General features: G+C 47.9%; 2 protein-coding genes across 6 annotated transcripts; one reads left to right on the top strand and one right to left on the bottom strand.

Annotated features, from left to right (window-relative positions):
* Positions 1-6,912: 6,912 nt before the first annotated feature.
* Positions 6,913-14,523, bottom strand: LOC119966373 (transcription termination factor 1, mitochondrial). 3 transcript variants are annotated; one of them, XM_038797923.1, is made up of 2 exons: positions 14,223-14,523; positions 6,913-8,412 (listed from the first exon to the last, which is right to left on the bottom strand). In XM_038797923.1, the coding sequence occupies exon 2, from the start codon at positions 8,359-8,361 to the stop codon at positions 7,213-7,215; it is 1,149 nt and encodes a 382-aa protein (XP_038653851.1). In that variant the 5' UTR covers positions 8,362-8,412; positions 14,223-14,523; the 3' UTR covers positions 6,913-7,212. The 3 variants fall into 3 exon arrangements, with proteins under 3 accessions (XP_038653851.1, XP_038653850.1, XP_038653852.1); XM_038797922.1 differs by having other exon boundaries at positions 14,307-14,523; XM_038797924.1 differs by lacking the exon at positions 14,223-14,523 and adding an exon at positions 13,789-14,189.
* Positions 14,524-31,927: 17,404 nt separating this feature from the next.
* Positions 31,928-143,880, top strand: LOC119966372 (leucine-rich repeat and death domain-containing protein 1-like). Of its 3 annotated transcripts, none has more exons than XM_038797919.1 (6): positions 31,928-31,992; positions 34,579-36,146; positions 75,602-75,800; positions 109,132-109,293; positions 109,424-109,544; positions 143,589-143,880. In XM_038797919.1, exons 2-6 carry the CDS (start codon positions 34,656-34,658, stop codon positions 143,767-143,769), a joined length of 2,154 nt encoding a protein of 717 aa, XP_038653847.1. In that variant the 5' UTR covers positions 31,928-31,992; positions 34,579-34,655; the 3' UTR covers positions 143,770-143,880. The 3 variants fall into 3 exon arrangements, with proteins under 3 accessions (XP_038653847.1, XP_038653848.1, XP_038653849.1); XM_038797920.1 differs by having other exon boundaries at positions 143,594-143,829; XM_038797921.1 differs by lacking the exons at positions 109,132-109,293; positions 109,424-109,544 and having other exon boundaries at positions 143,594-143,880.
* The last annotated feature ends 299 nt before the right edge of the window (positions 143,881-144,179 follow it).

Genomic DNA, 144,179 nt, shown 5'->3' with positions numbered 1-144,179 from the left:
AAAGATGCATGAATTATTAAACACATGCAGTTTCTGTAGAAATATTTTAAAACTGCTGTTACAAAAGTTTACTGCACTGCCTTGGCTCTAAGACTTAGAAGCTCGTTTGCTGTAAATTTGGCCTTCAGGCTTGGTGGCTAGAAACTAGCCTGTCCACTTTCTGAGATTGCTAGATGGTAACTGTCTCTCCTGGCTTTTCATGGTCCCGGTAATTATACCTTTGTTGTTCTTTGATTATTGCTTCTCTATATTTGGCTGTCTGTCCCAATCATCTTCCCTAACTAGGCATTAACATGTGTATATCTCAGGTTCCTTCCCAATCATCTATAATCTGTTATTTATACTTGATTATTATCTAAATCCACTGGCATACCAATTGAGGCCCTTTGAATATTGTCTACTGCTGTCTTCAGCCAGGTTCATGACACTATCCAAGACATTTTAATGATTTATGGACATGGAACCCTAAGTCTTTTGGACCTCTACTGTTTTCACCACTTAGAATTACCCTGTACTATCCTTCTTGGGACTAAATTACTTATATCTATTCACTTAATCTGCTTACATCTCTTTGTAATTTTATGCCATCATTTACACCGTTTAGAATGTTTGTTTGTCTTTGGCAAACTTGGATACCTGGCTGTCTACCCCAGCATCTAAAATATTAACAAATAGTGAACAATTGAAGCCCCAATACCTCCCCTTACAAGAAACCACAACTTGCATCCTGCCAATTACAGTGCCTGCCCATTATCCCTATTCTCTGACTCCTGACATTCAGACAGTTTCTTAACCAATTTGCTTTCAATTCGATGAGCTTCAATTTTGGTTAGAAATCTTTTTCGAAAGTTTTATCAAATGCATTCTGGAAGTCCAGACACATTCTCCAGTCATCTCTTCCAAAAAAAAATCAGATTCTTTATGGATGTAGCGTGCAGTGGCATCTAGTTGAAGTGTGGGTGGCATTTAACTATCAAGCTGCAGAAAATCAAAGCTGCACAGGGTCCTATGAATAATTCAGGAGCTCACCAAGTAAAAGTGCATTCAATCAACACACTGTACAGCGAGTTTGGTGAGCACCTGATCTTATTTATTCTAGGCAGTACTTTACCAGGAACTGAAAATGTACTCCCTCCGTTCTCCTTGTAGAACATTCAAAGACATTGGGCGGGATTCTCTGATCCTGTGCCAGGTTGGAGAATCGCTGGGAGGGGCGTGAATCCCGTATCTCTCTCCAGCGACCGGATAATCAGCGGCAATGGCATAGGCGCGGTTGCCGCGCTGCCAGTCGAATGCCCGCCGAGTTCTGCCGGTGTCGTTCACGTGTGGTCCTACCAGGTGGGACCTCGCCGTTCTGGCTGTGGGGGTCGTCTTGGTGAGGGGAGGGGGGTCCAACTCCAGGGGGGGGCTCCATGGTGGCCTGGCCCGCGATTGGGGGCTATCGATCGGCGGGCGTGCTAATTCCAGGGAGGGCCGATGTTCCTCCGCGCCGGGCCCCTGTAGGGCTCCGCCATGTTGCCCGGGGACCAGCACGGAGACGGCAACCCATGCGCACACCCGCGCTGGCCATGACGCACATGCCATGCTGGCCCCCTGTGTGGCACATAGAACATACAGTGCAGAAGGAGGCCATTCAGTCCATCAAGTCTGCACCGACCCACTTCAGCCCTCACCCACCCTATCCCGGCAACCCACTAACCCCTCCTAACATTTTGTGGTCACTAAGGGCAATTTATCATGGCCAATCCACCTAACCAGCACATCTTTGGACTGTGGGAGGAATCCGGAGCACAGGATCGCTGCTCCTAGTGGCCAGATGATGTCATTGTAAAACCCTCCGGCGTTAACACTTAGCCCCATTATCGGAGAATCCCGGCCATTGATCGATTACGAATTGAATTTCCTAAAATGCTCATTAGGTGGCATCAAAGGACTGTTTATCAGGCAGAGTTTTCACTTGAATTTAGCTGTACTTCAACTCATACAATGTGCTAAACTAGTTACATGATTATTTTCAGACTTTTCAGTGTGGGGGACTCCTCTTGCAGGTAGCCCACCTATCCTAATTTTGGAAAGATAATATCAGCTAACCAAAGAGTAACCCAATCAAAGTCACTTTCTACCCTTCATAATATTGAGCTGATTTAGAAGTGTGATGTTGCATCCTAACTTGCACTTAATCCTGTTTACATATTGCCTTTGGGCTTGTGGACCCAAATTGCTTCCCAGCCTGGCAATACCTCAAATTTTAAGTTCCCATCCTTGTTTGCAAATCCCTTCATAATTTCTCCTCCAGCCAACCCTCAAATTTAAAAAATGAATATTTATGGCACAGAGCACCATTTGGCTCCTCATGCATTTGCAAACCTAAGAAGTGCTATCCAAGTTAATCCCACTTTTCAGCTCTTTGCCGGTAACCAGTGCAATTTAAGAGAATATCCAAGAATTTAAAAAATGTGATGAGGATTATATTATGTGCTATTATTTTCAATGCCTCTTCTGATAAAGTATGGCTTAGAACCTTATCCATCTGTCCTACACCTCTGGGGTCTGTAAATACACATGTCAATGTCCGTCTGTTCCTCTGTATTTCTCAGTATCCATGTCGTTTTTTTCCTCCCCAAATGCATTTCGTAATTTTCCCAACTTAATTCCATGTGCCACTGTTCTGTCCACTTGAACAGTCAACTGATGACTCCCCGCAGTCTAGTTTTCTTCCTCACTATCAACAGGACACATTCAATTTTACATAAATTTCTTTGTCATGTCCCTACATTTAGGTCTAAATCAGCAATACATATTACCACAAAGAGCAAGGAATCTAATATAAAACCTTGCGGAACTCCACTGGTAAGAGGCTTAGGAGTCACAAAAAAACCTCCTGAGGTAATTTTGAGTCAATTTTGGATACAATTTAACATACCTTTTCTGGCCAGTCTCTGACTTGAGACCTTTTCAAATGCTGTGTGAGAAACCATTTAATAATAATCCTTATTATTACAAGTCGGCTTACATTAACACTGCAATGAAGTTACTGTGAAAAGCCCCTAGTTGCCACATTCCGGTGCCTGTTAGGGTACACGGAGGGAGAATTCAGAATGTCCAAATTACCTAACAGCACGTCTAGTCACGACATTCCGGCACCTGTACAAAGAGGGAGAATTCAGAATAATTAAAATTGGGGAATACAAGAATTTTGGCTTCTTGTATTCCCCAATTTAAATTATTCTGAATTCTCCCTCTTTGTACAGGTGCCGGAATGTGGTGACTAGGGGCTTTACACAATAACTTAATTGCAGTGTTAATGTAAGTCTACTTGTGACAATAAAAAGATTATTATTCTTATTGGAGGACATGTCTTAAATGGCCAAGGCACTAAGCTCTCAAATTCCCTCCTTAAATGCCTCCACCTCTCTCCTCTCCCTAAAACCTACCCCTTGGACCAAGCTATTAATGTTTCCATTTTTTGGGGTGATAGCATTGTGAAAGGACTTAGAATGTTTTCCTACATTAAAGTTACTCAGTGCAATTTGTTGTTGCTGTTTCTGCATGTTCATATGGAACAATCATTAAATTATTCCAATCCTGTCCCCAAACTCTGGATTGGTATGAGTAGGCACATGCATTTGGTTTTACCTTTTGAGGGGAGACAGTAGTATCAGTGACAGCAGTATCACTGGATTAGTAATTCAGGAGACCAGGCTAATATTCTGCAAACACAAAATCCCACCATGGCAGCTGGTGGAATTTAAACTGAACTAATTTTTTTTAAATCTGGAATTGAAAGATGGTCCCAGCAATGTGTTTTGAGATATCAGTGACGATGACCATGAATCCATTCTCAATTGACATAAAAATCCATCTGGTTCACTAATGTCCTTGAGGGAATGAAATCTGCTGTCCTTACCTGGTCTGGTCTACATGTGACTCCAGATCCGCACTGTGGCTGACTCTCAACTGCCCTATGAAATGGCCAACCAAGTAATCAAATGCTGGCCTTGTCAGCGATATCCACATCCCATGAAAAAAATCAATTTTAATAAAATGTTTGTGGTGCACTTCTAACATTTTGCCAAAGATATTTCTCAAAACGCTTTACATTGGTTAAATGTCTTTGATTTACAATTTGCAGATTATATATATGTTATTTTGCCTCACTTTCCAGGAGTATTTTGAAAAGTCTATTTTCAATTCCACGTGAAGTTGATGGCCAATCTGGTTGCAATCCCAAGGTGGTGAGTTTTGAACCTGCTGATTTCCACATGTGCTGGCACCAGTGGTTCTACCCGATTCAGGTTAAATTTATTCAGGCAGGCTCCACGCAGCATTGCCACTGCCATCAGATGCCTGCCTCAAATTTGGGAGTGGGGTAAAAGAGAGAAATGTTTCAACAGTCTCCAATGATGAAAATGTTTCTTTAATAAGAAGTGTGTCTTGCCTTGTGCAGTCCTTTCATTCTTAAAACTGACCTAATTGTTCTTTTTTCTATATGTTATTAACCTGGACTTGGGTATACAGTACATATTTCAAAAATGTATAGTTAACAATATATAGAAATATAGAATTGTAGTAAACAGTAAGGGGAATGCAACAGACGTCAGGAACAGACTGGTGAAATGGTCAGACAACTGGCAAACAAAATTTCACAGAAATATGAGCATATGAAATTCAGGCTGTCTGCTCCGCCATTCAATAAGATCATGGCTGATTTTAGCACAGGCTGATTTAGCACAATGGGCTAAACAGCTAGCTTGGAATGCAGAACAATGCCAACAGCGCGGGTTCAATTCCTGTACCGGCCTCCCCAAACAGGCGCCAGAATGTGGCGACTAGGGGCTTTTCACAGTAACTTCATTGAAGCCTACTTGTGACGATAAGCGATTATTATTATTATTGTGGCTTCAACTTCACATTCTGCCTACCACCAATAATAAATTTAGTACTTTTGGTGGAAAGAATAGGGAGAGGCGATATAAACTAAATGGTAAAAGCAAATTACTGCAGATGCCGGATCTTGAAAGAAAAACAGAAAATTCCTGTACAATCTCAGCAGGTGTGAGGGCATCTATAGAGAGAATGGAGCTAATGCTTAAGAGTCTGGATGACTCTTTGTCAAAGGAGTTAGCGTTTCGAGTCTGGATGACTCTTTGTCAAAGGAGTTAGCGTTTCAAGTCTGGATGAATCTTTGTCAAAGGAGTTAACGCTTCAAATCTGGATGACTCTTTGTCAAAGGAGTTAACGCTTCGAGTCTGGATGAATCTTTGTCAAAGGAGTTAACGCTTAGGAGTCTGGAGGACTCTTTGTCAAGGAGTCATCTAGACCTGAAGCGTTAGCTCTGTTCTCTATCCACAGATGCTATCAGATTTTTAAAATGCTATCATTTTAAAGGGGATGCAGGAACATAGAGGCCTGCGATATGGGTACGTTCACCTCTGAAGGCAGGACAAACGGAGAAGGTGTTAGAAAAGCAAATGGGATCCATACATAGAGAGTACACAAAAGTAAAGTTATGCAAAATCTTTATGAAACACTTGTCAGGTTTCAGATTTTTTTCAATTCTGGGTACCATACTTTAGGAAGGATATCAAGGCCTTTGATAGGGTGCAGCAGGCATTTTCTAGAATGGTACCAAGGATAAGGGACTTCAATATATGGACAAACTAGAGAGCTTGAGGGTATTAATCATGCGAGCTGGGAGTGTTAAGAGATTTGATACAGGTATTCAAATGTGATCTATGATGGTTTGGAATGCACTGTCTGAGAGTATGAAAGAAGCAGTTTTAATAATAACTTTCAGAAGGTGTTTGGATAAATACAGGTACCTAAATGTGAGAAGGACCAATTGTTAATTATTTCAAGGTGCAAGTACAAGCACATTGAGTCGAATGGCCTCCATCTGGTTTGTATCACTACATGATTTTAGAATGAAGGAGAATATATCCAGTAACATACCCCTGGCATTAATGTATTTGAATATTCCCACCTAAGTATGGGTGGTCCCATTAAACAACTCCTGCCACTTCCTTTAGCAAAAGTGAACGGTGATGCATCAGACATCTGGTGGAATGCCTCTGGCTGTCCCCTCACTGGCTGAACTTTGGCGATTGGAGGACAAATACTCCAAATAGGTGCTTACAATCTTGAATGCACAGCCTACGGGGGTGGTAGAGGCAGATTCAATTGCGACTTTCCAAAGACAATTCGGTAAGCACTGGAAGGGAAAATATTTGTAAGGCCTCAGGGAGAAAGCCAGAGAGTTGGACTAGTTACATTGCCAGCACAGGCTCAACAATCCAAATTTCCTCCTCCTGTGCTCCATTCTATGATTCTATGTTGAAGTTAACATTCATGCTAAACATCTACTGCCAATGAGTTAACTACGAGAGCAGAAACCCCTTCCTTCTGTTTTTTAATCAATACTTTCAAGTGGGGACCTGGAATTCACTGCCAGAGGAGGTGGTGCAAGCAGGTAAGATAGTGATACTTAAGAGGCTTCTTGACAAATACATGAATACATGAATAGGATGGGAATAGAGGGATCCGGACCAAAAAGGTTTTAGGTTAGACAGGCAGCATGGTCGGGGTATGCTTGGAGGACCGAAGGGTCTGTTCCTGTGCTGTACTTTTCTTTGTTTGTTCTTGAAAAAAAAGACAACCTCAACATATTCCTTTTATCTTCCATAAGTACATTTGAATCACACATCTAACAATAAACTGATTTGAATTTCACACTTGGGGATGTTAAGTGAAAATATCAACCAGGGCTGAGATTTTAACATGGGCCTTGCAAATGTCCACGGCTCATCCGCTGACTTGGCAGAGTTGCTGAGGAACCTAGGGGAGAGATATTTTTTGCAACAATGTTGCTGATACTGATACACTTCAGGGAAGAAAACAAACTTAACTCTGGAGTCAAATTGAAATGGTTCTTCATTTTTATTGATGCAAGACCAATAAGGGCAATTACTTTGTTAATTATTGCAACAAAGTTAATTAAAGCATAATAATTTCTACAATAAGTTAATTTATTAAATCTACTGACCATTCATACTGCATAATTTGTAAAACACTCACTCAGAATGTTGTATAGCACACATGATTCAGAGAGCCAGAAGTAATTTTAAACATTCTAGGATTGAGCTATGGGATCAAACATACCCATCCAGAATATAACAGAATGGTACCAGATTCATCACAGCAGAGGCAACATGGCTATCCCTCCTCATTTAGCTTCTCTAATTTTGCTTCAAATCGCCTTCTGCTGGAATCTAAAATGGTAACGCCATGTTTTTTAAAGTCATATCCAATCCTTTCTAGTTCCTCTATGCGATTTTTCAAATTGTTTGCACTGAATTCCAATATTCTTGGCTTCTTCAATAATTGCTTAATATTAATGTCACTTTCTAGAAGACAATTGATTTTGTTGGAAAGTTTTTCGAATGAAGCGTAGAACGCTGGTGGATAATCCAAAAAGAATTTCTTCACTTCTTCAGCTGTGCATCCTAATAGCTGCAACTGCTCACTTATATTTTTGAAATTTCTTTTCATGTAGTCACTGGAGAGGTCTAAAACCTCAGCACCATGCCCCTGAAGTAGCTTTATAAGTTCACTGTTGCTCGGTTTTAGTGCTTCTGTGAAAAAGTCTACATTTGTTTTTATCCTTTTGGTGCTTCGTAGAAGTATGTAAGCATTTTTAGTGATAATCCGTTTAACAAAAGCATCCGGGTCCTTGTCACCTAAACTGACACCAAGGCTTCGCAGAAGTTTTACCATCTGCTTGTTTAGTTCTAAACTGTTTGAAAATGTTCGTGGAGCAGTAGTCAAAATGCGATGCAAGTCCTTTGAGGTCAAGCCAAGGGAACAAAGAAATTTTATATTTTTTTCAAGATTTCCATTGTCACTTGAACGAAAATATGATTCTGGAGAACGTTCAATAACGCTTACAATCTCAGAATCTGTGTTGAAAATGCTCCGCCATATCTGCCATCTTTCTTCAAGATGGCAAAAGGAACGTGTGATGGCTCGGGGGTACCTTGATATAATACTTGCAATGGTCTCGCGATTGGCACCCTTGCTTCTCAAAAACTCTGCCACACCCTCTTCATTGGTGATAACCTTTCTCAAGACTCCAGGCTGCCTCCTCCTCGCCATCATAATATCCACACCCAGAACAGTCAGGTTGTTCAACAAAACAGTATTTTCTGGTTTTTGGATTGTGCCTGTTGAATCATTGTGACTAGAAGTACACATTCTCAGATACGATATCTTCAACTGTGCTGATGGAAACCACTTTGGTAAATCAGGAACTCTTGTTCTGCACAGGTACATTTGCATTATTTGGGCGGCCAGTCTGGCTGCCATATCTCTACAATAACCACAGCAGATATACTGTTAGGTTACAACCTTTCAAATCTATATTGATGGAAGAAAGAACAAGCAATGTTGTTGGTGTTAATGAAGTGAACATCTTAATGACAAAATTGAGTTATTTTCCTGTTTTATTAATAGTTTTATATAATTTTCAGAAATTAGGGTTGAGAATAAAAATTGGGATATTGAAAGTTATGCTGACAAGTAAGGTTAGGACATTAATGATATCAAAACTTGGATAAATAAATAAAAAAGCCTGGGAGAACTAACGGAGAAGCTCCAGCATCCAAAAGGGAATGAGCTCTGTTGTCTCCAAATACTGGACTTCCTCTGTAAGTAGGCCCATCGTTCCCTCAGTTATCCAGACTGGGGGAAGAGTGCAGACATATATGAACGACTGCTAGAGGAGAAGAGGGTCCCACTGGATGAAGAGAGGTGGGAGGAAGAACTAGGAATCATAATTTGGGGGGGGGGGGGGGGAGGCGAGATACTATTCAGGGTGACCTCCACCTCCTTGTGCACAAGGCTGAGCCTGACAAAGCTAAAGGTTTGACAGGACACGCATGAGCAGGTTCTTCCCAGAGATGTAAAACAGATGCAGGCGGTGTCAGGGGAGTCCAGCTAACCACTCCCACATGTGCTGGTCCTGCCCAAGGTTGACCAGATTCTGGACCACCTTCTTCGAGACCATGTCCGAGGTCCTGAGGATCATTTGTGTGGTAGACAGAACATAGTTTTGGTTGAAGGCAGCATCCTGTTGGTGAAAAATAGCAAAGCCACAAATGGGCCCCAAGGCCAGCACTTGTCACCAGTCTACTTCAAATTACCCTGGCAAGGTAAGGCATCACAAAAATTTGAGCAACAAGTGAAATTAGCCATTTTACACTGCTACTATGCAGCAGCAACACAATTGATATTTTCCACAAACAGGATGCTGCCATCAACCAAAAATATGTTCTGTCTATCACACAAATGAAGTGTTATATATACTTCAGTGCTGGTCCGATGCCAGGCATATAGACCATTCATCCCAACAGCTGGCAGATGATCTCAAACTGCAGGCAAAAAACACATGTCCATGCATCCCACCCTTTTCTGAATTAAACAAAAGCATGGGGGCAATAACAAAATCTGAAAATACTGGACAATCTCAGCAGGTCTTACAGCATCTGTGGAGAGAGAAGGGAGCTAACGTTTTGAATTTGGATGACTGACAAAGCTATGTGAACTGGAAATAGGGTTTGATTTATACCATTCTGAGCGACGTGGAATGGTGGGGCTGGATCAGCCACTATCACGCCCTTCTTGCCTTAATCACCTTTTTGGAGAGGTGGTGGTACAGTGGTATTGTCTCTGGACTAGTTACGAGACCCAGAGTAATGCTCTGGGGACCCAGGTTCAAATCCCACCACTGCAGATGGTGAAAATAGAATTCAATAAAAATCTGGAATTAAAAGTCTAATGATGTACATGAAACCATTGTCGATTGTTGTAAAACCCATCTGGTTAACTAATGGCCTTTAGGGACAGAGCAATGTGGTTGACTCTTGACTGTCCCCTCAAGGGCAATTCGGGATGGGCAGTAAATGCTGGCACAGCCTGCGATGCCCAGGTCCCATGAACAAATTTTTTCAAAATTACATCCCTTTCCTCTTTCTGTCCATGACATCTTTGTCAAATTCCACCTATTGCTGGCCCTCTATCCAGCCCCACCTCTCCAGGACTAGGCAGGGTAGATGTAGGAAGGATTTTCCCAATGGCCGAGCAGTCTAGAACAGGGAGTCACAGTCTGAGGATATGGGGTAGACCATTAATTGCTTCTCAGACACTGATGCAGTTCACATCCAAATGCAGCAAGAGCTGGACAATATCCAGGCTTGGGATAACAAGTGGGAAGTAACATTCGTGCCACACAAGAGCCTGGCAATGCCTTGTGACATGAGGGGATCTAACCATCGCCCGTTGACATTGAATTGCATTACCATTGCTGAAACCCCCACTATCAACGTCCTGGGGGTTACCATTGACCAGAAACTGAACTGGACTAACCATATAAATACCGTGGCTACAAGACTAGGTCAAAGGCTAGGAATCCGGCGGCAAGTAACTCACCTCCTGACCCCCCTAACCCTGTCCAGAATCTACAAGGCATAGGTCATGAGTGTGATGGATTGATTACTCTCCACTTGCCTGGACGAATGCAGCTCCACAAACACTTATTATGGACCAGGGATTAAAGAACTCCAAAGTGTACATTGGCGTTCACCTGACCTACAACTTTTAATAGATTGTGATATGGGGAGCACACGGCCCACTCTGCAGGTGTGGGTACAGCAGAAATGGCAAAGTATTTTAAAAAACAAAACAATGTTTATTCTATGAATTCAAGTTAACATTTTTAAAACATAGTGAAATTCTTAGCAACAATTAATTCAAATACAACCCCCAAAGAATACAACACTAGGTAATGCTTAAGCTGTCCTTTTGACATCCATAAGACTTTTTTTTTAAATCCTTTAAAACAGAAGCACATTAGGTTTAAATTCACTACTGAGAACAGTTACCATGTTGAAATCAGCAAATAGACATTCATGAGCTTGCAGATTCACACACATCCTGCTGTGATTGCAGCTTCTCCAAAACTAAAATGAAACCAAACCCACCATGCAGCAAAAAGCCTAAAGCTAAAGTAAAAAGCTGACAGACAGCCCAGCTCCACCCACTCTCTTGACATCACTGCAGTAATAAACACCCATTTCTTAAAGTTACACCCACGACAGTTATTCTATAAAAACACCCATTTCTTAAAGGTACTCTCACATGACACACTCAAGAAGCTTGACACCATTGCGATGAATTCAGGAATTTCAGATATATTGTGCAGGCTGAGCATCCCTTACCGAAATTACGAAAATGGAAAAATTCCAAAATCTGCACTTTTTTTCAAGCGCACCACAAATGCGCAATTCCTTATGCACGCCGCACATGCGCAGTTCCCATCGTTCCACACATGTGCAGTTCCCAATAGCACTGCACATGCGCAGTTCCTACCACGCACCGCACATGCGTAATTCCCAATGCACTGCACACTTGCGCATTATATTCCAAAATCAAAAAATTCCGAACTCCAATGCGCACTCGGCCCCAAACATTTCAGATAAGCGATTTTCAACACGTATTATGTGTATTTGGTGCAGTAAGGGTTAAAAGCCTGGGTTAGTGTGTATGACTGCTGCAGTAGCGTTTTTAAAAATTCTGACTTATAAAGCAACTATCTTTTTGAGAGTCGAAGGTGTAATTAAAGCATCTTAAAAGCTTGGACTAATGGAATTTTGTTTGGATTAAGACGGTCCCCTATGGAGTAGTTAAGCAGATACATTGGGTGCGATTCTCCATCCTGCCAACCCCTTTTTCTGGCACGGCTCGTCCCCGCTGGCAGCAGGATCCTCCATTCCAGCAGCCAGCCAATGGGGTTTCCCATTGTGGCCACCCCACACCATCGGGAAACCCACAGGTGTGGGTATACTGCTGGCAAACGGAGCATCCCACCGATGGCGAATCCCACAGATTGTGTTCATCTTGGTAAGATTATGTGACTAATAGGAGGAACTAGAGTACCAGACATTTTGCAGAAAAGCAATTTAGTTTAGTTTGGGATATGAACGGAAGTCAAACATCTGCTGTCATTGCAGCTCAGTTAAAGATTTGACTGGGAACAGACTGAGTTCAAGATTTGCCCATGAACAAGATAGGCAGTCTCAACGGTGAGTTGAGAGCAACAGGAGTTCAGTTGGTTTTTGGAAGTCAAACCATGAGACAGTTTCTCAAGGCTTCAGCTAGAGATCCTGCATTATTCTGACAGGATTCAGGTCTATCTTTTAAAACATTCTCCAAAGAGCGTCTCTTAAGCAAATATACTAGGGACTGCTAACTGATTTCAAAGTGGGCTGAGAGCAGAGATGGTTTTGTTGTTGGCGTGGAAATAAAGATAGCAGCTAAGTGTTGTGTCACTGTATTGATTAGCATTGTGTAAGGGATAATAGCTATTTTCTTGTGTGATGTTAAAGATATTTTAATACTGTGTTAGTAATAAAGTTTATTTTAATATACTATATGCCTGGAACAAAATATCCTTTCCCCACAATCTTACAAAATTAAAATAAAATATTAGTGTTTCTGACCAGTATCCTGCCCACTGTTCAGGTCTGGTCCAGGATCGTAACATGATCCAGCGCAGAGCAGCCCAATTGATTCTCCCCCTTCCACAAACATTTAGCAGTTCAAGAAGGCAGCTCACCACCACCTTCTGAAGGGCAACTAGGGATGGGAAATAAATGCTGGCCCAGCCAGCAACGCCCACATCATTAAATTAATTTTAAAATAATTGCGGCAGATGGTACTAAATGCAGGTTTAAATGTCATGCCATCATTTAGGATCACATAAGGGCAGATCCAAATGGTTATATATTGTATCATGTGTAAATAGCTAGGCAGTAATAGTTATGTGCAAATAGTTCCAGAAGGCCACATTTCACAGCTGTACTAGAAACTTTTGTGAAATAGAACAAAGCCAGTTTAATAGTCCTTCTTTGCACCAGACATCATGGAAAAAATAAACAAAATGTTTCTGATCCCTCCGAGCTTAAAGTGTGATTATGAACAACACCTGAACCAAAAGACAATAAAGAACATCTGGCATATCTAAAAGTGAAAAGTTCGGGCAGCACGGTGGCACAGTGGGTTAGCCCTTCTGCCTCACGGCGCCGAGGTCCCAGGTTCCCGGCTCTGGGTCACTGTCCGTGTGGAGTTTGCACATTCTCCCCGTGCTTGCGTGGGTTTCATCCCCACAACCCAAAGATGTTCAAGGTAGGTGGATTGAATACGCTAAGTTTCCCCTTAATTGGAAAAAAAATGAATTGGGTACACTAAATTTATTTTTTAAAAAGTGAAAAGTTAGAATCAGTGGAAATCCAAAGAAATTTAGGGGTTCATGACACTGATCACCGAAATGCAGCGAAGCACCAAAAATGTCTAATGGAATGTTAGCCTTTAACTTGAAAGCTAAAATGTAAAGGGAATGCCAAGTAGATAGCTCTGGTTGCACCGTATTGTGTATAGTTCTGGGCACTGCTTCATATTTTTGTACATGTTCACCAAAATGTTCCAGGGAGTCATGGGCTAAATTACAAAGGAAATATTGCAGAAACGTGTATTCCTTAGAAAAATCTAAGATTGCAGGGACTCGATGGGCCGAATGGTCTCCTGCTGCACTGTAAATTCTATGATTTGATTAGGGTTGATGACTTAAAAGTATGAATTTTCCACTTGATCTGCACAAAGAGTGGCAGACAGGCAGAACTCCAAGCAGAAACCTCAAACAATATTCGGTCAAGTTTGGATTGCATTGAGATTATGTACCATGGTGTCACTGAATAAGCTGGTGGGATCGAATGCCCTATTCCCGTAGAGGCATGGTAGCACAGTGCTTAGCACTGTTGCTTCAGTGCACCAGGGTCCCAGGTTTGATTCCTGGCTTGAGTCACTGTCTGTGTGGAGTCTGCACGCTCTCCCCGTGTCTGCGTGGGTTTCCTCTGGGTGCTGCGTGGGTTTCCTCTGGGTGCTCTGGTTTCCTCCCACAAGTCCCGAAAGACGTGCTGTTAGGTTAATTGGACATTCGGAATTCTCCCTCTGTATATCCAAACAGGCACGGGTGTGTGGCAATTTTCACAGTAACTTCATTGCTGTGTTAATTGTAAGCCGACTCGTGACAATAAAGATTATTATTAAATGAACTTGATAGCACTTTGCAATTTAGTTTTGCAATTTCGTCATACGTTTGAACAGTTAAGCACCTTCTGGATTGCGGGTCACTACGCTGGGTCCAACATGCTGTGGGCGCCATGTGCAACTCCTAAAACATACAGAAATACACTCACCGCCGGCAGCAGAGGCACATCTGGCTGCTGCCCATAAACAGCTGCCAGAAGCTCTCCACAGCCACGTGCTCCAACTGGACCTGGGGAATGGCAGCACGGTGGGATGAAAAGCTTTTCAGCTGTTTTAACCCTGCTGCCAACCCTTCCCCCCCATCGGGACGGGGCCCACAATTACACTGACTCGCTCCCTATTGAGTGACCGCCTCGGGCTGCGCCAGTCACGGAGTTAAAATGGCCGCGCTCCTGCGGGAGAACCCGCTCACATCTCGCGAGAGGGGACGGCGCCTGCCTGTTGCTGTGGTAACCAGGCCCCACTCCCTCCCCCGTTCTCCGTCAACCCGACAGAGTCGGAGTGAGCGGCGCATCTGGTGCCTTCCCGGTAACTATCACTGCCCGGATTCCCGCAGACTGAGCGGCGGATCCCCTCGCTCCCCGTACTGTATTTTATTTTGACTGGCTTAGGAACAGTTTCAGAGATAGAGACATGTTTGGTTCATTATAATAACATAACTATTTACAGATGCACACAAGTACGGGTAGATCACTCAATCTGGACCCTGAGCTTTCTCCTACTCGGCCCTGGTCATATGACTCTTCCAACATCATGCGGGTAGGACTTTTTCTCCAGTCCCACACTTAACTCTTCCAGCCCTGAACATCCTAATACCACATCTCCCCAAGTCTTTGCCTAAATATATGTCACATTTATATTAATGTACTACCCCATACCCCCAAAGTATCTGGTTTCATAGGCTTAATCGGTCGGAAAGATTCACGACTCTGCCTGATCGTGCCCTTGTGAGCCTTCTCCGCCAGCGGGATGCTCTGTTTTGCCGGCAGCCTGGGGGTTTCCCGACGGCGTGGGGCTGCCCCACAATGGGAAACCCCATTGACCAGCCGTCCTAACAGAGCATCCCGTTGGTGGGATGAAGCTGAAATGGTGTGGCGGGATGGCGAATCCAGCCCCAGTAGCCCGCCCTTAGACTTTTGCTTTGGCTTAGAACAGCGCCGGCCCTAGGGTTGCTGGCGCCCCGGGGGGCAAGCTGAACTTCGGCGCCCTTGGGGGGGGGGGGGGGCGGCGGACCGGGGGGGGGGGCGCCGGGGGGGAGGGGGGGGGGGCGCCGGGGGGGAGGGGGGGGGGGCGCGCACCCGGGGGGGAGGGGAGGGGGGCGCGCACCCGGGAGGGGAGGGGGGGGCGCGGACCCGGGGGGGCGGGGGCGGGCGAGCGGGGGGGCGGACCGAGGGGATGGACCGGGGGGCCGCCCTGGGGGAGTGCGGCCACACTGGGGGAGCGCGGCCACCGCGCATGCGCTGGTTGGCGCCGGCCCAACTGCGCATGCGCGGGACCCGAGTCTGGCGCCCCCTAGCACATGGCGCCCCGGGCGACTGCCCGAGTTGCCGGTGCCTTGAGTCGGCCCTGGCTTAGAAACATAGAAGTAGGAGCAGGAGTAAATCATTTGACCCTTCAGCCTGCACCGCATTCAATATGATCACGGCTGATCTTCTGTCTCAATGCCAGAGCCTCACACACTCCCATGCCCCTTGGTGTTTTAGAGTCTAGAAATCTATTTCCTTCTTAAATATATTCAGTGATTTAGTTGATCGAGTAAGAGTTGCAGTCAGTTTGACTTTTAACATCTGGTTCTCCCAAATGTATAATGTAAAGTTCTCTGAGGAATGAGGATACCGTTTCTCCTGTTCCTTCTTGTTGTGCCTTGAATGAAAATGAATGAAAATCGCATATTGTCACAGTAGGCTTCAAATGAAGTTACTGTGAAAAGACCCTAGTCGCCACATTCCGGTGCCTGTTCGGGGAGGCTGTTACGGGAATCGAACCGTGCTGCTGGCCTGCTTGGTCTGCTTTCAAAGCCAGCAATTTAGCCCAGTGTGCTAAACAGCCCCTAAACTGCCTTCTGGAGTATGCAGCAAGTTAGACCATTGTTGATCGTCATCTCATTGGTGAATGATACGATATCTTCTCTGTTTTGGTCTCTTACCCAAAACTTCGCTCCTTCATTCAACCTTGGCAGTTTTCTGGTACGGTACCTCCTATTCTGTCCTCATCATCCTTGATATTTCAGACCACCACACTGTAGACGGCTCGTGCTCTACATTTTGATGCCCATGGAGCTTTGGTGGATCTCTGGTCGGAATGAGATGGGAATTACCAACCGCTCATGGTAGTCCAGCAGATCATCAATTATGCTGAAGTGTTTCCATCTTGTTCAAAGTATAGTTTCATAACCCTTCCATCAGACGTTGCTGTGCTGCAGCCATCATTGCTTGTAGTGTTGACGGATGCAAAGTCTTTATCCTACATCTGCTCTTGGCGTATCTGTGTCAGCTTCTTGGAGATCACTGTCATTTGTGTTTCCACAAACTGAGAATAGGACTCAACATCATTAACCAGATCAAATTCTGGTGTGGTGGGATGGTTGATTGTGGCCCTGGATAACGTGTGTGCTGCAATTTTTAGCTTGCCCTTAACATATACTGTATCATACACAAAGCCCATTAGTTGCAAGTGAAATTTTTGGATTCTGGGGGACATTCTGGCAAGTTCCTATTCATCCAATCATGAGACTTATGGGGCGGGATTCTCGGAGCCCACGCCTTTTCAGAGAATTGTCCGGGCCGGGGAGGGGGGGCCCGAATCCCGCCATGCCACTCCAACGCCGTGCCGCCGATTCTTCGGCGACCGGAGAATCAGCAGCAATTGCACCCACCGCGGCGCCGGTCGGGGGCTGTTGAAAGCGCTCCCCCACGGAGATTCTCCGCGCTTGAAGGGCCAAGCGCCCACCAGGTTCCGCCGAGTCCCACAGCCGTCGTTAGCGTATGGTCCTACCCAGCGAGACCTTGGCGTTCTGGCTGCGAGGGCTTGCCTGGTGGGGGGGGCGAGGTAGCTCACTCTGGGGGTGGGGCCACCATGGTGGCCAGGCCTGCAATCGGGGGGCGCGCTCATTCCGGGCCGAGACCTATGTTCCTCCGTGCCGGGCCCTGTAGGGCTCCGCCATGTTTCCCGGGGGGCCGGCACGGTGATGCCCGTGGTGCGCATGCGCGGGCCCGCGCCGGCCGTTTAGGACCAGCTTTCGGCGCCAGAGCAGGCTACAGCACTCCGCCGCTATGCTAGCCCCTGAGGAAGGGGAGAATGACTTGGCCTGGAGGCCCAGTGTCACCGGCGTTGCTCGTGCCGGTTTTGACGCCGGCGCAACATTTGGCCGTGATTTTGGAGAATCCTGGCCATGGTTTATGGTCTGTCTCAGCAACTACTTTCGGCCTGATGATATAGTCAGACAATTTCTCACTAGCCCATGGGACTGCAAGAGCCTCATTATCTATAACTGTATATTTCATTTCTGTGTCAGATAGCCCCAAGGAGTGGAATAGACTGTTCAGCCACACTCATCCAGTTGCACTTGAAACAGGACTTCCCGACTTCCGGTTGCGGCTATGCAGAGCTAAGCCGCACGTTCGGCAGCTCCCGCCAGGAACGGACTTTTGGGCTCTTTTAAGGGCCCCCAGCGGTACTTGCTCGACGGTTCCCGACGTGGGAAGATGTCTGCAGCGGATCCCCAGTGGTCTATGGTCTTGACCAGGAGCAGGGCCAGCAGAATAGCAGTGGCAGCGCCTAAGAAAAAACGGGGGAAGAGAATCAAGATGGCGGCCGGCGGAGGCCTCGAGGAATGGAGGAAGTGGGCGCAGGTGCAGCAGGAGATTCTCCAGCGCTGTTTTCAGGAGCTAAAAGTGGAGCTGCTGGACTCGCTGAAGACGAATACGGACAAGCTGCTGGCGACGCAGACAGCCCAGGGGATGGAGATCCGGGAGCTCCGACAACAAGCCTCCGAAAGAGAGGATGAGGACGCGGCCCTCGCAGTAAAGGTGGAGATGCACGAGGCGCTCCAGAAGAAGTGGCAGGAGCGGTTCGAGGAGATGGAGAACCGGTCGAGCCAGAAACATATGCGGATCCTGGGCCTCACGGAGGGGCTGGAAGGGTCAGACCTGGGGGCCTATGTGGTCGTTTTGTTGAACTCGCTGATGGGAGCTGGGTCCTTCCAGCGGCCCCTGGAGCTGGAGGGGGCCCACAGAATACTGGCCAGGAGGCTCAAGCCGAATGAGCCACCACGGGCGGTGCTGGTGCGATTCCACCGGTTCGTTGACCGAGAGTGCGTGCTTAGGTGGGTCAAGAAGGAGCAGAGCAGCAAGTGGGAGAACAGGGTAGTGCGGATCTACCAGGACTGGAGTGCGGAGGTGGCCAAGCGGAGGGCCGGGTACAACCGGAAGAAGGCAGTGCTCCACAGAAAGAGTGTGTAGTTTGGCGTGTTACAGCCGGCATGTCTGTGGGTCACCTACAAGGACCGGCACTTTTATTTTGAGTCCCCGGAGGAGGCGTGGGCCTTTGTGCAGGCCGAGAAGTTGGACTCTGTCTGAGGGTTGGGGGTTTGTAAAGAATTGTGTTAACTTTTGGTGGGAAGGGTCTCTGTTTTAAGCTGTTTCATGCTGTTTTAAGCTGGTTGTGTGTTGTTTCTAGGGTGGGTGGGGTGCTGTCTTTTTTGCGGGGGCGGGGTCGGGGAGAGGGAAAACGCGGGCTTTCCTTCTGTTTCCCGCACTGAGGGTGGATGGGGGCGGGGTCGGAGCTGAGAAGCGCGGGCTTTTTTCCCGTGCAAGAGAGGGAGGGGGAGGAGGAGGGTCTGCTGATGGGTCTGGGGGAGGAGGAGTAGCCCCACGTTGGGAGGGGTCGGAGGTGTAGCGGGAGCTGCCGGGGTCAGCAGAAGTTAGCTGGCTCACGGGAGTTCTACGGAGGGAGTAACGCGGCTGGGAGGGGTCCAAGCCTTGGGGGGTGGTACCGGGTTGCTGCTGAAATGGCCAGGAAGGAGCTGGAGTCTGCAGGGGGGGGGGTGCGGGGTGGGGGTTTGCTGCCGTGGGGAACGGGCCAAGCAAGGGGCGCTGGCCTGGGGCGGGCAGGGGACGGGTTCTGGCTAGTTGGCAGGGGAGGGAGACAGGGAGCCCTCTGATCCGGCTGATAACTTGGAATGTGAGGGGGCTGAATGGGCCGGTCAAACGGGCCCGGGTGTTTACGCACCTGAAGGAGCTGAAGGCGGACGTGGCTAGGCTCCAGGAGACGCACCTGAAGGTGGCGGACCAGGTTAGACTGAGGAAGGGCTGGGTAGGCCAGGTGTTTCATTCGGGGCTGGATGCAAAAAATCAGGGGGTGGCGATTCTGGTGGGAAAAAGGGTGTCGTTTGAGGCGTCAAAGGTGGTGGCTGAGAGTGGAGGGAGGTATGTGATGGTGAGCGACAAGTTACAAGGGGAGCGGGTGGTGCTGGTGAATGTCTATGCCCCAAATTAGGACGATGCGGGTTTTATGCGGGGCATGTTGGGCCGCATTCCGGATCTAGAGACGGGGGGCTTGATACTGGAGGGGGACTTTAACACGGTGCTGGATTCCCCATTGGATCGTTCCATGTCCAGATGGGTGTTGAGGGGGTTTATGGACCAGATGGGAGGGGTGGATCCGTGGAGGTTTGCGAGGCTGAGGGCCAGGGAGTATTCATTTTTTTCCCACGTGCATAAAGCGTATTCCCGGATCGATTTTTTTGTCCTGAGCAGGGGGCTGATTTTGAGGCTGGAGGATGCCGAGTATTCGGCCATAGTCATTTCGGACCATGCCCCGCATTGGGTAGATCTTGGGCTGGGGGAGGAGAGGGACCAGCGCCCGCACTGGCCCCTGGAGGTGAGACTGCTGGCGGATGAGAAGGTGGGCGGGCGGGTTCAGGGGTGTATCAAGAGGTACTTAGAGGCCATTGATAATGGGAAAGTCCGGGTGGGGACGGTTTGGGAAGCATTGAAGGCAGTGGTTAGAGGGGAGTTGATTTCCATCCGAGCCCATAGAGAGAGGGGAGAGCAAAGAGAGAGGGAGAGGTTGATGGGGGAGATGGTGAGGGTGGACAGGAGATACGCGGAGGCTCCGGAGGAGGGACTGTTGAGGGAGCGACGTAACCTTCAGGCCAAGTTCAATTTGCTGACCACCGGAAAGGCGGAAGCTCAGTGGAGGAAGGCACAGGGACCGGTGTACGAATATGGGGAGAAGGCGAGTAGGATGCTGGCGCATCAGCTTCGTAAGCGTGACGCGGCCAGGGAGATTGGTGGAGTGACGGATGGGGGAGGCAATGTGGTGCGAAGAGGGGTGGACATTAATGGGGTCTTCAGGAACTTTTATGGGGAATTGTACCGGTCCGAGCCCCCGGTGGAGTGGGGGTGGGGGGGAATGGGGCGCTTTTTGGACAGGCTGAGATTTCCAAAGGTGGAGGAGGGACAGGTGGAGGGGCTGGGGGCGCCGATTGAGCTGGATGAGCTGGTCAAAGGGATAGGTAGCATGCAGTCGGGGAAGGCGCCGGGGCCGGATGGGTTTCCGGTCAAATTTTACAAAATGTATGCAGACCTGCTGGGCCCCCTGTTGGTTAGGACCTTTAACGAGGCAAGGGATGGGGGGGCTTTGCCCCTGACTATGTCACGGGCGCTGATTTCCTTGATCCTTAAACGGGACAAGGACCCCCTGCAGTGTGGATCATGTAGGCCGATCTCGTAGTTAAATGTGGATGCCAAACTGTTGGTGAAGATCTTGGCCACAAGGATAGAGGACTGTGTGCTGGGGGTCATTCATGAGGACCAGACAGGGTTTGTGAAGGGAAGGCAGCTGAACAGCAATATACGTAGGCTTCTGAATGTTATCATGATGCCGGCGGTAGAAGGGGAGGCGGAGATAGTGGTAGCATTAGACGCGGAGAAGGCCTTTGATAGGGTTGAGTGGGGGTACTTGTGGGAGGTGCTGAAAAGGTTTGGGTTCGGGGAGGGGTTTGTCAGTTGGGTGAGGCTGTTATATGAGGCCCCGATGGTGAACGTAGCCACGAATAGGAGGAGATCAGAGTACTTTCGGTTGTACCGGGGGATGAGACAGGGGTGTCCCCTGTACCCCTTGCTCTTTGCGTTGGCAATTGAGCCCCTGGCCGTGGCGTTGAGGGAGTCGAGGAATTGAAGGGGTCTGGTGCGGGTTGGGGAGGAGCACCGAGTGTCACTGTATGCAGATGACTTGTTGCTTTATGTGGCGGACCCAGTGGGGGGAATGCCAGAGGTGATGAAGATCCATAGGGAATTTGGGGGCTTTTCTGGGTACAAGCTCAACCTGGGTAAGAGTGAGCTGTTCGTCGTGCACCCGGGGGATCAAGAGGAGGGGATTGGTAGGCTCCCACTGAAAAGGGCAGGGAGGAGCTTTCGGTACCTGGGAGTCCAGGTGGCTAGGAGCTGGGGGGCCCTTCACAAACTTAACCTCACGAGGCTGGTGGAGCAAATGGAGGAGGAGTTTAAAAGATGGGACATGTTGCCGCTGTCGCTGGCGGGCAGAGTGCAGTCCGTCAAGATGACGGTGCTCGCAAGGTTTTTGTTCCTGTTCCAGTGCCTCCCCACCCTTATCCCAAAGGCCTTTTTTAGGAGGGTCAATAGGAGTATTACGGGATTTGTATGGGCGCGTGGGACTCCGAGGGTGAGAAGGGTGTTTTTGGAGCGAGGCAGGGATGGGGGGGCTGGCGTTGCCCAACCTCTGTGGGTACTATTGGGCTGCCAACGCAGCGATGGTGCGTAAGTGGGTAATGGACGGGGCAGGGGCAGCATGGAAGAGGATGGAGATGGTGTCCTGCGTGGACACAAGCCTGGAGGCGCTGATAACGGTGCCGTTGCCGCTCCCTCCAACGAGGTATACCACGAGCCCGGTGGTGGCGGCTATCCTCAAAATATGGGGGCAATGGAGACGGCATAAGGGGGAGGTGGGGGGCTCAATGGAGTCCCCGATACGGGGGAACCACCGGTTTGTTCCAGGGAGCATCGATGGCGGGTTTCTTGGCTGGCACAGGGTAGGTATTAGGAGGTTGACGGATCTGTTTGTGGATGGGAGGTTTGCGAGCCTGGGTGAGTTAGAGGGGAAGTGTGGGCTCCCCCCGGGGGAACATGTTTAGGTACATGCAGGTTAGGGCATTTGCCAGGCGGCAAGTGGAGTGGTTCCCTCTGCTGCCCCCACGTGGGGTACGGGACCGGGTGCTCTCGGGGGTGTGGGTTGGAGGGGAGAGGATTTCAGACGTGTACCACATCATGCAGGAGGTGGATGAGGCCTCGGTGGGAGAGCTGAAGGGTAAATGGGAAGAGGAGCTGGGTGAGGAGATTGAGGAGGGGACGTGGGCGGATGCCCTGGAGAGAGTGAATTCCTCCTCTTCCTGTGCGAGGCTTAGCTTCATACAGTTCAAGGTGCTGCATAGGGCCCACGTGACCGGGACGAGGATGAGTAGGTTTTTCGGGGGCGAAGACAGGTGTGCTAGGTGCTCAGGGACCCCAGCGAACCACGCCCATATGTTTTGGGCATGCCCAGCGCTGGGGGAGTTTTGGAAGGGGGTAGCAAGGACGGTGTCGAGGGTAGTAGGATCCAGGGTCAAGCCAGGCTGGGGACTTGCAATTTTTGGGGTTGCAGTGGAGCCGGGAGTGCAGGAGGCGAAAGAGGCCGGTGTTCTGGCCTTTGCGTCCCTAGTAGCCCGGCGGAGGTTTTGCTTCAATGGAAGGATGCGAGGCCCCCAAGCGTGAAGGCCTACATCAATAATATGGTGGGGTTTATCAAATTGGAGAGGGTGAAATTTGCCCTGAGGGGATCAGTACAGGGGTTCTTTAGGCGGTGGCACCTTTTCCTGGACTTCCTGGCAGAACGGTAGGAAAACAGGCCGGCAGCAGCAGCAACCCGGGGACGAAAAGGGGGGGAGGGAGAGGAGGAGGAAGGGGGGGGGGGGGGGGGGGGGTTGGGGTTTGTTGCGGGGGAAGGGAGAAATGTGTATATGTGTTTATTGAATATGCCGGGTGATTATCTATTTCTTCTTTTTGTAGTTACTGGGGGGGTTTGGTTTTGGGGGTTACTGTGTTTTTTCTTTTTGTTGTTAATACAGTTTTCTTGTTGTTATTTTATGTTTTTGAAAATCTTAATAAAAATTATTTTTTAAAAAAGAAACAGGACTTCCCCAGCACCTGTAGATGAGGCATCTGCTGCTGTTGTGGGCGGTAGGGTCGTAATGGGCCAGGATTCTGGTGAGAGCAGCATGACTTTAATCTGTTGGTATATTTGCTCTCTGTTTGGCCCTTCTTCAATATGTGGTTTGATTTGATTTATTATTGTCACATGTATTAGTATACAGCAAAAAGTATTGTTTCTTGCATATCGTAGATAGGATAGGGAAGGAAGGAGAGACTACAGAATGTAATGTTACAGGCATAAATAGGGTGCAGAGAAAAGATCAACTTAATATGAGGTAAGTCCATTCAAAAGTCTGATGGCAGCAGGGAGGAAGCTGTTCTTGAGTCAGTTGGCACGTGACCTCAAACTTTTGTATCCTTTTCCTGATGGAAGAAGGTGGAGGAGAGTATGTCCGGGGTGCGTGGGGTCCTTAATTATGCTGGCTGCCTTTTCGAGGCAGCACGAATTGTAGACAGAGTCAGTGGATGGGAGGTTGGTTTGCGTGATGGATTGGGTTACATTCACAACCTTTAGTAATTTCCTGCGGTCTTGGGCAGAGCAGGATCCATACCAAGCTGTGATACAACCAGAAAGAATTCTTTCTATGGTGCATCTGTAGAAATTGGTAAAGTCGTAGGTGACATGCCAAATTTCCTGTGTCTTCTGAGAAAGTAGAGTCGTTGGTGGGCTTTCTTAACGATAGTGACGGCATGGGGGGGAACAGGATAGGTTGTTGGTGATCTGGACACCTAAAAACTTGAAGCTCTCAACCCTTTCTACTTCGTTCCCATTGATGTAGACAGGGATATGTTCTCCACTACGCTTCCTGAAGTCGATGACAATCTCCTTCGTTTTGTTGACATTGAGGGAGAGATTATTGTCATTGCACCAGTTCACCAGATTCTCTATCTCATTCCTGTACTCTGTCTCGTCATTGTTTGAAATCCGACCCACTATTGTGATGTCATCAGCAAATTTGAAAATCAAGTTGGAGGGGAATTTGGCCACACAGCCATAGGTGTGTAAGGAGTATAGTAGGGGCTGAGGATACAGCCTGATGGGGCACCAGTGTTGAGGACAATCGTGGAGGAGGTGTTGTTGCCTATCCTTACTGATTGTGGCCTGTGGGTTAGGAAGTTCAGGATCGAGTCGCAGAGGGAGGCCACGGAGTTTGGAGATGCGTTTCGTAGGAATAATGGTGTTGAAGGCTGAGCTGTAATCAATAAATAGGAGTCTGACATAGGTGTCCTTGTTATCTAGGTGTTCCAGGGTTCAGTGCAAGGCCAGGGAGATGGTGTCTGCTGTGGACCTGTTGCAATGGTAGGCAAACTGCAGTAGATCAAGGCAATCCGAGAGGCTGGAGTTGATTCATGCCAAGACTAACCTTTCGAAGCACTTCATAATGATGGATGTCAGAGTCACTGGACAATAGTCATTAAGGCACGCTGCTTGGCTTTTCTTTGGTACAGGGATGATGGTCGTCTTCTTGAAGCAGATACAGGCTTCAGATTGTTGTAAAGAGAGATTGAAGATGTCTGCAAATACCCCCGCCAGCTGATCCGCACAAGACCTGAGAGCTTGTCCGGCTACCCCATCCGGGCCAGTGGCTTTCCGTGGGTTGACCTTCGGGAAGGCTGCTGTTACATCTGCAATGGTGATCTCTGATACAAGTTCTTCCGAGGCTTCTGGGGTGGAGGCCGTGCTCTCACTGACCTCTTGCTCAAAGGGTGCATAGAATGCGTTGAGCTCATCAGGGAGGGGTGTGTTGGAGCCTGTGATTTTACATGCCTTCATCTTGTAGCCCATTATGTCTTGCAGACCTTGCCAGAGTCATTAGGGACATTTAAGCGACTCTTGGACAGGCACATGGACAGCAGTAAATTGAAGGGGTGTAGGTTAGGTTGATCTTAGATTAGGATAAATGGTCAGCACAACATTGTGGGCCGAAGGGCCTGTACTGTGCTGTACTGTTCTATATTCTATGTTCTACAGGAACTACAGGACTCGAGCTTGGTCCGGTACTGTTTTTTGGCACCTTTGGACGCGGAGCGGGGGAGAGGGTGAGGCTGGTGGGAGAAATCCTACAAGTGAACAGGAGGTACACAGAGACCCCAGAGGAAGGGCTTTTGAAGGAACGCCAGAGGCTACTATTGGAATTTGGTCTCCTATCCACGGGCAAGATGGCGGGACAGCTGAGGAGAGTGAGAGGGGTGGTGTATGAGTATGGGGAAAAAGCTTGCAGGATGCTGGCGCATCAGGTGAGGAAGCAGGAGGCAGTGAGAGATAGAGAGATCAGGAGAGTGAGAGATACAGGGGGGGAGGTGGTCTTGGATCTGGCAGGGATGAATGTAATGTTTCGAGATTTCTACAGCAAGCTGTATAAATCGGAACCCCCAGCCAGAGAAGAGGGGATGAGGTGATTTTTGGGAGTGCTGGAGTTCCCGAAGGTGGGCAGGGAGCTGGTAGAGGGCCTGGGTGCCCCAATTGTGCTTGGGGAGGTAATAGAGGGGCTGGACGCAATGCAATCGGGTAAGGCCCCGGGACCAGACGGGACCCAGTAAAATTTTCTAAGATGTTTTCGGGGTGCTGGGACTGCTGTTGGTAAAGGCCTTCAACGAAGCAACAGAGTTGGGAGTGCTCCCCCAACGTTGTCACAGACATCTCTCTCATTTTGAAGCGGAACAAAGACCAGGAAAACTGCGGGTTATATCGACCAATCTCCCAATTGAATGTGGATTCCAAAATGTTGGCAAAGATCCTGGCCACACGGATCGAGGATTGTTTCCCAGGGGTAATAGGGGAATATCAGACGGGGTTTGTTAAGGGGCGACACCTGGCGAACAATATTAGGAAGCTCTTGAATGTTATCATGATGCCTCCAGAGGGGCATGAGGTTGAGGTCGTGGTGGCTATGGATGCAGAGAAGGCCTTTGATCGGGTGGAGTAGGGGTACTTATGGGAGGTCCTGGGACGGTTTGGGCAGGGATTTGTGCACTGAGTCCGGTTGCTTTATCCGGCACCAGTGGCAAACGTGTGCACGAATCGGGTGAGGTTGTATATTTTAGGCTGTACTGGGGGATGAGGCAGCGATGTCCACTCTCTCCACTGCTGTTTGCCCTGGCCATAGAGCCCCTGTCAATGGCGCAGCGAGCTTCGAAGGTCTGGCAGGGGATAATTCAAGGCGGAGTGGAGCATAAGGTTTCGCTCTATGCGGACGATTTTCTCTTTTATATATATCAGACCCGTTGGGGGGAATGGAGGGATTATGGGAATTCCAGAGGAATTCGTCCAGTTCTCGGGGTAAAAATTGAATGTGGGCAAAAGTGAGGATTTTGTGAATCAGCAGGAGAGGAGGTTGGGGAAGATCCCATTCAAGATGGTGAGAGGTAGCTTTAGGTACTTGGGTATCCAGGTGGTACGGGAATGGGGACAGCTCCCAAATTGAATCTGGGTAGGCTATTAGAGCAGATGAAGGGGGACATCCAGAGGTGGGACACGCTCCCGCTGTCTTTGGCAGGGAGGGTACATACTGTGAAAATGACAGTCCTCCCAAGGTTGCTGTTTGTTTTTCAATGTCTTCCAATTTTTATCCCCAAGGTGATTTTTAGAGTTACCGAATGCGGTAATTTTGCGATTTATTTGGGCCGGTAAAACCCTGCAGGTGAGGAAGGTGCTGCTGGAGTGGAGGCGTGGGGAGGGGAGGCTGGCTCTTCCGAACTTTATTAACTATTACTGAGCGGCAAATGTATCGAGGGGTTGGTGTGGGAGTGGGTGGAGGCGGCATCTTGTAAGGACACGAGTTTGAGGGCATTGTTAATGGCACCTCTGCCATTCTCGCCGGCTCGGTACTCCACAAGCCCGGTAGTAGTGGCAGCCCTGAGGGTGTGGGGACAGTGGTGACAGCACAGGGGTTTGGTGGGGGCGTCAGCGTAAGCACCGATATGCGACAACCATCGGTTCGCTCGGGGGGGGGGGGGGTTGAGGGGTTTCAGAGGTGGCAGCGGGCAGGGATCAAGAGATTTGGGCATCTCTTTCTTGATGAGGGTTTTCCAAATTTGGAGGAGGAGTTTGAGTTGCCAGGGGGGAGCGGATTCCAGTATCTGCAAGTTGGGAATTTTGTATGGAGGCAGGTCTCGAGTTTTCCACGCCTCCCGCAAAGGGGGTTACAGGATAAGGTGATGTAGAGAATAGGAGTTGGGGAAGGGAAGGTCTCCGAGATCTATAAGGAGCTGATGCAGTGGGAGGGAGCTCCAATAGGGTAGGTGAAGAGAAAGTGGGAAGAAAAGTTGGGGGGGAGGTGGAGTTGGAGGCTGGGATGGGAGGCGGCCCTTCGGAGAGTTAGCACGTCCTCATCGTGTGCCAGGCTCAGCCTGATCCAATACAAGTTGGTCCACAGGGCTCATATGACTGTGGTTCAGCTGAGCAGGTTCTTTGAGGAGGTGGAGGACAGGTGTGGGCGATGTGGGGGCAGTCCTGCGAATCATGTACATATGTTCTGGGCATGTCCGAGGCTGAGGGGCTTTTGACAGGGATTTGCGGACACCATGTCAGGTCCTGCAAGGGAGGGTGGCCCTTAGTGTCCAAAATTGCCCTTAGTGTTGGGTGGGGTTACTGGGTTATGGGGATAGGGTGGAGGTGTTGACCTTGGGTAGGGTGCTCTTTCCAAGAGCCGGTGCAGACTCGATGGGCCAAATGGCCTCCTTCTGCACTGTAAATTCTATGATGATGAGAAGGGGAGAGAGGCTGACGTTTTGGCTTTTGCTTCCCAGGTGGCCCAGAGATGGATTTTACTGGGTTGGAGGGACTCGAAGCCCCCGAAGTCGGGCGTTTGGGTTAGCTACATGACGGGTTTTCTCTATGTCCCTATGCGGCATCCAAACTGTGGAGCTTCACGTCAGAAAAACTGGCGTGAAAGGACCACAAATGGCTCTGCAGAGGGTTAGCAGGGACCCGGCGTAGATCTAGCAGCGTTTGTTGCAGATACGAGCCCCCGCATTTCCGGGTCGGAGGCCAGCATGCGCATGGCGGCGGCCTCTAGCGGCCACGTCGTGCTCCATGGTGGACCGCAGAGCTGGACCCGGAAAATAAACCCCCCAATCGGCCACGTGCCTGACCCTGTCTGCCCACACAACCATTTCCCGTCCGCAGCCGCCACGCAACTATCACGACCGGCTGGACCATATTTGATCCACGCCGACGGGACATCGGCCAATCGGGGGTGAAGAATGGTGGAGTGGGCCTCTGGCAATGGTCCCAGGTAGGTCCGAGGCGGCGTGGCGTACTTCCCAAGTATGCCGATCTTTGGGGCCCGCAGAATCGGGGAACTGACACCGTTCCCGATTCCTTGCGGGAAAATGAATTCTCTGCACCCCGACGCCGGATTGCGATATGGTCTCGTAGCCATTACAGAGACCTGGTTACAGGGAAATTAAAACTGGGAACTAAATATTCAGCTGCATGTGACTATTTGTAAGGATAGGCAGGATCTGAGTAAAGTGCTCCAGGCTTACTTCTTCACTACTGTATTACAGACCAGACCCGAATAGTTGCTAGGATACCAGACAGAAGCCGAATATATTTAATTTGTAAGACTGTGAGGAAAGGATACTTTGCTCCAGGAGTGATTCCACGCACAAATAGGGATATGGTATATTAAAATAAATTTTATTACTTGCATACGTGCTACCTTTATGTGACTAGGGGGAAGAGTAGACAGGGAAGAGTTGATGAACGCAAAGGGACAGGTGGTCTGAGGTGCGTTTGTTTTAATGCGAGAAGTGTAGCAGGTAAGGCAGATGAACTTAGGGCTTGGATCAATACCTGGGAATATGATGTTATTGGTATTACTGAGACTTGGTTGAGGGAAGGGCAGGACTGGCAACTGAATATCCCAGGGTATAGATGCTTCAGGAGGGATAGAGAGGGAGGTAGAAGGGGGGGAGGAGTTGCATTACTCGTCAGAGATGATATCACAGCTGTGATTAAGGAGGGCACGATGGAGGTTTCGAGCACTGAGGCAATATGGGTGGAGCTAAGAAATAGGGACGGTGCAGTAACATTGTTGGGACTTTACTACAGGCCTCCCAAAAGCGAGCATGAAGTAGAGGTACAAATATGCAGACAGATTATAGAAAAATGTCGGAGCAATAGGGTAGTTGTGATGGGAGATTTTAACTTCCCCAACATTAAATGGGATTCGTGTAGTGTTGGAGGTGTAGATTGAGCAGAGTTTGTAAGGAGCATCCAGGAGAGTTTTTTAGAGCAGTATGTAAATAGTCCAACTCGGGAGAGGGCCATACTGGACCTGGTATTGGGGAATGATCTCGGCCAGGTGGTTGATGTTTCAGTCGGGGATTACTTTGGGAATAGCGATCACAATTCCGTAAGTTTTAGAATACTCATGGACAAGGACAAGAGTGGTCCGAAAGGAAGAGTGCTAAATTGGGGAAAGGCAGAGTATAACAAAATTCGGCAGGAGCTAGGGAATGTGGATTGGGAGCAGCTGTTTAAGGGTAAATCCACATTTGAAATGTGGGAGTCTTTTAAGGAAAGGTTGATTAGAGTGCAGGACAGACATGTCCCTGTGAAAATGAGAGATAGAAATGGCAAGATTAGGAGAAATTGTGAGACTAGCTAAGATGAAAAAGGAAGCATTCATAAGATCGAGGCAACTCAAAACTGATGAAGCTTTGGAGGAATATCGGGAAAGTAGGACGAATCTCAAACGCGCAATAAAGAGGGCGAAAAGGGGTCATGAAATATCTTTGGCTAACAGGGTTAAGGAAAATCCCAAAACCTTTTATTCGTATGTAAGGAGCAAGAGGGTATCTAGAGAAAGGATTGGCCCACTCAAAGACAAAAGAGGGAATTTATGCGTGGACTCAGAGGTAATGGGTGAGATTCTTAATGAGTACTTTGCATCGGTATTCACAAAGGGGAGGGACAAGACGGATGTTGAGGCTAGGGATGGATGTTTAAATACTCTAGGTCAAGTTGTCATACAGAAGGGGGAAATTTTGGATATTCTAAAAGGCATTAAGGTGGACAAGTCCCCAGGACCGGATGGGATCTATCCCAGGTTACTGAGGGACGCGAGGGTCGAAATAGCTGGGGCCTTAACAGATATCTTTACAGCATCCTTGAGCATGGGTGAGGTCCCGGAGGACTGGAGAATTGCTAATGTTGTCCCTTTGTTTAAGAAGGGTAGCAGGGAAAATCCAGGGAATTATAGACCTGTGAGCTTGACGTCAGTGGTAGGAAAACTGTTGGAGAAGATACTGAGGGATAGGATCTATTCACATATGGAAGAAAATAGACTTATCAGTGATAGGCAGCATGGTTTTGTGCAGGGAAGGTCATGCCTTACAAACCTAATAGAATTCTTTGAGGAAGTGACAAAGTTAATTGATGAGGGAATGGCTGTAGATGTCATATACATGGACTTTAGTAAGGCGTTTGATAAGGTTTCCCATGGCAGGTTGATGGAAAAAGTGAAGTAGTATGGGATTCAGGGTGTACTAGCTAGATGGATAAAGAACTGGCTGGGTAACAGGAGACAGAGAGTAGTGGTGGAAGGGAGTGTCTCAAAATGGAGAAGGGTGACTAGTGGTGTTCCACAGGGTTCCGTGCTCGGACCACTGTTGTTTGTGATCTACATAAATGATCTGGAGGAAGGTATAGGTGGTCTGATTAGCAAGTTTGCAGATGATACAAAGATTGGTGGAGTTGCAGATAGCGAGGTGGACTGTCAGAGAATACAACAAAATATAGATAGATTGGAGAGTTGGGCAGAGAAATGGCAGATGGAGTTCAATCCAGGCAAATGCGAGGTGATGCATTTTGCAAGATCAAATTTGAAGAGCGGACTATATGGTCAATGGAAGGGTCCTGGGGAAAATTGATGTACAGAGAGATCTGGGAGTTCAGGTCCTTTGTACCCTGAAGGTGGCAATGCAGGTTGATAGAGTGGTCAAGAAGGCATACAGCATGCTTGCCTTCATCGGACGGGGTATTGAGTACAAGAGTCGGCAGGTCATATTACAGTTGTATAGGACTTTGATTAGGCCACATTTGGAATACTGCGTGCAGTCCTGGCCGCCACATCACCAGAAGGATGTGGATGCTTTGGAGAGGGTGCAGAGGAGGTTGACCAGGATGTTGCCTGGTATGAAGGGGGCTAGCTATGAAGAAAGGTTGAGTAGATTAGGATTGTTTTCATTGGAAAGACGGAGGTTGAGGGGGACCTGATTGAGGTCTACAAAATTATGAGAGGTATGGACAGGGTGGATAGCAACAAGCTTTTTCCAAGAGTGGGGGTGTCAGTTACAAGGGGTCACGATTTCAAAGTGAGAGGGGGAAAGTTTAAGGGAGATGTGCGTGGAAAGTTTTTTACGCAGAGGGTGGTGGGTGCCTGGAACGCTTTACCAGCGGAGGTGGTAGAGACGGGCACGATAGCATCATTTAAGAGGCATCTAGACGGGTATATGAACAGGCGGGAACAGAGGGAAGTAGACCTTGGAAAATAGGAGACAGGTTTAGATAAACGATCTGGATCGCGCAGGCTGGGAGGGCTGAAGGGCCTGTTCCTGTGCTGTAATTTTCTTTGTTCTTTGTTCTTTATCTCCAGTCAAGCAACACCCATCTCAGGTAAAAATCCATTTTTAAATACAGTTAGCAGACCCAAGAATACTTGCTTAATAGAAGTATCTTGGATGCTCTGAGAAATAGATAATGCTCAGGAACCTGCTTGCAGATTCTTGCCTGTCTCAATCTACTGTAATCTCCCAAACTTTAAGAAACTGCTCCAGTCCTGTTCATTGGCAAATCTTTAATTCACTGTTTTGAGAGAAACTGCTCCTGTTCACAGACAGATCAAAGCTTTCTGTTTTCAGAGTAACTGCTTTATCCACATCCCAATCTGAAAATGAATTTCAAAACTGAAAACTTAACTCCTGACTGACTCAACTCCTGGCTCTTCCCATTAACTACATCATCTTGCTAAGCTAAACGCAATGGTGCACTATCTACTGACTGGTCACGCTGGTGGGATATTCTGGTCCCACGCCGGCGCACGGGTTTCCCGGCGAAGAGCGGTGCAGTCACCGGGAAATCCCGTTGATAACAGTGTGTCATTAAATCCCACTGGTGGGCCACCTCTGCTGCTGAAAAACACACGGCAGGTTAGGCGGTAAATCCCATCCAATGTCTCTAATTATCTTCTCACCAGGAACCATATTTATATAAACAAAATTCCATTTGCCAAACATTTATGATGTTTTAATTCCACCTCTTGTCTTCAAAAAGCCTGCAACCTTTCAAGCCAGGATTTTTAAAAACACAACTGCATCAGTTACATGTACAGATTCCTACATTCATCACAATTGTCTAGTCTGCTCATCAGCTGTCAGGTAGAACAGGTCAGAGTGAGAAGGCCACTTGAGAGTATAAGCAGGTTCAGGACGAAGACCTTGACCTGCCTGAGATTATCATTCCAAGAGTGATTTTCAGGCTGCTCAGGGCTGGAAGGAGCAGTCCAGACATAGGACCCTTATCTCGGGTGAGGATCCTGGGGTCAACCATTTACCCACAGCTCGAGCCCAACCAACTCCCAGGACCCTTGAGGGACCCTCTACAGCCTAGCAGCAGCAGAGGGGCACATGGGCAATCGGCTGACATCCTTGACTCCACTTGGGGTCGATCGTGCCAGGCTAGGGAGACACTGCCAGAGTATTGCTGCCATGGCACCAGAGAACAGTGCACTGTTGGCAATGCCAGGGGGCCCAACTGAAGTGGGGTCTGTGGTGGGGGGCTGAAAAGGGGGTGGTGGCTGAAGGGAGTGGCCGAGGGGAGGGGGGACTGAAGGTGGGGCTGGGGGAGTTGGGTCTCATATGAGCGTAGTGTGAGAGAGTGACCCGTTATTCCCATGGTAGGGGAGAGGGTATCCCTCCTTGACGAGTGGTTGGGAGTTTTCCACTTGTCAGTGTTGGGGGAGAGAGGTGACTGTCCCTGGGATTGGGTCGGCCATTCAAAATGGTGGCCTGGCTGCAGGAACTGTAGGAAAACCGGCGTGTTCGAAGGTACGCCATGAGAATCCCACCCAGACAACACTCCTAGCACCAGTGAGACACAGTCCCGATTCTCAGCGGGAGCACTTAGATTCTGCAAAGGAGAATCCTGGCCTTATCGTTTCATCCAGATGCAGTTCTGAATCTTAAAAATCTCTTCCTCCATGGTGCCCAATTCTGAGCCTGTTCTGACCCTTCCATATTGCCCAAAATGGTCTGATATGGGGAATTTAGAATCCAAAGTGATATCAACTTTTAAGGTTTGCCTAGAAATTTTATACTTTTAATAATAATAATAATAATAATAATCTTTATTGTAACAAGTAGGCATATATTCACACTGCAATGAAGTTACTGTGAAAAGCTCCTAGCCGCCACATTCCGGCGCCTGTTCGGGTACACAGAGGGAGAATTCCAAATGTCCAAATTACCTAGCAGCACATCTTTCGGGACTTGTGGGAGGAAACCGGAGAACCCGGAGGAAACCCATGCAGACACGGGGAGAACGCGCATACTCTACACAGACAGTAACCCAAGCCGGGAATCAACCTGGGACCCTGGAGTGTGAAGCCATAGTGCTAATCACTATGCGATGGTGCCGCCCATTCTGTTGCAGTAATGGAGTTTTCCCATGTTGATCAGGCTTTTACTGATACCTGCTGCAGATGTTGACCGTCTTTGGTAGTCCTTCCTAAACTTTGCAGAATTTCAAAATTTATCATTGGAATTAATTATTAACGCCAGCTCATTATGTTCCTCTCTCTGGGGAATCATTTTGAGTAGTCAAACTGGTTCACTAAGGAGTAATGTCCTTTAAGGAAGGAAATCTGCCACTCTTATCCAGTCTGGCCTACATATACTTCCAGACCTCTTAAATGTCCACTGAAATGACTTAGCGGGCCACTCAGTTCAAGGACAATTAAAGATGGGCAATAAATGGTTCCCCATCCAGCAAAACCTATATCCCATGGATTAATTTTGAAAAACTCATAGGAAAACCAGATTTCATTGCAACCTCAGAATTACTTTCACCATCCTGGGAGTTTGTGTTGGTTCTATACAAAGCCTTTGAAAATAAGCTGTTTTTCCAAAATGTGTGGCATGTGCAGTTTTATTCCGATTAAAGTTTTTATTTTTAATATAAGTATTATTTTATTTCTATTTTCAGTGTTGACCCATGCTAAAGTAAGCAACTCAATGTAGTCTCAACAAATTTGAAATAGAAGTAAACATCATCCGGAAAAGATGGATGACAAACTCAGTAGCAGGGTTTTGAGTCCAGAAGATTGGGAAGAATTATCAGACCCTGCCTCACTAGAATATGCTAAAAAGTTGCAATATTTGGGGATTGATGACTTGCAAGTTGATGACGACATGGCGGCCAAACTTAAAATATTGTCATTTACAGGAAAGAATTTAACCACAATTCCATTGAAATTTTATCGCTTAACAAATCTGATAGTTTTAGATATCAGCTGTAACAGCATCACATCTATTCCAGGTGAAATTGTCACATTTAGCCAAATGAAGCAACTTATTCTTAATAAAAATAATATTTCACACCTACCCACTGAATTTGGACAGTTGATAACATTAGAACAGCTGAGTTTGAGAGAAAACCAACTGGCCACTTTACCAGAAACCATAGCAAGGCTGAAGAATTTGACTGTTCTCAAACTGGACTATAATAGGTTTTCTGTTTTTCCACGAGCCATATGCCTTCTTCCGGAGTTAACAAAGCTTAACCTTTCAGGAAACTCTCTTCAAAGCTTACCAATGGAGATTTCGGAGTTGAAAAACTTAAAGGAACTGTCTCTGAATGATAACAAGTTAACATTTTTGCCATTGCAGTGTTTCGATTTGTATCATCTTGAAGAGCTAAGATTGTGTGGAAATCAGTTGGCTAGCCTTTCAGAGAAAATTGAGAAACTGCAGGAGCTACGGATTCTGCAACTAAAGAATAATCAATTGCATGATCTTCCAAATGAACTTTCCAATTGTGTAAGAATTAAACAACTTGTGCTCGATGGCAATCACCTCACCGACCTGCCTTCAAGGATAGGCAATCTGTATAATATGATAGAATTTTGTGCCAGCAGAAATAAACTGAAATCTCTTCCAGTGGGTATGTCACACGTTGCCTACCTTTCAGTTTTGGATATTTCTCATAATCAGGTGGAACAAATCCCTATTGAACTGAAAAACTGTTTTAGAATCACCAAAATTAACTTCAGTCACAACAATCTTTCGCAATTTCCAGTTGCATTATGTTTAATAACTGAGTTGCAACATTTAAATCTGAGTGGCAATCACATCTCCGAAATAGTTTATCAATTGTGCTGCATGAAGAACCTGGAAAGCATCAATCTAAGTGAAAATAACTTTGCCCTATTTCCGATTGAGATATGCAAACTTTGGAACTTGGATTGTTTGGATTTGAGCAAAAACAAAATTGGAAGTATTCCAGTTCAAATATCAGCTTTGTTTAATCTTCAGGTTCTTTATCTTCAACATAACATGTTTAACACTTTTTGTTATAATTTATGCAGACTGAACAATCTGAAGCTACTAGATATATCAAACAACCAACTTGAAAATCTTCCATGGGATATTCTAAATCTACAGAATATTTTGGACCTTAATTTTTCTAATAATAATTTTGAGCTATTTCCAATTGAAATATGTAATTTAATAACACTGAGTAAACTTCATATCAGCCAGTTGAATGGCGTTAAGGTAAGGTGCTGCTCTAGACAACAATGATTGAAATTATTTGTACAAAGATCTGCTGGAATATAATGGTTGAGGCCGGCCATGTAATTTCTTTAACCGAAAAATTGATAAATATTTGGAACACAAAGATATACAGTTCTATGGGGAGGAATTGTAGCAACGGGAATCGTTTTCTATTGTTCTGTCCAAGTTCTAGGAAAGACACAATAGGATTAATAGAGAAGCAAATTACTGTGAATGCTGGAAATGCATGGGCGGCACGGTAGCACAGTAATTAGCACTGTTGCTTCACAACGCCAGGGACCCGTTTCGAATCCCGGCTTGGGCCACTGTCTGTGCGGAGTCTGCAAGTTCTCCCCGTGTCTGCATGGGTTACCTCCGGCTGCTCCGGTTTCGTCCCACAAGTCACGAAAGACGTGCTTGTTAGGTGAATCAGACATTTTGAATTCTCCCTCAGTGTACCCGAACAGGCGTTGGAATGTGGCGACTAGGGGCTTTTCACAGTAACTTCATTGCAGTGTTAATGTAAGCCTACTTGTGACACTAATAAATTATTATTAAATCAGCTGTGCAGGAAGAAAGTTATTGGGCGCGATTCTCCGCTCCCACCCCCCCCCCCAAAATGGCATGTCTCATTTTGCAACACGCCGCTCGGAGAATCGCGGGTCACCATGAAAAACGGCGGCCCGCGATTCTCCGACACGGATGGGCCGAGCGGCCTGCCGTTCCCGACCGGTTCACGCCGGCGGCAACCACACCTGGTCACTGCCGGCATGAACATGGCGCCAAAAGCTGTTTTGTGGCTTGTGGGGAGTGAGCACCACAACCGTGCTCGGGAGGGGACTGGCCCGCGATCGGTGCCCACCGATCATCGGGCTGACGTCTCAAAGGGGCGCACTCTTTCCCCTCCGCTGCCCCGCAAGATCAAGCTGCCACGTCGTGCGGGGCAGCGGAGGGGAAGACGGCAACCGCGCATGCGCGGGTTTGAGCCGTCGTGACGTCAGCTGCGCATGCGCGGGTTGGAGCTGGCCAACCTCCGCATGCGCGGCTGACGTCATTAGTCGCGCCGGCCGCGTCGTTCTCGGTGCACCGGGCCCTGACGCCAGCGACAAGGCCCCGTGGCCGAGATTTATGGCACGGCCCTCCTAGACCCGGGGGGGGGGGAGAATAGGGGGCAAGGAGAGGCCTCCGACGCCGTCGTGAACCTCTCCTGGTTTCATAACGGCGTCGGGCCTTGCGGAGAATTCCGCCCATTGTTTCGGGTCGGTGACCATTCATCAGAACTAGGAAAAGTTAGAAATGTAATGGGCGGAATTCTCCGCTCCCGCAAAAAATCGGGAAGTCCGTCGTGAACACGGCCGAGTTTCACGACAGCCTCGGAGGCCGCTCCTTTCACCTTATTCACCCCGACCCGGGGGCTAGGAGCGGCCCTCCGTAACTCTCGGAGAATGACGCAGCCGGCGCGCCTAAGTGACGTCAGTCGCACGTACGCGGATTGACCGGCTGCAACCCGCGCATGCGTGACTGACGGCTCAAACCCGCGCATGCGCAGTTGCCGTCTTCCCCTCCGCTGCCCCGCAAGACGTGGCGGCTTGATCTTGCGGGGCGGCGGAGGGGAAAGAGTGCGTCCCTTTGAGACGCTGACCCGATGATCGGTGGGCACCGATCGCGGGCCAGTCCCCTCCCGAGCACGGCCGTGGTGCTCACTGCCCTCTCCGCCCCCCACAAGCTTCAAACCAGCTTTTGGCGCCATGTTCACGACGTCAGCGACCAGGTATGGTTGCCACTGTCGTGAACCGGTCATGAACGTCAGGCCGCTCGGCCCATCCGGGTCGGTGAATCGCCGGTCGCCGTGAACTGCGAGCGGCGATTCTTCCGAGCGGGGGTGGGAGAATCACGGGGGGGCGCCAGGGGGGCGTGTCGTGAGTCACCTGGCCCTCCCGCGATTCTCCCACCCGGCGTGGGGAGTGGAGAATCGGACCCAATAGGTTTTAATTAAGTGAAAAAGGGCAGAAAGAACAAACAGTAAAGTCTATGGTGGAGTGGAAGACAGGAGAGATTTCAAAAAAAGTTTTAATTGTTCTTATTGGTTTGCATTTTCTAGTTACATTGCAGGGAGCATTAAACAGTAACAAATAAATCTTTACAAAATGAGCATATATATAGTATATATCTAAATATATGTACAAGAAGAAACAGTGATACCTACATAATAAGCCCAGGAGGGGAACAAGACAGCAAATGTGCAGGTATTATTGTTGGGGCCCTGGTTTTGGCTCCCCTGATTTGGCCACTCCCTTTGTGCCGTTCCTGTGCTGTATGCATTGCCACCTGGTGTCAGAGCACATCAGGGGGGTTTTAGGTGCCATCTGGGGCTACTGCTGCCTAGGTTGTTCCCTCCAGCTTCCCTGCCTTGCGTCCCATTTGTTGTTCCCTCCCCCCTCCTCCTGCCCCACCTCCCCTTACCCCCTCTTCTTACCCCCGCCTTCTTTTTGTTGCATTGGTGCTGCTAGTTCTGGCTTTCTCTCTCTCTCTCCTCCTCTTCTCTTCTCTACTCCTCCCCCCCCTTCCCCCCTTCCAGCTCACTATTGGTTACTGGTTACGAACAGATCATTTAATTCTTTCCAGTTTGAGGAATTCTGCTAGCTTGGACAGCCAGTCATAGCCTTGGGTGGCACAGCTGATCTCCAGCCAAGCATGACTCTCCAGCGGGCTATCAGGGAGGCTAGGGCATCTGTCCCTTTCCCTGTGAATAGTTTTGGCTGTTCCGAAATCCCAAAGATCACCACTAGTCGGCACAGCTCCACCTGCACTTCCACAACTCTGGACCTGGCCTCAAAGAAGGCGGTCCAGTGTACAATCAGTCTGGGGCAAGACCAAAACATGTGGATATGATTAGCCGGGCCTCCTTGGTACGGTTCACATTTGTGCCCCACTTCCAGAAAGAACTGACTCATACGTGTTCTTGTCAAGTGCATCCTGTGCACTACTTTCAGCTGCATGAGGCTAAACCCTGCACATAAGGAGGTGGAATTCGCCCTGTGCAGGGCTTCACTCCAATGTCCTCCCCCTATCTCTATGCCGCTCTCTTCCTCCCAAATCTCATCCAGTGGTGACTATACCTCTTCCAATAGTTGTCCGTATGTGTCAGCAGAGTTGCCGTCCATAGTTCACCCGCGGTTAGGAGTCTGTCCAGCAGGGAGTGTTCTGATAGTCAGGGGAATGTTATTGTCTCCTTCGGAAGAAGTTCCTTAGCTGCATGTATCGCAACTCGTTCCCTTTTGGGAGCTGAAGTTTGTCCCTCAGTTCCCCCAGTGTCACTACCCTGCCACCTATGTATAGGTCCCCTACTGTCAACGTTCCCTTGTCCTGTCTCTACCTTTTGAAGGTTGGGTCCAGTGGAATTTATGGTTCTTGCAGATGGTGAAGTAAAAACCTCACCACTATTCTTAGAATACCCCATATAGTTGATAGAGTGCTGTAATTCTAAGTGGTGATCCAGGGATTCCCTTGCTTTCCCTGAATCCTGGGCAGACTTAGGTGGATGCCAATCAGGTCAAACTATTATTTCAAGTTATCCCCCGGTATAATCCATATCTTCCAAGGAGATTCCGTCTACTTACCACTCAGTAGCTTACACACGGGTCCGGCTTGCTAAGTAGAGTAAAGTAAACTTTCTAATAATAATAACCACTCTTTCAGGTTATCAATTTAAACTTAACTTTATTTTCAAGTTAAAAAGATAAAAACTACTGTTACAGAAAGGTAAAAAGATCCCTTTCTTGTTCGGACCAGTTGTAAGACTTTCAAGTCTATCTTGTCAATCGTTTTTCTTTCACTTTTGGTCTTCTGTTCGATTCTCTGGGTTGCTCGGTCTTCAGATGCTGCTCGTCCCATCACTGAGGAAAAATGTCTTTCTCTGCTCAATTTTCAGAATTTTTATAGCAATTTGTGCAGCCTGACCTTCACAAAGAGTTACTCCCCTTTGCTGCTTGAGCCTGACAGCTGAAAGCTAGTTTCTATCGGTTAGAAGCGTGGCTCCTTGCAACAGCATGGCTTCATTCCACCAGCTCGCCATTACTTACTTTGAACTTTTTCCTTTGTTTTTTCCTTTGTCTTTGTTAATGATTTTTTCCAGTCTCAACCCGGGTCATCTTTGGGTCAAGCTAATGTCATGTTCAGGTTACCCCCCTTTGACTCCACACTTATCTGGCTTGGCTAAATTCTAAAGGGTTTTAACGTCAAAATGGTGTATGTTATAGTATAACCTTATCACCTTATGGGTTTCTTTATTTGTAAATCAGTTGTCTCATCTTATTACTGGTGACAGCAAGTTTTCACGCTCAACAGTTGTCCCTTATTTTAAACCTTAGATTCTGGCTGCTTTTCTTCATTGTTCAATAAAATAAATCATTGCTTAAAGAATTGTGAAATACTGTTCCCTTTCATATAACTTAAGAATTTAAGTCGATCAAATTGACTTTTTAACTTGTAAATCAGAATGAATTGTTCCGAGCTGTTTTCCTTCACGCCAGTGAAGCTGTCTGCATTTCAAAAAAGCTGCTGCTGTTAACCCCTTGTGGGACTTCTCCCTTTCATTAAAAGTCTCAGGCATTCTCAGTGTTACTTTCATGTTTCAAATGTCATATTTTTCCAATTTTTCAGTACAATGGGGGCCATGTCAGACATTGATGTCAGTCTGAAGTGGTGCGTGTCATAATATACATCCATGTTTATGATGGAGTGCAGACAGGCAGTGATTGACAGACAGGATGACCAGTGAGCACACAGAACACAGCAGCCAATCACCAGATAGGACACGACCACTATAAAGCCAGAGGGCACCAGTTTTCCTGCTCTCTCGGGGTCCAGCCTCTGAGACAGTCAGAGCTCATGAGCAGTAGACAGTGCAAACACCATGTGGTAGTCAGTCTGGTCAGGCTACCCTCAGGTCTCCGGTCAACTCAGCATAGTGTCAACCCACAGTTAAGCATGTAAAATAGTTAGATGTTAAATAAAATCGTGTTGCATCTCATCAAGTGTTGGAAGTCTGTCTCTCTCTACACTGCATCAAACGCAGTCCACATAGACCCAGCCTACCCAACACATCATGGTACCAGGTCTGAGAATTGACGGACTCACCTTGAGGTAATCAGCGTTGACCAGCAATCAGCCATCCGGTAACATGGACAGCGTCCGCCCTCCTCCGCATCGCTGGCAACCTCGGTGCAAACTGGAAGATTTTCAAACAAATTCCAACTCTATCTCGAAGCCACTGACCTCGAGGCCACATCGGATGCCAGGAAGATCGCACTATTCCTTTCCACACCTACAACTCCCTTACATTCGCTGATGGCGAAGACAAAACGAAATTTAAAACAGTCCTGCTGAAGTTCGACAGCCACTGCGACATTGAAGTGAATGAGAGCTTTGAACGGTACATTTTCCAGCAGAGGCTTCAGGGTAAGGATGAACCTTTTCAGTCCTTCTTGACCCATCTCCGTATCCTCGCGCAGTCATGTAACTATGACTCGACAACTGATTCCATGATCCGTGATCAGATCGTTTTCGGGATCCACTCCTATTCCCTTCGCCTGCAGCTCCTGAAAGTCAAGCAGCTCACCATCGTCATCGAAATGTGCGTTCTCCACGAGCATGCTAACAACCGGTACTCCCACATCAGGGCGGCAGCAACGGCAAAGCTAAACCCCCACTAGGCAGAACGGGTGCAGGCCATCACACAAATGCAGGACCTGAGTCTTGATGAGAGTGGCCATTTTGCGCGCTTTTCCCAGGCTCCAGCGCATGCGCGCCATGACCGAGGGGTGGCGAGACCGACAACCAGCCTGCGCAGGTGCGTATGTCATTCTACCGCACTGCACATGCGTGTTGGCGCACGAAACGCGCTGACGTTGTCATCATGACGTGTCCGAATTGTGGCTCCGCCCATTTAAAGCTGCAATGTCAGGCAAAATCATGACGCTATCTCCAATGTGGCAAGCTTGGCCACTACGCTGCCCTTTGCAGATCTGCTCCACTGCCCAGCATCCAGCTATCCCAGCCACGGCGCAGAAGCATCCGTTCGGTACAGCAGGCCGTGCGAGACTCCGACCCCGACAGCCCACCAGATCCTGACGCCGAGTGCCTCAAATCCCCATTCCAGGTGGGCATCATTACTAAGCATACGCTGCCTTTCTCAAAGATGGCGAAACACCTCCCAATCCTGAGCGTTGATCCGGACGACGAGTGGTGTGCTATCCTTACAGTTAACAAGCCTCGCATCTGTTTCAAGCTGGACACCGGCGCTTCAGCGAACCTTATTTCGAAATCCGATCTCAACACCATCCGCGTCAGACCAAGCATTCTTCCACCGGCCTGCCAGCTCCATGACTACAATGGCAATGCCATTGCTGCCAGTGGCTCATGCCAACTTGGAGTATCCAATAGGTCACTTAAAGCGACGCTGCGATTTGAGATCGTAGGACCTGACAGAGCTTCCCTGCTCGGTGCTCGGGGCTGCAAACTCCTGGACCTGGTTCAACGAGTCCACACCATGTCATCCTCACAGGCGACGGCCTCACTTGATGAAAACCTCCAGGCTCAAATTGATGACATCATAGCGCAATACCATAGTCTGTTCGAAGGTATGGGCACACTCTCATACTGATACAAAATCCTGCTGAAACCAAACGCCACCCCTGTGGTTCACGCACCGCGCGGGTGCGGCACCCCTCAAGGACCGTCTCACGCAGCAGTTGCAAGACCTCCAGGACCAGTGCATCATATCAAAGGTCACGGAATCCACGGACTAGATTAGCTCCACGGTTTGCGTCAGGAAGCCATCAGGGGAGCTTCGAATCGACCCCAAAGATTTAAACCGCAAAATCATGAGGGAACATTACCCGATACCAAAACGAGAAGAGTTAACCAGCGAGACGGCTCATGCCAAATTCTTTACGAAGCTGGACGCCTCCAAGGGGTTCTGGCAAATACAGCTGAACGCATCCAGTCGCAAGCTGTGCACATCCAATACCCTGTTCGGTCGCTCCTTCTACAGCCGAATGCCCTTTGGCATCATCTCTGCCTCAGAGGTATTTCACCGCATAATGGAACAAATGATGGAGGGCATCGAGGTAGTGCGAGTGTATGTCGACGATGTCATAATCTGGTCCACAACTCCTCAAGAACACACCGATCGCCTCAAGCGGGTATTCCACAGGATCTACGAGCATGGCCTCCGACTCAACAGAGCCAAATGCTCATTCGGTCAATCAGAAATCAAATCCCTTGGCGACCACATCTCGCAGCAAGGCATGCAGCTGGATGCTGACAAGGTTTCGGCGATTAACGCCATGAAGACCCCAGAGGACAAGAAGGCAGTCCTCTGCTTTCTAGGGATGGTCAACTTCCTTGGGAAGTTCATTCCCAACATGGCGTCCCACACCACAGCCCTCCGCCATCTCGTCAGAAAGTTGACGGATTTCCAGTGGCTACCTGCTCATGAGAAAGAATGGCATGAGCTGAGGGCAAAACTCACCAAAGACCCGGTGCTGCCGTTTTTCGACCCCGCCAAGGAGACACAAATATCCACTGCGCGAGCCAGGACGGTATTGGGGTGGTGCTCCTCCAACAGGATGACTCCTCCTCCTGGGCCCCAGTTGCATATGCCTCTAGAGCCATGCGCCCACTGAGCAACGGTACACTCAGATTGAGAAGGAATGCCTGGGCCTCCTAAAGGGAATCGACAAGTTCCACGACTAGGTGTATGGCCTCCCTGAATTCACGGTTGAGACGGACCACAGCCATTGGTTCACATCATCCAAAAAGACCTCAATGACATGATGCCACGGTTACAACGCATCCTTCTCAAGCTACGCCGCTACGATTTTGACCTGGTTTACACCCCGGGCAAAGAGCTCATTGTTGCAGATGCACTTTCCAGGTCTATCATCACACCATGTGAGCAGACTGACATAGTATGTCAAATAGACGCGCAGGTGCAATTCTGTGCCTCCAACTTTCCGGCCTCTGATGAGAGGGTCATTCAAATTCGTGAGGAAACGGCAGGGATCTTCTGCTCCAGCGGGTGATGCAGCACCTCACGAATGGCTGGCAGAAGGGACAGTGTCCCCAGTTTTACAATGTCAAGGACGATCTGATGGTGGTAGATGGCATCCTCATGAAGCTTGACAGAATTGTGAACCCGCGGAGCATGCGAGCTATGGTGCTCAGCCAAATCCACGAGGATCACCTGGGGGTTGAGAAATGTCGACGTAGAGCTCGGGAAGCAGTCTACTGGCCGGGCATAAGCCAGGACGTTGCCAACACGATCCTCAATTGCCCTACGTGTCAAAAATGTCAGCTGGCTCAACCTAAAGAAACTCTGCAGCAACATGAGATGGTGGCCTCCCCATGGTCCAAAGTCGGTGTTGACCTGTTCCATGCCAAGGGGTGTGACTATGTCCTCCTGGTCGACTACTTTTCCAATTACCCTGAAGTGGTGAGACTGTCTGTCCTCACGTCGGAGGCGGTGATCAAGGCATGCAAGGAAACTTTTGCCAGACATGGGATACCACTCATGGTGATGAGTGACAACGGCCCCTGTTTTTTCAGCCAGGAGTGGTCTGATTATGCCCGGCTATACAACTTTTGGCACGTCACATCCAGCCCCCACTACCCACAGTCAAATGGGAAGGCTGAAAAAGGGGTCCACATCGTCAAAAGATTATGTAAGGCTGCAGACTCAGGCTCCGATTTCAACCTGGCGCTGTTGGCATACAGAGCGACCCCGCTGTCCACTGGGTTGTCTCCAGCACAGCTTCTCATGAACCGCACACTGCGAACAACGGTTCCAGCCATCCACATTCCAGATCTTTACAACTTCCCGGTCATACAGAAGATGCAGCAGTCTCGGGCACAACATAAGTCAGCATACGACGCTCATGCCACGGATCTCCCAGAGCTGGTCCCAGCTGATCGAGTTCATGTACAGCTGCCTGACGGTGGCTGGTCCGCCACAGCTGTGGTGGTCAAGCAAGTGGCCCCGAGATCGTTCCTCATTCGCATGGCTGATGGCTCTTTCCTACGACGCAACAGGTGGGCGCTGCGCAGACTTCCACGCCCGCCACCCAACCGTGATGTCCCACCTCACACACTGCTTCCTCCGGACGCACCCTGCCACAAGGCCACCGATCTACCAGCAATCCTGCCGACCTCTGCGACCACCGCATTGGCGGCAATCCCGCCCATCCAAGTGCAGGTGGCCCCTGATCCACCCTTGAGGCGGTGTTGCTCATTCTGGTGAGTGCGCTTTACACTCAATTGGCTCTGTTTTGTTACTTAGCTCTAGAGTCGCCAGGTATCCTTATGATACCACCACGAGGTTCAAGTTCAGATCAATGACTCAATACACCAATTAGTAAGGTTCAAATCAAAACACGTTTATTAATACACAGTTAATTGCTACTCATGCATACAATACTAAAAGACTAGGCTATTCCTACCACTAACAGACCAATACTTATCTGGATAAGGGAACCCGCTGGGTCAGGGAACAATGGCCTCTTGCTCGATCCTGAGTCTGCAGGCTTCCAGCTGGTATGGACTAAGGGGTCAGGAGCATCTATCTCGTAGCGAGGGTGCAGCAGTTGGCCAGGCCTCTCCTTCTTACGGTCAAGTTCTTCGAGAGCTGCTAAGATGTTCTGTTGGGAGGGCCGGCTAAGAGAGTGAACTGAACTTGGAACCTGTCTTTTATAGGTCCCAGGGGCTTCACGCCTTTTTGGGCGGACCCCGAGCTTACTTCCAATCAATTGGATCCCATACCAATCGATTGGTTTGAATTCCCCAATACTGGGGCTGTTTCTTGATCGCTGGGCGGTTCTTCCTGGCTTGTTTGTCTCCTTTGTTTCAGACTCCTGTTGGCGCTGAGGAGTCTGACTTGCTATTGAGTGTCTTAAATGTAGCTAATTGTTGTAGCTATTGTTCCCGGGGATCGCTCATCAATATGTATAACTGCTGGTTTCAGTGCTGTCTGCTTTCTTTGCAGGCAGGATACACTGGAAAAGTCTGCAAACTGCTTGTTTCTCTAGGATTGTCCAATTTCCCTGCTGTCTTTGTGTTTTTCCATTTTGTGTGGGGAAGTGCCAACTCAGGTGGCTACACTCCCTCCTTGTGATCCTAACGCGAATCATGAAGGATCACACAACTATGTTGTCTTCATTACCTGACCTCAGCGAGTTCCATGACCTCTACACTGTCCTCAACTATGCAGGAAAATGTTACCTAACAATTTCTAAATGGCGCTATGTCATAAGGGGACATGCATTACCAAACAACAACTGGAACCTCTAACTGTCCTCAATAAACTACACTCACTCAAAACATCCAAGCATACTAACTTCCTAACATTACAAAACGATAGCAGCATTCATATTTCATTTCTCTGGCTTGGCAATTAAGCTCAGAGTTATACAATCTTTCAGAAAACACATTTCTTTATTTACAAATGAACGACAAACGAAAAAGTTCTTTATTACATTTCGAGGGGTTCAGGGGCCTGGTGGAAACCGAAGATAGGGGATCTCATCCTATATACCGGGGTACGAGAGCGGTAGGCTCTCCTTCGCCATTTCCTCATTCGAAAGGTCTGCACTATGATGCAGATTATTGCTAATGCTAGAAGTGATTCAACTACGTAGGACAAGGAGTACCAGGTCATAAATTTGGTACACCAGGTCGGGGTACAGCTACTTGTTACTGGGCTCTGTGTGTTCTGTGGAAGTGAAACATTAACGGCTGATGGAGTGGGGGTAAGGGGGTTTGCGTCCGCGCGCAACCACATGGATCCTGTGATCCATAATACAAAAATGAACGACGTCATCTTCATCTCTTTCTTCTCTTCCGGTGTCTTCTCTTCTGTTCCTTTGATCCCTCCTTGGAGCGTCTGAAAATCTATGGGATCAAGCATAGTGTCTGTTAGTATTTTGCTTAATATCTCGAACGTTAGCATGTCTGTCCTCTTGTGCCAAGTTTCCCTTTATGATTGGTCACTCTCTGTGACTCCCTCATTTTTTTTTTTCAAAAACGAATTTTAGGACCAGACATACTCTTAAATACTGTGCCACTGTGAGCCGTCTCGCAGGCTTTGCGTTTTACCATCCCAATGTTCCTGGATGTAAATAGCATGGGGAGTTGGCAACCAAAGGGTTACCTGAAAACAAAACAAAACAAAATCAAACTTTTAAAAACAAGAGTGCCGATATGAGGTGCGTATGGGCCGCGACGGGTAAGATTTGGATGGAATCCCCGGGTAGGGCGGGCTGTACTGTACCCGAGCTTAGCTGACCGGAGGGGGGTCCTCAGACAGAGCGGGGACCACTGCCGTTACTCCACTGCCTGAGTGACCTGACAAGAACGGGCAAGAGTGTATTCATCGTGGGGGTTGCTGTAATGGTTCTACCTTCGAACCAGAAGAGCAGTTACGAAAGGGGGTCGGGCAAGCTCTCAGCTGTTCTCAGCTGACAGGCATGCCGGCAAGTTCTCAAAGGTATCGGCGGACAAATGGGGCGTGTGTCCGCAGAGCTGCTGTTCCTGGAAAAAGAAACAAACAAACACAAACAAACAAACATGCAACACAAAATGTGCAGGTTCCAAAAGAAAAGGACACTGTTTATCTCTCAAGCGGTTCCTCTTTTTACATCATCTGGACACTTCAATTATCATTTTCTGCAAACAGGGTCGCAAAGGGGTTCTGGTTTTGGGAGTCAGACTCATTGTCATCCTCTTCTCCCGGATGCCATACTCGCGAATGAATAATGGCTGCTAAGGCTGCATGGTGTGACCTTGGGTCCATCTCGTCATTCTGGACGAGCCTGTACGAGTTGTCACGGTGCCAAACAGTCGTGTCCAAGTTTGTGTGAATGAAGTCGGGGTCTTCATTGTGGGGCGGTGGTTCTGGGTCTGGGGCCTTAATGTATGTGATCTCAAAGGGATTACTCGAGTCAGGTTCGTAGTCGCTGTGTGTGTGGTCTGTTGTATTGGGGCAGTAACGAGGAGTGCTGTGGCTTTCGTCAGTCACAGTCGCTGTTGCTGCTGTAGCTGCTTGTGGGCGTGTTGGGGCGGAGTCTAAAGTCAATGGGCGGAGTTGAGGTCGAGTCCGTGGAGGTGCTGGTCTGTGAGGGGGAGGGTGGAAATGCGTCTCTTGTGGGCGGGGCGGGGTGTGCTGCGTCAAGCATGACGTGGTGTGCGTAGTTAGACTGCGAGCCATATGCCTTGAGCTGGTTTATATGAAACCACGCAGTCTTCCCGTTTGGATACTGTATTTTATAAACCGAGGGGCTAACTTTGTCTGCAATGGAATATGAACCCGAATACTTTGGTGACAGAAATGTGCTGGGGTTGTAGACAGACAGCATGACCTGCTGTCCTACATGAAACTCAGTCGCATGAACTGTCCTATCGAAACAGGCCTTGCTCAGTTTCCTTTTCGTGCCCAATTTTACCGCGGCTGCTAACTGAGCCGATTTTACATTGTCTACCAATTGTTTTACTGCAGTCTCGTGGGTGAGGGCCGTCACTTCAGGGCTGGTCAAGTCAAGTCCTAAAAGGAATTCTGTACCTTTCATGGGGCTTCCGGTCATGAGCATGTGTGGGGTGAAACCTGTAGAAGTCGAAACAGTGTTTCTCAAAAACATTAGCGCAAATGGGAGGACTGAATCCCAAGTCGTGGTATTCTCTTGGACCATTTTCCTGAGGGTAGATTTTAGAGTCCGATTCATGCACTCCACGATACCACTCGACTGAGGGTGGTATGTGATGTGGAATTTTTGTGTTATGCCAAATATCGTGAGGACGTTCTTCATGACACGTCCCGTAAAATGGGAACCTTGGTCCGATTCAATGCTTCGGGGGAGTCCCCATCTTGTAAAGATGTGGTGTGTCAAAATCTTTGCCATTGTTTTCGCTGTATTGGTTCTAGATGGGAATGCTTCAACCCATTTAGTGAATGTGTCGATTACAACTAAACCGTATTTATAACCATTCCTGCAAGGGGGCAATGGTCCTATAAAATCAATCTGGAGGTTAGTCCAGGGGCCATTAACCGGGTGAGTGTGGCTAAGCTATGCTTTCTTTGACTATCTGTCCGGGTTATTCTGGGCACAGATAAGGCAATTCTCTATGTAATGTGTAACATCGTCTTTTAAATTTGGCCACCAACAGAGCTGTCTCAGGTGGGCTGTGGTGGGGTCTATTCCCTGGTGTCCATGACTGTCATGGAACAAGCAAATCAATTGATTCCTGTCCTGTTCAGGAACCACATAAAGGTTGTCTTTGAGAACTACACCATCATGTGTGGTGAGGGTGTTTTTAAACCTGTCGTAAGGGGCTGCAAACTTTCCTTTTAAAATCTCCCTGAGGTTACTGTCCTGCTTTTGGGCCTGTATTAAATCTTCAATGTTGGTCTGTGAGACCTGAACTGCACTCACAGGGGCGCTTTCGGGGGAAATCCAAAAATGTCCATGCCTGGAACCTGCTTTTGTCAATGCGTCGGCTTTCACATTTCCAGGGGGGGATGAACGGTGGTGACTTCTAACCTTAATTATGCCAAAAATCCTATCCTTTGCCTTTTCTAGAATATGGCGGAGCAATGGGGCTGATGGGAGGGGCTTCCCATCTGTGGAAACAAATCCTCTTGTCTTCCACAGGGGTAGGAACTCAGTTAAACTGTTGCAGACATAGAGACTATCTGAATAAATGTCTGCCGGGCTGGGGAACGAATCTGGGTGCTCAACAATGTACGCAATGGCCGCGAGCTCTGCTGCCTGCGCGACTAAGTGACCTGGTAATTTCAATGCAATCTCCTCTAGTGCGCGTCCCTGCGCGTCCTCAACATAGATGCCGCATCCTGTAATGCGCTTACCATTTAAAACAGTGGATGAACTATCCACATAGATCCTCAAGGGTGCACACGTGTCTGTGTGCTGGGGGCTTTGGGTTGAACTTCCTATATTTTTGGGGGGTGTCCTTGCAATAAAGGGTCCTGTATTGTGAAGTGGGGATATGATCTCACATTCATGGGGTGTTCCTGGGTACTGGAGGTCATCTGCCAAAAAAGTGTGTGTCTTTGTCCGTTTCACAGTGATGTCCCGTCCCTGCAAAAGAAGGGTCCATCTAGCTGCTCTAATTTGACTAACCGTGCCGTCCTTCAGTCGTCCGTCTAACAAAAGCTGGGTGGGGGTGGGTTCGGTCAGAATCGTGATGGGGTTCAGTCCGGTTATGTACGAAAAGTACTGCACTGCCCAGAAAATTGCGAGCAGGTGCCTTTCGCAGGCTGAAAATCCTTGCTCCACAGGACCTAAGATTCTGGAGGCATAAGCCACTGGTCTTAGCTGCTCGTGCCGTTCCTGAAGGAGCACGGCCGAAAGGGTCAGATTTGTACTTGCTACCTCAATTGCATAGGGGGAAAGTGGGTCTGGAACTTGGAGTGCGGGGGCTGCGATAAGGGCTCTTTTTAAATCATCCACAGCATCCGTATGCTGCGGAAGCCATTCCCAAGGGGCTCCTTTCTTTAGGAGGCCTGAGAGGGGGGCTGCTTTGGTCACGAAACGGTCAATGTGGTTCCGACAGTAGCCAACCAGTCCTAAAAATGACTGGAGGGCTGAAACATTCTGGGGAAGCGGCAATTTAGCAATCGAGTCAATCCTTTTGTGCTCGATCTCGCGTTTGCCTTGCACGATAATCGTACCCAAATATATCACTTTACTATCCAAATTTTGGGCCTTTTTAGGGTTCACTTGACAGCCAATTGTCTGTAGTAGTTCCAGGAGTTCAGACAGAAGCGTGATGTGCTCTGCCTTGGTGTCTGTCTGCAGTAATAGGTCATCCACATACTGGACCAGACATTCGGGGCGAGAGAATTTAGACAATCCATTTGCCAGCTGTCGGTGGAAAATGGAGGGGGAGTTGTGGAATCCTTGTGGAAGGCATGTCCACGTGTACTGCTGTCCTTTAAATGTGAAGGCAAATTTGTACTGGCACGCCTTTGCCAATGGAATGGACCAGAAGCCATTACTGATATCCAAAACCGTAAAGTGCTTTGAGTTGAGTCCCTGTTTGAGCGTGGTCTCGGGACTTGTGGCTACCATGGGGGCTACTGCGGGGGTGACTTTATTGAGTTCCCGATAATCGATGGTCAGTCGCCATGATCCATCAGGCTTTCTCACTGCCAAACCGGAGCATTATTAGTAGAGGCTACTGATCTAAGTACGCCCTGCTCTAATAAGCTGTCGATAACTTTTGCAATTTCGCCCTCTGCCTCTTGGGGAAATCCATATTGCCATTGGGGTCCAGGGTCAGGTCCTGTAATTTGAACCGGTCCAGACATTCTGCCGCAGTCGTGCCTGTGACTGGCAAATGCTGATCTGTTCTTTTGCAAAACTGCCCTAACCTGTTTGTCCGTGCTAAGCGTGGTCGGATCAAAACAATACTCTCAGACTGCGCTAATCCTGTTTGCACCTATTGTGAGCATTGCGGGGGCTATTTCTGACCTTGCCATCCGCCAGAAACACTGATTGACTGGGTCGAACGACAGGTTGTGTGTATTCATGAAATCTATGCCTAGTATGTGTTCTGCTGTGTGGGGCAAATCTACTAAAACAATGGGGTGTTTGGGGTGTTTGGTGGTAATGGTCCCTAGCTGAATGGGTACAGGGGCTGTAATGTGTCCCTGCTGTGAGTGGCCTGTAAAGCCGCTGAGGGTGATTGTGGCTGTAGTGGGCCACGTGTCCTTTTGATACATATTGGAGGAATTTATGGTCGTGCGGGACCCTCCTGTGTCCCAGAGTAATTCTATGGGCTGTCCCCGTATCTTTGCTGTGACTACCGGTCGTCCGGACCTGTCCCAAAGGGTGTCACAGACCCAAGTGGGGGAGCCCGAACACCGTTAGTCCGTGCCGTTCATGTCTCCTTGGTCTGAACGGGTGCTGACACTATGAATAGGCTTTGTCCTATTTCTGTTCAGAGTGCCTGTCTGTTGGCCTCTCTGTGATTTCTGCGGGGCGTTGCACTCTTGTGCAAAATGTCCTAACTGACCACAGTTGTAACATTCCTGTGGCTTCTGCGGGGGGTTGTTCACCCAGGCGGGGTTTTGGTGCGCTCTGACTGCCTGAATATCAGCCTCTGCCTGCTGATCTTCGGGTTTCCTAACTGCGGGTTTAGTATGGACAGATTGCTCCCAAGCATGTGACAACCTTTTTAGTACCCATTTCTCATTGTGAGCGTCTTCTGATGGGTCATAATTCACGCACACTTTCTGTCCTGCCTCTGTGGCATGGGAGATAAGGGTGCGGGCCCATTTTGCCATATTGTCTGGGGTCAAATGGGCGCAATCTAAGTTTCCAAACACTGCTGTGAAATGGATCCACAGCCTTCCTGCAAACGCTGTGGGGTGCTCGGGTTTCTTTTGCCTGCACTTGTTCAGGCCTTCTACGGGGTCACCTCTATTATATCCGATCGCATCGAGGATCGATGTGTGCATCTCTTCTAGGGTGCCTCCTCCAACGTTCTGTGGGTCTGGAAGTCCTGCCACTACTGAAGGGTCTAAACTTAAAACGGTGAGCTTCACCTGCTCACGCTCATCCAGGCCGTACATGGTCGCCTGTTGCTTTACTCTCGCAAAGAATTGGTGGGGGTCTGAGGTGGGGAGGAACGGTGTGATTTTGTCGCACGCGTCCCGTAATTGGGTCACGGTTAAAGGGGTGGTATAAGTGAAATCTGGTGCGCCGTCTGCGGATGCTTTGCGTTGGGTGGTGACTGGATTCATGGGTGCTGGTGCTATCTGTTCTGTGGGGGGTTGGGGTGCTTTCCTCTTCTGCGGTTTCTCTTGCGCACATGTTCCCTGAACGTATCTCTGTGCTGTTTCATTTAATTCCTGCCAATCAGGGCCATTTTCCTCATCTAATTGAGTCCCAAAGGTGCTTTGGAACCCATTTTGTACGGAAAGCAGAGACTGCAGTCCTACAATCTGCTTCCGGCATTTCGCGTGGTCCACTGAGCTTTGCCTCTGCTCTGTGGTGGCAGCATGGAGTGCCCTTAAAGCTGCCTTTAAGTCGCTGCATTACTTCTGCAATGCCTCTACCTGCTTCTCGGATTCTTCTCTTATCAAGACTGTGCATAGCATGTCCTGATAGGCCTTTTCATACTGGGTTTGGGAGCTGCTTAAGTGAGCCAGACAAGACTGCTGTGCCCTCTTAGCATCATCCACCTCTACGTCTTTTGCTGCAAGCCTCCGTCTCAATTCTATATTCTCTCTTTCGACATCACTGACATCCACCTTACTCATCCTATTTCTTTCCTCTAAATCTGCGCGGAGCGTCCAAACGACCTCCTCTGTGCCTCACAATTGTGCCAAACAGGACACGATTGCCATCGGCTTACGAGCTTTTCCTAAACTCTTCTTGTGTATTTCGCTCAGGTTCTCCCACCAAGTATGTCCTATACTCCCGGGACCTGTTTCCTCATTTGAACAGAATTCGCTCCAAAGGGGCCATCCCTTCCCTTTGAGGTACTTTCTGATCTCGACTTCCCAAACGGGACACTGTCCTACCCTGCTGCTGGTCGCTGCGACCACGAACTCTTGAGGGTTCATGAGGTGTTTCATTGCCTGCATGGCCATCTTTCCTATCTGTGCTCTCTTTAAATTTAGAACGAGTGGTACAAAGGCGGTGCTATAGACACGGGTACGGCTTTCGCTATTTTCCGGAATATAAACTCCCAACAGTTTTTCGCAACAAAATCTATCAGTTTTACCTTATAACCCTGTTAGTTACGCATGAAAAAACACACTTCCGAATTATGAGGATTGATCAGAACTGCTTGAACACTTGTGATTGTTACTGTTCCCAATTGGATATCTAATTCAAATTGCTGGGTTCTCTCGGAGTGGAGGTGCCACTTCTAGTCGAGTCCCGGCGGAGTCGCCACTAAATGTTGCCGTTCTGCTGAGTGCGCTTTACACTCAATTGGCTCTGTTTTGTTACTTAGCTCTAGAGTCGGCAGGTATCCTTATGATACCACCACGAGTTTCAAGTTCAAGTTCAGATCAATGACTCAATACACCAATTAGTAAGGTTCAAATCAAAACACGTTTTATTAATACACAGTTAATCGCTACTCATGCATACAATACTAAAAGACTAGGATATTCCTACCACTAACAGACCAATATTTATCTGGATAAGGGAACCCGCTGGGTCAGGGAACAATGGCCTCTTGCTCGATCCTGAGTCTGCAGGCTTCCAGCTGGTATGGACTAAGGGGTCAGGAGCATCTATCTCGTAGCGTGCGTTGACCGGACACTTACTTGATGGTGCAGCAGTTGGCCAGGCCTCTCCTTCTTACGGTCAAGTTCTTCGAGAGCTGCTAAGATGTTCTGTTGGGAGGGCCGGCTAAGAGAGTGAACTGAACTTGGGACCTGTCTTTTATAGGTCCCAGGGGCTTCGCGCCCTTTTGGGCGGACCCCGAGCTTACTTCCAATCAATTGGATCCCATACCAATCGATTGGTTTGAATTCCCCAATACTGGGGCTGTTTCTCAATCGCTGGGCGGTTCTTCCTGGCCTGTTTGTCTCCTTTGTTTCCGACTCCCGTTGGCGCCGAGGAGTCTGACTTGCTATTGAGTGTCTTAAATGTAGCTAATTGTTGTAGCTATTGTTCCCGGGGATCGCTCATCAATATGTATAATTGCTGGTTTCAGTGCTGTCTGCTTTCTTTGCAGGCAGAATACACAGGAAAAGTCTGCAAACTGCTTGTTTCTCTAGGATTGTCCAATTTCCCTGCTGTCTTTGTGTTTCTCCATTTTGTGTGGGGAAGTGGCCAACTCAGGTGGCTACAGCGGTCAACCAGAATTCGTCGCTCGCCACAGAGGCTAAACTTAGAGACTGAATGTTGCATAACTTTGTTACCTCATCGTTTTCACATCTGTAAATATCGTTTTTTTTACTGCTTTATCTGCCCTATATCTGTACTAGCGACACCTTCCTATGTATATAAGTTAGACTATATGTTTATATAGTCACGTACATATACACATCTTCATGCACATTCACCTCAATATTTATTACCTGAATACAAACTTCACAAAACAAAACAAAGGGGGGATGGAATGTCATAATACACATCCATGTATATGATGGAGTGCAGACAGGCAGTGATTGACACACAGGGTGACCAGTGAGCACACAGAACAGAGCAGCCAATCACCAGACAGGACACGGCCACGATAAAGCCAAAGGGCACCAGTTTTCCTGCTCTCTCGGGACCCAGCCACTGAGACAGTCAGAGCTCGTGAGCAGCAGCCAGTGCAAACACCATGTGATAGTCAGTTAGTCTGGTCAGGCTAGCCTCAGGTCTCCAGTCAAGTCAGCATAGTGTCAACTCACAGTTAAGCATGTAAAATAGTTAGATGTTAAATAAAATCGTGTTGCATCTCATCAAGTGTTGGAAGTCTGTCTCTCTATACTGCATCAAATGCAGTACACATAGATCCAGCCTACCCAACACATCAGTGTGTGAGTTGGTTTCACATTCTCAGTGTAGCCACCACCACTGTATTGGTCTGGGAAGAGTGGGAGCGGGGCCATGATCAATGCTTGGAGGGATGTTCCCATGCAAGACCTCTCCTACGTCTTTACCCATTCCTCTTCAGGCTCTTTGACCAATCCCCACAAACTCTGTAGTGGCTGCCCAGCAGGTTTGGAAGGGCCAAGCCTCCCATGTCTCTACTTCTTTGTAGTGGCCTCTTATGAATCCTAGGGCTCTCCCCCCCCCCCCCCCCCCCCCAACCATCCCCATCCCCACCACCTCACACACAAATGCCATGATCGCTTTATCTAGCTTAGTGAAGAAAGCCTTGGGTATGAACATTGAGAAGGATCTGAATAGGAAGTTGAACCTGGTTAGTTTGTTCATCTTGATTGTCTGCACTCTCCCCTCCAAGGAGAACGAGAGCAAGTCTCACTTCTGTAGGTCCCTCTTTAGCTCTTCCATCATACTCAACAGGTTCCATTTGTGGATCCGTGTCCAGTCATGGACTCTTTGAATCCCCAAGTATGGGAATTTAGTTTGGGCCAGCTCTGATTTTCCCCCCTGCAGGTTCATGGGGAATATTTTATTCTTGCTCAAGTTGAGGTTGTAACCTGAGAAGGCTCTGAAGTTCCTTAGGATTTCCATTATTCCTCCCATGCTGACTAGGGGTTTTCAGATATAAAGGGGCAGGACATCTACAGGTTAGCTGGGGTTACAGGGATAGGGTGGAGGTCTAGGGATAGATTGGAGGTATGGGCTTAGGTAGGATGCTCTTTCCTAGGGCCGGTGCAGACTTGATGGGCCGAATGGCCTCCTTCTGCACTGTAAATTCTATGATATGATGATAGAGCAAGACTCTATTGTCTTGGTCTCTCCCTGGATGCCTGTCCACCCTTTCGCTGATCTGAGAGCGATGGCCAGTGGCTCAATTGCCAGAGCAAACAGCAGTGGGGACAAAGGGCATCTCTACCTCGTGCCACTGTGCTGTCGGATGTATATAGAGCTGGTGGTGTTTGTCCATATGCTCACCATGGGAGCGCTGTACAATAGCTTCGCCGCTGAGCTGAACCCTGACACAGATCCAAACCGCTTCAATACCTCTATGAGGTACCTCCATTCAAATCTGTCGAAGGCCTTCTCTGCATCCAGAGAGATGATCACTTGAGGTGTCTCATAGAATTTACAGTGCAGAAGGAGGTCATTTAGCCCATCGGGTCAGCATCGGCCCTTGGAAAGAGCACCCTACCCAAACCCACACCTCCACCCTATCCCCGTAACGCCAACTAATCTTTTTTGGACACTAAGGGAAATGGCCAATTCACTAACCTGCACATCTTTGGACTGTGGGAGGAAACCCATGCAGACACGGGGAGAATGAGCAGACTCCGCACATACAGTGACCCAAGCCGGGAATTGAACCTGGGAACCTGGAGCTGTGAAGCAACTGAGCTAACCACTGCGCTACCATGCTGTCTCCTCCACGGGTGGAGTGATGATCATGTTCAGCCTGATCTGATGTTTGCCATTAGTTGTCTGTCTTTGATAAAGCCTGTCTGATCTTCCGCGACTATCTCTGGCATGCAATTCTTCTGTTGCCTCGGCAAGGCCATCTCCAGGACCTTGGCGTCAGTGTTTAGGAGTGAGATGGGTCTATATGACCCACTCTCTGTTGGGTCTTTGTCTTTTTTAGGGAGCAATGATATTGCTGCCTGTGCCAGCGTGGGAGCAGGGTCCCCCTCGATAGTGAGCAGTTGAACATCTCCTGCAGGTGCAGGGCCAGTGCTGCTGCAAACATAGAACATAGAACATAGAACATTACAGCGCAATACGGGCCCTTCGGCTCTCGATGTTGCGCCGACCCTTTTATAGAAGTCCACCGGGAATCCATCTGGTCCCACTGTCTTCCCCGCTTGCATGGAGTTAATGCTCTCCATGAGTTCTCCCAGTTCTAGAGGTACTTCCAGTGCCTACTTTTATTCCTTCTACATAACTGGCCTGCCCAGTCCATCAAGAAACTGTCTCATCTTCGTCTCCCTCGGGGGCTCAGAGGTGTACAGCTCCCAGTAGTAAGTCGCAAAGGCCTCATTGACCTTGTCTGGCTCCGTGACTAATCTGCCGCTTATTTGATTCATCTGCGCTATTTCCCTCATGGCTGCCTGCTTCCTCACCATGTGGGCCAACAGGCAGTTAGCCTTGTCTCCATGTTCATAGAAGATCCCTGGGACAGACAAAGTTTTTAAAATTTAGTGTACCCAATTCTGTTTTTCCAATTAAGGAGTAATTTAGCATGGCCAATTCACCCACCCTACACATCCTTTTGGACTGTGAGGATGAGACCCACACAGACATGGAAAGAATGTGCAAACTCCACACAGCCAATGACCTGGGACCGGGATAGAACCCGGGACCTCGGTGCCGTGAGGCAGCAGTGCTTGACTGGCGAAGTTGGTGTCCTGCTTCCCAGTGGAGAGCAGGTGAAATTTGTCATTTTTTCCTCTCCACCAGTAGTTCCACAGTCGGGGTCTTGGAGTACCATCAATCCACCTCCAACATGGGGTTGATCAGTCCTTGCCTAGCCGCCCTCTCCTTTCTGTCCCCGAGTGCCCTATATTCTATTACTTCTCCCCACCCAGAATACGGAGGGTGAGACTTCCCCATTCACATTCTAGGATACATATCTTGGCTTATGATATCTGTAGTAATCCACGGGAGGCAGGAGTTCCGTCACCACACCAATATTTATTTACAATAACGATATTACAGGAGCAGCTACAAACAGTGCTGCTAGCAGTCCAGTCAACTTAAGACTGCTCACAAATCCTACACAGGTGATTATATGGGCCCCCTCAATGAGCTATCATTGAGGGAGCTCATACTCCAATTGGCCAACCAATAAAGCCAATTGGAGTTCATTACACCCCTCCCACCAAGGTCCGAGGAATTCCTGCCAGCTGGCATTCCTCTGAGCTTCTTCCTGCTCCTCATGTCTGGGTCTGTCACCTCTGTGTCATCCGCCGGGTCGTTCTCCGAAGTGGGCGGGGTGTACCTTATAGGTGCCCGTCTTTTCCTTGACGACCTCCTTGGAAGTTGTTCTTCCTCCTCCTCGGGGAGAGGTGTCGCGGCGGCTTCGTCGAGTGTGTCCATCTCCGACACTGATGATTGGATGACGGGGTCTGGAGAAATTGCTCGGGGCTGGGGTGTGTGTATCCTTTCCGTCTGGGCTATCCCAGCTTGAGGCGGTCCTGCTTCGCCTGCCTCCAGGTGTGGTTCCGCTGCCCTTATTTGGTCTAGGTGTTTCTTCAGCACCTTACCTCCTATTGAAACCTCATAGGATATGGGCCCTGTTTGGGACTCTACCGTGCCTTTGACCCACGTTGGTCCATTCCTATAATTCTTGACCCAAACCGGTGCCCCCACCTGGAAATGTCTCTGCTGCCGACTATTATCATGCCCCCTGCGTTGGGCCTCCTGTTGTTTCTCCACTTTCCCCGTTAAATTTGGGAAAAGGAGACTCAGCCTCGTTCGCAGCCGCCTTCCCATTAAGAGTTCAGCTGGCGGTATGCCCATTGTGGAATGCGGTGTGGTCCTGTAATCAAACATCCAGCGGGAGAGCTTTGTGTCTATTGACGCTGCCGGCTGCTTCTTGAGTCCCGCTTTAAGTGTCTGGACCGCTCTCTCTGCCAGGCCGTTGGTCGCTGGATGGTAAGGGGCCGTTTTGATGGACGGACTCCGTTTTCCTTCAGGAATTTTCCAAATTCCCCACTTGTGAATGCCGTTCCGTTGTCCGACACCAATACCTCCGGAAGTCCACGTGTTGCAAACGAGGCCCTGAGCTTTTCAATTGTCGATGCTGTGCTTGCCGTGTTTACCCGGTGGACGTCCAACCATTTGGAGTGGGCGTCCACTATCACCAAAAACATTAAGCCATGAAAGGGCCGGCGTGGTCAATATGCAGGTGGGTCCACGGTCTGCCTGGCCATTCCCACGGGTGCAATGGCGCCGCTGGTGGCACTCTTTGCCCCTGTTGGCACTCCTTGCACCGACGTACCAAGGCTGCTATGTCTGTGTCCAAACCTGGCCACCAAACGTAGCTTCGAGCTAGCATCTTCAATTTAGACACCCCTGGGTGTCCGTGATGTAACTCAGTTAAGATTGCCTGACGGCCCTGAGCTGGGACGATTACCCGGGCTCCCCATAATAGGATACCGTCTTCTACGGTTATTTGGTCCCTTCTGCTCCAGTATGGGTGCATCTGGGGCTCCACTGGTCTTTCCAGTTCCCCTGTTAGCAGTAAATGCTTCATCTTGGCTAAAACTGGGTCTTTTTGCGTCCACAACCGAATATGTTGTGCGTCTACAGGTAGGGTGTCCAAAAAATTTAGAGTCATTACTGTCTCCTCTACTTTTGGTATTTGCGGCGGAGTGTCCGGGAGGGGAAGTCTGCTCAAAGCATCTGCATGTGCTACTCGCGTTCCCGGTCTGTGCTCCAGAACGTATCTATATGCCGCCAGTAGCAACGCCCAGCGTTGGATTCTAGCTGATGCAATCGGGGGTATTGACGTGTCTTCTTTTAATAACCCTAATAACGGCTTATGGTCCGTCACTATGGTGAATTTCCGCCCGTACAGATACTGGTGAAATTTGTTTACTGCAAATATCATCGCCAGTCCTTCCTTCTCGATTTGGGCGTACTTCCTCTCAGTCATCGCCAAGGTCCTCGAAGCATAGGCAAATGGCCGTTCTTCCCCATTCCTTCCTCTATGGGCTAAGACGGCTCCTACCCCTTAGGGGGATGCATCACAAGTGACCACCAACTCCTTCCTTGGGTCATAATGCTCTAGGACATTTTCGGATGACAGATGTTCCTTAATGTCCCTAAATGCTCGGTTTTGGCGGGTGGACCATTTCCATTCTTGCCCCTTTTTTAGTAGCTGGTGGAGGGGTTCTAGGATGGATGCCCTATTTTCAATAAATTTTCCATAATAGGTTACCAACCCTAGAAATGTTCGTAACTCCTGGACCGTGGTGGGAGCTGGGGCTTCTTTTATTGCCCTTACTCTGTCTTCTAATGGATGTAAGCCTGACTCATCTACTTTATATCCCAGGTACGTCACTTGTAGGGCCAGAAAAACACATTTTTCCCTTTTTAGCCGTACGCCTGCCTTTGCGAAACGCCTGAGCACTTCCTCCAGGTTCCTTAAGTGTTCCCTGTTTGTCCTACCCGTGATTAAGACATCATCCAAATAAATCGCCACCTGCGGTAGTCCCTGCAGAATATTTTCCATCGTACGCTGGAATATAGCGCAGGCTGATGACACTCCAAAAGGTAGCCTAGTATAACGAAAAAGGCCCTTCAGGGTGTTGATCGTAGCGAACTTCTGGGAGCCCTTGTCCAGTTTTAACTGCAGGGAGGCATGGCTCATGTCTAGTTTCGTGAACAAAAGCCCACCTGCCAATTTGGCATATAGGTCGTCTATTTTCGGGATTGGGTATTTGTCCAGCAGTGCGTATTTGTTTACTGTCTGTTTGAAATCTCCACAGAGACGTATCGAGCCATCTGGCTTCAAAATTGGTACCACCGGCGCTGCCCATTCCGAAAACTGTACTGGTCTGATAATGCCGTCGCGCCGTAACCTTTCTATTTCGTCATCTACTTTCTTCCTTAATGCAAAAGGTACTGGCCTGGCCTTACAAAATTTCTGAAGGGCTTCTGGGTCCACGTGCAAAGTTGCTTTGGCGCCTATGATTTCCCCCAAACCTTCCTGGAAGACCTCCGGGTATTTTTGGAGTACTCCACTCAACTGCCCGCTTCCACTCTGGAAAATTTTCATCCAATCTAATTTTAGGTCTTTCAGCCAGTTCCGTCCAATTAAGCTCAGTCCGGAGCCCTCTACTATCGTCAACGGTAATCTGAGCAATTATTTCTCATATTCCACAGGTACATGAGTCGTGCCTAGAACTTCCAGGGGTTCCCCCGTGTAGGTTTTAAGTTTCGTCAATGTTTTTGTTAGGGTTAGTGGCTGGAGTCCATCTTTGATTTTTCTAAATGCTGCCACTCCCATTACTGATACGGCCGCACCCGTGTCTATTTCCATTATTGTCGGCCGCCCGTTCACCCGTGGGGTAATCCTAATGGGTTCTGCTTTCTTTGTTGTAATATTATATAATTGTTCCCCTTTGGAGGAGGATGGGGCGTCTGGGTTGTGTACTTCCCTGCGTCCCCACCTGCTATTCCTCTTTTGCCACCTCCTTCTAGAGTTTCTGTCGTTGTTACCCCACTCCGTCTGGTGCCAGAAACGGTCCTTCTCTGTTGGGGGAGCCTCATCCGGTACTTCCCTCTGTCTCCAGTTAGTCCTGGCAGACTTGGGGGCAGTTCTGGGGTTTTCCTTTTTCCCTCTATTCCTCAGGTTTTTCCTGAGAGCGGCTATCTGGTAGCAGGACCCGTTGTGGTAGTCCCTCTCACAGGTATCTACCTCCATTGGCGTGCCCTGTAGTTCCTGCGTCCCACTTGCTGCCTTTTCTAGGGACAGTGCGAGCTGTAACGCCTGCCTGCAGTCTAGCTCCATTTCCGCCAACAGGCGTTTCTGTATTGTGAGGTCGTTTATACCGCACACTAACCAATCCCGAAGCATTTCATTTAGCGTCGGGCCGAACTCATATTTTTCCGCCAGCCTTCTCAGGCAGGTCAAGAAATTCGTGACTGACTCCCTGTCTTCCTGCTTCGCTGTGTAGAATCTGTACCTATGCAAAATGAGGGGTGGTTTTGGGTCGTAGTGCTCTTTCACCAATTCCGTTACTTCTTGGAAAGTTTTCGTGTCCGGCGCATCGGGATAAGTCAGACTACGTATAATGGCGAAAGCGGAGGGTCCGCACGCCGACAGCAGGATAAGCCATCTCCTTTCGTCCGTCAGTATATCATTTGCCCGGAAGAAGTAACACATTCTCTCCACATACTGGGACCAGTCCTCAATAGCCGGGTCGAATGCCTCTAACCTCCCAAAAAACGGCATTTTTAAAATGCTATCTCCAATCCCATGTCCACGTAGCATGGTGCTTGGTGCAAGATTACTACTGTGGAGTATTCCGCCCCTACAATGCTGGAAGCACCGATTTCCCAAGTACAAAGAAGTCTAGGCAGAAATATACTTTGTGGACTTGGGAGTAGAAAGAAAACTCCTTCTCCCTTCCCCGTGCTGTTTCTGAGTTCTACCCACAGTAACTTGTTACTTGATTTTTCAATTGTTTTCCCCCTGTGTACTGCTGTGATATGTTCTCTAATCAGTATTGCAACTCCCCCAGCTCTTTTACCTTCCTCCCTGTCTCGCCTAAAATACCTATATCCTGGGATATTTAGCTGCTAGTCCTGTCTCTTTTTTAACCAAGTCTCCATTACAGCACCCACATCCAACTTCCACGCATGATCCTTGTGTTTTCTGTCAATAAAAGGACTGATTCTGTGCGATGGTAAAAGTTCACTTTTGACTTTAATGTTAGGCAGTGCGGCTGACGATACACGATTTCTTATACTTTGATAAAACAATTCGGGCCAACTGGCAAGTGCAAAACGTAATAAACTTAAGAGGTGATTTAAAGAAGGAAGCACATGGCAGAGTAAAGGAGCATAATTGGCCAATCTCAAAGGCCTGGCCTAAATCATTACACTGTGAAGGTAAGTTCCCGAGCGACACTAGGCCCGAATCCACACCACGCTCAATTTAAACACTTACCGGTTGCTAGGCTCCGCCTTCCGGACACTGCCCTCACGATTCCCGGCTAACAGTGGGTGACACTGGTCAGCATCGCTGCCTCACATGGCCTGGGATTGATTCCAACCTCAGGTGACTGTCTGTGTGCAGTTTGCACATTCTCCCCTGTCTGCGTGGGTTTCCTCTGGGTGCTCCGGTTTCCTCCCACAGGCTAAATATGTGCCGCTTAAGTGGATTGGCCGTGCTAAATTGCCCCTTAGTGTCCACAAGGTTAGGTGGGGTACACAGTCTAGGTCGGGTTCTCTTTTGGAGGATCTGTGCAGACTTAATGAGCTGAATGGCCTCCTTCTGTACTGTAGGGATTCTATGATTCTATAAATAAATTATTAAAACAGAAAACAAAATTTAGACAGCAAGAGGAAAACTAGAACAAGCAAATTGTTTGTGGTCTGTATGTGTCCATCACTGCTGCACTCCTAGCCTGTTTCCCTCTAAGCTGCCAAAATGAAACTTAAAGCTTCTTGGTTCTCTGAACTATTTTGGTGGGATCAGATCCAATCACCACCTGTTACCAGGCAGAGCCTTTTGGGCCAGTTCATTGGCCACCAGCCACATCAATCAAACCGAGACTCGGCCAATCTCTGTCATTTGTCAATCACCAGTTTAAACCAGCACAGCCTTTTCTGGATTCTTCAGTTTGAATTAAAGGCACAGGCCACTTTTCACAAAGACACATGTCTGCTGTCTCATGGCGCTGAGGACCCAGGTTCGATCTGGCTCTGGGTCACTGTCCGTGTGGGGTTTGCACATTCTCCCCATGTTTGCGTGGGTTTCGCCCCCACAACCCAAAGATGTGCAGGGTAGGTGGATTGGCCACGCTAAATTGCCCCTTAATTTGAAAAAAATAAATTGGATTCACTAAATTTCTTTCAAAAAAATCAGGACACATGTTTATTTTATTTTTTTTTAAATAATTTTTATTGAAAGAGTTTTTCCATACAAACATTTACCCCTACTAATTTTTTAAATTATTTACAACACAATCCCTCTAGGCAAATATCCCTCCCTCGCCCGCCCTCTCGCGCGCACCAGTCCTCCCCCCCCCCCCCCCAAGCAACAACTTAACAAACAAGGTAGCCTACAGTTTCAGACATGAGCAGCGAGCAGACTTGCCCGCGTTACAGTCGTGCATGTCCCCCCACGACCCTTGCTGCCCCCCCCCTCCCCCCCCCCCCCTCCCCCCCCCCCCCCCCCCCCCCGGGTTGCTGCTGCCACGACCCCGAACGTCTATCTCTGATCCAAAAAGTCAAGGAAAGGTTGCCACCGCCTGGAGAATCCCTGTACCGACCCTCTCAGGGCAAATTTGATCCTTTCTAGCTGAATATAGCTAGCCATATCGTTAATCCAAGTTTCAACGCTTGGAGGCCTCGCGTCCTTCCATTGAATTAATATCCTTCGTCGAGCCACTAGGGACGCAAAGGCCAGTATTCCGGCCTCCCTAGCCTCCTGTACCCCCGGTTCTACCCCGACCCCAAAGATCGCGAGCCCCCATCCTGGTTTGACCCTGGACCCCACCACCTTCGACACCGTCCTTGCCACCCCCTTCCAGAACCCTTCCAGCACCGGGCATGGCCAGAACATATGCACATGGTTCGCTGGGCTTCCCAGACATCTGACACACCTGTCCTCACCCCCAAAGAACCGGCTCATCCTTGTCCCCGTCATGTGAGCTCTATGCAGCACCTTAAATTGAATGAGGCTCAGCCTCGCACACGAGGAGGAAGAATTGACCTTCTCCAGTGCATCCGCCCACGTCCCGTCTTCTATCTGCTCTCCCAGCTCCCCTTCCCACTTGGCTTTCAGCTCCTCCCCTGATGCTTCTTCCGCCTCCTGCATTATCTTGTAGATGTCTGATATCTTCCCCCCTCCGACCCAGACCCCCGAGAGCACCCTATCACTCGCCCCCTTACTGGGGAGCAGGGGGAACCCCTCCACCTGCCGCCTAGCAAATGCCTTCACTTGTAAATATCTGAACATGTTTCCCGGGGGGAGCTCAAACTTCTCCTCCAGCCCTCCCAGGCTCGCATACCTCCCCTCTATAAACAGGTCCTTCAGCTGCCGTATGCCCACCCTGTACCAGCTCTGAAATCCCCCGTCGATGTTCCCCGGGATGAATCTATGGTTCCCTCTTATTGGCGCCGCCAACAGACCTCCCCTTTCCCCCCTGTGTCGCCTCCACTGCCCCCATATCTTGAGGGTGGCCGCCACCACCGGGCTCGTGGTGTACCTCGTGGGGGGGAGCGGCCATGGTGCCGTTACTAGGGCCCCCAGGCTTGTGTTGCCACAGGACGCCCTCTCCATTCGTTTCCAAGCTGCCCCCTCCCCTTCCATCATCCACTTGCGCACCATTGACACATTTGCCGCCCAGTAATACCCCGAGAGATTGGGTAGTGCCAGCCCTCCACTGTCCCTACTCCGCTCCAAAAAGACCCTCCTCACCCTTGGGGTGCCGTGCGCCCACACGTAGCTCATAATGCTACTCGTCACCTTTTTGAAGAAGGCCCTAGGGAGGAAGATGGGCAAGCACTGAAATAAAAACAGGAACCTTGGGAGGACCGTCATTTTGATTGACTGCACCCTCCCCGCCAGCGACAGCGGTACCATGTCCCACCTCTTAAATTCCTCCTCCATCTGTTTCACCAGCCTGGAAAAGTTCAACTTGTGGAGGGTCCCCCAGTTCCTTGCCACCTGCACCCCTAAGTACCTAAAGCTCTTTCCTGCTCGCTTGAAGGGGAGTCTCCCAATACCCTCTCCCTGGTCCCCCGGGTGTATCACAAAAACCTCGCTTTTGCCCAAATTTAGTTTGTGCCCCGAAAAGTCCCCAAACTCTGCTAATAGTTCCATTATCTCCGGCATTCCCCCTTCTGGGTCTGCCATGTACAGCAGTAGATCATCCGCATACAGCGATACTCGATGTTCCTCCCCTCCCCTAGTCAGTCCTCTCCACCCCCCGAACCCCTCAGTGCCATCGCCAACGGTTCAATCGCCAGTGCGAAAAGTAGGGGGGATAGGGGACATCCCTGCCTGGTCACTCGGTGGAGCCCGAAATACTCCGACCTCCTCCCGTTTGTCACTACACTCGCCGTCGGGGCCGAGTAGAGCAACTTCACCCACTTAATAAACCCTTCCCCAAACCCAAACCGTTCCAACGTCTCCCACAGGTACTCCCACTCCACCCTATCGAATGCCTTCTCCGCGTCCAGCGCTACCACTATCTCAGCCTCCCCCTCCACTGCCGGCATCATAATTACATTCAGCAATCTCCGCACGTTCGTGTTGAGCTGCCGCCCCTTCACGAACCCCGTCTGGTCCTCATGGATTACCCCTGGCACACAATCCTCTATTCTAGCTGCCAGGATCTTTGCCAGCAACTTGGCATCCACGTTCAGAAGCGAGATAGGCCTGTAGGACCTGCACTGCACGGGGTCGTTATCCCGCTTCAATATCAGGGAGATCAGAGCCTGCGACATTGTCGGGGGCAGAACCCCCCCCCCTCTCGCGCCTCATTAAAGGCTCGTACCAGTACCGGTCCCACCAAGTCCACATTTTTCTTGTAGAATTCCACCGGGAACCCATCTGGCCCCGGCGCCTTCCCCGCTTGCATCTGACCTATTCCCTTGACTAGCTCCTCTAGCCCTATTGGCGCCCCCAGCCCTTCTACCAGCCCCTCCTGGACCCTTGGGAACCTCAATTTGTTTAGGAAGTCCTCCATTCCCCCTCTCCTCGTCGGCGGCTCAGACCGATACAACTCCTTGTAAAAATCCCTGAAGACCCCATTCACTTCTTGCCCCTTCTGCACTACCTTCCCGCCCCTCTCCTTCACTCCCCCAATCTCCCTAGCCGCATCTCGTTTGCGAAGCTGGTGTGCCAGCATCCTGCTCGCCTTTTCCCCATACTCATAGACCGCGCCCTGTGCCCTTCTCCACTGCGTCTCTGCCTTCCTGGTGGTCAGCAGGTCGAACTTGACCTGCAGGCTGCGCCGTTCTCCCAGCAGCCCCTCCTCTGGTGCCTCCGCATATCTCCTATCCACTTCCAAAAGCTCCCCCACCAGCCTCTCCCTCTCCTGCCTCTCCTTTCTTTCTCTGTGTGCCCTTATGGAGATCAGCTCTCCCCTGATCACTGCCTTCAGGGCCTCCCAGACCATCCCCACCTGCACCTCACCCGTGTCATTCAAGTCCAGATAGCTCTCAATGCTCTTCCGGACCCTTTTACACACCTCGTCGTCCGCTAACAGCCCCACATCCAGCCGCCACAGCGGGCGCTGGTCCCGCGCCTCCCCCATTTCCACATCCACCCAATGTGGTGCATGATCAGAGATCGCAATGGCCGAGTACTCAGCTTCCCGTACCCTCGGGATCAGCCCCCTGCTCAACACGAAAAAATCGATTCTGGAGTACACTCTATGGACGTGGGAGAAAAAGGAATACTCCCTCGCCCTCGGCCTACCAAACCTCCATGGGTCTACTCCTCCCATCTGCTCCATGTACCCCCTCAGCACTTCTGCCGCTGCCGGCCTCCTATTGGTCCTTGAGCTCGATCTGTCTAGCCCGGGGTCCAGCACTGTGTTAAAGTCCCCCCCCATGATCAAGCCCCCTGCCTCCAGTCCCGGAATGAGGCCCAATAGGCGCCTCATAAAACCCGCGTCATCCCAGTTCGGGGCATATACGTTGACCATCACCACTTTCTCCCCCTGCAGCTTACCCTTCACCATCACATACCTACCCTCCTTGTCCGCCACCACCTCCTCCGCCACGAACGACACCCTCTTTCCCACCAGAATCGCCACCCCCCGGTTCTTTGCGTCCAATCCAGAGTGGAACACCTGTCCCACCCACCCCCTTCTCAGGCGAACCTGGTCCACTACCTTCAAATGGGTCTCCTGTAACATTGCTACATCAGCCTTCAGTCCCTTCAGGTGTGAGAATACCCTTGATCTCTTGACCGGCCCATTCAGCCCCCTCACGTTCCAAGTGATCAGCCGGGTCGCGGGACGACCCGCCCCCTTCCCCTGCCGATTAGCCATGTCCTGTTCCCTGCTCGCCCCGGGTCGACCCTCCCCTTCTGACCCGCTCCCCATGGCGATGGCCCCCTCCCCCCACCTCTCCAGTCCTCCACTTCCCGTTTCTGGTCTTTCCAGCAGCAACCCGGTGTCCCTCCCTAACCCCCCCCCCCCCCCCCCCCCCCCCCCAGGCTAGGACCCCTCCTAGCCGCGATGTACCCTCCATCGTACCCCCGTAAGTCAGCTGGTTTACGCTGACCCGGCTGCTCCTGCCACACTCCGACTCCCCCCGGCTCGGGGGGGGGGGGGGGGGGGGGGCCTCCCCCCCCTTGCCACTCCTCCCTGGCCCCGCTCCAACGCGGGAAAGGTCGCCATTGCTAGCCACGCCCCGCACTCCTCCCCTCCCCCCTCCTCTGCCCCGCGCGCGGGGAAACAGAGGAAAGCCCGCGCTTTCGCCCTGCCACACCCCACCCCGCCATCTTCAGTTCCACCCCCGTCCCCATCCATGCCTGTAAAGAACCCCCCCTAGGAGCCCATATCCCCGATCTGCTCTCCCCCCCGTCCCGCCTCCCCAACTTAACATTATAAATAACAGATAGATAACAAATAACAATGTACTTAACAGTCGCCCTCTACCAAACAGTATAAATAACCATAAATAACCATGAATAACCACAATAACAATAACTAAGGGAAGTTGGCAAAGGGGGGAAAAAACATCAGAAGAAAAACCCAAAGCAAGAGTTCAAGATCCAAACAAGGAAAGAAGAAAAAAAAAAGGAAACCGTTCCAATAAGAGTTGCCCAGTTCCGACCCAGCCGAAAAAAAAACCGCTTGTTCAGCTGAAAGTACCCGAGCGGCTACGGCCGCCAAGTATCCCCTGGGTCTAATTCGAGTCCAGTTTCTCTTCCTGTACAAAGGCCCACGCCTCCTCTGGGGACTCAAAATAGTGGTGTTGGTTCCTGTAGGTGACCCACAAGCGCGCTGGCTGCAGCATTCCGAACCTGATCCGTTTTGCATGTAGCACCGCCTTCGTCCGGTTGTACCGGGCCCGCCGCTTAGCCACCTCCGCACTCCAGTCCTGGTAGACCCTCACCGTCGAATTCTCCCACTTGCTGCTCCTTTCCCTCTTGGCCCACTCCAGCACTCTCTCACGGTCGCTGAGTCGCTGGAACCGCACCAGCACCGCCCTCGGGGGCTCATTTGCTCTTGGCTTCCTAGCCATGACCCTGTAGGCCTCTTCCAGCTCCAGGGGCGAAGGGACGGCCCCTGCCCCCATCAGGGAGCTCAGCATTTCTGCTACGTATCCCGGGAGGTCTGACCCCTCCAGGCCTTCTGCCAGGCCCAAGATCCTCAGGTTCTTCCGCCTCATTCGGGTATCCAGCTCCTCATAACGGCTCTGCCATTTCAGGTGGAGTGCCTCGTGCACCTCTACCTTTCCCACGAGGACCGTGGCCTCCTCCTCCCTCACAGTCATCTCCTGCTGCAGCTCCCGAATCGACGCCTCTTGGGTCGCCTGGGCTCCCATCAGCCTGGTGGTCGTCGCATTCATTGACTCCAAGAGCTCCATTTTCAGCTCCGTAAAGAAGCGCAGGAGAGCGGCCTGCTGCTCCTCCGCCCATTTCCTCCATTCCTCGGGTGCGCCACCGGCCGCCATTTTGGTCTTCTTCCCCCGCTTTTTTTGAGGAGCTGCTGTTGCTTTCTTTACCACCCCACTCCGGGTACCGACCATAAAGTTGGTCTGGTTCTCCTCAGGGAGCCTTCCCCCACCGGGATTTGTCCTTACAGCGCCGTTGGGGCCCTCCAATCGGCCCGAAAACACCTTTGTAGCAGGAGCCGCCAAACGTGCGACTTAGCTGGTCATAGCCGCAACCGGAAGTCGACACATGTTTATTAATCAACCATGGGTCAAAAATGTAACGGCAAAAATAAAGGAAAGAGAAAATAAGGGAATAAACAAAAAATAAACAAGAACACAGCACTTTTTATTCTTCAACCTATTTCTCCCTCTTGTGACTTTTGAGCTTGAACTTCTGGCACAAATTATGGCTTTTCTCTTATGATTGCTGATTGTGGTGTGTGCAGCAAGTCACCAACAATCTGGAGCTCTTCCATCCCTTTCTCCTCCAGCAGCTGTTGCTGCTTTGCCTGACCTGACTTTCCTCTCCCATTCCTCCTGCAGACCAAGATGGTCCTCTAGCAAGCTGACAATAACTGGCCAATATTTTTTCCCCTGGTGACTCACAACAGTAGCACAGCACTTAGTATTTTTATTGAAATACTGAGAGAATTTCCAGAATAAATATTGATAGAATGGTGGTGAAGTCTTGACAAACTGTCCCAGAAAGTCTCCCAAAGTTTTGCAGAAGTCCTGTTCAAACCTTTAGCAGCAAGTGTATATGAAAAGGTGATATACGTTTCAGTAGTACTGGACATCCTGAGGAGCAATACATTTACACCCATTCAACTGATCAACGTTGGGAAAGAATGTTGGGTCAAGTACCTGCCGCCAAAATGCCATACAACCTTCTTAAGGTGTGTTAGCAGCCAATTTATGTGGGAGTTTGCTGTGTACAAACAGGCTACCTTATAACATTCCTACATTATAACACTTCAGAAATATTTAATTGGCTCTCCAGGGCTTTGGGCTGTCCTATTGTTGTGAAAGGCACTATATAAATGCAAATAGTTCTTCCTTGTGCTAAACAGGGCATAACCATGTGTTTTGCCTTAAGACCCCATCTCAGCCACTGTGGAGGCTCTTTAGCACCTAAAGTAGCCAGGGAAAATTGCCCCTACAGTTTTTCTCCATTAGGTTAAGATACTGAATATTCTAAAAGACGAATTGGATGATAATAGGAATTCCCATCTCTCTCGTGCATTGTATTCTGAATATGCACCACAGAATTTTTTTGGACCCCCAGTGACAGTTTTAAGCCAGATTTTTCCATCTCTCAGTATTCTCCACCATGCCAGCGCAGCGTGAAGCCAGTGGGAATCACTATTGCTCTCCACCACTGGAGACCAGACATGATGACCATGCTAAACTGGGGGTTGCAGCTTGAGGACAAACCCAGGGAGTCGTTGTACTGTCCCTGGGTACCCTGCCAGTATCCAAGGGGCAGTGCCTGAAAGGGGACTGGCCTGGGGGACTCCAAGGGTGGGGGACTGAGGAGGTGGGACCTGAAATGGGACAGGGTCTGAAAGGATTGGAGCTGAAAGGGGCATGGCCTGAGGGTGTGAGACATGAAAGAGGGCAAATGAAGGAGTGGAGCCTGAAAGGGCCATGTGGTGTAGGTACACCCTCAGTGCTGTTAGGGAGGGAGTTCCTAATTGGCAGTGGGAACCACTGGAGCTCCATGAAGGACATTTAATTGCAAGACTTCACTTGGCAGGGTAGAAGTCCCATCGTCAAGAGCTGCTAGCTAATCAAGAGGCCGGCAGCTATTCATTACTGGAAGTGGTGGTTGCTGCCAGAAACTCGCTCGGACCTTCAGCAGGGATCCCTTGAAAAATGTAATGGAGGGCAGCATGGGGTGAGGGTCACAGGGAAGCAGTCACCATCAAAGCAGCGGGGTGGGGGATTTGGAGGAAAGGGAAAATGGGTGACTCTTAGCAGGCACCCACCCACCTGCTCGATATCAGCTCGTCCATCAGGCACTGAGTGTCTTTGAACGAGAGTTTGCTGGTCGATATCCCTGGGCAAAATTCTCCGACCCCCAGCAGGGTCGGAGAATTGCCTGGGGCCGCCTAAAATCCCGCCCCCGCCATGGCAGAGATTCTACGCCACCCGGGAAGTGGCGGTGCCGGGAATCTCACCACTCCGATCGGAGAGGCCCCTGCGGTGATTCTCCGGCCCGGATGGGCCGAAGTCCCGCCGCTGGGAGGCATCTCCCGCCGCCGAGGTTTGAACGGCGGGATCAGAAGCGCGAGCGGGCCCCGAGGTCCTGGGGGGGCGGGGGGCGATCGAACCCCGGGGGGTGCCCCCACAGTGGCCTGGCCCGCCATCGGGGCTCCCCGCTCAGACTCCGGGCCAGTGCCCTGGGTGCACTATTTTTCCTTCCGCGGCCGCCATGGCGGAAGCGGAAGAGAACCCCACATCGCGCATGCGCCGGCAGTGACGTCAGCGGCCAGCTGCCGCTGACGTCACTGCCGGCGCATGCGCGGACCGGCGAAAGCCTTTTTGCCAGCCCCGCTGCCAGGGGCGCCGGTTTTTTGCGCCAGTCTTCTGGTGCAAACTGCTCCGGCGCGGGGCTGGCCCCCAAAGGTGGGGAGAATTCCCCACCTTTGGGGAGGCCCGACCCCTGAGTGGTTGGCGCTACTCCCCTACTCCGGGACCCTCCGTCACGCCGGGTAGGGGAGAATGCCGCCCCCTGCAAGTGAGCACCATTGAATACCAGCAATGGGAAGATTGACAAGCCTTGCTGCTCCGGACATAATCAGGGGATGGAGGGAGGCAGAAGGCTTCCCACCCAATATTGCTTAGCCCAATCAAATGGGGAGGGGTTGTATTTAATTCCCCCATTGATTAAGGGAGGAATAATAGTGAGAACTCCAGTGCTCCAGGTATGAATGGAGCCATGTAAGAACTGTTCCACTGAGCCTAATATCGGGGAGAGGCTTTGGATGAATATAGGGCTGGATTCTCCGCAGCCCTGCGCCAAAATCACGTTTGGCGCAGGGGCAGAGAATCAAATATCCCAACTGAATCGGTCCCAGTGCAGCTCCGGCGATTCTCTGAGCCCTGAATATCTGCGCATTCGCGAATTACGCCGCGATATATCCTTTGTTCACAAAGTGCTAAATATCTTAATTTCCAATTTACTTCTTCAATTATTTCACAAGCAACAAAACATTTAAACTAAATTATATTCTGCAGCCCTGCATAATGCACAATTATAATTTGAGTGACATAAATTATCAATTTATCAACTGAAACTTTTTAGTGTCATGGAATGCTTTCAGGTTACAGTGATGTGGAGATGCCGGCGTTGGACTGGGGTGAGCACAGTAAGAAGTCTTACAACACCAGGTTAAAGTCCAACAGGTTTGTTTCAAACACGAGCTTTCGGAGCACGGCTCCTTCTTCAGGTGAATGGAAAGGCTTGTTCCAGAAATGTTTATATAGACACAGTCAGAGATGCCCCGGAATGCGAGCACCTGCAGGCAATCAAATCATCAAAGATGCAGAGAGAGAGGTAACTCCAGGTTAAAGAGGTGTGAATTGTCCCAAGCCAGGTCAGTCGGTAGGCCTCTGCAAGTCCAGGCTTGTTGGTGGGGGCCGAATGTAATGCGACATGAATCCCAGATCCCGGTTGAGTCCGCATTCATGCGTGCGGAACTTAGCTATAAGTTTTTGCTCAGCAATTTTGCGTTGTCGCGTCTCCTGAAGGCCTCCTTGTAGAATGCTGACCCGGAGATCAGAGGCTGAATGTCCTTGACTGCTGAAGTGTTCCCCAACTGGAAGGGAACAGTCCTGCCTGTTGATAGTCGCACGATGCCCGTTTATTCGTTGTCGCAGTGTCTGCATGGTCTCGCCAATGTACCACGCTTCGGGATATCCTTTCCTGCAGCGTATGAGGTAGACTACATTGGTCGAGTCGCACGAGTATGCGCCGCGTACCTGGTGGGTGGTGTTTCCACGTGTAATGGTGGTGTCCATGTCGATGATCTGGCATGTCTTGCAGAGATTACCCTGGCAGGGTTTTGTGGTGTTGTGGTTGCTGTTCTGAAGGCTGGGTAATTTGCTGCAAACAATGGTTTGTTTGAGGTTGCGCGGTTGTTTGAAGGCCAGTAGTGGGGGTGTGGGGATGACCTTGGCAAGATGTCCATCCTCGCTGATGATGTGTTGGAGGCTGCGAAGAAGATGTCGTAGTTTCTCCGCCCCAGGAAAGTACTGGACGACGAAGGGTACTCTGTCAGTGGTGTCCCGTGTTTGTCTTCTGAGGAGGTCGGTGCGGTTTTTTGCTGTGGCGCGGTGGAACTGTCGATCAATGAGTCGAGCGCCATATCCCGTTCGTACGAGGGCATCTTTCAGCATCTGTAGGTGTCTGTTGCGCTCCTCCTTGTCTGAGCAGATCCTGTGTATACGGAGGGCTTGTCCATAGGGGATGGCTTCTTTAATGTGTTTCGGGTTATCAGGTTACAGATAATTGGCCGAATCGGTGAAACTGTGCCTCGTGTTAATGTCTGGATATTGCTGCTTGATATTAAATATTGCAATTAATGGTCCAGTAACCTGTAGTTTCATTATCTGCCAATTTCCAATCATTAATAACTAGTGCCCTAGCCATGATTACTTTCTTTTTTTTAATAAAACATTTTATTGAGGTATTTGTAACAATAACAGAAAAAACGTACATACAAATATAAACATAGTGCAAATGCTGTCTTCCTCCCTCACAGGTCCCACCTTTCTTACACACTAATCTAAACTAACCCCCCCCCCCCCCCTCTGCTGACAGTTAATTTTCTCTAAACAAGTCGACGAATGGCTGCCACCTGCGGACGAACCCTGACATTGACACTCTCAGGGCGAACTTGATTTTCTCCAGACAGAGAAAGATAGCCATGACAGTGAGCCAGGTCTCTGACTTTGGGGGCTGTGACTCCCTCCAAGCTAATAGTATCAGTCTCCAGGCTACCAGGGAGGCAAAGGCCAGAACGCCTGTCTTTTTCTCCTCCTGGATTCTCGGATCTTCCTACACTCTAGAAATTGCCACCTCTGGACTCGGTGCCACCCTTGTTTTTAATACCCTGGATATGACATCCACAAACCCCTGCCAGAATCCCCCAAGCTTCAGGCATGCCCAGAACATACGAACATGGTTCGCTGGTCCTCCCGCAAACCTTGCACACCTATCTTCTATCCCAAAGAACCTGCTCATCCGGGCCACTGTCACGTGTGCCCGGCGAACGACCTTAAATTGTATTCGGCTGAGCCTAAACAAAGGTTTATTCACAGCCTAAGAAATCCATCGGTAAAATGTCTCTCCCTATATATGCTGACAAGCTTGAGGAGTTATGCGTATTGGTCATGACTGTCACAGGCACAAGAACAAGTTAAAGTACAGAACTTTCATGATTTTGTCAGTGTTATCAATTCCTTTTACAGATAAAAGAACTACCAGATGAATTGGGTAACCTGACTGAATTAGTAGAGCTTGACGTATCGCACAATGCTCTGACATCCTTGCCAATCAACATTGGAGAAATGAAGAGTCTGGAAAGGCTTATAGCTGCATATAATAAAATATACCACCTTCCCAAATCCCTGGCAGAACTTTCCAATCTGCAATGCATCAATTTAAGAGGTAAGATTACTATATTAAATTGCAAATAGAAACAAAAAGGCAAATTTGTTGCATTGGATCTAGATGGCAGTGTAGTTCTTGTAGTTGAACTGATTGATATCTGTTAAAACAACATCTGCTTAGTCATATTTTCACATGTATTGAATGAATCTTACTGAGAAATAATATGGTCAATTTTACAGTCTGCATTTTGCTGTACACTGTAACGTGTAAAAGACTCAGATATTTACAGTATCTTCATTGCAGTGTTAACGTAAGCCTACTCGTGACAATAATAAAGATTATTATTATCATGAGGAGAAATGTTCTTCCTCTGTCAGGTGATGCAGTACTGAATTACACCTCGGTGGAATGCACCTGAACTCACCTGTATTTCCAGATTCAACTGACTTACATGTGAGGGTGTGTACTGGGATTAGATACACATTCGATAAGAAGATGATCGTGGCTGTTAATGTATACTGCTATATACATTCTACATAGAATGAATCATAAAATAGTTACAGCACAGAGAGGGCCTTTTGGTCCATCATGTCTTGCCAGATCTCTACAAGAGTAACTCAGTGAGTTCCAGTCACCTGCCTGTTTGCCATTTCCCTGCAATTTCTTTCTCTTCAGGTGATTATCCAATTCCCTGTTGAAAGCCCCACTTTGATTGGTCTCCACCACACTCTGATGTAGTGCATTCCCGATCCTAATCACTCGCGCATTAAAAAAATCTCCTTTTGTAACCATTGCTTCCTTTGCCAATCACCTTAATTTAGTGTGCTTTGGTTCTCAATTCTTGTGCCAATGCGTCCAGTTTTTCTATTCTAGTCTAAACCCCTCAATCTTTTGAATACTTATATTAAATTTCCTCTCAACCTGGTCTTCTCCATGGAGAACAACCCCAATCTATCCACATAATGTACCTATGATATTGGTTGCACCGTTTGGATTAAGTTAAATCTGGCAACAGTTGGCAAAGAAGTGCTACTGCCTTAATGAAAAGAAAGTAGATATCTTGCTGCAGCAAATGCAATTCCACGGAGACTTACCTTTCCATGAGGTGTACAACAAAACAAAAAAATGGTTGAAGACTTCATAAATGTCAATAGCACTGTACAGATGTAGCTGCGACCTTGTAATAAATTCAATAACCTCACCGGGGGAACCAAATAGGAACTTTTAATACTCTCTCATATTTATGCATCTCACTGCATCAACTATAGCTGTCATGAAATGTTTTTTCCACTCATACATTCCTTCATTTTTGATGGAACCATCAATTCAGCGAACACGTGGATCTGAACAGAGGCTTTAATACACTTACAACAGAGCCAGCCTATTCGTCGTTGAACCTCAGATGAACTGGCAGGCTGGCTCTAAGGCACTGATCTTTATACCTCGGTCCCAGGGGGAGGAGTCCTGGGCAGAGCCAAGGGAGGAGCCCAGTACAAACTCTCGCGTACTCCCAGAGCGACTCCCCCTGGTGGTCGGATAGTGCAACTGCATTTACAATGGTGGATAGTGAACATATATACACGGAGTTATATTGGCAACTATATACAGTATTGATCTTACAACGGGTAGATTAAAAACATATATACATAGAGTGATATTGGCAACTATATATAGTGTGAATCACATTCACCACATTCACCCCCTGTTAAAAAAATCAAGTCCGGCGGGGGTGATGGCTCAAAGAGTCAGTCTGTCCGGTGGACGAATTGTCCGTTTTGATCTGCGGAGCACCGGAGTTGCAGCCTCTTGCGGTTGCTGGGCAGGCGTCGAGGTCTGGGGTACGGTTGCCGGCTCCGGGGCGAGTCTTGTCCGAGCCTCATACACCTCCTGGTCGAAATGGAGACTGGGGGCGCGGGAATGGGGAAAGGAGTTCCTCGGTGGGGGTAGATGGGGGGCTGGATCCAGCGGGTGCCAGGTCCCGGAGGGATACTGTGTCCTGGCGACCGTCCGGGAACTCAACAAATGCGTACTGTGGGTTGGAATGAAGCAGGTGCACCTTTTCAACAATGGGGTCGGTCTTGTGCGCCCTGACGTGCTTCCTTAGGAGAACCGGGCCTGGCGTCCTCAGCCACGCCGGAAGTGAGACCCCTGTGGTAGTGCCCCTGGAAAAAATGAAGAGCCGCTCGTGAGGGGTTTGGTTGGTAGCTGTACACAGGAGGGATCTAATTGCGTGGAGCGCGTCAGGGAGGACTTCCTGTCATTGGGAAACTTGGAGCTTTTTGGACCTGAGGGTCAGTAGGACGGTCTTCCAGACCGTCGCGTTCTCCCTCTCCACCTGAGGTTGTAACTGGTAGTCCTGCTCAAGGCGATGCCCTTGTCGAGCAGATACTGACGCAGCTCATCACTCATAAAGGACGCACCCCGGTCGCTGTGCACGTAGCTGGGGAAACCGAACAGGGTGAAGACACTATGCAGGGCCCTAATGACTGTGTGGGAGGTCATATCACCTCCCAGGTGCCAGGGTTCGTGATGTCTCTGATCGTGTTTTTGGGATCCTTAAGGGGGAGGGGGAGCAGCCCCAAGTCGTGGTCCACATAGGTACCAACGACATAGGTAGGAAGAGGGATGGGGATTTGAGACAGAAATTCAGGGAGCTAGGGTGGAAGCTGAGAGCTAGAACAAACAGAGTTGTTATCTCTGGGTTGTTACCCGTGCCACGTGCTAGCGAAGTGAGAAATAAGGAGAGAGAGGAGTTGAACACGTGGCTACAGGGATGGTGCAGGAGGGAGGGTTTTGGTTTCCTGGATAATTGGGGCTCATTCTGGGGTAAGTGGGACCTCTACAAACAGGATGGTCTTCACCTGAACCAGAGGGGTACCAATATCCTGGGGGGATATGCTAGTGCTCTTCGGGGGGGTTTAAACTAATTCAGCAGGGGGATGGGAACCTAAATTGTAGTCCTAGTGTACAGGATGTTGAGAGTAGTGAGGTCAGGGATAGGGTTAAAAGTTCGAAAGAGGGCACCGGCAAGCAAGCAAAACGCTGGTTTGAAGTGTGTCTACTTCAACGCCAGGAGCATCCGGAATAAGGTGGGTGAGCTTGCAGCATGGGTTGGTACCTGGGATCTCGATGTTGTGGTGATTTCGGAGACATGGGTAGAGCAGGGACAGGAATGGTTGTTGCAGGTTCCAGGATTAGGGTTAAAGAGGGGGGGGTGTGGCATTGTTAATCAAGGAAAGTATTACGGCGGTAGAAAGGACGTTTGAGGACTCGTCTACTGAGGTAGTATGGGCCGAGGTTAGGAACAGGAGAGGAGAGGTCACCCTGTTGGGAGTTGTCTATAGACCTCCGAATAGTTCCAGAGATGTAGAGGAAAGGATTGCAAAGATGATTCTCGACAGGAGCGAGAGTAACAGGGTAGTTGTTATGGGGGACTTTAACTTTCCAAATATTGACTGGAAATACTATAGTTCGAGTACTATAGATGGGTCAGTTTTTGTGCAGTGTGTGCAGGAGGGTTTTCTGGCACAGTATGTAGACAGGCCAACAAGGGGCGAGGCCACATTGGATTTGGTACTGGGTAATGAACCCGGCCAGGTGTTAGATTTAGATGTAGGTGAACACTTTGGTGATAGTGATCACAACTCGGTTATGTTTACTTTAGCAATGGGCAGGGATAGGTATATACCGCAAGGCAATAATTATAGCTGGGGGAAAGGCAATTATGATGCTATTCGGCAAGATTTAGGATGTATAGGATGGGGAAGGAAACTGCAGGGGATGGGTACAATCGAAATGTGGAGCTTTTTCAATGTACACCTACTGCGTGTCCTTGATAAGTATGTACCTGTCAGGCAGGGAGGAAGTTGTCGAGCAAGGGAACCGTGGATTACTAAGGAAGTTGAAGCACTTGTCAAGAGGAAGAAGGCGGCTTATGTTAGGATGAGACATGAAGGCTCAGTTAGGGCACTTGAGAGTTACAAGTTAGCCAGGAAGGACCTAAAGGGAGAGTTAAGAAGAGCGAGGAGAGGACACGAAAAGTTGTTGACGGATAGGATCAAGGAAAACCCTAAGGCTTTCTATAGGTACATCAGGAACAAAAGAATGACTAGAGTAAAATTAGGGCCAATCAAGGATAGTAGTGGAAAGTTGTGTGTGGAATCAGAGGAGATAGGGGAAGCGTTAAATGGATATTTTTCATCAGTGTTTACACTGGAGAAAGACAATGTTGTCGAGGAGAATACTTAGGTTCAGTCGACCAGGCTAGATGGAATTGAGGTTCAAAAGGAGGAGGTGTTATCAATTTTGGAAAATGTCAAAATAGATAAGTCCCCTGGGCCAGATGGGATTTATCCTAGGATTCTCTGGGAAGCCAGGGAGGAGATTGCAGAGCCTTTGTCCTTGATCTTTATGTCGTCTTTGTCGACAGGAATAGTGCCGGAAGACTGGAGGATAGCAAATGTTGTCCCCTTGTTCAAGAAGGGGAGTAGAGACAACCCTGGTAATTATAGACCTGTGAGCCTCACTTCGGTTGTGGGTAAAATGTTTGAAAAGGTTATAAGAGATAGGGTTTATAATCATCTTGAAAAGAACAAGTTGATTAGCGATAGTCAACACGGTTTTGTGAAGGGTAGGTCATGCCTCACAAACCTTATTGAGTTTTTTGAGAAGGTGACCAAACAGGTGGATCAGGGTAAAGCGGTTGATGTGGTGTATATGGATTTCAGTAAGGCGTTTGATAAGGTTCCCCACGGTAGGCTATTGCAGAAAATAAGGAAGTATGGGATTGAAGGTGATTTAGCGGTTTGGATCAGTAATTGGCTAGCTGAAAGAAGACAGAGGGTGGTGGTTGATGGCAAATGTTCATCCTGGAGTTCAGTTACTAGTGGTGTACCGCAAGGATCTGTTTTGGGGCCACTGCTGTTTGTCATTTTTATAAATGACCTGGAAGAGGGTGTAGAAGGATGGGTTAGTAAATTTGCAGATGACACGAAGGTCGGTGGAGTTGTGGATAGTGCTGAAGGATGTTATAGGATACAGAGGGACATAGATAAGCTGCAGAGCTGGGCTGAGAGGTGGCAGATGGAGTTTAATGCGGAAAAGTGTGAGGTGGTTCACTTTGGAAGGAGTAACAGGAATGCAGAGTACTGGGCTAATGGCAAGATTCTTGGTAGTGTAGATGAACAGAGAGATCTCGGCATCCAGGTACATAAATCCCTGAAAGTTGCCACCCAGGTTAATAGGGCTGTTAAGAAGGCATATGGTGTGCTAGCCTTTACCAGCAGGTAAACCAGCAGGGGCTGGTTTAGCTCACCAGGCTAAATCGCTGGCATTTAAAGCAGACCAAGCAGGCCAGCAGCACGGTTCGATTCCCGTACCAGCCTCCCCGGACAGGCGCCGGAATGTGGCGACTAGGGGCTTTTCACAGTAACTTCATTGAAGCCTACTCGTGACAATAAGCGATTTTCATTTCATTTTTCATATCAGTAGGGGGATTGAGTTTCGGAGCCACAAGGTCATGCTGCAGCTGTACATAACTCTGGTGCGGCCGCTCCTGGAGTACTGCGTGCAGTTCTGGTCACCACATTATAGGAAGGATGTGGAAGCTTTGGAAAGGGTTCAGAGGAGATTTACTAGGATGTTGCCTGGTATGGAGGGAAGGTCTTACGAGGAAAGGCTCAGGGACTTGAGGTTGTTTTCGTTACAGAGGAGAAGGCTGAGAGGTGACTTAATATAGACATATAAGATAGTCAGAGGTTTAGATAGGGTGGACAGTGAGAGTCTTTTTCCTCGGATGGTGGTGACCAACACGAGGAGACATAGCTTTAAATTGACGGGTGGTAGATATAGGACAGATGTCAGAGGCAGTTTCTTTACTCAGAGAGTAGTAGGGGTATGGAACGCCCTGCCTGCAACAGTAGTAGACTCGCCAACTTTAAGGGCATTTAAGTGGTCACTGGATAGACACATGGATGAAAATGGAATAGTTTAGGTCAGGTAGGCTTCAAATGGTTTCACAGGTCGGCGCAACATCGAGGGCCGAAGGGCCCGTACTGCGCTGTAATGTTCTATGTTCTATGTTCTATATCGGGGCATGGGATGGCGAAGGAGAATCGGGAGAACTCGTCAATAATGTTAAGGAAGTAAATGTTTTTGTTAGTGGAGGGGAGTGGCCCTTTGAAATCGATCGCAAAGCGTTCAAAGGGCCTAGAAGCCTTGACCAGGTGGGCCCTGTCTGGTCTATAGAAGTGCGGTTTGCACTCCGCCCAGATCGGGCAGTCCCTGGTGACCGCTTTTACCTCCTCATTGGAGAAAGGCAGGTTTTGGGCTCTGATGTAGTGGGCAAGCCGGGTGACCCCTGGGTGGCAGAGGTCATCATCGATGGCTTTTAGGTGGCTGATTTGCGCGCTGGCGCTTGTCCCGCGGGATAGGGCATCTGAGGGCTCGATGAGCTTCCCCGGTCAATATTTGATATCGTAATTGTAGGTGGAGAGTTTTATCCTCCACCGAAGAATTTTGTCATTTTTAATTTTGCCCCTTTACGAGTTGTCGAACATGAAGGCGACCGACCGTTGGTCGGTACTGAGGGTGAACCTCCTACCTGCGAGGTAGTGCCTCCAGTGTCGGATAGCCTCCACAATGGCTTGTGCTTCCTTCTCGACTGAGGAGTGTCGGAGTTCTGAAGCGGATGGGGTACGGGAGAAGAATGCAACGGGCCGCCCTGCTTGGTTTAAAGTGGCTGCTAGCGCTACCTCTGAGGCGTCGCTCTCAACCTGAAAGGGAGTGGATTCATCCACCGCCCGCATGGCTGCTTTGGCGATGTCGTCCCTGATGCAGCTGAAGGCCTGGCGCGCCTCAGCAGACAGGGGAAATAGTGTGGCCTTGAAGAGTGGGCGGGCTTTGTCCGCATATTGGGGGACCCACTGGGCGTAGTATGAAAAGAGCCCCAAGCACCGTTTGAGGGCCTTGGGGCCATGGGGGAGGGGGAGTTCTAAGAGGGGGCGCATGCAGTCCGGATCTGGGCCTAGGACTCCGTTCTCCACGACGTAGCCGAGGATGGCTAGTCTGTTTGTGCGGAACACGCATTTCTCCTTGTTATATGTAAGGTTTAATTTTTGGGCCGTCTGGAGAAAACGGTGGAGGTTGGCGTCGTGGTCCTGCTGGTCATGGCCGCAGATGGTAACATTATCCAGATACGGAAACGTGGCCCGCAGCTCGTACTGGTCTACCATTCGGTCCATTGCTCGTTGGAACACCGAAACCCCGTTAGTGACGCCGAAGGGAACTCGGAGGAAATGAAAGAGGCGGCCATCGGCCTCGAACGCCGTGTAGTGGTGGTCCTCCGGGCGGATTGGGAGCTGGTGGTATGCAGACTTCAGATCCACCGTGGAAAATACCCGATATTGGGCGATCTGGTTTACCATGTCTGCGATTCTGGGGAGGGGATACGCGTCTAGGAGCGTAACGCGATTGATGGTCTGGCTATAATCAACGACTATGCTGAATTTTTCCTCGGTCTTGACGACCACCAATTGAGCTCTCCAGGGACTGTTACTGGCCTCTATGATCCCCTCACTGAGCAGCCTTCGGACCTCCGTTCTGATAAATACCCTATCCTGCAGGCTGTACCGCCTGCTGCGGGTGGCTACCGGTTTGCAATCCGGGGTGAGGTTGGCGAAGAGAGGAGGGGGGGGCGATGCGCAGCGTGGCGAGGCTGCAGATAGTGAGTGGGGGCAGGGGCCCGCCGAAGCTGAGGGTGAGACTCTTGTGATTACATTGGAAATCCAAGCCTAAGAGGAGTGGCGCGCAGAGGTCGGGCAAGACATACAGTTTAAATTTGGAATAGCTAGCGCCTCGAATCGTTAGCGTTGCTGTAGTGCGGCCTTGGATTTGGATGGAATGGGAGCCCGAAGCGAGGGCGATAGTTTGGTTGACGGGATAAATAGGGAGGGAACAGCGTCTTACCAGCTCTGGATGTATGAAGCTCTCTGTGCTCCCGGAGTCGAAGAGGCACGACGTGTTGTACCCGTTGATCTGGACCTCCGTCATTGAATTTCTCAGATGCTTGGGGCGAGATTGGTCGAGGGTGATCGTGTTGAGTTGCGGGCTGCGTGGTGGGTGCACGGGGGAGTCGGATTCTTCCGATCGGGCGTCCTGTCGAGTAGATGCCGCTGCGTTCTGGCGAGCTTGATGCAGGAACACTGCGCTGAGTTGCAGGCCATGTGGTGACTGCCCGGGGAGGTCGTACTCCTCCGATGAGCTGTTTGAGTCTGGGGTTGCAGCTAGGGCCCGGGGATCGCATGTGGAGGGTGGTGATGAAGATGGCGTCCAAGATGGCGGCCCCCATGAATTGCACGTGGCCGGCATAATGGTGGAGGTTTGCCAAGATGGCGGCCCCCATGGATCGCACGTGGCGGGAGGGGCCTGCTGGTGCTGGGGCCGCTGTTTTTGGACTGTTGGGGTGTTGAGGACTAGGGCCCTTCTGCCGAGGCACACTTTAGAATAGTGGCCTTTCTTCCCGCAGCTGCTGCAGGTTGCGGAACGGGCTGGGCAGTGCTGCCGCGGGTGCTGGCTTTGTCCACAGAAGTGGCAGGCTGGAGCAGTTGAATAACTGGTTTGGGGAGCTGAATAGTTGCAGGCTGGTGCAGTTGAATAACTGGTTTGGCGAGCTGAGTAGCTGGCTGGGGGAGCTGAGTAATTAGCTGGAGCAGCTGGATAGTTTGAGTAGTTGACTGGGACAGAAGGGCGGCCAGCTGTGGCAGCACGATAGCTGGGGGGCCTTGCGGCACAGGCTTGGGGGGTCCTCGGGTCGGGGGCCCATGCGGGGTTAGCGGGGTCTGCGGGAAACAAGTTGAGGCTGCGGAAGGAAACTTCCATTGTGATAGCAGCCTCTACGGTAATCTCTAAGCCCTGGGCCCCATTTTCTAATAGTCTCTGGCGTACATAGCTAGATCGAAGGCCCGCTACAAAATCATCCCGCACAGCAAGCTCCCTATGTTCAGCCGCGGTTACGGCCTGGTAATTGCAGTCATTTGAGAGATTGTTCAACTTGCGTGCAAATTCAGCTAAAGTTTCAGTAGCCCGTTGTCGGCGAGTCGTGAACACATGGCGGGCAAAGACCTCGTTCATGGGCCTAATATACATTTTGTCCAAAATCGCCAGCGCTGCGGTGTAGGAACCGGCTGGATTTAATTGTGTAGAAATTCTGTGGCTTACCCTCACGTGCAGTAGGCTGAGATTTTGTTCCTCCGTAGTTTCAGCGGTGCTGATTTCTGCCAGGTAGGCCTTAAAACATTTCAGCCAGTGGCAGAAGGTTTCTTTTGCCTCTGCATCCTGCGGATCGAGTTCTAGACGTCCTGGTTTTAGAGCGGATTCCATGCTTTACTTCGGCAGCTTCTTAAGTGTATTAAATTGATGGAACCATCAATTCAGCGAACACGTGTAGTTGGATCTGAACAGAGGCTTTAATACACTTACAACAGAGCCAGCCTATTCGTCGTTGAACTTCAGATGAACTGGCAGGCTGGCTCTAAGGCACTGATCTTTATACATCGGTCCCAGGGGGAGGAGTCCTGGGCGGAGCCAAGGGAGGAGCCCAGTACAAACTCTCACGTACTCCCAGAGCGACGCCCCCTGGTGGTCGGATAGTGCAACTGCACTTACAATGGTGGATAGTGAACATATATACACGGAGTTATATTGGCAACTATATACAGCATTGATCTTACAACGGGTAGATAACGAACATATATACATGGAGTGATATTGGCAACTATATATAGTGTGAATCACATTCACCACAATTTTGTTTCCATATTTCCACGAATGCCCTATTATCTCCCTTGCCCAACACTATGTCCTAGCACTATTGTCAATTCATTTTATAACCATTGCCTGCATGATGCATGTTTCTGGCTTTACAACATCTACATTTAAGCAGTAACTGCTTCTGCTTTTGTGTGGAAATATAGTACATAACATAAATGAGAGTATGCTACTTCTGATCCCTTGAGGAGCAGGCCCTCCCAAAATCCATGAATGAAACTTGAATAAGAAAGCAAGAGGTATGACTTAGTATATTTACACTTTCTCCACACTCCATACTATTATGTTTCGAAATTACTGACAAAAAAACAATTGCCAGCATCTCTATAGCAGCCATCTACCAAAGGCTGTCTGGGAGCAATTAGTTATGGGATGTGCACATTTTGCCTTATTCTGCAAATATGGAAGAAGAGGCGGAATCCTCAGACTGTAATTGGCAAGTACCTCAACCAGCACCTAATACTTAATCTTATTCTGTGAAGAAACACACAGATCCACCCAACCTAGAGAATTTAGAAAGTCACTATGAGGAGAAAAGATTGCTTGATCCATGAAGTACAATTTGAGAGGAGCAGGATGCATCTGGCCACAAGATGAAATCACCCATATCAAACGTTGGTGCGGGTAGAGTTAATTATCTCTGTGGACCAGTTTTTAGAAGTAGGGTGTGTTTGGAACGGGCACAATTGTTGAAGTTATTGGGTCATGAGGTCAGAAGATTTCATGCACAGAACAAATGACAGGTCAAAGAGACCTGGAGTGCATCTTCTTATGGAAGAGGCAAATATTAATTCTTTTACATCATTCATAAATGCTCGTTGTTATAACCTGCCCGGATCCTATTGACTCGGGACAATTGGTTACACCATGTTGTATTTTAGGGCCAATCAACTAAATAGAAGAACAGAAATCAACTGAGGGATAAATGAAAAGGAGCTGCTCTTAAAAACAAATGGAGCACAGCCCAAAAAAAACAAAGAGGAACGGAAACTTAAAAACATTAAATCAAAATGTAATAACTGGGGTCAATGAAGCAGTCCAAACCTTACGGTGCCCACCGAGCACGGAAATGGTTACCCCATGCTGTATTTTAGGGATATTTAGGGATATATTTAGGGAATCGCTTCCAAACATAAATTTGGCTGTTAAGTCACCCTTTTGGCTGTTAAGCCTGCTCCTGTTTTCTATGTCCTGCTCCTATTTTCTATGTTTCTAGAAGCTATTGAGTTGGATTCAGCCGTAGGCGGCATGGTAGCACAGTGGATAGCACTGTTGTTTCACAGTGGCAGGGATCTGGTTTCAATTCCAGGATTGGGTCACTTTCTGTGTCTGCGTGGGTTTCCTCCGGGTGCTCCACTTTCCTCCCACAGTCCAAAGATGTGCAGGTTAGGTGGATTGGTTATGCTAAATTGCCCTTAGTGTCCAAACAGATTAGGTGGGGTTCCGGCGATAGGGTGGAGGTGTGGGCTTAAGCAGGGTGTTCTTTCTAAGGGCCAGTGCAGACTTGATAGGCTGAATGGCCTCCTTCTGCACTGTAAATTCTATGATCATAATGGATGGGAGAGCAGGCTCGAAGCACCGAATGGCCTGCTCCTGCTCCTATTTTCTATTTTTTCTTGGATAGGACAGCTGATAACTTGTCTGGATAGAGAATGTGATCGAATGAGGTTTTAATAGGGTGCAGCACATGATGATGTTCTCTCCCCACATCCTTCCCAGTCTGCCATTCTCCACAAATGATTTCACATGTGTTAGAAATCCAGCAGGGTCAAGTTGCTCCTGCACCTGTAGCAGACTGAAACAAACCCATTTCAGGGTTATGCTTATAAAAGTTGAGAGCCACCTGAATTCCAAAATCTCTCAGCTGCCAACCATTCCATTGATTCCAACCACGGAGAGTGCTCTAAGAAGTGCTATTTAGGTAGCTGAGCACAGCACACATCAACTGTTAAGAAGGGAAAGCACCATGGCAGCATGCACTGGATTCAGAGACTCTTCACATTTTGGGAGGTAAAATAGCTTGGCACAGAAATGAAAGCGTGTGAATAGAGTTTTAGTTGTATGACTCGGGGAAAACATGTACAATGAATGAGTTTGTTCTGCCTGATAGTGAAGTTAGGTGCAAAAGGAAAAGTACAATTTATTTGAGAGCATGGAGAGATGAAAGCAGGTCTGGTAATGGAAAAGACCCTTTGGCCCATTAGAAGAAAGGGTCTTTCTTGTACAATGACTTACCAAGCCACTCGTGCAACCACCAAAGTGTTTATGCTGTTGGCTTCTCTCGTTCACTTGGCTCTCTATTCACATTCTTTGGGTGCAATCTGACGGAAAAGTTTCTAAGTGTCATTTGTGACGGATCTTGCTGGAGGTTTCTCCCCAGCTCTGTCAGGGAGTTCCCCACCACTATCTAACCACACTTAGTCACTTTTTTGGGCCCTAGGGAGATTCTCGCAAGGCTAGCCCACACTTTGGGTGCGATCTAACAGCAAGGTTACTAAGTGTGGTAGCGAGCGGGAAATGCCAGGTGTTTCTCAACAGCCGACCTGTGAGTCCGTCTGCGGTATCTAACATTAATTAGGGCACTTAATGATGGCCCACAGACTTTATGCTGCAAATGACTGTCCCGCCGGCTGATTCGCTGGGACCGCGTCTGGCAGCTTCCAGCTAACCGGAAACAGCAGTCCTTAAACCAATCCCACAGACAAAACCCCAGACAGTACACAGCCATGCCACCGCATAGACCAGCTCCACAATTCGGGATGCCAACCTTGCCACAATCGAGTCCAGATGGGATATTTGTTCCCCCAGGGAGCTCAGAATGTAGGCCACAGGGCAGCCAATTGCCGTCTGGGAGGAGGTGGCAGCGGCTGTCAGCACAGGGACTGTGGCAAGGAGCATCATCACCCAGTGCCGCAAGTGGCTCAACAACCTCCACCCTGCCACCCCCAGATACCCCCCCAACAACCCGGCGCCTGGCACCGCCTCCCCCCAAACACATCACAATACCACGATGTGCCCCAGCCACAACCTGGCATCCACAGCACACCCCACCCATGCACCCCCCAGTTGCCCGCCATTCCTCCCTCCCTCCCCCCCACAAGTGATGCATGAAGCGTTCTGCTCATAATGCTGCCTCTGTGACCCCGCAGGAGAAGTTGACCCACAACAGAAGTGAAAGAGCTCAGATGGGTGGAGGGGTGCTGCGCCTCAGTGTCCTCACCCTCTACGAGGAATAGGACCTGACTGAGAACAAATCAGTCATCGTAATCGAGATTGGCAGAGGTGAGTATCCACCGGTCCTCATCAGACGACCTGTCACACGTGAGTTCCTGCCTGGATGATGAGCCTTCCCTCCCACTGACCACATGTCAATTCTCCCACAGGATCGACATCTGGGGTGCCCCCACCCCCCACATGCCCCCACACCCCTGCTTCCCAAGAGAAAACCATGGAGGAGAGCTCCGAGGATGCCACCATCAATGCATCATGGCCATCATCCCCATCCTTCAGCAACACAGAGATACACACCTGCAGAACATCGCCCCACTGATGTGCCAGATGGTGGAGGGCACAGCAGACCACCACAAAGCGGGCGATCCGCTGGGCGGGTGTACTGAATGAAATGAAAATGAAAATCGCTTATTGTCACGAGTAGGCTTCAATTAAGTTACTGTGAAAAGCCCCTAGTCGCCACATTCCGGCGCCTGTTCGGGGAGGCTGTTACGGGAATCGAACCCTGCCTTGGTCTGCTTTAAAAGCCAGCGATTTAGCCCAGTGAGCTAAACAGCCCCTGTAGTGCACCACAAGAACCTTTGAAGCAGCGGAACCATATTTTAAGCAGTCCGGTGCACCACTCAGTGACAATGAGTGGCCACATGGGTCTTGATATATAGGGTCTCCGCATCGGCACGGTGGCACAGTGGTTAGCACTGCTGCCTTCGGTGCTGAGGACCCAGGTTCGATCCCAGTCCCAGGTCACTTTCTGTGTGGAGTTTGAACATTCTCCCCATGTCTGTGTGGGTCTCACCCCCACAACCCAAAGATGTGCAGGGTAGGTGAATTGGCCACACTAAATTGCCCCTTAACTGGAAAAAATGAATTGGGTACTCTAAATTAAAAATAAACACCTGTTCAAGAAAGCAGATGGAAGAGACCCTACCTGGCCCTATTGCATTTCAAGAATATTCTATTGGAGGTGTGATGAATGTCGGAATTTCAGATATATGTTCTTTACGTATTCAGTAAAGTAAGGGTTAAAAGCCTAGGCGAGAGTGTGTTTGATTGCTGAAACCATGTTTTAAAAGATTCTTAGGTTGAAAGACAACCAGGTCTTTGGGAGCCAAGGTGCAATTAAGCATCGTAAAAAGCTTGGGCAAATGTGATTTTATTTTGATTAAGGGGATTCCCTGGCGAGTGAATTAGTTTTCAGCTTAGTGAGATGATGTCATTGTGGGGCAGCACGGTGGTGCAGTGGTTAGCACTGCTGCCTCACAGCGCCGAGGACCCTGGATGGATCCTGCCCACGGGTCATTGTCCACGTGGAGTTTGCACATTCTCCCCGTGTCTGCATGGGTGTCATCCCAACAACCCAAACATGTGCAGGATAGGTAGATTGACCACACTAAATTGCCCCTTAATTGAAAAAAGGGAATTGGGTGCTCGAAATGTAAACAATGTACCCGGAGAAGCTGAGGGTACAACACAAAGATTTTTATTTCGAGATGGTGGAGGCGGCTGAGGCATTTGTGAAGGCAGAGGCTTGGGACAGAAGTGAGGAGTGGAGCTGGAGAGAGGTCGTGGACTGTGATTGGGGAGCTGGAGAATGTATAAATGTTAAAACTTTCTGTTCATTGACCTGTATTTTAACTTACTTGACTTCACATTGTTATAGTTTTTGTTTGGTTTGATTGGCATTTTTGTTGCGACGGTTATCTGTTATTTTATTGAGTTGTATGGATTGGATTGTTTTTTTCCGGGACTGAGTTGAGGGGAGAGGATGGAATGCCTTGTAGGGGGGCTAGCTGACTAAAGTCGGCTGGTGAATGGAGATGAGGTGGGAGGAGGGGCTGCAGACATTGGAGCCTGGTGAGCAGATTTTGATGGGCCTAAGAGGTGAGAAAGGTGGGGGGAGGGGGAGGGATCGATACTGGGTGAGGTTTTTTCAAGAGGAAGTACAGGGGGAGATTCTGGGAGGGGGTTTGATGTTAACAATGGATAGAGAAGAGAAAGAAAGAAAGAAATACAGGATAGGGGTGGGTCAGGCTCTTGGGGTAGGGCCCGGTGGTATGATATTGATGGATAAGAGCGGGGGCGGGGGGAGGTAAGCACCTCCTGGTTAGGATGGTCACGTGGAACGTGAGGGGGTTGGGAGGTCCAGTCAAGAGGTCAAGAGTGCTTGTGCATCTTAAAAGTTTGAACGCCGATGTAACAATGCTGCAGGAGGCTCACTTGAGGGTGAAGGACCAGGTGAGACTTAAAAAGGGTTGGGTTAGCCAGGTGTTTCATTCTGGATTTGACGGAAGGGCTCATGGGGTAGCAGTAATGGTCAGCAAAAGGGTACGGTTCCAGATGGAGAAGGTGGTTGCAGATCAGGGGGGTAGGTATGTGATTGTGACAGGGGCGCTGGAAGGGAAATTGGTGGCCTGGTAAGTGTGTATGCTCCCAATTGGAATGATGTAGGATTCGTGAAGAAGGTGTGTGGGGCCATCCCTGACTTGGACTCATACGAACTGATAGAGTGGGGGGGAACTAGAACTTGGCACAGGAGCCAAGGTTGGACAGGCCGGGCTCGCTGGTCCCGTCAGGGGGGGGTCAAAGGCATTGGCTGGGCGAATGGTGGAAATGGGAGGGGTGGACCCTTGGGGGTTTCTGCACCCGAGGGAACAGGAGTACACATTTTTCTCTGCGGTCCATAAGGTATACTCGCAAATCGACTTTTGAGTGGTGGGGAAGGAGCTGCTGACTGGGGTTAAGGGGTCGGAATTCTCGGCAAGTGCAGTGTCAGATCATGCTCCGCATTGGGTGGATATGGTATTGGAGAAGGGGGTAGTACAGAGGCCAGATTGGAAATTAGATGTGGGACTGTTGGGGGACCGAGGGTTCTGTGACAAAATTGAGAAAGTAATTGAGGAATATGTAGGTTTTAACTGCACGGGGGAAGTGTCGAAGGCAGTTGTCTGGGATGCTCTAAAGGCAGTGGTGAGGTGTGAGGTGATCTCGTTTAAGGCCAGGGTGGACAAAGAGGAGAGGTTGGAGCGTCAGAGGGTAATAGATGAGATGCTGGAGGTAGATAGGAGGTATGCAGAAGATGGGGATCCAGCAAAGTTGGAAAAGAGGAAGGAACTACAGGCGAGCTTTGACAGACTTTCTATCTACCAGGAAGGAGGTGCACCAATTGAGGCGAGCAAGGGATGCAGTTTACGAGCATGGGGAGAAGGTGGAGCGTATGTTAGCGGGTCAGCTTCAGAGGGAGGCAGTGCTTAAGAAAGATAAGGATCCGACGGAGTGTGGGTCGTACAGGTCCATATCAATTTTAAATGTGGAAGCAAAGGTGTTGCCGAAGGTACTGGCAGGTAGGCTGGAGGAATGCCTCCCGAAGGTGATAAGTGAGGATCAAATGGGATTTCTGAGAGGGAGGCAGCACTTTTCGAACATTAGGAGGGTATTGAATGTGGTTATGTGGAGACCGGCGGAGGGGAAGGAAACAGAGGTGGTTGTGGCATTGGATGCCGAGAAGGCGTTTGACTGGGTAGCATTGGGGGTACTTGATGGCAGTTCTGGAGTGGTTTGGGATTGGACCATGATTTGTGGACTGGGTAAAGCTACTGTATAAGGGAATCAGGGGTTATGGGGAGAAGGGAGGAGAATGGGGATGAGAAAAATATCAACCATGATTGAATGGCGGAGCAGACTCGATGGGCCGAGTGGCCTAATCCTGCTCCAATGTCTTATGGTCTTATTGCGAAGTTTCCAATACCATCAAAGAGGAGAGAAGTTCTGAGATGTCTGGGCATGAGTGGTTTCCATCGGAAATTTGTGCCAAATTTCAGCAACGTGGTTGCTCCACTGACCGAACTTCTGAAAAAGCTCAGGAAATGTCAGTGGGTGTCAGACTGTCATGACGCATTCAATAATCTGAAAACTGTTAACCACTGCACCAGTGTTGATGACACCTAATTATGCCTAGCAATTTAAGGTGGCAATTGATGCGAGTGATATGGGTGTTGGTGCTGTACTGTTGCAGGAAGGCGACAAAAGAATTGAAAGGTCTGTCAGTTATTTTCTCGGAAACGAAATATTCATCAAATGAAATATTCAACCATCAAGAAAGAGACATTGGGTTTGGTATTGCCATTACAAACTTTTGACATTTATGTTGATAACAATTCATTGGAGACAATTGTATATCCATAATCCATTTTCAAGTTTTAGAAAATGTTTAAGGATCAAAATGCAAGACTGTTCAGATGGAGCCTGAACCGTTTACAGCCGTTTAATTTTAAAATTATACATGTAATAGGAAGAGAACATGTGATTGCTAATTCTTTATCAAGACTTTTCAGTGTGAGAAGACTGGAACGTTCTCGGGTAGAAAAGAAAGACTAAAATGGATTACACTCAGGTTTAAGTTTGCATATTTGAAATATAATGTGATAATAGAGTATTATTTGTGTTTAATAATGAGAAATGTTTAAAGATAAAAAGCTTTGGAAAAATGAAGCCATCTTTTTATATTGCTGGTTCCTTTTTTTAAGGGGGAGGTCTAATGAATGTAGGAATTTCAGGATATTGGATTATAAGTATTTGGTGAAGTAAGTGCAAAAGCCTGTGTTAGAGCGTGTTTGACTGCTGAAATAATGTTTTAAATGATTATTAGATTGAAAGACAACAAAGATTTTTGGAGCCAGAGGTGCAATTAACCATTGTAAAAAGATTGGGCCAATGCAATATTGTTTTGATTAAGGGGATCCTGGGGCGTTAATTAGTTTTCAGCTAGGTGAGATGATGTCATTGCTTGGTGGAGCTAAGGCATCAGGCTTTTTCTCAAAGCATTTTCAGTTCAGTTCTGTTCAGGATTAAGCTGGGACCACAGGTTTTGCTCTCTGCAGTTTAGTTAACAAGAGCATTACAACACCCTGGGCTCGGGCCCCATCAATTCCAGCCTGCCTTGACACAGAGTCACAACATAATTGAATTAACCAATAATTCTTAGACAAATACCCAAAGTCTTTGGCCCTTGCTGCCCAATAATTACAGTCACCCGGTTTGTAAATTTAAACACAATTGAGTTTATTAATAATAACTATAATTAAATATGCTGCAAACAGTTTAACTATTATCAAATTCCTAACTCCCCACACTTAAACTCATCCCACCCCCTACATTTTGATGATGACTCCCTGCAAATTCTCCTCCAGGCTGTGACTGATGATCCTCTTGTCAGCAAATGGAAAGAGGAGGCCTCCCAGTCAGACCAAAGCAGCCTGGATTAAAGTTACAGCAGATGTTACCAGCCATTGAGTTGTCCAAAGAACTTGGTTGCAGTGTCTTAAAAGACTCAATAACCTCTTGAGATCTGCCAGGTTGAGCACGTATCTATTTTGCAGGTGGACCTGTGTGGAAGGGTGTAACGAGGTTGCTGTAGGAAGAAGATTTGGTATTGGAACAAGCAATAAAGATTTGCCAGGCAAACGAGGTAGCTGCACAGCAAATCAGCGCACTCCGCTTGAAACATTTTGGCATAGAGGAAGATCCAGCCCCATTAACTCTGTGACGCATATCATAAGGAATGTGGTCTCAGTGCGGGCGGCCATTTTAACACCGACAGGAGCCGCCATATTATGCCCAAAATGTGGCAATCGAAATGGCCCATGGTAATGTCCGACCTTTGGAAAAGTCTGTTCCAGGTATGGCCGAGTTGGTCATTTTGCGAAAAAGTGTTTTTCGCGTCCTACAATGAACCATATAAGATCAGTAAATGTGGTTGATGAGATACCTCCAGATGAACATTTCTTCATCGATCTCGTTACAACCAAGGACCAGAAGAGTCAGACTTAAAAAGGTGAAGGCACAATTTCAAAAAAGAACGAAGCTAGTGCGAACTCGCCGGAAACCATCAAAACCAGATGGAAAACAATGGTGTTCCTAAATAACTCATTATTCCAATGTGACCTTGACATTAAAATGAGGACCAACCTCCTCAGTTGGTCTGCTTTGCACAAGCTGAACACGCAGTTGCAAGTCGGTCATCGACTGGGACTGCCTATATACTACAGTACAAAAGAGATGGAGACTTTTGGTGAATGTGAACTTGAACTCGCTGTGCGCGATATGATGTACATGCTGCTGTTTAATATTGTGGACCTGAAAATTGAGTCCGTCATAGGAGCGGATGCATGTGAATCTCTGTACTTAGTTAAGCGACTGTGTGTCGCAGAAGGTGGGTGGCCAGCTGAATACTACAGAGTCCTACAAGATATCATAGTGCAGACATTTGATGAGGTTTTGGAAGAAATCCAGGCTGAGGGCGAAAAATTAGACAAAGAAACGGAAGAGCCCGAGAGCATTCTGCAATTCTGGTTAACAGTCTTCAAGAAGGTATATGAGATCAGTGGCATGATACAGGAGCATGACACCCCATATTAAAGCATCTACACGGTGTGAATGTTAAATGTTCAGAGACAGTGCCGGCCCTAGGGTTGCTGGCGCCCCGGGCAAGCTGAACTTCGGCGCCCTTACAAGTATAATTTTTTAAAATTTTCACAAGGAGAAAAACTGAAAATGTAGAATAAAGAGTTTATTACAATATTACAAAATCGAGGTATTCAAATCTGCACAGAATCTGAACAAACTGAGAAGCATACTATATTCCGTAAGTTCACGATGATAAAAACTGTAGCTGTAACGAATTTGCTCCTAATAAAAAGTATGAACAAATGAACAGATAGAACATAGAACATAGAACAGTACAGCACAGAACAGGCCCTTCGGCCCTCGATGTTGTGCCGAGCAATCATCACCCCACTCAAACCCACGCATTCGCCCAGACACACTAGGTTTTCAAAATTCATCAGTTACAATACATTTAAGCAACTGACTGACCCTGACTATATTTTATATTATCTGAATCTGATTTACATAGACTTACATCGAATTTACAGTGCAGAAGGAGGCCATTCGGCCCATCGAGTCTGCACCGGCTCTTGGAAAGAGCACCCTACCCCCTATCCAAGGTCAACACCTCCACCCTATCCCCATTACCCAGTAACCCCACCCAACACTAAGGGCAATTTTGGATACTAAGGGCAATTTGTCATGGCCAATCCACCTAACCCGCACATCTTTGGACTGTGGGAGGAAACCGGAGCACCCGGAGGAAACCCACGCATACACGGGGAGGATGTGCAGACTCCGCACAGACAGTGACCCAAGCCGGAATCGAACCTGGGACCCTGGAGCTATGAAGCGATTGTGCTATCCACAAGGCTACCGTGCTGCCCCTGATGTTGACGCAATGACATTGACACACGGACAAATCACAATAACGTGAAGAGCATTATATGAAGAAAACCCACACTGGTGGTAAACAGATTTATTCTGAACAGTTCCTCATCAGACTGGAACAAAAAGACCAGTATCTTACACTCACCAACAATATATATATATATATATATATATGTATATACTATACATATATATTATATTCCATTTTAGATTTGTTTTATTATTTTCCTAGATAGCAAATGCCTCCAAAAAAGTTATCCGGCTATGAAAACAGAAAAAGACGTCTTCAACAAGAAGAAGCAGCCAGGAAACACCCAAAGCTATCAAGTTTTTTCAGTCCTAAGTCTAACAGTGGGGACAATGAAGGCTCAACTTCTTCAGCTACATCTATCTCTCCAGATTTGTCATCTAATGATTGTGAAGTCAAACCAACTGAAGATACTGCACTTTCTGAAGGAAAGAACATTTGCATGCATGAATTAAAACATCAATATCACAATTGTAATGCTGTTGACGACTTAGGCAATAATGTCACAGCAGGTAATACTGAGAATGTTGAAAGTAAATTTGAAAACTCCCCCAAAAGAAATATCAACTACAATGATCCAGCACACTGGCCAGATGAATTATCAATGGCTGAAAGTGATCACATCATTATGAATGGGCCGCATCCTATTAATAAACAGTACAATTTTCCAAAAGATGCAAATAAACGTAGTTTCTCTGTGACAATGATGTGGGAAAATAAACAACGGTGAGAATTTTCTTAGAAGGTGCCTTATTTATTCAGAGAGCACCAATAAAATTTATTGCTTTTGTTGCAAAATTTTTGGCTTCTCAAATAAGTCATTGTTAGGAAAATCTGGAATTAATGACTGGAAGGATGCTCATGAATATTTGCAGTCACATGAAAATGCAGTACATCATCTGGAATGTCTTAAGAAGTGGTTTGAAACATCACTGCGATTGCAGACTAATAAATCTATTGATAAGGGGATGCAGTCACGAGTGGGAAAAGAACGAGAGAATTGGTGTAAAGTTTTGGAACGTTTAATGAGCATCACTCTGTATTTAGCTGAACATAATTTGGCTTTCAGAGGAACTTCAGACACATTATTTACACCGCACAATGGGAATTTTTTAGGTCTTGTCGAGCTACTTGGAAAATATGATCTGACAATGAGTGAACATTTACGTCGGGTTGTGTCTAAAGAAACTCACATTCACTATTGCGGAAAAAATGTTCAGAATGAAATAATCAATTTGTTGGGAAATGCTGTTCAGGAAAATATATTAAACCGAGCTAAAGAAGCCAAATATTTTAGTCTTATCTTAGACTGTACGCCAGATATAAGTCATGTGGAGCAGCTTTCATTTACAATACGATTTTTAGATGTAGAAGACATTTCAATAAAGGAACATTTTGTTAACTATAAACCAGTTATAGATACTACAGGCAAAGGATTATATGAAAGTATACTTGATTTTCTGAGAGCGAGCGAGCTAGACTTACATAACTGCAGAGGTCAGGGCTATGATAATGGTTCAAATATGAAAGGAAAGAATAAAGGGGTTCAGGCACGGATCATGAAAGAAAATCCACAGGCGTTTTATATGCCATGTGGATGTCATAGCCTAAACTTAGTGGTTGGTGACAGGGCAACAAGTTGCCGGGAATCCACTTCATTTTTTGGTACTGTCCAGCGCATATATATTTTGTTTTCTGCCTCTGCTTGCCGATGGCATGCACTGAAAAAACATGTTAAATGCCTCACTGCAAAACCTTTATGCGAGACTAGATGGGAGTGCAGATTAGAATGTGTCAAAGCCATTAAATATGAAATTATAGGAATCCGAGAAGCTCTTTATGAACTTTCAGAAATGCCTGCTTCTGATCCTGCAATGCGACATGAAGCAGAGACTCTTGTAACACAAATAGAAGATTACAGTTTTCTAGTGATGCTGAATGTCTGGTATGATGTCTTAGGCAGAGTAAATGTTGTCAGTAAAACTATGCAGAACACCTCTGTGGAAATGTCTACCGCAGTTTCATTAATGAATAATTTCACTGATTACTTAATTGATTATCGTGCAAATGGATATGAAAAAGCACTAGAGTCAGCAAAAGAATTAGCTACAGAATTAGATGTAGAGCCCATTTTCAGAAGTAAAAGAATGAGCAGAAAAAGGAAGCTGTTTGAATATGAGTGCATTGACGAGGTTCCAAATGCAGATGACCCAGAAAAAAGATTTCATAATCATGTGTTCAATGTAATACTCGACAGAGCTACTAATTCTTTATCAGACAGATTTGAACAGTTACAAAGTTTCAATAACACATGGGGATTTTTAAATAACCTAAAAGATCTGCCAGATAAAAGTAAACTCAAAGTTGCATGTCAAGGTTTGGAGGATAAGTTAAAGTACCAAGAAAATAGTGATATTAATGGATGTGATCTCTTGACTGAACTGGATATTGCAAAAGAATTATTTCCTGAAGATGTAAAGCTTCCAATAGAAGCCGTTAGGTTCATAAACATTAATAAGTTACAGGCTGTCATGCCAAATCTGTGGGTTGCATTAAGAATAATGCTTACAATACCTATTACTGTGGCCACCGGAGAGAGAAGCTTTAGTAAACTGAAGCTTACAAAGACATACTTACGGTCGTCCATGACTCAAGACAGATTAAATTCTTTGGCAAGTTTGTCAATAGAAAATGATCTTGTAAAGAAGATAGATATAGAAAGTGCCATGAAAAGATTTGCAGATCTAAAGGCTAGAAAAAAATGTTTTAGGTAGGATAATAAATGTTTTCCAGCGTCACTGTCTGGGCGGAGTCTGCACGTCCTCCCCGTGTGTGCGTGGGTTTCCTCCCGGTTCTCCGGTTTCCTCCCACAGTCCAAAGATGTGTGGGTTAGGTGGATTGGCCATGCTAAATTGCCCGTAGTGTCCTAAAAAGTAAGGTTGGGGGGGGGGGTGGTTGTTGGGTTACGGGTATGGGGTGGATGCGTGGGTTTGAGTGGGTTGATGATTGCTCGGCACAACATCGAGGGCCGAAGGGCCTGTTCTGTGCTGTACTGTTCTATGTTCTATGTTCTATCTGTTCATTTGTTCATACTTTTTATTAGGAGCAAATTCGTTACAGCTACAGTTTTTATCATCGTGAACTTACGGAATATAGTATGCTTCTCAGTTTGTTCAGATTCTGTGCAGATTTGAATACCTCGATTTTGTAATATTTTAATGAACTCTTTATTCTACATTTTCAGTTTTTCTCCTTGTGAAAATTTAAAAAAATTATACTTGTAAGGTCGCCGAAGTTCAGCTTGCCCGGGGCGCCAGCAACCCTAGGGCCGGCACTGGTCGATGCTTATTGCGTGATTCAGAGTTCGCCCAGACACACTAGGTTTTCAAAATTCATCAGTTACAATACACTACAGTCAGTTGCTTAAGTGTATTGTAACTGATGAATTTTGAAAACCTAGTGTGTCTGGGCGAACTCTGAATCACGCAATTAGCACGACGCTTCGGTTTCAAAATTCAGCCCTGCAAATAAACTTAACAGATAAGGTTAACTCGGCAAGGAGTACCCAGAAACAAGAAACTCCCTCCAAATGCTATTTACGGCGGCAAAATCTGCCTTGTGTGTGTGTTTTTTTAAACAACACTTCGAGAGAGCACCAGAAGTATAATGAAATTTCGGGAAGCTAATTAGACCCAGTTAATCTACAATACCTGACTCTCGCTGACCTAAGGTGCGCATTCCAATTTCCACCAAGAGGGCTAAATAGGCATAGCAGCTCAGAAACTGCAGCGCTCCGAGGAGGAAAAATTCCGAGCCAGTCTCAGAGTCTGAGGCATTATTCTCCTAAAGTTTGCTTTCAGCCCACTTGTGGCTGTTCAGCTTATTGTAGCCCAAACTAAGATTGTGAGGGTTTAACTCACAGTTTGTTTAATCTCTCTCTCTCTGACTCTCTCTCTCTCTCATTCCTTCGTCTGGTTCCTTTTCTCTCCTTCAAACAAGTTAGTTTTTTTTTGTCTCGTGATGGGATTTTGTCTCGTGATGGGATTGGCGCCCCCGAGCACATGGCGCCCCGGGCGACTGCCCGAGTTGCCGGTACCTTAAGCCGGCCCTGTTCAGAGAACGAGAAGCCGAGAAGCTTTACTCTTGGGTTTCAGTTCGAACCCAATGAGGACTTTACAAATGAGGTGATTGTAAAAGTATGCCAGATGGATTCACGGCCTGACTAGTTTGAATCTTCATTCCTTGATGAACCAAAAATCATGGGGTGCACAGGCTGTAAGATCGACTGGAAGGAGGGCAAGAATGTCACGTTGAAAACAATTAAAACTAAGCCGAAACATAAAGGTCGAAGCACTCGCATAACAGTTACAAAAACCGTACCAAATGAATCATTCTTTAATTTCTTCAGTCCTCCTGAAGTTCCACAGCATGGAACGTTCAATAAGAGCACAGCAGCAAAACTCGAGGCTGACTTTGAAATTGGCTGCCTCCTGCGTGAACATATAATTTTGTGTGCATTGTGTGTATTTTACAGGAGAAAACATTGCAGACGATGCTGAATCCGATGATGAATACTATGAAGACATGTATGCTGACCTCGGAGATGAGGCTGAGAACAAAGGTGTTGAATGTGAACCAGATGAAGACGGCATGAAGAAATGCTTGCAAATTTATTTTGTGGGAACAATGTTGGTTTTGATGAAGAGGTTCAAGCTGGGCTGTTCCGGCGGTTTGGCAGGAGTGATGAGGTGGTCACAGGGGATGCCCAGACCGCGCTGGACACTGAGAAGAGTGGGAGCTCTGAGATGGTGCACTCCAAATTAAAAAACTGAGATCGCAGTGGTTGATATGTCAGAGGTCCAGCTACTGAACAAGTTAGTAACAGACGACATCATACCAATCTTAGAAAAGTTTGCTCCAGAGGCACTTGGTGAATTGTCTCATGCCTCTGAAATGGTTCCAGTAATTGACTCTCTGCTGCTCGAGGTCACTCCATCGGAAGATGAGTGGGAAGATATTGATGATAAACATGGTAATATTGAAATGGATAATGAGAAGTGGGAAGATATTGATGATAAACATGGTAATATTGATATTGATGATGATGAGTGGGAAGATATGGATGATGAATACGATGAGACTAGCTCTGATGATATTGAAAGTGATGACTCTGGGAGGGAGTCAGCGGAAGAACAGATGACTATCTCACTATGCTGCTCGACGGATCACATATACTCGAGCAAGCCAAGGATCATCCAAAGCCTGGATCATCAGGGTCAGAGAGTGTTTGCATCGTCATTTCTAGTGATGAGGAGACATTGATTATTGCTCCAGTGAGCCAAGAAGGGGCAGTATCTGTTGTCGTAGATGTAACCTCCACCCAGGCACCAGAAAGTGAGGCGCTCCAACATCCATTTGAGGGTGCAAAATTAGGAGTGGTCACACAATCCCATGACACGTCGGCGCCTCAGTTTCCACTTGAGCATCCGCATACTTCCAAGCACAGGGTACAGACCAGCACCGAACCAGGGGTTGCCAAGCCCAAAAATACGAAGAAAAGAATTTGCAAACTAATTGTTAAAACAAGAAGGAAGGGGAGAAGACTGGGAGAGCTGGCTCATCCCACTGGCAAAAACAAAAGACAAGATGGCAAACAAGCCGGAGACAGAAAAGACAAAAAACACACAATGAAGCAGAAAGCAGCATCATTGGAAGACACAAACAAAAGAAAAAGCTGGTGACACACGTGTGGCAATCTCGGATACATGCCATCCAAAGACACAGTGTAAAGAGGATACGAAGTAAGAGACTGGCAAGCAAACCAGCCTTTGAAAAGCCTGGCAGCAGCCCCAGTGAGCACATGGGTGATCCCGTGAGGGAGGCACAATGACCTGCACGAAAGGGGTAGACATTGACCAGGCATTCCATGTTTATGGACACCCTAGTTAAACCTGTTATAATGTTTATGCTTATTTCTAATGTATAGAGTAATGATAGTAATCACGTTTGTAAACAAACTTCAATATCTCCTAAGGGGGATGTGGTGATATGCCTGTAGATAATATTCCATGTATGCAACAGTGTGACCTCCCACCAGCAAGTGGCAATGTATGCGGCAGTGTGACCTCCACCAGCAGGTTGCATCAGATATAAGTCAGGGGACATCTGGCTATCGCCAGAAGGTTATAAGACGTACATGAGGACAGTATGAGGATAGGGGTAGTTCCAGGGCAGTCTAAAGAAACTCCATGATAACTTGCTCTGTATCTGATCATTACATTATCACGTGTGCATTAATAAAATCCTGGTTTGGACAAGTCACCAGTTGTTCTGTAGATTCCTTGCTAGATAACGAACACCAAACACAACAAGAAATATTAAGAAATGTTGATTGCTGACAAAGTACATGTTCGCCATAAAAGCATGATTGTAGCAGAGCATAATAATTTAAATGATTTATTTATTTGCAGGAAAAGAGGGAATATAATTCTTGAGAGAGATATCATGACAGGAGATTTATCTGCCAACTGACCATTCTAGTCATCACGGGGGAGGGTGTCCTAGACCTGGAAACCAATTAAGCAATTAGTGGCATAGTAGTAATGTCACTGGACTAGTAATATAGAGGCACAGGCTAATGGTCAGGTGAAATCCAACCATGGCAGCCAGTGAAATTAAAATCCAATGAATAAAATCTGGAATGAAAGCTGGTCTCAATAATGGTGACTGTGAAACCCATTTGGTTCACTAATATCCTTCAGGGAAGGAAATCTGCCTTCCTTTCCTGGTCTGGCCTACATGTGACTCCAGCCCCCAGAAATGTGGTTCATTCTTAAATGCCCTCTGAAATGGCCTTGCAAGCAACCCAGTTCAAGTGTGATTAGGGATGGGCAACAAATGCTGGCCTTGCCAGTGATGTCCACGTCCCATGATAAAATAACTAAAATCATTGGAACAGAGAAATCGGTTGAGGTGAGGTTGGAGGAAAGCCCTGGGGTGGTGAGATTCTGAGGGGACAAACCTATAATTTCAGCAAACAGTTCTGAAGGGCCTGGGGTAGAGGGTGAGGAGGATGCTGGAATTGGGGAAGCTGTCCAGAATCTGATATTCATGGCTTTTGGCTTTGGAGGTTTGCAGGATTCAGGGAGTAATGTGTGTCTCAGTGTTGAAGGGCCTGAGATGCAGCCACTGGCTACCATCTCCCAAATGTACCAGTGTGTGATTTGAGGATGAATGTCTTCCAAACTCACCTCAAATGATGACGGTGCCCCTCATTCGCATTGTTTTAGTTTTCCCCACAGGACAATCATCAGCAGCTGCAGCCACTTGCCCCAAGGGAGCATCAATAACCTCTGAAGAGGAGAACGGAGCTTCAGAGGGTGCAGAATCACATCCGTGTTCCACACTTAGCGCTAGGGCAGTCACACTTACCTTGGTGGGTATACGCAAGTCAGTTGTAAGTGAACAACACACTGGTGAGAGCACATTACAGTCGCAAGACCAACATTCGCAGACTGAGATAGAGCAATTCTGGGAATTGGAGGCATGCTGGAGGTGACCTAGATGCTGAGTCCGAGCTGATTATGAGCCTTTGGAGGCATCTGTCAGGCAGCAGATGGTGGACAGACAGTGTGAGATACATAGAGATGTGACAGCGATTCCAGAGCAGTTGAATGCAATGGAAGGAACATTGGAAGAGTCCATCCAGGCCATAAGGGCTACCATAATCCACATTTCAGAACGCATGGCTTCCTCAATGGAGATTTGGGCGACAGTCATTGAGGGACACAGCCAGGTGTCCATGATGGGATACTGGATATGCGTTCTGACCTGTAGCCCATCATCTTGTCACTGAGCTTCGATGCCCAGTGCCAGGGCGAGAGGATGGCAAGGAGCCTGCAGTCAGATCCAGGTACAGGTTCCTCTCAGGAAAGGAGACAGGACAAAATGGTTCTTGAAGCGGCAGATGAGTAGCTGCTGCTGTCATTGGGAGGTAACTCTAGGGTATTTCTGTCCCTCTGCCACTGGCTCAAATGCCTCCAAGTGCCACAGCGACAGTCACTGTGCAGGAGACTCCTCCCATGCCGGTGCCATCATTGCCTCAGGAGATCAAAGGATGCCCACCAAAGTCATCCCAGGCAAGGGGCATAAAGGTTAGTAACCTGCCTCCAGCACAGCTGGCAGCAAGGAGAATGAATTCCGTAAGAGGATCAGAAAGGTACATTAGTCACACATGAGTGCTTTGGATGCTTTTCATATTTGTGAGTCAGGAAGAATGTTGGTCATTGCTGTAAATAAACAATTATTCTTTTCACATTATGTTTGTTTCATTCTGGCTGCATTCGTGCATTATCTGTGTGAGATGTGACACTTTTGATGTGGATATACTAGATGCTGTTATAGGGGTTTGTAGGGGTCCCTCTGCTCACCTTTATTTGATGACTTTATATTGTCCTTAGTTGATGTGGTCCATGAGAGAAGTTAACATGAGAAAGTGACAAGAGCCAAGATGATGTTGTTGATCTGGAGACACAATGCTATTGGAATCTTCTCTTTATAAGAGGAACTCATGCCTCCCAGGTATCCAAATCTTCTCATGGACTGGTTTGAACTGTTGGCTGGAATGGCTCACCCTTTTCATCATCAAATTTGTCATCAAAGGATAGGGCTGTCTTCATAAAATCTTCTTCTGTCAGAGCTCCTCCTCTCTGGAGGGCCAGATTCTGAAAAGCACAGCATACAACAACCATAAGTGACACACCACCAGGTGCATATTAAAGAGAACCACCTGATCTGTCCAAAAATCAGAATTGCATTTTCAATCGACCAATGATCTTATCAAATTATAGAGCAGGCTAGAAGGGCCAAATGGCCTATCCTGCTCCAAATGTATATGCTTGTAATGTTATGACCAGGTTAGAAGGGGTGAACTTGCTCTCCTCTATTCAATCTCCTTGATTGGTCGCAACAAAGGTTTAAGTTTATTTTTATGATTCAGAACGTATTTAACCATTTAAGTTGTGAGCAATAAGGAACCAATCAAACAAGATTTCCTTCAGTCAAAAGAAGAGCATATTTATTAACCAATAAACTCGAGATAAATAATAAAAATGCGATGTCTTGCATTCGGCCCTCATGCCGTTATTCACATGCACGTGCTCACATACATATCAGAAATGAGAGGAGTTCAGTATCTAATTTTAAAAGGCAAGCAATATACAGTTAAGTCCTTTGATCATCCTTTAGGTGTACATTTGTGCTGTTGCTTGGATGCTGAGCATGCCAGCATGATTAATTTCTTGTGGTAACAGATTAACTGCACATTGAGGAATCTTGAGGTATCAAATCCCTGATATCCTCAAGCCATTGAGGATGAAGGAACACAAGGTGAATTATTTTCATTCGGAACATGCATACAAACATAAAGATTAAGAGCAGGAGTAGGCCACTCGGCCCCTCGAGCTGCTCTGCTATTCAATAATATCATGGCTGATCTGATTGTCACCTCAAATCCACATTCCCGCCTACCCCAATAACCTTTCACCCCTTTGCTCATTAAGAATCTATCTAGCTCTGCCTTAAAAATATTCAAAGACTCTGCTTCCACCCCCTTTTGAGGATGAGGGTCCAAAGACACATGGCCCTCTGAGGGAAAAGAAAATCACCTTATCTCTGTTCTAAATGGGCAACCCCTTATTTATAAACTGAGAATTATTGTGCAATTCCCTCTCAAAGCAGCCTCTGAAAAGGACTCAAGTATACAGTACCACCCGTATGAGTAGGTTCTTCCCGGAGGTGGAGGACAGATGTGAACGGTGCCAAAGAGGCCCGGCCAACCAAGGCCACATGTTCCGGTCTTGCCCCAGACTTGTGGAGTATTGGACAGTCTTCTTCAAGGGTATGTCCAAAGTGGTGGGGGTGAGGGTGGAGCCATGCCCGATAGTGGCGGTCTTCGGGGTTTCAGACCAGCCAGATCTATTCCTGGGGAGGAGGGCAGACGCCCTTGCCTTTGCCTCCCTGATCGCCCGCCGTAGAATCCTGTTTGGCTGGCGGTCAGCAGCACCACCCAGAGCTGCAGACTGGCTGTCCAAACTCTCGGAATCTCTCCAAATGGAGAAAATCAAATTCGCCATCCGAGGGTCAGACGACGGCTTCCACAGAACGTGGGAGCCATTCATGCAACTGTTCCGGGACCTGTTTGTGGCCAACGAACAAGAGGAAGAATAGCCGGGTGGCCAAGAATTGGGGGAAATGGTCGGGAGTCGGGGGAAGGTAGCTGGGGCATGGAGGGGAGAGATGGACTGGGTGGGAGGGGGTGGGGGGGGGGGAACGGCTAAACCTGAGGAGGGAGGGGCGAACCGGGGGGGGGGAGGGGAGGGGGGGAAGACAGCTAAACTTGGGGAGAGGGAGGCGAACTGTGGAGGGGGGGGCAGGGAAGCGGGAGCTGGAGGGAGGACACGGGATGCCAAAACGTGCATGACATCTCCAGGAGCGGGGAACGAGGAAACTGGAGATGGAGGACGGGAGGAGCGGCAGAAGCGGGGGCGAGCGTGGGATGGCAGCGAAACCCGTCCGGGAAGGGCGGGCGACAGCAGCACACAGCACAGCCAAATATCGCACACTGTGATTTTCTCCCCAGCACCCAAAGTTGTGCTTGCCCCCCCCAGTCCCGCCCCCCCCCCCCCCCCCCCCCCCCCCCCCAGGCAGCCGCCTGCTTATGTGGGGTGGGTAATTTTGCCAGATGTACAGAGATGCCGCTGTCGAGCTGGTGCACAATACCCCACCAGTTATTCCATTTCATATGTTATTGTATTTTTTTTTATGTTGGGGTGTGCCCTTCTCCTCTAAATGTGTGTATATATGTATGTGTTTCTTATTCTGTGTACATAACGGTAATTATACCTTGCTCAAAAAAACCCAATAAAAACATTTATAATAAAAAAATATATACAGTACTACCTGAATGTGTAGCTCCTTTGTCCCAAAGTTATGCAATACCTCTTGAATTTGTTGAACCATCACTTTTGGCTTAGTTACTCCCTGTTCAGACCCCATCACTCAGAATGTTCAATTATCAAGTCTGACCACAGAGAAAAGCTATCAAAGACAATGCAGTTCCTTTGACTCCTCTCCTGTAAGTCAAAAAGCTCTCAAAGTGAGTCAAGTAAGCCACATTTAAGTCCAATTCCTTTATACCTCATTCCCCACAGGATGGTCTGAGGACTCCTGCTTCTTCCTCGAACAGTGGCCTGAACAATCCCCATCCACCAAGACTCTCCTCCATCTGGCTCAACTTGCCCTCTCATTGAACAATTTCTCCTTTAACATGACTCATTTCCCCCAAACCAAAGGTGTGACTATGGGTACTCGCATGGGTCCCAGTTTTGCCTGTCTCTATGGGGTATGTGGACCATTCCTTGTTCCAGTCCTACTCCAGCCCCATCCCACAACTCTGTTATCCGGTGCAACTTCAAGTTCCATTCTGGATTTAAAAAATTTATTAATTTTGCTTCCAATTTCCACCCCTCTGTCACCTTCACATGGCCCATCTCTGACACTTCTCGTCCCTACCTTGACCTTTCTATTTCAATTTCTGGGGATAACTGTACACTAATATCCATTACAAACCCTACGACTCCCACAGCTACCTCGACTACAGCTCTTCACAACCCACATCCTCGAAGGACTCCATCCCATTCTCTCAGTTCCTTCATCTCCGTCGCATATATTCCGATAAATTCACAGCACATTTAAGGCGCCAGCATTCAAGGGGTGGGTTACTGAAAGCACAGGAGACTTGTGTCAATTTAATTTCATTGGGGAGGCTGCATCAAATCAGGCGAATTGCATGTAGATTGTATGAAAGTGGGTGATTTTGAATTTATATGAGATTCCCGTTGTTACTGGTCGAGTTTCCTGCTTGCTTCTGATATAAACTCGAGCCAATTTCCTGCTGCTGGGATTTGGCGAGTGGCCTCCTGCGCAATTCTCTGAGCCTACTCGCCATTTTGCCCCCGCCAATGGTCTCCCATACAATGGAAATTCAAATTTGATACCGACTGTGCCAATGAAGATGGTGGAATTATGTGGTACTCCCTCAATTTGCTTATATGCTCCTCAAATTAAAGCAACCCTATTGTAACAATAAACTTTGAGCATATATTTTTGTTTGCCAGTTGTCAGCTAAGTTAAAGGTCTATTGATTTCAACCACAGCCCAACAGTTCAGAACTTCCTGTTCATATATACCTATTATCACCTGGCATATGTGGCCAGAATTTGGAAACAACAGCTGCAGAGTTTCAGAATAATATCTCTTCCGGCAATTTTAAATTTAATTTGTGTCCGTACCTGTTACCGGCTTTTATCCAAAGCGTGTCTCGATATGCATATGAAATGCAGGTAGGCTGATGACAAGTTCCAAGACCTCTCCACTCCCTTTCTTCCCTGCGTAATGTCCTGGAAATAAGTACATAGAACATAGAACAGTACAGCACAGAACAGGCCCTTCGGCCCTCAATGTTGTGCCGAGCCATGATCACCCTACTCAAACCCACGTATCCACCCTATACCCGTAACCCAACAACCCCCCCCCTTAACCTTACTTTAATTAGGACACTACGGGCAATTTAGCATGGCCAATCCACCTAACCCGCACATCTTTGGACTGTGGGAGGAAACCGGAGCACCCGGAGGAAACCCACGCACACAGGGGGAGGACGTGCAGACTCCACACAGACAGTGACCCAGCCGGGAATCGAACCTGGGACCCTGGAGCTGTGAAGCATTTATGCTAACCACCATGCTACCCTGCTGCCCCACATGTTCTACATTCACCATTGAATTGGGAATATTTCTTCACTGGTTCCTTGCTTCGACCCAAAGAAGCATTCTTGGAAAATTGGCCTAATTTTTTCATGGTTTCATCATCTCATCACAACCTCCAAAATATTTTACTGCTTTGAACATAATTAATTGAAATGGACAGAATCACTTTAAAAATTGAAAATATATATTTTTTTCTTTACTTAAGGAAATGCATTAACGACACTACCAACAACTTTTGGACAGCTGAAGTCTCTCAAAGAAATAGATCTGAATGAAAATCCACTAGTAAAACCTCCAAAGCTAATTTGCGAAGGGGGAAAACTCAATGCAATAGATCAATATTTGAAATTTGCATATGCTTGTGACAGTAAGTAGACTATTGAATAATATAAAATGCAGTAATCATCTGGTTATTGTTAAAAATGTAAAATCCAAACGTGACAGATTAATAATTTTTCCAATCTATCTGTGTTATTTCATGAACTCTTTTATTTCAGCAAAGTTTCTGGAGAAAGTGTTACAGTTAATACCAAAATATGTTCCTGCTGAAGATCTTCAATATTTCTGTAAAAAGCTTCATCTACCTTCTGCTGACATTGGTGCTCTTGAAAAATCTAGGTTTGGCTTTTCAAATCTCCCTCAATATGTTTAGAAAATGTATGTTATTGATTCATATACATAGAAGGAATATTAATCCCCAAATGTGTTGGGTTGGGACTTCCGGTGGCGGCCATGGAGCAACACGGTAGCATTGTGGATAGCACAATTGCTTCACAGCTCCAGGGTCCCAGGTTCGATTCCGGCTTGGGTCACTGTCTGTGCGGAGTCTGCACGTTCTCCCCGTGTGTGCGTGGGTTTCCTCCGGGTGCTCCGGTTTCCTCCCACAGTCCAAAGATGTGCAGGTTAGGTGGATTGGCCATGATAAATTGCCCTTAGTGTCCAAAATTGCCTTAGTGTTGGGTGGGGTTACTGGGTTATGGGGATAGGGTGGGGGTGTTGACCTTGGGTAGGGTGCTCTTTCCAAGAGCCGGTGCCGACTCAGTGGGCCGAATGGCCTCCTTCTGCCCTGTAAATTCTATGATAATCTATGAAATGGTCGACCACAGGGCAGCTCCAGCTCGAAGGCGTTGGTTTGAACTCTTTTTACCCAAAAGTGTGGTAGTTTTGGCAGGAATGTTTAGCAGAAGGTGTGGAGGAGAAGATCCCCTCATGAGTGGCAATTCTACGGGTTACCAGACCGAGCAAAAACAGTTAAAGACCTGGCCAAGAACTGGAGGAGACCAATGGCACAGCAATAATTGTGAGGATGATGGAGGGGGAAGGGTTATCACAAGTGGTAAAGCCCCAGATAGAGCAGTTGATGGCAATTATTAGAGAAGAATTCCGCCAGCAAAGAAAGGAGATGCACAAGGACTGGTCGAAGACCATTAAGGGAGCACTAGCACCCCTGAGAGAATTAATTGAATGAGTGGAAAAATGTCTCGAGGCACAGGGGTCTGAGATACGGAAGATGGAGTAGGTGGAGTCTGATCATAGTGATCGGGTGGTGTCGGAGGCGGAGGTGGGGATCCTGGGGGATCTTTGCAAGTTGCTGAGGGCAAAGGTAGAGGAACAGGCACACAGGTCTCTAAGGAAAAAGCTGAGAGTGGGGAAGCCACCGTGGGCGATGATTGTGAGGCTCCATCTGTTTGTGGAGAAGGAAAATATCCTGCGATGGGCCAGGGAGCAGCGGAACTGCGAATGGGAGGGGAACCAGGTCTGAATTTACCAATATATTGGCATAGAGATGGCTAAGAGACGTGCCAGATTTAACAAGGCCAAGGCAGTGTTATATCAAAGGCAGATTCAGTTCTGGGTGAAAACTCTAGGAGAATTTACTGAATTCATTTAGTAGTTACCGTTTGTATTATAGTTCAATAGTCATCTTTCCACGTGTTGATCTTGTTAATAAATTATCTTACCAGTCAAAGAACTGTGTGCATCTGTATTGCGGCCATAACACAGAATATAACATGGTACCAAGAGTACCAATTAAAGATAACAATGGAGAAACAGGCTGAAGAAAGAAAAATTTAATTTTGTTTGTCTATCTGGTAAACTATGGGCAACTGGAACTCAATGCAAGTAAATACTGTGGAGTTAGAGATGAAGGCACCCCGCCAGCTTCAAGTCATCAGTAACGTAGATGAGAATTGGCGTGTTTTTAAGCAGCAATTCAGACTCTATGTTGCAGCCCTTGGCCTGCAGGCACACCCTGACGAGAGGCATGTGGCATTGCTGCTCACAGTAGCTGGTCCTCAAGCAATAGATATTTACAATACCTTTGCATTCGACATTGAAGTGGAAAGCAAGAGCTTCGATGAAGTAATAAAGTACTTTGATTGTTGTTGCTTCCCAAAGAAAAATGTAACATTCGAGTTGGGTTCGGACAAAGCTTGGCACAACATCGAGGGCCGAAGGGCCTGTTCTGTGCTGTATTGTTCTAAGTTCTAAGTTATCTCTTTGCGATTGAAGGTGCAGTCGTGCAAATTTAGTACTTTAAAGTTGTCGATGATCCACGATCAGATAGTGTTCGGGATATCAAATGACAAAGTACGTGAGAGACTATTGTGGGAAGATGAGCTTCAACTGGAAAATGCTGTCAATATTTGTCGTGCCTGCGAGCTAGCTGCACAGCAGATTTGTGCGCTCAATCTGAAACATTTTGGTGCTAATGTGGCAGAAGTTGCCAGCACCATAAACACTGTGACGTAGTCAATAAAAGAAATGTGGTGGCAGTGCGGGTGGCCATTTTGAATGGCTGAACGGATCCGCCATTTTGTGCCAGCAATGCAGTAATCAACATTTGCCATGGCTATATCCCGCACTTGGGAAGGTGTGTTACAAGTGTGGCAGAACAAATCACTTTTCTAGGCGATGTCTCTCAGTCCAACAGTTGACCAAACAGGACCAGATTACTTAGTTAATGACATATGCATCGATGACCTGACTGCTGTGACCATGATTTCGACTGAAGACACGAGTAGTCCTAACAGCAAAAATGGCAAATTATTCCTGACTACTTGCAGCCATAGTGATGGGGATGTGAATACCATAGAAGATAGATGGACGATTCCGTTGATGGTTAATGGCACACTAATCAAATGTAAGGTTAACACGGGAGCGAGGGCCAATCTTATCCTTTGTCAGCGTTAAAAGCGTTAAAGATTAAACTGAAATGGTTTGTCGGTCAGTACTACCGACGGACTATAATGGCCATCAGATCATGACATTAGGAGCATGTAAGCTTGCAGTAACTGTTAAAGACAGAACGTGCATGATTACATTTTCCATAGTGGAGACAGAGCACAAATCTCTCATAGGAGTGGAAGTGTGTGAAGCGCTTGGGCTCTTTAAGCAGGTTTACACTGCAGAAAGCATGGCACCCCGCCAGCATGCGTCTGTAGAACCTATCATAAAGGACTTTCTAGAGATATTTCAAGGATTTGGCACTATGCTGTTCACATACCACATCCAGTTGAAGGAGAATGCGAAGCCAGTTGTATACATGCCAAGGTGTGTACCTTTAGGAATTATCAGACACATAGAGGAACCTACTAACTGGGTTAACTCTATGGTGTGCATGAAAAAGTGGAACTATGACCTATGGATATGGATCGACCCGAAAAACCTGAGCCTTAACATCAAGAGAGAACATTCCCCAATTGCGAACAGGGAGGAGATAACCTGCGAGATGGCTGGAGCGATATGTTTCAGCAAGCTGAACGCATCACAAGGCTTCTGGCATGTCAAGCTAGACAAAGCGAACACAGAGCTGTGCACTTTTAACACACCCTTTGGGTGCTATTGTTTCCTGAGGATGCCATGCAGCATAATCTCTGCATCAGAGATTTTCCATCGTGCCATGGAGAACATAGTTGAAGGGTTACCAGGTGCCCTGGTCTATGTGGATTACATAATAATCTGGGGGGGGGGGGGGGGGGGGGGGGGGCGGGGGGGCACACGCAGCGAGCATGACATAAGGCTTCTCAGGGTCTTACAAAGGTTAAAGAAAAATGGCCTGAAGCTTAATAAAGTAAAATGTCAAATTGGGGTTGACAGCATCACCTTCTTGGGGGACAGACTCTCCGCACAAGGTGTGCAATCGGATAATGAGAAGATAAAGGCGATTTTGACGATGCCACTTCCCACAGATAAGAAAGGCATCCGATAGATATTGGGGATGATCAACTTTGTTGGCAGTTTATTCCCAACCTGGCATCTAAAACCTCTCATCTCCGAGATATGATAAAAAAGGATATAGTGTTTCAATGGCCTCCCAGACATGAGCAGGAGTGACAAGCATTGGGCATTTTGTTAACTATACTGCCAGTATAATTAAACTGCTAGTAAAAACTGCTAGCGTTTTATGACCCTGCCAAAAAGACCAAAATTTCAACTGATGCGTTTAAGGATGTCCTGAGAGGGTGCGGTGTTACTCAGCAGGGTGCAAGCGACAGCTGGCTGCCTATTGCATACGCATCCCGAGCAATTTCAGAGACAGAGCACAGGTATGCGCAGATTGAAAAAGAGTGCCTTGGGTTAGTCAATGGCTTGGACAAGTTCCTTGATTATGTCTATGGTCCTCCAACATCTGTTGTGGAGACTGACCACAGGCCACTCGTCTCCATAGTTCAGAAGAATTTGTGCGGAATGTCCCCAAGAATCCAGCGCACGATGATGAAGCTCCAATGCTCTGCTTCTGACCTAATCTACACACCAAGCAAACAACCTCACTGTCGCTGACAGACTTTCCCGATCCATGGCCATTAAATAGGTACACCTGGTTGATGAGGGCGTACAAGTCTATGTCAATCACGTTGCTGCATCTCTTCCAGTCTCTGATGTGAAGTCACGCTTAATAAAGGAAGAAACAGCCAAGAACATAGTCCCACATAAAGTAATCAAGCATCTCCATGAGGGATGGCCGAAGGGTTCCTGCTTGGGTTACTACAATGTGAGGGCAGAGCTGAGTGAGGCAAATGGATTTCTACTGCAACAGCACAGGATTGCTATTCGTCATTCCTTGAGGCCGTTCATGCTCAAAAAGCTCCACGAAGGACATCTAGACATTGAGAAGTGCAAGCTCAGGGCCAGGGATACAATTGATTGGCCAGGCATCACCCAAGATATTGCAGTCTTGGTTGACAACTATAAACTTGTCAAAAGTTCCAGGGCAGGCAGAGCAAGGAGCCGATGCACATAGGTGAAATCATCACAGCTCCTTGGCAGAAGGTGGGCATGGATCTGTGTCACTTCAATAGAAAAGACTACCTTTTGATCATCGATTACTTCTCTAATTGCCCGGAGGTGGCAAAGTTAGCAAACATGACTGCTCGGTGTGTTATTCGACATGCTAAAGAGATTTTTGCCCGGAACGGCATACCATGACTGACAATTTCAAAATTGTTTCAAAAACTATGTGTGGACAGAGTTCACCCGTCATTATGACTTTACACACATTACTTCAAATCCCTTATTTTCCCAGGAATACAGGAAGGCAGGAAAAGGTGTGCACATTGTCAAACAGCTGCTTGAAGCCATTGACAGCCAGGAAGAGATGTATCTGGCACTTTTGAGCTATCGCTCAGCGCTGCTTATCAATGGGCTGTCACCAGCACAGTTGAATAAACAGATACGAATGATCTTGCTGTCCATTGCAACTCACCCTGTGGATTGAGGACTGGAGCGGAAACTGATTCTTCAAAAAATGAGGCAGAAAGGGTTTTATGATAGATCCTCAAGGAAGCTCCAGCCACTGCATCCAGGAGACACTGTTAGATTGGAGGATGCCAATGGAAATGGATGGGTAAGGCTTGCAAAGGTACTGCAATTGGCAGGTCCACATTCATTTATCGTCATCACTGAGAATGGCTCAGTCTTGCGAAGAAATCGAAGAGTCCTATTGGAAGTTCAACATCCCTCCATTTTGAGTCCAGCAGAAGAGTTGAGATGTAATCCCAAAACACTTGAATAGGATACATACATCATACATCAGAGCCAGCCATTAGAGAAACATCCACAACAATAAATACAGAACAAGCAGGAACACCAACAATAAATGAAAGTGGAACATGATCGCCTACTCAGCCAGTGCTCAGGAAGTCAACCAGATTACATTGTAAACCTGACAGACTGAACTTGTAGTGAACTGTGTACAGTACATGTCTAAAGTTATCATGAAAAATGAAAATGAAAATCGCTTATTGTCACGAGTAGGCTTCAATGAAGTTACTGTGAAAAGCCCCTAGTCGCCACATTCCGGCGCCTGTCCGGGGAGGCTGGTACGGGAATCGAACCGTGCTGCTGGCCTGCTTGGTCTGCTTTATAAACCAGCGATTTAGCCTTGTGAGCTAAACCAGCCCCTGTGAGCTAAACCAACCAAACATGCATATCATGTTTTGTAAAGCAGTTATACTTGTAAATGATAACACTTCCAAAGGAAGGGGACGTGGTGATATGCATGTGCACATCAATGTATATAGTTATCTATCAATGTATATAGTTATCAGTATGACCTCCGACCAGCAGGTGGCAATAGAAATCCACCATGTGACTGGAGAGATCCAGCAGTTGGTAGTGAGTCATGCTAGAAGACCGTCGCATGAGAAGTAGCTCCAGAATAATTCACTGAATTAATTGAGTAGTTACCTTTTGTATTATAGTTTGTTAGTTATCTTTCCATGCATTGATCTTGTGAATAAATTATCTCACTAGTCAGAGAACTAGATGTTCTGTCTGCATCTATACTGCGGCCACAACACAGAACATAACAGGGAGTACTATTTTGAAACACCAGAAGAGGCATAAGCCTCCGGTAGGATTTGTTACATGGAATGTCCGGGAACTGAACGGGCTGTTTAAGAGGTCTCGGGTCTTTGCGCATCTGTGGAGTTTGAAGGTGGGGGTGGTCTTTCTGCAGGATACACATCTCCAGGTGAAGGATCAGGTCAGGTTGAGGAAGGAGTGGGTGGGACAGGTTTTTCACTCAGGGTTTGACTCAAAGTCACGGGGGGGTGGCTATCTTCATGAGCAAAAGGGCGGGCTTAGGGGCCAAAGAAGTGCGGGACCCGAGGGGGTAGGTACAGAATAGTGAGTGGAGTGTTGGAAGGAATGCATACATATAAGGTATACTCCTGAATTGATTTTTTGTGGTGAGTCGAGCAGTGTTGGTGGGAATGGTGGGAGTAGAGTGTGCAGGAATTGTGATCTCAGATCATGCATCGCATTGGCTGTAGCTCAAGCTTAGTTCAAGGCAGAAGCGGAGGCTGGGATGATGGCTGGATTCGGGGCTTTTGGCGAATAAGTGGTCGGTGATCAGAGATTATGTGGAGTTGAATCAGAATGGGACGTGTCGGCGGCCACATTGAGATGTGTTGAAGGCGGTGGTTCGGAGGGAGGTTATTTCATTCAAGGAGCACAGAGATCGGAGGAGGGAGGAGTATGAACGGTTGTTGGACAAGATAGTCGAGGTGGACAGGAAATATTCAAGAGCTCCCACCAAAGAGAGGTTGGCGGAGAGAAAAAGGTTACAGGGGCAGTTTGACAGGCTGATGACATGGAAGGAGTGGGGCATTTGCGGAGAGCAATGGGGAGGGGGGGGTGCAATTATGAATATAAAGAGAAGGCTAGCCGCATGCTGGCCCACCAGCTATGGAAGCAGGCCGAATCTAGGGTGCGGATAGGGAAGGGAGAGGCAGTTTCAGAGCCGGGTAGGACAAATGAGGTATTAGGGAGTATTAAGAGAGGCTATACAGGGTCGAGCTTGGCAGTGAGGAGGGAGATTTGAGACGGTTTTTGGATGGGCTGGAGTTCCCAAGACTGGATGAAGTACAAAGGCAGGCACTGAAAGATCCGTAGGGGCTGAGGGAGGTGATGGATAGCATGAAGGGGATGAAGCCGGGGAAGACCCCGGGGTCTGCTTCAAGAAGAGCACCATCATACCAGTGTCAAAGAAGAACCAGGCAATGTGCCTCAACGACTATCATCCGGTGGCCTCTCCCTTCCCTATCCGCACCCTAGATTCGGGGGAGCTGCCGGAGACATTGACACAGTTATCAATTACGTTAAACCTGAAGGAGGGGAAGGACCTGCTGGAGTGTGGGCCATATAGGCCTAATTCATTGTTAAACACGGATGTGAAAGCATTGGCCAAGTTAGTGGTGGGAAGGATGGAGGGGCGTATACCAAAATTGTTGCTAAGGAACAAACGGGTTTTGTGCAGGGCAGGCAGCTCTCCAGTGACATCAGGAGGCTGTTAAACATGATTATGACCCCGTCGGCGGGACGGGTATCAGAGGTAGTTCGAGATCTTGGGAAGGTTTGGGTTTAGCCTGAAGTTTGTGGCATGGATGAGTCTGTTATATGCAGCCCCAGTGGTGAGTGTATGGACAAGCGTGGCCAGCACGGTAGCATAGTGGTTATCATAATTGCTTAACAGCTCCAGGGTCCCAGGTTCGATTCCCGGCTTGAGTCACTGTCTGTGCGGAGTCTGCACGTTCTCCCCGCGTGTACATGGGTTTCCTCCGGTTTCCTCCCACAGTCGAAAGACGTGCAGGTTAGGATGGATGAGCAGTCCTGTAGAGGTTTCCTAGTTTGAGGGCCATGGTGATATTGTTGCTTTCACTGGCGCCGTGTAGGTATATAGATTCATAGATGTTTACAGCATGGAAACAGGCCATTCGGCCCAGCTTATCCATGCCGCCCAGTTTCTATCACTAAGCTAGTCCTACGTGCCTTCATTTGACCCATATCCTCGATACACACCCTGCCCATGTAACTGTCCAACTTTTTAAAAATATAAATTTAGAGTACCCAATTATTATTTTTTTTACAATTGAGGGGCAATTTAGCGTGGTCAATCCACCTAACCTGCATATTTTTGGGTTGTGGGGGCGAAGCGCACGCAGACATGGGGAGAATGTGCAAACTCCACAGTGACCCAAGGCCGGGATTTGAACCCAGGTCCTCAGCGCCGCAGTCCCAGTGCTAACCACTGCGCCACATGCTGTCCCGCCTAACCATTTTTTAAAGGAAATAATTGTACCCGCCTCTACCACTGCCTCTGGCAGCTCATTCCAGATGTTCACCACCCTGTGTGTGAAATAATTTCCCCTCTGGTCTCTTTTTTTTTTTGTTTTTTTGTATCTCTGCCCTCTCACCTTAAACCTATGCCCTCTAGTTCTATGCTCCTCTACCTTTGGGAAAAGATGTTGACTATCTATCTTATTTATGCTCCTCATTATTCCATAAACCTCTATAAGATCACCCCTAAGCCTTCTACGCTCCAGGGGAAAAAGTCCCAACCTATCCAGACTCTCTTTATAACTCAGACCATTAAGTCCTGGTAGCATCCTTGTAAACCTCTTCTGCACTCTTTCTAGTTTAACAATGTCCTTCCTATAATAGGGTCACCTGTACACAGTATTCCATGTGTGGTCATACCAATGTCTTGTACAACTTCAACAAGACGTCCCAACTCCTGTATTCAATATTCTAATAAAATCTAGCATGCTGAATGCCTTCTTCACCACCCTGTCCACCTGCGACTCCACCTTCAAGGAGCTATGAACCTGTACCCCTAGATATCTTTGTTCTGTAACTCTCCACAACTCCCTACCATTAACTGAATAGGTCCTGCCCTGATTTGATCCACCAAATGCATCACCTCACATTTATCCAAATTAAACTCCATCTGCCATTCATCGGCCCACTGGCCCAAATGATCAAGATCTTATTGCAATCTTATATAACCTTCACTATCCACTATACCACCAATCTTGGTGTCATCTGCAAACGTACTAACCATGCCTCCTGTATTCTCATCCAAATCATTAATATATATAACAAATAACAGTGGACCCAGCACCGATCCCCAAGACACACCACTGGCCATAGGCCTCCAGTTTGAAAAACAACCCTCCTCAACCACCTTTTGGCTTTGGTCGCCAAGCCAATTTTGTATCCAATTGGCTATGTCACCCTGGATTCTGTGAGATTTTACCTTTTGCAACAACCTCCCTTGCTAAAGTCCATGTAGACAACGTCGACTGCACTGCCCTCATCTACCTTCTTGGTTACTCCTTCAAAAAATTCAATCAAATTCGTGAGACATGACGTTCCCCTTACAAAGTTGTTGCTAATTGTGCTTTTACTTAATTGCACTGTTTTAATAACCTTTGCTCTAGTCACCAGGTATCTTTATGATACCACCACAAGGTTCAAAGCCAAGTGCTGATCAATAACTCAATACACCAGTTAGTAAGTTTCAAATCAAAACACATTTATTATACACACAGTCAATCACTACTCATGCATAAAACTCTACTTACTAGACTATCTCTAACACTAAAAGGCCTTAGCTTTGGAAATGGCCCACCAGGTCAGGGGAACAATGGCCTTTCGTTCGATTCTGAGTCTGCAGGCTTCAAGCTGGTATGGACTAGTAGCTAGATTCGCCTATCTTGTAGCATGCGTTGACTGGAGACTTAATTGGTTGGTGCAGCTGCTATGCAGGTCTCTCCTTGTTGAGAGTGACGGTCAAGAGTTGTTTCGAGCTGCTGAGAGACCCTGCCAAGAAGGACGAATTGCACTTGGGGACTCTGTTTTATAGCCCCCAGAGGATTCGCGTCCTTTTGGGCGGACCCCGGGCCTGGTCCCAATCAATTGGAACAAGTCCCAATCGCTTGAATCGATTTCTCCAATACTGGAGCTGATCCCTAATCGCTGGGCGGTTCCTATGTGTCCATTGGCCTTCCTTTGTCGTGGCTCCCACTGACGCCAGGAAGTCTGGTTTGGTCCCGATCATTTTAATGTTTCCAATTGTTCCTGGGGATCGCTCATTAATATGCAGATGGTTGCTGGTTTCGGTTGCCTGGGTTTTTGCAAGTCTTAATACACAGGAAACCTTGCACCTGCTTGTTTCCCTGTGCCTGACTAGTTTTCCCTGCATTCTTTGCGGGCCTCCATTTTGGAATCGGAAAGTGGCCACCCCAGGTGGCTACACTCCCTCCTTGTGATCCTCAACACGAAGCGTGAAGGATCACATTACTGCGGTGTCATCATTCCCTGACCCAGCGAGCACTCTTCCTTGGCCTCTACAATGATCATAACTATGCAATAAAAATTTTAACTAACAATTCTAAGGGGCGCTATGTCAAACAGGGACATGCATTACAACACAAAAAAAAACAGAACCTCTAACTATCCTCCATAAGCTACTCTCACTTAAATCATTCAAACATACTAACTTCCTATCAATACAAAAATAATAGCAGCATTCACATTTTCCTCTGGCTTGGCGGTCAAGCACAGAATTTTACAATCTTACAGTCACAAACGAAACACATTTCTTTATTTACAAATGACACACACGCAAAACAAATGTTCTTTATTGTAGGTCGAGGGGCTCGGGGGCCTGGTGGAAACCAAAAATAGGGGATCTTATCCTGTATACCAGGGTGCGAGAGTGGTAGGCTCTCCTTCGCCATTTCTTCATGCTGATAGTCTGCATGATGCTGCAGAGTATTGCCAATGCCAGAAGTGATTCAACTACATATGAAAGGAAACTACATGTTATAAACCTATCACACCAGGTTGGGGCGTTGTTACTTGTCACTGGGCTCTGGGTGCTATGGGGGAGTGAATCATTGACGGCGGGGGGGGGGGGGGGGGGGGGGGGGGGATGGGGTGAGGGGGTTCGCGTTCACGCGCAACCACATGCAAAGGGTCCAGTCCAAAAAGATGGAGGTCGTCTTCATCTTCTCTTCTTTCTTCTCTTCTTTCCTTCTCTTCCTGGAGCTTCTGGAATTCTGGGGATACAAGCATAATTTCTGTTATTATCTTGTTTAATATCTTGTACATTAGCATGTCTGTCCTGTAGTGCCAATTTCCCTTTATAATTGGTCACCATCTGTGACTCCCTCATTTTTATTTTTTTTAAACCGAATTTCAGGATCAGACATACTTAAAAATACTGAAACAGTGCAAGCCGTCTCGCAGGCTGTGCGATTTACCAGCCAAATGTTTGAGGATGTAAATAGCAGGAGGGGTAGCAACTGAAGGGTTACCTCAAAACAAAACAAAAACTTTTGAACCAAAAGAGCCAAATTGAGGTGCATATGGGCCGCGACGGGTAAGAGTTGGATGGAATCCCCGGATAGGGCGGGCTGTGCTCTACCCAAGCTTAGCTGACCAGAGGGGGGGTCCTCAGACAGGGCGGGAACCACTGCCGTTTCTCCACTGCCTGAGTAATGTGGTGGGAAAAAGGAAAACTCAGAAACAATCAGTCATGAATAAGAGTAAGTTAGTTTATTTCTTAACTCTGCAGAGGACACCTTCCTCTCTCTACAGGAAAGAGAGGAAAGCGCGCCGAGCGCCGCAACCTTCAGTCTTTATACATTCAAAAGATACAAGTAAATCTCCATTCCATATAAGGAATTGTTTTTCTCCTAACTTTACTATCTCGACCTTCAGACAGCTGGGATATCAGTTTTTCTCTCTGTCTCTAACCTTACACACACACACACAAACACCTGCAGCTTTAGTTAATCACACTATTAAGCAGTTATTCAATATTAAATTGTCCATTACAATTCCCTCCTTTTTGTCATCCTAATGACAACATCTATCAAAATTTTAATCGCAGTCAGTCACCTAAGCAGTATTGTTACACAAATGTTTGCTCAAAGAAAATACATCAGGTATCATCATTCTCCTGTAGATTTTTCAATAATACCATCATTAATCTTTGGTACATAAAATGGCAAACAGGTTGTCATTATAGCTATATGATACAGAAGATTAGTCTATTGACAGTTCATTCTCGAATGGAGGTATCCACTGGTTTGCCTCCTCTAAGTCAACTTGTTCCCTTGCTGCTGTTGGGTCAGATAGTTTCAACATCCGGTAACTGCGGGACAGGTTTGCTATAGCTGCTTTCTGTAGGCATTGGCAGATGCATGGTCCAGTTTTGGGGAGTCCTTTCACCGTGGTCGCCACCACCAGGTTCCAGTTGTATGGGCCACAGGGGTCTCGGCATAAGTACTTATCATCTCGCAAGTATTTAGAGTCATAGGGCCACGGGTCACACGTAAATGTGCCTGTCTCTCCTCTGGTTAATGTCACTGTAACCTCTCCAGCTCAATACGCTTTTCCCATTACCAGTTCCAGCATAAGCATCATGATAAGCGACATTACCCCTTTCATGTTGACTTGTCCGGTGTGAGCTGGGGCTCCGGCACCCGCTTACAATGACTAGCGTGAATCCACGTTGCTCTTTCTGCTACCTTTATCGCTGTCTGCATCACAAGGAGCACCTGGAATGGTCCCAGCCACCGTCTAGCTCTCCAGCTCTTCCTCCTGAAGTCTTTCACCACTACCCAGTCGCCTGGCTGCAGGTCATGCAACTTCCCCTCAGCCGGTTATGGCAGGGCTTCCTTCACTTGAGCTTGCACCTGAGATAAAATCGCAGAGAGTTTTGTACAGTAACGTAACATTTCATCCTTACAATGGCTAGTCAGGGTCCTCGCGACGGGTTTTGGCCCAATTCCAGTGTTGGGTGGTCTGCCGAATAATATTTCAAATGGACTTAAATTGGCTCTACCTCTGACCCTAGTCCTCATGTACATTAGTACTACGGGCAGGGCTTTCGTCCATGGTATTCCCATTTCATCGCAACACTTTGCTAGCTTATTTTTCAGAGTGGCATTTTCCCTTTCTACCGCTCCTCCACTCGCTGGATGGTATGCACAGTGTTGCCTTAGATCAATGCCTAGGTATTCTCCTACCTGCTTAAGAGCCTGGTTTACAAATGGCGTGCCATTATCACTGCTGATTTTCTCTGGGATGCCCCATCGTGGAATAATTTCAGTTAACAGGGCCTTGGTTACAGCACTAGCATCTTGTTTGGCTGTAGGGAACACCTCGACCCACTTAGAGAACATGTCAACCATTACTAGGCAGTATTTCTTCCCTTCACTTTGGGTTAGCTCAATAAAGTCCATTTGAATATGCTCGAAGTGTCTCAGTGGTTCTGGGTGCACCCCTGGGCTTATCTTAATTCCTCTCCCCACATTTTTGGAAGCACAAATAACACATCGCTCACAAAATTTCTGGGAGTAACAAGTAAAGCCTCTGGTGTACCAATGTGCAGCGATACGCTTGAACATCCCTCCTTTTGACACATGGTCCTTGCCGTGTGTCAACTTAGCATAATGAGGAAATAGCGCTCTCGGTAGACATGGCTTATCATTGGGGCCATACCATACCCCTTCTTTTACCTTACCCCCTGCCTTTGACCATTCTTTCTTTTCTTCCCGTGAGGCTTGTGTTTGCAGGTCTTGTATGTCCGCTGTTGGGATAGGAACTGTTAGCATTGGCATGTTTACATTATCACTGATAGGTTTTCGCGCTGCTGCTTTCGCTGCCGCATCCGCCCTTGCATTTCCCTGTGAGACTGGATCGGTTTTCCCTGTATGTGCGTCACACTTACAGACTGCAATACAGTTAGGTAAGAGGACTGCGTCCAAGAGATCAGAAATCAGCCCATGGTGCGTGATTGGTTTGCCTGTTGATGCTAAGAATCCCCTATGTTTCCACAAGGTTCCGAAATCATGAGTCACCCCAAAGGCATATCTACTGTAAGGGCTATCAGTTCCGCATCTTGTGCGGAGAGGTGTCTAGGAAGCGGCTCTGCTTTTAGTATGTTGTGTGATGTGACTATGGCATACCCCACACAGTTCTGGCCCACTTCTCGATCTCTGAACGCAGACCCATCCACAAACAGTTCCATGTCGGGATTTTATAGGGGGGTACCATGCAAGTCAGGTCGCGGACTACAAACTTCATTAGTTAGAGCAACACAATCATGTGGTTCCCCATCACCTGCGGTGGGAAGAAAAGTGGCGGGGTTAAGCATGGTACACCTTTTCACTGTAATGTTTTGCATTTCCAGCAGGACCGTGTTATATCTTAACCACCTTGCCGCAGACATATGAGCTGTTTTTTGCTCTAGGAGAAGTAGTGAGACTGCATGTGGTGCCAACAAAGTTAATTCACTGTATCCCACGATATCTCTAGAGACTGCTATTGCTTTTTCGGCAGCTGCGACTGCTCTCAGGCAAGTAGGCAGCCCCGCTGCTGCTGGGTCCAATTTAGCAGAGAAATATGCCACTGGCCGAAGTTTCCCTCTGTGCTCTTGTAACAGCACGGACGTCATGCAGCCTCGTTTTTCATCTACCGTTTGGGTAAAAGGTTTATCTGGGTTAGGAATTCATAGGGTCGGTGTAGACTGTAAAGCCAATTTCAAGTCGCTGAACGCCTTTTCTGCTTCTGGGGTCCAGCTGAGTGTACTGTGGGCTTGCAAGCCCTTCCTGTGGGCTATGTCGCTCAGAGGGGCTTCGAGGACGGCATAGTTGGGAATAAACATCCTACAGTATGAGCATACCCCCAAGGACATCAACTGTTTTTTAGGCCTGGGTTTAGCGATTTCTTGGATTGCTTTCACTCTGCTTTGTCCTAAGGTCTTACCCTGGGCCGATATTAAATGTCCCAGAAACTTTACTTGTTCTTGCACGAACTGCAATTTTGAAAGGCTTGCCTTGTGTCCTTCCTCAGCTAGGTGGCATAATAGTGCCAATGTGTCTTGCTCACACTGCTCCTTGGTTGGAGCTGCGATTAGACAATCGTCTACATACTGTAGGAGGGCTGATCCCGGGGGCAGGATTAGTGGCTCCAAACTCTTTTTTAACGTTTTGTTGTAGATGGTGGGCGATTTACAATATCCCTGACATAACCTTGTAAATGTATAAGAACTTCCCTTAAATGAAAAAGCAAACCAGTACTGACTGTCTGGGTGAACAGGAATGCTAAAGAATGCATTAGCGAGGTCTACTACGGAGAACCTCTGTGCCAAAATGGGATCTGTGCCAAAATGGTATATGGATTCGGAACATTAGGGGCTCTGGCCATAACAGCATCATTGACTGCCTGCAAGTCCTGTACAAACCTCCATCCCTCGGGTTCTCCCGGGAGAGTCGCCTTTTTTACAGGGAAAATCGGTGTACGTACTGGTGAGTTTTCGCAGGGTACTATGACTCCCGCTTTCAATAGTGAATTGAATACGGGGGTGATCCCTTCTACCGCTTCGGGTTTTAGCGGATACTGTGTTCTGCATGGTCTATAATCAGACTTTTGTGTAATCTTTATGGGCTCACAATCGTGTATTAGACCCACATCATGTTTTCCCTTTGCCCAAAGTTTCCCCGGAACTGTCTGCAGTCACGGATCATCGGCAGTAATTTGTACAAAACTCCAGGTTGTTCCCCTATGGCTCTGGTCGGAGGTGGGGACTATTTCCACCACTCTCTCTGCCTGAGATAGCCAGTTAAGATTCTTTTTATAAGCTCGCATACTCGTACTGAACCACATAGTTGTGTCTGAAAGCAGTGTCCAATCATTGACTTTGAGATTTTTAAGGACCCACGGTCCCAAATCTTTCCATTGTCTATTGCGCCCTTTCGCTAACGATACATAGGGGTGTGACCCTTCTATTGTAAAGGGGTGTGGTACTCCCGATCTCAGACGTATTCTAGACAGGTCTATACTTGCAGCGCACCTATGCGCATCCCAATATAATTCCCGTATCAGCAGCACCTCAGACTTTTGCAACTTCCCGAGCCATTCATTCTCATATCGATTATCTGGTCCCCCCAAGTGAATGTGTGCGGTGCAGTGCAGATTCTCCTCGGACATAAAGTCAGTGTTAATAGGGTTAACGCGTTCGCGTGCTTCTCCCATGAGTGCTCGGTTTACTGAACTCACTGCCGCTGGAGTCAATCTCCATTCATAAATATACATCGCAGCCTGGCGTCAAATTTAACTCCTTGGATTCGTGCATCACACTCTCTATAGTCTGTGTAAAGTTTTCAAGAACGTTAGTACAAGAGGTTAGCTTAAGCGGTTCTTCATTGCAAAGCATCAAGGTTTTGGACTCAACCTCTCCTTCAGGCATACCTCCATCGTCCTCTCCTCCCCTTTGTCAATTACCATTGTCATCATCGTCTCTTGGCCCTTCTTGTCTCTTTGTTGGGCAGTCTCTTGCCCAGTGGTCCTTGCTTCCGCACGTGAAACACCCATCCGTCTTGCTGCGTCCTCGCCCACGACCTCCCCTGCCTCTTCCTCTTGTCTGTCCTCTACCTCTTCCTCGTTGCTGACCTTCTGCAACATGTGTCACCATCTGCATCATAGTTAGCTGTGCTTGGTGACTCTGATCCTCCCTCCTTTTGTTCCGCTTCGCCTTTTCTTGTGTCAGTAGCTTTTCAGCGTGTATGGCGTGTTGTTCGATTAAGTTGAGTTTCCCTGTGTCCCATGTAATACATGTATTTTTCACCTTCTTAGCGATGTCCTCACTTAATCCATTCATAAAACTGTTCCGCAGATGTGCCTCATACGGAGTCACTTCAGCTATATTCATGTCAGTTGATGGTGTAAGTCCACTATGAGCGTTATGGACTTCTGTGAGCCGGGTCAGGTACTGGGACACAGTTTCACCATCACGCTGCTTACACATGGCAATTTTTGTCATGTCCATTCTTATCGGAAAGGCAGTTTGACAGGCGTCCACCAGACCTGTAACAAAGGCGTTATAAGGCACATTATCTGCATAGTCTGGTTGAACTTGGCGAGCTCGTACATTATCATCTGGCCAATTGTATCGGATCTTGGCGATGTCTGCGCTCAATTTCCTCCCCAATAATCGCCGCATCTCATGAGACGTGGGGCGAAACTCAAGGCAGAACTTGCGTACCTCGCCTGCAAATTTCTGGCCTACCGCTTCTCTGGGATCCGGGAGTTGTAATTAATAATAGAGCAATTCCTTACCACAGATTTCAGTCCGGATCCTGGTGTTGAGGTGACACAGTAATTCCTGGTCCTCTCACGCTGATGGCCAATTGAAGCGTTTGAGATGAGGTGAAAAGCCCTCAAGGCGTCAGCGCTAACGCCTCCCCGGAATCTCTCAGTGTCTATCTCAAACACGGGATCCTATCCTTCGTCGCCAAGAACTGTGGTGGGAAAAAGGAAAACTCAGAAACAATCAGTCATGAATAAGAGTAAGTTAATTTATTTCTTAACTCTGCAGAGGACACCTTCCTCTCTCTACAGGAGAGAGAGGAAAGCGCGCCGAGCACCGCAACCTTCAGTCTTTATACATTCAAAAGATACAAGTAAATCTCCATTCCATATAAGGAGTTGTTTTTCTCCTAACTTTACTATCTCGACCTTCAGACAGCTGGGAGATCAGTTTTTATCTCTCTCTCTCTCTCTAACCTTGCACACACACACACACACACACACACACACAAACGCATGCAGCGTTAGTTAATCACACTATTAAGCAGTTATTCAATATTAAGTATTAAAATTGTCCATTACAGTAACCGGCAAGAACGGGCAAGAATGTAGTCATCGTGGGGGGTTGCAGTAATGCCTCTACCGTCGAATCGGAAGAGCAGTTACGAATTGGGTGCTGGCAAGTTCTCAGCGGTTTCGGCTGATAAGCATGCCGTCAAGTTCTCATAGGTATCTGTAGACAAACTTGGCGTGGGGCTGTGGTAGGCTGTTTAAATTCAAACAAAGAACATTAGACAAATTCAAACAAACAAACATGCAACGTATATTGTGCAGGTTCCATCAGAAAGGACACCGTTTCTCTCATAAGCGGTTCCTTTTTAAATATCATCTGGACACCTCAGTCATCTATTGTGAACAGGGTCGCAAAGGGATTCTTGTTTTGGGAGTCAGACTCAACGTCATCACCTTCTCCCAGATGCCATACTCTTGCATGGAGAAGGGTTGCCAAAGCGGCGTGATGTGACTTTGGGTTCATCTCGTCGTTCTGGACAAGCCTGAATGAATTGTCGCGGTGCCAAATAGTCGTGTCCAGTTCCGTGGTAATGGTGTCGGGGTTGTCATCGTAGGGCGGTGGTCTTGGGTGAGAGGCATTAAGGAATGTGATCAGGAAGGGATCACTTGATTCATGTTCAGAGTCGCTGGGAATGGGGCCTATTGCATGGGGGTAGTAGCGAGGAGTGCTGTGGCTGTCGTCTGAGTCACAGACGCTGTCGCTGCTGCTGCTGCTTGTGGGCGTTCCGGGGCGGAGTCTAGAGTCGGGGCGTCGTCGAGGTCGAGTCCGTGGACGGTCTGGTCGTGCTGGGGGAGGGGAGGAATACGTCTTCTGCGGGGTGGTTACCTGCTGCGTCGAGCATGACGTGGTGTGCGTGGTTGGACTGGGAGCCATATGCCTTGAGCTGGTTAATATGAAACCACGCAGTCTTTCCGTTGGGGTACTTTATTTTATGAACGGAGGGGCTTACTTTGTCCGCAATGGAGTACGGACCCGAACACTTGGGTGACAGGAATGTGCTGGGGTTGTAAATGGAGAGTATGACCTGCTGTCCTACTTCAAACTCAGTTGCATGCACTGTCTTGTCGAAACAGGCCTTGCTCTGTTTCTTTCTGGTGCCTGGTTTTACTGCGGCTGCTAGCTGAGACGTTTTAACATTCTCTACTAATTGTCCCACTGCGTTCTCGTGGGTAAGGGCCGTCACTTCGGGGTTGGTCAAGTCAAGTCCTAATAAATATTCCGTACCTTTCATGGGGCGTCCGGTCATGAGAGTGTGGGGGGTGAAACCTGTGGACGTGGAAACTGTGTTACGCAAAAACATCAATGCAAAAGGGAGAACTGAGTCCCAAGTGGTGTTGTTTTGTTGGACCATTTTTCTGAGAGTGGCTTTTAGGGTCCGATTCATTCTTTCCACGATACCACTTGACTGGGGTGGTATGCGATATGGAATTTTTGGGTGATGCCAAATATGATGCCAAAAATGGGAACCTTGGTCGGATTCAATGCTGCGGGGGAGTCCCCATCTCGTAAAGATGTGGTGTGTCAGAATCTTAGCTGTGGTCTTTGCCGTATTTGTCCTTGATGGGAATGCCTCTACCCATTTTGTAAATGTGTCGATAACCACCAACACATATTTGTAACCATTTCTGCAAGGGGGCAAGTGTCCTATAAAATCAATCTGGAGTTTAGTCCAGGGGGCATTAACGGGACGGGTGTGGCTGAGTTGAGCTTTTTTCACATACCTGTCCGGATTGTTTTGGGCACAGATAAGGCAATTCTCAACATAGTGGGCGATGTCTTCCTTTAAATTCGGCCACCAACAGAGCTGCCTGAGGTGGGCAGTAGTGGGCTCAATTCCCTGACGCCCATGACTATCGTGAAACAAACAAATAAGCTGATTCCTGTCCTGTTCAGGAACCACATAAAGAGTGTCTTTTAGGATCACACCGTCATGTGTGGTCAGTGTATTTTTAAACTTATCGTACGGGGCTGGGAAGTTCCTTTTAAAATCTCCCCGAGATTTCCATCTTGCTTCTGGGCCTGCACTAAATCTTCGAAATATTGGTCTGCACTGCGTTTACTGGGGCGCTTTCGGGGGGGTTCCAAAAATAACCATGCCTGGAGCCTGCTTTAGCTAGCGAGTCAGCTTTTACATTTCCAGGTGGGGAAGAACGGTGGTGACTACGAACTTTTATAATTCCAAATGTCCTGTCCTTTGCTTTGTCTAAAATGTGGCGGAGTAATGGGGCCGAAGGGAGGGGCTTCCCGTCTGTGGAAACAAAACCTCTTGCTTTCCACAGGGGTAGGAATTCTGTAAGGCTGTTGCAGACGTAGAGGCTGTCCGAGTATATGTCTGCTGGGCTGGGGAACGAATCTGGGTGATCTACGATATAAGCGATGGCTGCCAGTTCTGCTGTCTGCGAGCCTAAGTGTCCTGGTAGCTTCAATAAAATTTCCTCTAGGGCGCGTCCCTGCACGTCCTCTACATAAATTCTGCATCCTGTTATGCGTTTCCCATCTAATACAGTGGAAGAACCATCCACATATATTCTCAAGGGCGCGCACGTGTCTGTGTGCTGGGGGCTCTGGGGTGAACTTCCTATCTTCTTGGGGGGTGTTTTAGCGATGAAGGAGCCTGTGTTGTGGTGTGGGGTGATGATTTCACATTCATGGGGGGTGCCTGGGCATTGTAGGTTATCAACTAGGAAAGTGTGGGTTTTAGTCCTTTTAACAGTGATGTCCCATCCCTGCAAAAGAAGGGTCCATCTGGCTGCTCTGATCTGGCTTACTGTGCCGTCCTTAATTCATCCGTCTAATAAAAGTTGTGTAGGGGTGTGTTCCGTGAGGATTGTGCTGGGGTTTAGTCCGGTGATATATGAAAAATATTGAACTGCCCAGAAAACTACGATCAGGTGCCTTTCACAGGCCGAAAATCCCTGCTCCACAGGATCTAAAACTCTGGAGGCGTAAGCCACGGGTCTTAACTGTTCGTGCCGTTCCTGGAGGAGCACGGCCGAAAGGGTGCGATCTGTGCTAGCTACCTCTATAGTGTAGGGGGATAGCGGGTCTGGAACCTGTAGTGCGGGGGCTGCGATGAGTGCTCTTTTCAAAGCATCCACAGCATCCGTATGCTGCGGAAGCCATTCCCAAGGAGCTTTTTTCTTTAGCAGGTCGGAATGGGGTGCTGCTTTGGTGGCGAAACCGTCAATATTGTTTCGGCAGCAGCCGACCAGTCCTAAAAACGACAGGAGGGCCGATACATTCTGGGGAAGTGGCAATTTGACAATCGAGTCAATCCTTTTATGCTCGATCTCGCGTTTACCGTGCGTGATAATCGTTCCCAAATATATCACTTTGTTTTCCAAAATGTGGGCCTTCTTGGGGTTCACTTTACATCCAATCTGCTGTAGGAGTTCTAGGAGTTCTGACGGAAGCGAGATGTGCTCTGCCTTTGTGTCTGTCTGCAGTAATAGGTCGTCTACGTACTGGACCAGACATTCGGGGCGAGAAAATTTAGATAAACCATTTGCCAGCTGTCGGAGGGGGAGTTGTGGAATCCTTGTGGGAGGCATGTCCACGTATATTGCTGACCTTTGAAAGTGAAGGCAAATTTGTACTGGCACGCTTTTGCCAATGGAATGGACCAGAATCCGTTACTGATGTCCAAAACCGTAAAATATCGTGAGTGCAGTCCCTGTTTGAGCATGGTCTCGGGACTTGTTGCTACCATGGGGGCTACTGCTGGGGTGACTTTGTTGAGTTCCCGGTAATCGATGGTCAGTGGCCATGATCCATCGGGTTTTCTCACTGGCCAAATCGGGGCATTATTAGTAGAGGCTATTGATCGTAGTACGCCCTGTTCTAATAACCTATCAATCACTTTGGAGATTTCTCCCTCTGCCTCTTGGGGAAATCCATATTGCTTTTGGGGTCCAGGGTCAGGTCCTGTAATATGAACCGAGCCAGCCATCCTGCCACAGTCATGTTTATGACTTGCAAATGCTGCCCTGTTTTTCTGCAGAACTGCCCTAACCTGCTTGTCTGTGCTAATTGTGGTTGGGTCAAACCAGTATTCGCCTACTGCGCTGATCCTATTAGCATAATCTCCTACTGTGAGCATGGCGGGGGCTCTTGCTGTCTTTGCCATTTTTCAGACACATTTGTTTACTGGATCGAATGAAAGGTTGTGGGAGCTCATGAAATCAATTCCCAAAATGTGTTCTGCTGTGTGGGGCAGATCGACTAAAACTATGGGGTGTTTGGTGGTAATATTGCCAATTTGAATGGATACAGGGGCTGTGATGTGTCCCTGCTGTGAGTGGCCTGTGAAGCCGCTGAGGGTGATGGTGTCTGTAGTGGGCCACGTGTCTTTTTGGAACATGGTGGAGGAATTAATTGTGGTGCGGGACCCTCCTGTGTCCCAAAGAAATTCAATGGGCTGTCCCCGTATTTTCGCTGCAACGACTGGTCGGCCGGACCTATCCCAAAGGGTGTCGCAGACCCAAGTTGGGGAGCCCGAACACCGTCAGTCTGTTCCGTTCATGTCTGTCTGGTCTGAACGGGCGCTTACACTATGAATAGGCTTTGTTCTATTCCTATTTAGTGTGCCTGTCTGCTGGGTTCTCGGTGGCTTTTGTGGGGTATTGCACTCTCGTGCAAAGTGACCTAATTGTCCACAGTTAAAACATTCCTGAGATTTCTGTGGGGGGCTGTTTCTACCTTCATTCACCCATGCGGGGTTGTGCTTTAATTGCCTGGATATCTGCATCTGCCTGCTCTTCATCGGGTTTTTGAAAACGTGGGTTTCTTGTGGACTGATTGCTCCCAAGCGCGGGACAACCTTTTTAAAACCCATTTTTCATTGTGGGCCTCGTCTGAGCGGTCATAATTCGCGCAAGCTCTCTGTCCTGCCTCTGTGGCATGAGAGATCAGGGTTCGGGCCCGTTTGGCCATGTTGTCTGAGGACAAATGGGCGCGATCTAAGTCTCCGAAAACGGCTGTAAAATGGATCCACAAGCGTCCAGCAAACGCTGTGGGGTGTTCTGTTTTCTTCTGCCTGCACTTATTCAGGCCTTCTACGGCGTCACCTCTATTAAAACCGATCGCATCAAGGATCGCCGTGTGCATTTCTGCAAGGGTGCCTCCTCCTACATTCTGTGGGTCTGGAAGGGCTGCTACAACAGAAGGGTCTAGGCTCAAAACTGTGAGCTTCACTTGCTCTCGCTCATCCAGGCCGTACATGGTCACCTGCTGCTTAACTCTAGCAAAGAATTGGCGGGGGTCTGAGGTGGGGAGGAACGGTGTGATCTTTTCACACGCGTCCCGTAATTGGGTCACGGTTAAGGGGGTCGTGTACATAAATTCCGTCTCTCCGTCCGCCGCCCTGCGGTGCGTGGTCACCGGATTCATGGGTGTGTGATCTATCTGCTCTGTGGGGGGTTGGGGTGCTCTTCTCTTCTGGGGCTATTCTTGCGCACATGTTCCTTGTACATATCTACGCGATGTCTCATTTAGTTCTTGCCAATCGGGCCCGTTTTCTTTGTCTAACTGGGATCCAAATGTGCTTTGGAATCCGTTTTGGACTAAAAGCAGAGACTGCAGTTCTGCAATCTGCTTCCGGCACATTGCGTGATCTACTGAGCTTTGTCTCTGCTCCGTGGTGGCAGCATGGAGTGCTATTAATGCTGCTTTTAAATAGCTGCACTGCTTTTGCAATGCCTCTACCTGTTCTCTGTCTCTTCTCTTACCAGGACTACATGTTGTGTGTCCTGATAGGCCTTATCGTATTGGGTCTGGAAGCTGCTCAGGTACGCTAGACAAGACTGGTGTGCCCTCTTGTCATCATCCACTTCTCTGTCCTTCGCTGCCAACTTCCTTCTTAATTCTATGTTCTCTTTCTCGATGTCACTAACATCGACCTTACTCATTCGATTCCTCTCATCTATCTCTTTGCGGAGTGTCCGAACGACCTCCTCTGTGCCTCGCAATTGTGCCAGACAGGACACAATTGCCATCGGCTTGCGAGCTTTCCCTAAGCTCTTCTTATGGATTTCGCTCAGGTTCTCCCACCAAGTATGTCCTATACTCCCGGGACCTGTTTCCTCATTTGAACAAAAGTCACTCCAAAGGGGCCATCCCTTCCCTTTGACGTACTTTCTGATCTCAACTTCCCAAATGGGACACTGCCCTACTCGGCTGGTCGCTGCGACCACAAATTCCTGCGGGTTCATAAGGCATTCCATTGCCTTCATTGCCATTTTTCCTATCTGAACTCTCTTTAAATTTGGAACAAGGGGTAATAAGGCGGTGCTGTAAACACGGGTACGGCTTTCGCTATTTTCCGGAATACAAACTCCCGACAGTTTTTCGCAACTAAATCTACCAGGTTTATCTTACATCCCTGTTAGTTACGCATGCATTAACACACTTCCGAATTGTGGAGGATTGATCAGAACTGTTTGAAAACTTGTGGTTATTTCTGTTCCCAATTAGATTCTAATTCAAATTTTTGGGTTCTCTCGGAATGGGGGGGCCACTTCTAAGTTGAGTCCCGGCGGAGTCGCCAATAAATGTTGCTAATTGTGCTTTTACTTAATTTCTCTGTTTTAATAACCTTTGCTCTAGAGTCGCCAGGTATCTTTATTATACCGCCACGAGGTTCAAAGCCAAGTGCTGATCAATAACTCAATACACCAGTTAGTAAGTTTAAAATCAAAACACATTTATTATACACACATCAATCACTACTCATGCATAAAACTCTACTTACTAGACTATCTCTAACACTAAAATGCCTATACTTAGCTTTGGAAATGGCCCACCAGGTCAGGGGAACAATGGCCTTTCGTTCGATTCTGAGTCTGCAGGCTTCAAGCTGGTATGGGCTAGTAGCTAGATTTGCCTATCTTGTAGCATGCGTTGACTGGAGACTTACTTGGTTGGTGCAGCTGCTATGCAGGTCTCTCCTTGTTGAGAGTCACGGTCAAGAGTTGTTTCGAGCTGCTGAGAGACCCTGCCAAGAAGGACGAATTGAACTTGGGGGCTCTGTTTTATAGCCCCCAGGGGTTTCGCACCCTTTTGGGCGGACCCCGGGCCTAGTCCCAATCAATTGGACCAAGTCCCAATCGCTTGAATCGATTTCTCCAATACTGGAGCTGATCCCTGATCGCTGAGCGGTTCCTATGTGTCCGTTGGCCTTCCTTTGTCATGGCTCCCGCTGGCGCCGGGGAGTCTGGTTTGGTCCCAATCATTTTAATGTTTCCAATTGTTCCTGGGGACCACTCATTAATATGCAGATGGTTGCTGGTTTCGGTTCTGTCTGTGTTTTTGCAAGTCTTAATACACAGGAATCCTTGCACCTGCTTGTTTCCCTGTGCCTGACTAGTTTTCCCTGCATTCTTTGCGGGCCTCCATTTTGGAATCGGGAAGTGGCCACCCCAGGTGGCTACAAAGTCATGCTGACTTTCCCTTATTAGCCCTTACCTGTCTAAATGCCTGTAGATTCTGTTCCTCAGAATACCTTCTAACTATTTACCCACTACAGACGTGAGGCTGACCGGTCTGTAGTTCCCAAGCTTATCCCGACAGCCCTTCTTAAACAAGGGCACAATATTTGCTACCTTATAATCTTCAGGCTCCTCTCCTGTGGCTGTTGATGTTTCAAACATCTCATCTAGGCGGCCGGAAATTTCCTCCCTAGCCTCCCACAACGTTCTTGGATACATTTCATCAGGTCCCAGGGATTTGTCTATCTTGATGCGCTTTAACACCTCCAGCACCTCCTTCTCCATAATATGTAACCTCCTCAAGACATCACTTTTTATTTCCCCAATTTCCCTAACATTGGTGCCGTTCTCAACAGTAAATACTGATGAGAAATATTCATTTAGGATCTCTCCCATCCCTTGTGGATATGCACATAGATGACCTGATTTATCCTTGTTTATCCCTACCCTCTCCCTAGTCACCCTTTTACCCTTTATGTATCTGTAAAAGATCTTTGGATTTTCCTTTGCCTTATCTGCCAAGACAATCTCATGTCCCCTTTTTGCCCTCCTGATTTCTCTCTGAATTCTACTCCGACAAGCCCTATACTCTTCAAGGGATCCACTTGATTCCAGCTGCCTATCCATGTCATCCTCCTTCTTTCTTTTGAGCATGGCCTCAATATCCAGTCATCCAAGGTTCCCTCATTCTAACAGCCTTACCCTTCACTCTAAGACTAAGTGCTCACCCTGAACCCTAGTTAAGGAGATCAGGGGTTATGGGAGAAGGCAGGAGAATGGGGATGAGAAAATATCAGCCATGATTGAATAGCGGAGGAGACTCGATGGGCCGAGTGGCCTAATTCTGCTCCTATGTCTTATGGTCTTAACACCTTTTTGAAAGACTCCCACTTACCAGTTGTCCCCTTGCCTGCAAATGGGCTCCCTCAATCAACTTTTGAAAGTTCCTCCCTAATACCCTCGAAATTGAGCTTACGAGAATTTAGAATTTTAACTTTTGGGCCAGAACTACCATTCTCCATAGCTATCTTTAAACTAATGCAATTGTGGTAACTGGTCCCAAAGTGATCCCTTACTTTTTTTTAACAAATGTTTTATTAAGGCATTTATGGTTTTATAACAACAAAAGATACAAACGCAAATGTAAATATAATTCAGTGTGTGACAACCCCTCTCCATCTCTTCTCAATGTTCCTGCCTAAACTGAACTAAATTAACCTAACACCCCCTGCCCCCCCCCCCCCCTTTAATCCCTAACCCTCCCTTATTGAATCTACTAACAGTTTAGTTTTCCCCAAAGAAGTCGATAAACGGCTGCCACCTCCGAACGAACCCGAACATTGATCCACTCAGGGCGCCAAAGTGATCCCCGACTATCACTTCAGTCATCTGCTCTTCTTTATTCCCCAAAAGGAGGTCAAGTTTTGTCCCCTCTCTAATCAGGCCATCCACAAATTGAATGAGGAATTCTTCCTGAATACACTTGACAAATTTCTCTCCATCCAAACCCCTAATGCTATGGCTGTCCCAGTTAATGTTGGGAAAGTTAAATTCCCCAACTATTACCACCCTATTTTTCCGGCAGCTATCTGTAATCTCTTTACATATTTGCTCCTCAATATCCCGCTGACTATTTGGAAGCTGATAGTACAGTCCTATTAAAGTGATCTCACCCTTCTTATTTTTCAGTTCTACCCATACAGACTCAGTGGGTGAACCCTTGGATATATTCTCTCTCGGTACTGCTGTGATGTTGTCCCTAATCAAAATTGCAACTCCACCTCTTCTCCTATCTCCTGGTCTATCTTTCCTATAGCATCTGTACCCCAGAACATTGAGCTGCAAGTCCTGACCCTCCTTCAGCCATGTTTCAGTAATAGCTATAATATCCCAGTCCCATGTACCTATCCATGCCCTGAGTTCATCTGCCTTGTCCAATAGGCCTCTTGCATTGAAATAAATGCAGTTCAATCTGTTTCTCTGCCTTTCACTTTTCTCCTGACTGCCTTTTGTTTCTATCCTCTCTTTACTACCCTCCGACTTCCTGCATTGGTTCCCATCCCCCTGCCACATTAGTTTAAACCCTCCCCAACAGCGCTAGCAAACAACTCCGTAGGACATTGGTTCCAGTCCTGCCCAGTTGTGGACCGTCCAATTTGTAATGGTCCCACCTTTCTCAGAACCGGTTTCAATGTCCCAAAAGTCTGAATCCCTCCTTTCTGCACCATCTGTCAAGCCACGCATTCATCCTGTCTAGCCTGTCATTCCCTCTCTGATTAGCATGTGGCACTGGTAGCAATCCCGAGATTACTACCTTTGAGGTCCTACTTTTTAGTTTAGCTTCTAACTCCCTAAATTCAGTATGTAGGACCTCATCCCGCTTTTCACCTATATCATTGGTGTCTATATGCATCACGGCAGCTGGCTGTTCACCCTCCCCCTTAGTGCGTCCTGCAGCCGCTCTGAGACATCCAAGACCCTTGCACCCAGGAGGCAACATACCTTCCTGGAGTCTCGTTTGCGCTCGCAGAAACACCCGTTTTCTCCCGATATAATCGAATCCCCTATCACTATAGCTCTATCACTCTTTTTCCTGCACTCCTGTGCAACAGAGCCAGCCATGGGGCCATGAACTTGGCTACTGCTACCTTCCCCTAGTGAGCCATCCCCCTCAACAGTATCCAAAACGGTATACCTGTTTTGGAGTGAGATGACTGCAGGGGACCCCTGCACTGCCTTCCTACTCTTCCTCTGTCTGATAGTCAGCCATTTCCTATCTCCCTCAATACTCTTTATCTGCAGTGTGACAACTCGATAAACGTGCTATCCACGACTTCCTCAGCATCGTGGATGCTCCAAAGTGAGTCCATCCGCAGTTGCAGAGCCATCAAGCAGTCTAGCAGGAGCTGCAGCTGGACACACTTCTTGCACGTGAAGGAGACAGTGGACATGTCCCTGAACTCCCACATCGCACAAGAGGAGCATGACATGGTCCTGGGATCTCCTGCCATGTCTTAAACCTTAGGTTAACTTTTACAACTACAATGCCAAAAAACAAAAAAATATATATAAATGAAAAGAAAAGAAAAACTACTTACCAATCACCACTACTTACCAGATAGATTCAAATTTAGCAGATCCCCTCTTGGCCAATCTAATCACAGCTATCCTGTGACGTCACTCTTCAGTTTCTCCCCAGTCTAAACCTGAGATTCACCGTTTACCTGCTTACCTTCCCAAGTTGCCGTTGGTCCAACCACTCGTCTCCACTCCTGAAAAGCAAGAGAACAAAACGAAAGGGAAAAATCACCTCCTCCCACTCTGCACAGAATTACCGCCCTGCTCCAAATGATCAAGTTCCAATTCTCATTCGGGCTCTCACTCACTCAAGCTGTCTTGACTTCACATGTGCAAAGCTTACAGTGAGCCCGGTGGTACAGTCTACGATCAGGGTGTGGAGCCAGTTGAGGAGACACTTTAAGATGGAGGGGATGTCGGAGCTGACACCGTTGTGAGGAATTCACAGGTTTAAGCTGAGGGAGATGGATAGTATGTATAGGAAGAGGAGGGGGGTGGGGGTGGTGAGGACGAGCGATTTATACCTGGAAGAAAAGATTGCAGAACTGGAAGAGCCGCGGGAGAGGTTTGAGTTGCCAAAGGGAAGTGAATTCAGTTACATGCAAGTGAGGGATTTTGCATGGAAGAAATGGAGAAGGTTTCCCAAGCTGCCAGAGTATACTCTGTTAGAGCGGCTGCTGCTCCTGGATGTGGAGGGGGAGGGCGGGATTGGGATATATATGGTTGGCTGGGGGAGCAAGGCGGAGCACAAGTGGTGATATTCAAGAAAAAATGGGAGGAGTTGAGGGGGGAAATAGGATGGGGAGTATGGAGTGAGGTGATGCATAGGGTAGATTCAACATTCCCATGTGCAAGGATGTGCTTGATTCAATTCAAGGTGCAGCACAGTGTGCATATGACTTGGGCGAGGATGAGGGGAAGGGGGCCGATGTCATGGCCTTCGCTTCTCTAATTGCCCAGTGAAGTATATTGCTGGATTGGCGGTCGGAAACATCGCCGGGTGGCATCCTGGCTGGGGGATCTGAATGAATCAGCTGGAAAAGATCAAGTTAAAGTTGAGGGGATCAGCGGAGGGCTTTAAGACACGGTGGGGACTGGTCATGACAATGTTTGAGGAATTGTTTGTCGTGGGGGAAGAGGGAGGGGAGGGGGGAGAGATTGAAAAGGGGGAAAAATTGTACAAACTGAATTGTGAGGGTGTTGATAGCGTTAATAAATTTTTGCTGTTGTATTTCTGAATATGTTTGGAATAAAATGCTTTTTTTTGAGAAAGTGTGTTGGGTTGGGTGGGATGGAAACATTTAAAAGATCACACATTTGCCTCTGAACTTGTCCATTTTCTATTTGAATGAAGGTGGTGGGGAGTGTGGTTAGGGGAGGAGTGTTAGTGGAGCAAAAGTGGTGTTTGTTGGAAGTGTAGCTTCAAAGAACTACACTTTGAAGCCATCCTCATTCAGAAATCAAAGAACATCACAACTATGGGGCAGCGAGTTCCACAAATTCACCACCCTCTGCAAGAAGTAGTGCCTCCTCATCTCAGACACCTCTGGATCTTGTTTCATTCAATTCGCCTTATTCTTCTAAACTCCATAGGATACAGGCTTAGCCTGTCCAACCTTTCCTCATAAGACAACCAGCCCATTCCTGGTATTAGTTTAGTAAACTTCCTTTGAATTGCTTGCAATGCATTTAATAATAATAATCTTTATTGTTACAAGTAGGCTTACGTTAGCACTGCAATTAAGTTACTGTGAAAAGTCCCAAATCGCCACATTCCGGTGCCTGTTCGGGTACACAGAGGGAGAATTCAGAATGTCCAAATTACCTAACAGCATGTCTTTCAGGACTTGTGGGAGGAAACCAGAGCACCCAGAGGAAACCCACGCAGACACTGGGAGAACGGCAGACTCCACACAGACAGTGATCAAGTCAGGAATCGAACCCAGTTCCCTGAAGCAATAGTGCTAACCACTTTGCTACCTTGCGAGAGCCAGCAGCAGAACAAATATCATAGTATTGGGATGGTAGCGTGGATAGAGGGGAGACTAACAGATAATAGAGTCGGGATAAATGGCCCATTTTAGGTTGGCAAACTATAACTAGTGGAGTGCCACAGGGATCAGTGCTGGGGCCCCAACAATTTCCATTTCATAGAATCATAGAATTTAAAGTGCAGAAGGAGGCCAATCAGCCCATCGAGTTGACACCGGCCCTTGGAAAGAGCACCCTACTTAAACCCATGCCTCAATCCTATCCCTGTAACCCAGCAACATCACCTAACCTTTTGGGCACTAAGGGGCAATTTAGCATGGCCAATCCACCTAACCTGCGCATCTTTGGACAGTGGGACGAAACCGAAGCACCCGGAGGAAACCCCACGCAGGCACGGGGAGAAAGTACAAACTCCACACAGACAGTTACCCAAGGCCGGAATTGAACCTGGGACCTTGGATCTGTGAGGCAGCAGTGCTAGCCATTGTGCTGGCCCATTTAATGAAGGGACAGTGATGAGGAGGTAGAGAGGGATTTGAGTGCCCTCATACATGAGTCACAAGAAGTTCTCATGCAAGTACAACAAGAAATTAGAAATTCAAATTATGGGGAGGTGGTGGATGAGGAATTATGAGGAAAGGTTGAGCCAGTTGGGCCTGCACTTAATGAAATTAGAAGAATGAGAGATGATCTGACTGAAACATATAAGATTCTGAGCAGACTTTACAAGGTAGATGCTGAGTGGATGTTTCCATGATGGGGGAAATCTAGAACTGGTGGGCATAGTTCAAAAATAAGGGGTTACCCATTTAAGATGGCAATGAGGAGGAATTTGCTCTGAATGTTGTTAATTCTCCATTCCAAAGAGCAGCAAAAGTTGGGTCATTGTATATATTCAAGGCTATGTTAGACAGATTCTTCATTTACAAGAGAGTCAAAGATTATGGGGAGGGTTGAGCAGACAGGAAAGTGGAGTTAAAGTCACAATCAGATCAGTAATTATCTTATTGAACAGTGAAGCAGGCAGGATGGGCCAAATGGACTACTCCTATTTCTGATGTTCTTATGCACACCACTATCTGTAAGTTCCTCTCCAAGTCAAATATCATCCCGACATGTACACCACATGACCTGTAGTAATTCAAGAAAGTGGCTCATCACCACCTTCTCGAGAGCAAGCAGGGATGGCAATGCTGGCCCTGACAGCAATTCCCAAATCTTGAAGAACCACTTTTTTGAAAGCACTAGAATACAAGTCAAAGGAAACTGCAGCCAAACTTTACAGCGCAATTCTCAGATTCACCTTGAGTGCTGTGTCCATTTCTCACTGTCAACAAACAAGAAAGACACTTGAAACAGTGCATATAAGAGCAATAAGACTGATCCCTTGTGTTACGATCCCTGTGCAGACCATTAATGTATAACAAGAAATTCAAACACAATGTGATTTTCTGAAAGGATGCAGTCACAAGATTCCATGGTTTCAAAACAAATGAATTTTGCTATGCAAGAATCAAGTACAGCAAACGTTACCAAATAAACAATAGGTAATTATTTATACTTGACATCAATGTGGGTATCCTGCAGCCTGGGAGTCACATCTGGGTTCTGAATTATGGCCCGCAAGACATTTTGTTGACCATTGCCCACACAAAGGGTTGCCACGTCCTGCTGATTTCTGTTTGTGTGTTTTCTTTTATGACCAGTATGACTGAACTGATACGGACATAAAGCAAGGGTAACCGAAGTGAAGTGCGCGCTGATTGCACACACCATTGACTGTGCGAGCTATACACTCCCTTTGCTTCCAAAGTGTAAATATTTATTTTGTTTTTACCACTATTCCTGGGGTCATGGTTAGTGAACAAGCCTTATTTCAATCTTTCAGCCCACTGAGATGAAAGAGGGCCATTCATGCGGCCCATTCATTAGCCGAGGTTGCCTATCACTGCTTTACATCAAAAAGCAGTTAGAAAAACTGTATAAACTTGACAAAAATCCTCAACCGAACCATATTCATTTCACTATGATTTTCCCCAGAAGGCCTTTGGCTACTTATTAGGCTCTTGAAAATTGTCCACTTATGGGAACCAACTGTAAACTTTTTCACAGCTGCCTAGTAAGGTCTGGAACTTTTCAGATCAAGCCTGAGCTTCATTCAATTCCTGCATAGTGACTTAAACAGAAAATTAGGAACTTCCCTGGTTTCTAATTGTTCTATTCACCTGGTCACAGCTCTTGTTTTTTTCCAGCTCTAACCCACAAAGCTTCCAACTGGTGTTCATTAAGAGGGTTACTGTAGATTTCTTCCTCTAGCTCCAAACTAGGCAAATCTTCCAGCCTCTATCCCTCTCAAACCCAAATTAATAATTTATACCTTAAAAAGCTAACAACCCTCTTTCCAGACTCCCAAGTTCTAGCAAGGAACACCATTATTTTACAAAGGTGTTTTCGGCTTCTTTGCTCTGGGAACTACATGAATATTCCAAATTCCTTATTAAATTAACTGTAGACCTCCTGTTCTTACCAAAAGCTCAAAGATGGGTCATCCATTTTTTAAAAAAGTTTTCTACCTTTTAACTCTAATCTTATTAAATAAAAACAGATTACATTTTGAAACTGTAATTCACTCAGTTCTGTTTGAATTGCACTTTCTTCAGGTATATTCATCAGTCTCTCAATCAGATGTTTCCATTTACCTTACATAGAACACTTCAATTTCTAAAACTAAACTTACACTTCTGAAACACATGAGGTGGGATTCACCGCAATCGGCGAATTGGCCCGACGCCGGCGCCAAGAATGGCGCGAACCACTCCAGCATCGGGCCAACTGGATGTTGCGGAATTCGTGTACTTCCGGATGCTAGGCCGGCGCCGGAGGGGTTGGTGCCACGCCAGCCAGTGCCCAAGGGACCGAGAGGGGGGGGCCGAGAGGGGGGGGGGCCGAGAAGGGGTGGGGCCGGGGGGGGGCTGTGGGGGGGGGGGCCGGGAAGGGGGGGGGGGGCCGAGAGGGGGCGGGGCCGAGAAGGGGGGGCCGAGAAACCACTTTTTGAGGTGAAGAGAAACTCTTACAAATAGTAACTCATTGATGAACAAAATAATATTGACTAATTTATTGATCAAAGAAAAATCTACTGTTGTTAATAAGTTGTTTTAGGGCTGGTGAAGTGGTTAGCACTGCTGCCTCATGGCGTCGAGGAGCCGAGTTCGAGCCGGGCCACCGGGTCACTGTTTGCACATTCTCCCCGTGTCTGCGTCGGTCCCACCCCGAGAACCCAAAAAGATGTGCACGTAAGGTGGATTGGCCACACTAAAAAAAATGTTTTTTTTTTTCTTTTTTTTATAAATTTAGAATGCCCAATACATTTTTTTCCAATGAAGGGGCAATTTAGTGTGGCCAATCCACCTACCCTGCACATCTTTAGGTTGTGGGGGCAAAACCCACACAGACACAGGGAGAATGTGCAAACTCCACACAGACAGTGACCCAGAGCCGGGATCAAACTGGGACCTCGGCGCCGTGAGACAGCAGTGCTAACCGCTGCACCACCGTGCTGCCCCTCGGCCACACTAAAATTGCCCCTTAATTGGATACTTTAAATTTGCTTTTAGAAAGTTAATAAACTGTTTTCCTTTTTCTTAGGGTAGAATTAGAAGAGAAGATAACAACAGCTCTCACCTGGTGGCAACAAAAGCGTGCAGCCACACTAGAACCTGCTGAGCAGATAGAAGAGTTAATTCGGACACTGGATAAAGCTGGCTTGTATACATTAACTTCTAAAATCAAAACCTTAAGAACTTGTATACAAGCTATCAAATTCTAAATTTGTTCCACACTTATGCTGGTTCTGTTATAACATTAGGAAAAATGTTTTTATCCAGATGTCAAAAGGCCTCAGTAAAAAGGTTATTAAAAATTGTTGTTCTACCCAGCACATCTTCCTAATCGCATTTGTATTATGTTCCGCCAGTGAAATCTGTCCCAGCGCCGGCCCTAGGGTTGCTGGCGCCCCGGGCAAGCTGAACTTCGGCGCCCTTGGGGGGGGGGGGAGGGGGGGGGGGGGGCGAGAGGGGTGGGGCCGTGGAGGGGGGGGGGGCCGGGAAGGGGGGGGGGGCCGAGAGGGGGGGGCGGGGCCGAGAGGGGGCGGGGCCGAGAGGGGGGGGCCGAGAAGGGGGGGGGGCCGAGAGGGGTGGGCCGAGGGGGGGGGGGGCCGAGAGGGGGGGGGGGCCGAGA

Source organism: Scyliorhinus canicula, chromosome 5 (genome assembly GCF_902713615.1).
Source record: "Scyliorhinus canicula chromosome 5, sScyCan1.1, whole genome shotgun sequence".
NCBI classification, from domain to species: domain Eukaryota; kingdom Metazoa; phylum Chordata; class Chondrichthyes; order Carcharhiniformes; family Scyliorhinidae; genus Scyliorhinus; species Scyliorhinus canicula.
This window is presented reverse-complemented; position numbering and strand designations above follow the sequence as displayed.

Coding starts and splice junctions, on each gene's coding strand:
- LOC119966373 (XM_038797923.1), bottom strand. CDS start 8,361: ATGGCAGCCAGACTGGCCGCCCAAATAATGCAAATGTACCTGTGCAGA.
- LOC119966372 (XM_038797919.1), top strand. CDS start 34,656: ATGGATGACAAACTCAGTAGCAGGGTTTTGAGTCCAGAAGATTGGGAA. Junction 36,147..75,601: donor GCCAGTTGAATGGCGTTAAG/GTAAGGTGCTGC, acceptor TTCCTTTTACAG/ATAAAAGAACTACCAGATGA. Junction 75,801..109,131: donor GCAATGCATCAATTTAAGAG/GTAAGATTACTA, acceptor TCTTTACTTAAG/GAAATGCATTAACGACACTA.